This window comes from Apodemus sylvaticus, chromosome 6, assembly GCF_947179515.1.
Source record: "Apodemus sylvaticus chromosome 6, mApoSyl1.1, whole genome shotgun sequence".
Taxonomy (NCBI): Eukaryota; Metazoa; Chordata; class Mammalia; order Rodentia; family Muridae; genus Apodemus; species Apodemus sylvaticus.
This window is the reverse complement of record NC_067477.1, coordinates 97,700,175-97,844,353: the sequence shown is the minus strand read 5'-3', so window position 1 is coordinate 97,844,353 and position 144,179 is coordinate 97,700,175. Positions and strand designations below refer to the sequence as shown.

General features: G+C 45.8%; 1 protein-coding gene across 2 annotated transcripts; it reads right to left on the bottom strand.

The window, feature by feature from the left end:
* Window positions 1-26,083: 26,083 nt before the first annotated feature.
* On the bottom strand, window positions 26,084-141,795 carry Rnf144a (ring finger protein 144A). Of its 2 annotated transcripts, XM_052186024.1 has the most exons (10): window positions 141,701-141,758; window positions 123,833-123,963; window positions 113,116-113,298; window positions 64,035-64,180; window positions 51,696-51,800; window positions 51,474-51,534; window positions 45,071-45,278; window positions 41,676-41,823; window positions 38,235-38,324; window positions 26,084-30,132 (listed from the first exon to the last, which is right to left on the bottom strand). In XM_052186024.1, the coding sequence occupies exons 3-10, from the start codon at window positions 113,189-113,191 to the stop codon at window positions 30,001-30,003; spliced, it is 966 nt and encodes a 321-aa protein (XP_052041984.1). In that variant the 5' UTR covers window positions 113,192-113,298; window positions 123,833-123,963; window positions 141,701-141,758; the 3' UTR covers window positions 26,084-30,000. The 2 variants fall into 2 exon arrangements, with proteins under 2 accessions (XP_052041984.1, XP_052041983.1); XM_052186023.1 differs by lacking the exon at window positions 123,833-123,963 and having other exon boundaries at window positions 141,701-141,795.
* Window positions 141,796-144,179: the final 2,384 nt, after the last annotated feature.

Sequence of the window (144,179 nt, the reverse complement as noted above, 5' to 3'; positions counted from 1 at the left end):
GAAACAGCAGCTCTGCAGATGCTCTTGGACCTGAAAGGCAGCTGTGGGGAACAGACAAGCCTGGATATGCTCTGCTCCGCTTGCCTGGGGTCCTTCCAGCTTGGGGAGTTCCACTCTTCTGCATCACCAGTGGAGACTGGGAATGCAGCCACCTGCTCCCCCTCACTACTGCAGGATAAAGGATACACACATGGAAAGCACCTTGTGCAGGGGGCTTGCACATAATAGATACTCAATAAACTTGGCTCTCTCTGTTTTCTAGGTGCTCAGCTAATGACACGAAGCGCTTAGAAGCTCTTAGTTCCTGAGTGACTGTCTCTTTTCATAGCTGGTGACGATGAGGACAAGGTGGGTAGCTCTGACCAGCTCTTGGTCAAGTGCAGTCAGCACTGGAGACAGGATGCTCTTATTTTAAACACTTTTGGAGCTCTGCGGATCTTTAAAAGGTGGCCATCTTGAGCAACCTTTGCACACAGATCTTAGGGCTCTCCAATGATCAGAACATAAATGTCATATTTCCTAGCTGTCTGACAAAAGTAACTTAAGAAGGGACAAATTTATTCTAACTTACAGCTTGAGAGATCATCCTAGGATGGAAGTCGCAGGCACAGAAATAGCTCCAGCTGTGGCAGCTGCTCACATTGTGTCCATAGTCTGGAAGCAGAGAGAAGTGAATGTTGATATTCAACTCATCTTCTTTTCATTTAGTCCAGGACTCCAGCCCACAGGATGTTGCCACTATCTTCAGGGTAGATCTTCCCTGATCAGTCAAACTTCTCCAGAAGTACTCCCATTGGTACATTCATGTTTTGTGTGTGTGTGTGTGTGTGTTCTCATGATGGATCTAAACCAAGACAGGTTGACAATGAAGATGATCTAACTAATCACTGCAGTTATTAAGCAAAAGATTATCTTAGTATAAAGGTCTATTTTACTCAGCCTCCATGCTTCTAGAAGCAGGAATTAAGGAGATGAACAAAAAAAAAAAGAGCTAACTCAGCACTGATTCATAGAATACTAAGGATCCATGCATAGAACACTGTCCACCTTGAATGGAGAGGCTACATCCCTCCACCTGGGTGGGAGGTCACATCTTGAAAATGAATCCTTCTCTAGATTTAGATATCCCTGGTGAAGAGGAGAGAGTCAAGCTCAAGGCAGAAAAACAAATGAAGAAAGGTCCCCTACAGTAGAAGAGAAGTCCTCTAACCATGTGTTCCCAACATACCACAGGAAAGCCCAAGAGAAATAGCATGGCCCAAGGTCACACATTATAAAGCTCATATGCTAGAGACTCTGCTCTGAGTAGAGCTTGCCAGTGAACAAGACAGGCTCACTAAGATGCTCTGAGAGCTGGGTAGCCCTCAGCTTTTTAATCAGAAATTTCAGATTTCTGATTAAAATCCAGAAGCACCAGATGTTTGAGACGTCTTCAGTGTGGAAGAGGGCTCCAAGAACAAGGGCCTGTAAAAAAATAAATAAATAAAAAACTGCCTTGATTTGATATGAAGTAGCTGCAAAGGTTTGTACCTTGAAGGAAGATTTGGTTTCCAGCAGGGGAATTGAATCCAGAAGGTTCTGAATGGTCAATGAATTAATCCTTTGGTGATCTTATAATTGGACTATGTGGTAGGAGGTGGTGGGAACCAGGAGGCAGGGCCTGGCTGGAGGAAGAACATCATTGGGCGTGTGCCCTGGGATGATATACTCTGTCCTCAGCATCATTCTCCCTCCCTCTCTGCTTCCTGGCTGCCACAAACAAGCAGCTAGGCTTCTCCATGTGTACCTGTTAAGATGCTGTTCCTCGGCATGATCAACACATGGCAAAGCAGCCAGCCAACCACAGACTGAAAAGAGAGCCTTCCTTTTTAAACTGTTTCTCTCAGGTATTTGTAAATGGGTGGGGTGAGCTTGTATTTATAATGGGGGCTGGCACTTACTAACTCACTGAGGCAAGAGAAATTACAGAAGAAAACTTTTAAAACTTGATTTGACTTAGGGTTGGAGGTGTAACTTTGTGTTATAGTCTTACAAGCATACTCATGACCTCAGCTTCAATACCCAGCACCTCTATACACACATTAAGCATAGATAGATTTAATATCCTCAACTATGTAGTGTGAACATCAACTTTTGTAAAAAACAATTGTTTCTGGGTACATTTAAAAAAAATCATGTTTTCACGAAAGGTGTACTCTTGCTTTCTACAGTAGGAGACACATATTATGTAGAAATCCTAAGTTCTAAGTCAAAAGGAAAAAGATTTGAGGGAATTCACCAGGGACCTATGCGAAGAGTATGATGAAGGTCTTTAGTTTTTTTAAAAAATAATTTTCTATTAGTGTTTTGCAAATCCTTTATTTATTGTACATGTAACACGTATGTACACATGCAGAAGTCAGAGGATAACTTACAGGAATTGGTTCTCTCCTTCTGTCATGGGGGTTCCAGGGAGTGAACTCAAATTTTCAGGGTTGACTTCAAACTACCCTAACCACTTAGCCATCCCTCTACCCTTCACTAGTCTTTGACTTTTTTTAATTAATTAATTTGCTTATTCACTTTGCATCCTCCCCAGTCCCTCCCCCAATCCCTCTCCTCAGTTCTCCTTTAGAAGGGGGAGCCACACCCCTGGATATTATGATTAAATGCAAACCATTCATCTTCTTTTTATACACCTCTTTCCATGAGTTCTGAACCACCCTTCCTTATGGCGCTCTTCAACTAGGTGTCTCCATGGTATGTCTTTGTGAGGGCCTCGATTGCTAAGGTGCAGATCAAAATGCAATCAGCAATTAATACTATGAGGCCTTAGGCCAGTAGTTCTCAGCTTTCCTAATGCTGTGACCCTTTAATACAATTCCTCATGTTATGGTGATTCCAACCATAAAATTATTTTTGTTACAATTAATTTTGCTACTGTTATGAATCGCAAATAAAGTGTTTTCTGGTGGTCTTAGGTCATGCAGGGTCACAATCTGCAGGTTGAAAACTGCTGCCTTAAAGTAACTCCCCACCCACAGGGAATGTGTTCTAAGACTCTCAGGGGCTGCCATAAATACTACCAACTCCCAATGCACATTCTCTGTTGTTGGTACACACACAGACCTGTGACAAAGTTTAGTTTATCCACAAGGCGCAGTATGAGATTATCAACTGTAGCAAAATAAAATAAAGTTGCCCTAAAATAAGCTCAACAGTACTATACCCGGCCTCATTATTTAATCAAACAAAGGGCATTTGAGTTCAGTGCTAACAGTACATAAGACCTAGATTGACCTCCAGGTCCCTGTGACCAGCAAGCAGGCATTGGACCCATTAGGCTCAGGGGTGAGTCTGTGGCTCACATCCAGTAGGGATGGCATGGGCTTCAACACATTTCACAGCATGGAGTACAATTGAAGGCTTCCTACATCATCCACTTCTAGCATTTCCCGTTTCATATTTTTCAGACAGAAATTGATGACAACCTAAAGAATGGAAACTACATATTGAGGTTGATAAAGAGGGGGATACTCTTCACCTGTGATAGTGAAATTAAGACACTCAGGGGGTCTGGCTATTGTTCTTGAACAGCCAGCATCTGTTCAGCTGTTGCTCCATTTATAGGGACAGTGTCGTCTTCTGGGTTCCCATGAGCATAGTACCTCCTATTAGCTGCTTTCTTCTCTACCAGACTCTGGACTATGTTGTGGAGAAGGGCCCGTGTAGAAGCAGACAACACAGCAGAGAAGGGTGGGCGTCCTGTAGACACAACCCTCACATCAGTCGGTCAGTCGGTCAGTCTGTCAGTCTGACCCTACACTCACCAGTCTGGAAGATTTGTCAAAAGTAGCTGATGCTCACCAGGAACTCACATGAGAGCTGTTTATTCAGGCAGAGAAGGCAAGTGCCCATGCGACTGCCCTGCCTCCTACAGAGGAGATGTCACACACGCTGCTGCGGCCTCTAAAGGACGTATTTTAAATCGCCTAGGGAACAACAAATGGAAATAAATGAAAAGTACTGATGCCTAGGAGAGGAAATTATCTCTTTTAGGTACGTGGTGAGAATAGGCTCCACGGGGAGACTAATTCTCAACATCAGCCACAATGACTTTGGTGACATCCTTATGTGCTACTATGGGGTGTCTACCTGTCAGGATCCCATTCCACGCCTCCCACTGGTGGCCAACTCTGCGCTGTTCCCTATGACTATTTGCTTTAATGCTGGGTGCACCGTGGTACACAGCTCCATTGTTCCTCTTGGAAGTCCTCACCCACTTCTGAGCCTGTCGTATGTCCACACCAGAGACACTTGGCATTGAGTGGTATCTACTGGAAAGGCTTGCAGAAGCTAGGTGGATGCTTCCCTTAGCTGGGCAGTGTACCTCCTACTAGGATCTCTGCTGCTGGTGACCGAGACATGGGACTCATTGCATGTCTGCTGAGGCATCTCAGGCTGTTCTGTTGCCTGCTGTCTGTAAGCCTGAATAAGGCCAGGCTGGATGGTGCACAGGCTTCTGTCCCTTCAAATGCATCCTTGCTGCCTCACTGGTCCTATAAAGTGCAGCACTGTCAACAGCGAAGTAATCGCCTTTGCCATCTGTCATTTCAAAGAGTGGGTTCTCAAACTGAAATCCAGACTCAGTGGAAATGGTGATGCTTCTCTTTGCTTAAGGCCCTTTCTATGGCCTCTCTCTCTCACACACACACCTCTTGCAGGCCAGAAATGCTAGCCTTGATGCATTAGCCTCAGAGGTAAAAACTAAGCAGCAAGCCAGGGGCTCACAGCAACACTGGGATAATCTCAGCCCTCAACAGCAGAGGCAAGGTGAGTGTTTATTTGTGCTAGTGAACATTTTGCCTAATGCTGAGGAAGAGAAGGGTTTATTTTTCCACTCCCATTTACACCAGCTGCTACGAAGCCGCAATAAAGGCTCTGGGCGCAGCGCTCTGGCCGTAGATCACGGAGAGGCCCAGCTGCAGATGGATGCGGCAGCTGGTCCAGAGAGGTACCGTGGCAACCCCCACCCCCCAAAACAGTCAGGCATGGGACACAGGGAGTAGCTCGCTGACTCCCTCATATCCCTCTCCAGATTTATGAAGCAGGAAGCAGCCAGCCAAAAACACAAAGCAGAAATGGTCCAACTGTTTGCCTCGTGGTTTTTTTTTTTTTTCTTCTTTAAAGCAAACACACACCTAGTTCATCCTTAGCCGTCAGTCAAGAGCAAGGACGGTTCTGCTGCAGCTGCCTGGAAACCAGATGTTTGGACCCAAAGGCCACTGTTGTGAAAATATCCTCAGGGCTATCAGAGCTTAGATTCTCTAGCCACTGTGGACTGTGAAGAAGACATAGATAACACTGGGTACCTACTGGGAACCGGTCAGATGGTACACCAATTTATTCTTCTCTAATCTCCAACCACTCCTCAAGACCCACAGTCAGGAGATCCCGACATCCTGCTCTGGTAGACATAGTGTCCCTCACCATCAAGAGACATGCCTATATGAAGAGATAGCTATGACCTTGAGAACTTCCGGGGGTACCGTTTGACCACTGGGTCTCCGTGCTTCTTAGAAGAGGCTCAGTGGGTTATAGTCATTTGCTCTGTTAAAGCCTGTGTAGGCCTTGAAATCTCAGATGAGGTCAGCGATCATCACACCCCTCAGGCCATCCCCACCATGCTTCCAACTTCTAACTCTTGCTTTATGTGGAAATCCAATATCCAAACAGCTGTGGCATGCAGCAGCCGTGACGGATGGCTGGAAGCACTGCCCACCCTCCCTGGGTCCTCGTCTTGAGGTCAATGTTCCTCTTGTTGCTGTTGGCCAGTGAGAGTAAGGCGCAGAACACATGTAGCTGCTTTCTCATGTTCCCTGCGTCTTCCTGGGGATATAAAGCCATCAGGCCTGCCTTGTTTGACTAGCCATTCACTGGTTGGAACAAGGAAGAGACAGTGGGGGGAGTAGAACAGCTCTAACTCCTTAAGACTAAAGAAAGAGCTGGGATAAGGCTTAGTCAGTAGAGTTCCGTGGCTGCAAGCACAAGGACCTGACTGTAATCATCCAAACCCCATAAGACAGGCTGGCATGGTCGCAAGTGGTTATAACCTCAGCACTCAGAAAATGGAGGTAGCTCACTGCCCCGCTGTGTTAGCGTACTTGGCAATTCCCAAGCTAGTGATAGAGACAACGAAGAACTGTGGCTGGTGCCTCTATTCACACACACACACACACACACACACACATGCACACAAGCATATCTTCACACATAAGCCCCTGTACATACATAAAAATAAAAAAGGAATTGTTACATGAACTTGTAAATTCAGAGGAGCAAATGTAGGCTTCCCAGGAGAAATCAAGTGTTCTTGCCATGCAGTTTGCCCCCGGTACTCATGAGACTCACCCAACCTTGGATGAAAAATACTCAAAACACCATGCCTATGTACCGGACACGCATGACGTCGTACCATTATTACGGCACCACACATATCACATTTATTGCATTGCACTCATTTAAGAGAGGGTTTTAAGCATGCTTGAGCCTGGATTTAGGTGTAAATCCTGCCTGATTTTATCAAGGGACTCAGACAGACATCATTAGACTTTGATATCACAGAAAGTACTGAAACAACACATCCTCTGCAGATGCTGAGATCTACTGAAGGGTTCCAGGGTCTGCTGTTTCCTCGTTTCCTGCTGTTTGAGTCTAAAGAGTGCAAGAGTCTCACTAGGGCATAGGTGGAGCAGGGGACTGTGCACTTTGTGCTCTGCATCTGGGACAAGAAATGGGTGCTCTTTAGAGTTTGGTTTTCATTTATCACCTTACATGAATCTCTCATTTCAATTCAGCAGTCTGTAATGAGTGGGGAGTGGATGCTAATGGAAATAGTGTCAGAGACAAACAAGGAGGTGCCTTTGCCCAAAGCAAAGCCCTGACATCCTAGAAGGCAAAAATAACAAACCAATATATGATAATATCATCACAGTGAGTTGTAGACCCTTCTGTGAATGCCAGACTTGCAGCACTGAGATGGGTATGGGCCTGGAAACTCAGAATCAGTTGTTGAACATTCTCCCAGGTCAGTAGAGCAATTCCAGGTCTAGTTGCTTCATTGTCTGAACCAAGCTATCCATTCGGCCCATGAATCCTGAAGCTTTCATCTTAGACTTCTAGTAAAAATGTTTCATACCTGTATACTTGAACATAAAAGGCCTCATAGCTCTAAGATACTTGGGAAAACACTGCACAGCCTATTGAAGGGAATCCCTGGTCTCCAGACCAATGGCTTGCTTCATGATCAGCTTTGACTTCAGGTCCTGCCAGACCATACTCACGTTGTTGGGATTTGCTGCTCCTGTAGAATCAGGGAGTAGTTACTAAAGACCACACTGTCACAGCAACCACAGGCAAGAACTCAGGTCTACTGGAATACGAACTGTCCATCTTCACTAACCCCACTCCTGGGTGTCCTTGCTCTGAGTGTCCCAATGGGACATCACACAGTGTTAGAGGTAATTACAAATCTGCAACTGTCATTCAAGTATGACAATGGTCTAGAGCAGAGTGGCCTGGTTCAAAGGACAAAGGAAGGACCCTGCACAAGATACTTTGCTGCTTTGATGCTTTGGGGATTCTTTGGGGATACTCACATTTTGTGTAGTGGCCACTTAGCCCTAACACCAACTTTAAGTGCAGAGAAAAGCCCTGGCTTTTAACGGCAAATGGCTTGGCAATCATTACCTAATACCTAATAAAGTGTAGGCTTTAAATGGGCTGTGGGGAACAGATGTTTCCAGGTCTTAATGGGAAAGAAGTATGACCATAATGCCTCAGAGGCGGACATCCTCCGTCACGTGCACTAGTACCCAGCCAGGTACCCTGTCTGGGTGTTTGGGTATGATCGATGGTGGGAACGGATGCTGGTTGCCTAAAGTCAAATCCGGTGTTTGAACAGGTAAACATCGCCCTCACCAGTGCACACCTGTGTCAAGCACACACTCACGGGGCTCTGAGCTGCCTGCTGGCAATGTTTGAACAGGCACAACTGCCATGGGTTACCTTCGAGAAGGAATGAGCCCCTTTCCTGACCTTGGGGAACCTGAATAAAATTAGGACGCTGGCACCAGGGGATTAGGAGAATAAAGAGCTCAGTTCCTGAAGCCTCCACATCTATGCTCCATTCAGGAGCTGCCCACACCCTGGGAAGCCATTTCCTCCTCTGTATCAGCTAAACAGGATGGCTCGATGCTTAAGTGGAGTTTCAACTGACCTGTTGCTGTGTAGTTAGAAAGCACCCCTTCTTCTCCCCACCCCGATTCTGTGTGTGCACACGAACCTGTGTGTACCTGTAGGTGCATGCATATAAACATACAATGCCAGAGGAGGACAGGATGAGCTCCTGATTTGCCACTCTCCTCTAGATCACCTTATGCCAGAATAGTTTTTGTTTGTTTTTTGTTTTTTATTCCAAATGATTTTCTCTTTCCCGGTTCCCCCCTCTTCATAAGTCCCATAAGCCTCTTCCCTCTGCCCATTCCCCAATCAAACCCCTCCATTTCTCTGACCTGGTACTCCCCTACAATGCTGCATCAAGCCTTTCCAGGACCAGGGCCCTCTCCTTCCTTCTTCATGGGAATCATTTGATATGTTAATTGTGCCTTGGGTATTCAGGGCTTCTGGGCTAATTAATATCCACTTATCAGTGACTGCATTCCATGTGTGTTCTTTTGTGAATGAGTTACCTCACTTAGAATGATATTTTCCAGTTCCATTTGCCTAAGAATTTCATGAATTCACTGTTTTTAATTGCTGACTAGTATTCCATTGTATAAATACACCACATTTTCTGTATCCATTCCTCCCTTGAGAGACATCTGGGTTCTTTCCAACTTCTGGCTATTATAAATAAGGCTGCTATGAACATAGTGGAGCATGTGTCCTTATCGCATGCTAGGGAATCCTCTGGGTATATGCCCAGGAGAGGTATAGCAGGGTCCTCTGGAAGTGTCATGCCCAGTTTTCTGAGGAACTGCCAGACTGATTGTACCAACTTGCATTCACACCAGCAGTGGAGGAGTGTTCCTCTTTCTCCACATCCTCACCAACACCTGAGTTTTTAATCTTAGCCATTCTGACTGATGTGAGGTGAAATCTCAGGGTTGTTTTGATTTGCATTTCCCTAATGATTAATGATGTTGAGCATTTTTTAAGATGCTTCTCCGCCATTCGAAGTTCTTCAGGTGAAAATTCTTTGTTTAGCTCTGTACCCCATTTTTTAATAGGGTTATTTGACTCTCTGGAGTCTAACTTCTTGAGTTCTTTGTGTATATTGGATATTAGCCCTCTGTCGGATGTAGGGTTGGTGAAGATCTTTTCCCAATTTGTTGGTTGCTGTTTTGTCCTTTTGACAGTGTCCTTTGCCTTACAAAATCTTTGTAATTTTATGAGGTCCCATTTGTTAATTCTTGATCTTAGAGCATAAGCTATTGGTGTTCTGTTCAGAAACCTTTCCCCTGTGCCCATGTCCACAAGGGTCTTCCCCAGTTTCTTTTCTATTAGTTTCAGTGTGTCTGGTTTTATGTGGAGGTTCTTGCTCCACTTGAAGTTGAGCTTAGTACAAGGAGATAAGAATGGATCGATTTGCATTTTTCTGCATGCTGACCTCCAGTTGAACCAGCAGCATTTGTTGAAAAGAAATAACTCTTATTTGTATTTATTTTTTAAAGATTTATTTATTATTATATGTGAGTACATACCAGAAGAGGGTGTCAGATCTCATTACAGATGGTTGTGTGCCACCATATGGTTGCTGGGATTTGAACTTGGGACCTTTGGAAGAGCAGTCAGTGCTCTTAACCACTGAGCCATCTCTCCAGCCCCTAGGCCAGGATATTTTACAGAACATGACAAACTCTGGCTAGCCATGCTGGCTAGTTGAGCCCTAAGGATCCAGCTGTCTCTATTCCCTGCCCTCTGGTCCTGGGGTTACAGGCATATTATGGGTGCTGAAGATTTGGACTCGGGTCCTCTTGCCTGTGCATCATGCTCTCTTATCCACATACCCATCGCCCCAGGTCCCCCAAATACCATTTTTGAAGTAGGCAAGCTCAGAAACTTTAAAAGACCAAGAAGTGTGTCCCCATCTATAACCAGATCTGCATCCACTGCATGAGACCTTTCCTCCCTGGGTTGCCATCCACTTCTTGACAGTTACCCAAATGTAGTCTTCCCCATGCCACCCAGATGCTTCTGCCCTGGAGCAAAGTATAGAGCTGCTACGCCATGCAAGAGCCTCTTCCTTCTTCTAATTGAAGGGCTTGGGTGGTGCAGCTGCCTCCAGTTGAACCAGGCTTCAATGCAGATGCCTTTCAGACCAGAGAGAAGGCAGCTCTGCTGGGAGGGGAGGGTTCAGCTCCTTCCCTATCCCATCCATGTGGCCTCCGACCGGCCTTGGTCCAGACTTGTCGTGGTGAGGCCCCTGACTAGCACCAACATTCAGGAATTCCTTATCGGCCAGGGTTTGGTAACACACACACTTGAGCTCTGAAAGTGCCTCGAGCCTGTGTCTGCCTCCCTCTGTTGCACCTAGCTGTGGCTTCCCACCCCACAGCTTGCCACTGCCAACAGCTTAGAGCAAGCCGTCTGGCCAGCTAAAGTGGTACACGAGTTCCTTCTCACATTGCCTTGACCAGATATTGTCACAAGATGCAACTTAAGAGATGGAGGTTTTATTCTAGCTCCTGATTTCAGGGCATACAGTTCATTATGGTGGGGAAGCCACACTGACAGAAGACGCCATGGTGGCTGGTTCATATGGTGTCCAGCTATACTGAGGGGTGGTGGTGGTATTATTTGAATGACAAGCTAGGCTATAACTCATGTAGTCTTCCCCATGCCACCCAGATGCTTCTGCCCTAGAACAAAGTATAGAGCTGCTACGTCATGCAAGAGCCTCTTCCTTTTCCTAATTGAGGGGCTTGGGTGGTGCAGCTGCCTCCAGCTGAACCAGGCTTCAATGCAGATGCCTTGAAGAGTTGCATCCCTAGTAAGCTACTTCCTCTAGCTAGACCCTATCTCCTTAAGGTTCCCCATACCTGGTGACCAGGGCCTCCATCCCATGAGCCTGTGCAGGATATATCACACTCAAAGATCAATATTTCTCTAAAATACTCTCTCACTAACGCCCTTTGACCAGACCCACCATGCCCGCTGAGCCCATAGCACCTTTCCTGGCCCCAGCAAACCAGTCAGCCTGGGCAGGACCTCCAATATGTTATAGTCAGCTCTATACTTGGCCTGAAGACCACATTTGGTATTGTGGGATGTGGTCATTCTAGATCCACATGGCAGTGTTTGGTGATAAATATAAACGGCCCAAACGTGGCTCCTAATTACTCTGTCAAGCTTCTACTGACCCGGTTAATTCACATCCTGCGTGAATGTGGAATCCTGGACTCCATTGATGAAGCAAGGACGGGAAAGCGCAATATTTCTGAATTGGTGCATGACCTGAACTGTTAATAATATTCGAAACGGAGAGTATAGATACTGTGCGCATTCAGCTTTAAACATTTTTGCATGTATGATCATATTTAAAATACACATCAGCAATGAAATGCATAGAGGGCACAGCTGGATCAAAGCACGCTAGCCAGCTGCGGCCATACTCCAGCCTCCGCTTTGTCTCAGATGGGCGCAGACATAGATGCTCCTTTGTCCTGTGATTTGAAAAGACTCTAAATGCACACTTCCTTGGGAAATGACAGCCTGTCGGTGCCTCCCAGAGCCCCAGAGCTATTAGAGACCCTTGAAATTCCAACAGAGAAAACCTTTTGCTGACTCTAAGCCCCGCACTGCTGTGAGCTGATACAATGTCCTGAGTCAGATTAGGTAGCATGGATCTTCTAACCTGATGGAGATTGGCAATAACTGTGTCTGTGGCTGCAGATCATTAGCTCAGAGATCATTAAATCACTGCAAATGTGAGAAATAGACACATGTAGGTGGACACTGGCCCCTGGCCTCTGAGGCCCCACTTTTCCCTCTAAGATGTGGAAATTGAAACACCAACATCCTCTTTCTATCCTGGTCCTATCATTCTGGGACAAAAAGAAACCAGCATTTTAGAATGTGACGCTCCAACTGGACTTCAAGGATACACTAAGCCTGTAGATACGATCCGTTTCTAGAGCCTTGTGTCTGTGGGGAGTCACTACCTGCAGGCCACTAGATTCTCCTAGCACCTGAGAGACAGCATCAGATCAAAGATTCGCTCCCCCACAGGGAAGGAGCTAGAGGCGCCAAAACTGAAGCCTGGAACACGATGTGTTCACACAGTGGCACACACAACCATAGTCACAGCCAGTATCAACACAGCAACTAAGCAGGGAAGCCCATGGGTGTATCTGTGGGAAGCATCCAGAGGAGAATCACTTCTAACATTACAGAAGCAAAAGAAATGACCAAGACAGGGAGGACTCCTGGGCCGCAGCAGTAAGACAGGAGGGGCCCTGGAGATATGGGAAGAGCTACACTGTGGCAGAGGCATGCGTACGCAGAACGTCCAAAGGAGCAGAGGTGCTGCCCCAAGGCTGCCTTTGTGGACATCACACAGTCACCGGGAAAGGTGATTGTTGTAATTGAGAGCCCAGTGTATTTACAAAATTAGTCACATCAGCTCCACTATCTTGGTATCTTTTAGGAACCCTGACATTTTGCAACTCACGCTCCTAATGTGCATCAAGATTCGAGAATGTGGGAGCAATCAGTTCACTTTCCAGGCGAGAACATTGGAAACTCATTCAGACTCACGGAGGAGGGTGAGCTTGGAACAGAGATAAGCTTCTGGATCAAACCAGATCACTCCTAAGTGGTGGGCTCCACATCCCCCACGTGTATGAACAAGAAGTACAGAGCCCTCATCTCGATAAACAGAAACACTCCAGTGGCAGAACATCAGTTCAACTCCAATTTTACAAGACACAAAAGCAGACAAAACTATCACACTATAGAAAACATAAGCAGACAACAACTGGGACCATAGCTAGCTGCTATGGGTCTAATGCTGTGCCACAAAAACAGAAACCACACCAAAGCACAGTACTGACAGCTGGATTTTGGGTAAACCACAGGAAAAAAGAACTTTATTAAGTACTCAGAATATAGTTATGGCAGACAGAAGTGTAACACCAAAGTTTAACACAAGAGCGGTCTTTAAAACCTCTCACAAGGAACCTTAGTAATCTTCCATTTAACAATTCTTTGGCTAGAGAGAAGAGAATATCGAAATCAGAATGGGTTCTGAGGCTGCACCATTCCTAGACAACACTAAGCACAAAAATATAAAATGTCACAATGTAGAATATATAGAATATAAGTGGAAGAACTAGGTGTGGAGCGAATCCCCTCCCCCGTTACTTTAGAGAGGAAGTATACATGGAAACACCTGGTGTCTTTGTGCTTTTCTGTTACTGTGATAAAATGCTACCACCTGAAGTAACTTAAGGGGGAAAAGGTTTATATTGACTTCCAGTTCCAGGCAGCTGGAGCAGAACACCTGCTAATCACAGCTGGAAGGCACACTAAAGAACCTGGGAGTGAACTGGAAGTGGGTGAGGCTATAAACTCTCAAAGCTGGTCCTAAAAGTTCCATGACCTCCAAATGGTGCCACCAGCTTGAGTGTTCAAATACATGGACCCGGGGGTGTGTCTTACACTGAAACTCCCCCACCCTGTTTAATGCCTTGTGATACTCAGGACTCTAGAGCAACAGAATTCTAGAATTAGTCTCGCTCTATATACAGAAAGGGGATTTATTAGAATGACTTACAGGCTGTGGTCCAGCTAGCCCAAGAATGGCTGCCTACCCATGGAAGATCCAAGATTCCAGTAGTTGTTCAGTTCATGAGGACTGTGATGAAGGTTTGCGCTGGTCTTCGGTGCACACCAGAATTCCAAAGAAGTAGGCTCGGAGGCCGGTGAAGGGATGGACGCGCCAGTGAGATTGAGGGTAAGAAGTGAGAGCAAGCTTGCTTCTTCCACGGCCACCGTGTAGGCGACCAGCAGAAGGTATGACCCAGGACAGAGATGCTTTCTCCCAGCTCAAAAGATCTGGATTAAGGATGTGTCTTCCGATCTTAGAGACCTCCATCAGAAGTGCATCTCCCTAATCTTTCTTATTAAGTGGAAAAAAATCCCTCTCAGGTGTGCCCAGCCATTTGGGGAGTTTTAGTTAATTCCAGAGGTAAGTCAGGTTGACAACCAAGAATAAATGGTCATCTCATTGTTCAACTCAAGAAATTAAATAGATAAAATAAAATTAAGGGAAATAAAGGAATGAGCTAAGGAAGGCCACACTTGTTTACTTCACCAGCTAATAATGCGATTGGAGAATAGAAGCAAGAGCTGGGTTTAAATTTCCGATGGTGATTATAGCAAAAATCTGCAAACCAATCTAATAACAGTGACTGTAGACCTACGGGGGGAGCAAAGGTTAAGACCAGGCTGGGCTGAAGATCATAAATGAATCCCAAGATGGGGAAGAGAAGGGCATCAAGTCATCTCCACTGACCCCGGCAGTGTGACAGTGCTCAAAACAAATCTGCTACCAATGAAACCCCCCAAGAATCAACCCTATTCTTGTCCAGTCAGCACCCCCACCAACAATCCCGGTTTCCAAGATGTAGGTGGGGGAGCATCACACATCAGCTGAGTAGAGCAAAAGGTTTCTAAACAGGAGTAGGAATCAGGGAAGGAGTTGGGGACTCTCGGCCCTTTTAACAGCGCTGCAAGACATCAGTGACGTCAGTCCCAAATCATCAAAGAGGAAATGCAGGGAAAACCACGTCTTAAAAAGAATCAAATTTCTTAATGTGTATTACCAGACATTATCCAGGAGCTCAGTCGATGAGGGCTTGCAGAGCAGAGGGAGATAATTCTAGAAGGGAGAAGACAATCCAATTATAGAAAAGCTACTTATGCAATTCGTGGATTGATTGGATGGGAGGGGCAGATGCTGCCATGGCTCCTGTCAAAGTCCCTGGTGAAGTGTGGCTCACAAGAGCCCGCCCTTTTCTGCCAGCGGCTTGTAATTCTAACCTTCCTTGCACTGGACCCTAGTTATCCGACAGAGCGAACTCCCATGCTTTGTGGGACCCACTGAGGGGCCATGGTCTCCAACCCCATGGACTGGGGTCTACCTCCTGCACCTGGCTGAGTTTTTCATAGGGTCTGGCACTCAAAGTGCCTTACAGGTAAATCAACCACACCTGTCTCACAAGTGGGTGAGGCCTGAAAAGAACAGACATGCTGTCGAGAAAATGACTATCAGGGTGAAGAGGCAGGAACACGGACGGAACTTGCAAGTGTGAGGAAATCGGTGACATTCTGGATGTAGACAGGGTAAATCTGTGGACACGAGGGCTGGTTCTGAAGGGCAGAGAGTGGAGAACCCTCACCGGGAAAATGAGTGGAGAAAGACCAGGATCCGCCTGGGCCACGGTGGTACCGTCGCCATAGGACATGGGGAAAACCTGTGTCACTGGTGGCTAAGACCCGCACAGAGATACTCTCCAAGAAGGGTGTCCAGGCAAACATACCTACTTTACTTAGAACGATGAACCAATAAAAACGTTTTATTTAGAAAGATGACCCTAGCTGAGTACATTCTCTTGTGTGCACGAGTCATTAACAAACACTAAGCACCCACTCAGCCAGTGGGCTTTCTCCTCCGTCCTCTTTTTTTCTCGTTACTTCGAGACAGAGTCTTACTTATGTGCCCAGACTGGCCTTGAACTTTCATTTCTCATGCCGAGGCTTCTGAAAGGCAAAGGATTTGAAGCCCCAACACCAGCCTGACTCAGGATATTTGTTTTCAAGAGAAACCACCTTCCTGCGTGGTGGAGCCACGTCTAGGAAATCTGACCTTAGTGGAATGAGTGTTGAGGGCTCTCCAGTTAGTAGCTGAGTAAAGGCAGGCCTAAGATGACCATCCTACCCACCCTCTGCTCCACACTCAAACTCCACTTGGAACCAGGGCCTTGCCTTGGATCGCGATAAAGAAAATATTTCGCAAGAAGTTGGAAAGGAATTAGATGGGTGTGAAAAGAAATGGAAAAGGACAGACACAAAATCCATACCTCAAACCATTAAAAAAAAGGGGGGGGGGGAGAAGGAAAAGGAAGCAAACAAACAAAACTACAAATAAAACACCAATGGAGACTAGCAATTATTGAAACATGGTGCTTTCGCGCCACCTGCTGGCCGTGCTGGACCATTGCAGGCTGGCTGTCCTATTTTTTATTCATTCATTCATTCATTCATTCATTCATTCGTTCGTTCGTTCGTTCGTTCATTTGTTTGCTTGTTTGTTTGTTTATTTATTTATTTGAAGATCGGCTATGCTGGATCATTGCATGCTAGCTGTCCTAATTTATTTTTGTTTGTTTGTTTCTTTGTTTATTGCAAGATTTCCCTGCTAAACCCCCTCACTGCAAGGACCTCCTTCAAACTTCTGCCCCTGATTATTTATCACACACATTTATAATATATTTAGGCCTATTTTATTTTTCTTTCTTCCTTCTTTTCTTTTGTTCAAAAAATCAGATTTCTCTCTGGCACGCATCTACGTCTTTCAATCATTTGCAGTGTAATGTGCCCTTTGTCTCCCCCTCCCCACCGGTCCTCCTATACCAGTCTGCGTCCTCCATTCACTTCCATGAAGATGGAATTTGACAAGATCGTCAACTACTTCCTTACTGTAAGAGATGAAGGATGCTTTCAACAAGATCCCGCAGAGCTGTCCTCTGCAGCCTTAACGGAGATGCAGGACTTCCAGAGATGCAGGACTTCCCTTGTGGTGTTTTATTTTCCACTTGTAGCATCTCCCTCCACCACTTGGGAATTCTGGGAAATATGGTCCCCTCCTCTGCTGGTCCATCAGTGTTGTCCTCTTTCCTTGAGTCTATTCCTTGATGGATAGAGCCCCTCATGTACACCTCCTCTCTCTCTCTCTCTCTCTCTCTCTCTCTCTCTCTCTCTCTCTCACACACACACACACACACACATACACACACACACACACCTCCTGCTGCCCCCCCCCCCCCGTTAGTTTGTTGGGCTTTCTTCTAGGTCCAGCTGCCTCATGGGAATCCCACTGGGCTCCTCCATGTACACAAACTCACTCTGCTGTTTCTAACTAAATTCACGGTCCTCCCCCCATCCTGCTCCTTCTCTGCATTCACAGCCCCCCCCCCCAAGAACCTGCACGCATATTCATTCACAGCGGGAGCCAAAACGGAAGCCCCTGAGGCTGCCGCATGTCCCCATCGAATGGTCTTCCACATCCATCCTGCAGGCAGCCCTTAAATGTGTCCGCTATGCTCCAAACTAGCTGCCCAGGCTTCATGGTTCCTCTCGTTGGATCCATTCTCTCCAAACTGGGATGCTAGGCCCTGGAAGGAGGGGGAGGTCCCGGAACTGCCAGTTATAAATGGGCAGTGAGCAAAGTTTCAAACCTATAGGAAGAATGGAAGCCTCGAGGCTCCTTAGGGCCTCTACTAAAAGCATAAAAGGAAGCAAACATCCTTAGGGAGTGAAAACTCTGGCCAAACAACCTGCAGACACATGGTTGGACCCTGTAGGGGTGGGCTTTCTGGCAATGCAGACGTCTTTGAGTTATCCCTGCTCATTGCAAGTAACTCCCTGACCCATGCTCCAGTTGGAAGACCCCAGGAAAAAATAACAAACAAACAAAAAAAAATCATTGGTTCACCAATTGATTAGTGCAACTGTTACTTTGGTCTATCCTGGGCTCCCTTTCTGGAGTGAGTAGGTGTGTACATGCATGTGTGTGTGTGTGTGTGTGTGTGTGTGTGTGTGTGTGTGTATGCACATGAATGTTACATCTCCCCAAGGACCCAAGAAAAGTCTGTCTCTGTCTCACAGCAACTGCCAGTCCTGGTTCTGTGATCCAGGATCACTGTCCACCCAAGGGCCTCCAGCCCAGCAAGACTGACCATGCCTCAGCAGTTTAGACAAAGCCTCACCTCTTAGCTTTTCTATCTTTGCCCAATACTCAGCTCAGTGACGCTTCAGAGTGGAGTGCTAGGCGGAGGATGTGTGGGGCTCACTGCTGATGCGCAGTGTACATGGGAAACTGGCAGATCTCTAACAGCCTTCAGTCTGCAGCAGGCGGAGAAGAGCTGGGGAGAAGACAGCAGGGCTTGGGTACTTGGTCCTCCTTCTCATGGAGCAGACTCTGGGGCACTGGCACCTGACCCTTCCTCTTCCATCTGATGTGTCGCCTTCCCATATTCCACCCTTGTCTTAGGGCTTTCCTGCTGTGAACAGACACCATGACCAAGGCAACTCTTATAAGGACAGCATTTAATTGGGGCTGTAGAGGTTCAGAAGTTCAGGCCATTATCATCAACACAGGAACATGGCAGTGCTCAGGCAGGCATGATGCAGGCAGAGCTCAGAGTTCTACATCTTCATCTCAAGGCTGCTAGCAGAGTATTGGCTGTCAGGCAGCTAGGAGGAGGGTCTTAAAGCCCACACTCACACTGACACCCCTACTCTAACATTGACACACCTTCTAATAGTGACACTCCCTGGGCTGAGCATATACAAACCATGACAACCCTCTTGATGACAGTGTGCATTCCAGCCTGACACAGCTCAGTCTTCCTGTCTATATTCATGTTTTCACTGAGGTCTACTATGCCTTTCCTCACTGCCCCTCAAATCTGCTTCCTTAAACCTGACAAGGCTTTCCCTGCCTTTTGCTATTCTCCGTACTCTCTGGGAGCTAGCCACAGCAGATTTGAGTTTCCCCAAATGGAAACTCCATGGAATGGTCCAGTTCCACATCCATGGAATGGTCCAGTTCAGAGGTTTCAGCCCCAACCCCCTTACAGGTACCATTAGAACAGTGGGTCACAACCTGTGGGTCACAACTATTGGAAAAAAACATTTCTGATGGTCTTAGGAATTGAAACATGTTTAGTAGCAAAATTAAACTTATACAATAGCAAGAAAAATAAATGTATGGTTGGGGGTTCATAAGATCTTGGGAAATACGTGTTTTCTGATGGGTGTGATCCATAGGACGAGAATCACTGCACTACAGACTGTGTGTGAGTAGATGGTTTTCAGTGGAAGCTACTGAATTTCGGAGCTATGTCTTATTTAACAGTAGCTATGTGGTATATTTTGTCTACCTCTTTTTTTTCCTACTTCAGAGTCAGATGGAAAACAGTAGCTATCAGATTTGTACTAATAAAATATGTGCAATATCTGATGGAACTGGAGACATTTCTGAGTGGTTAAGAATAGTTGTTGCTCTTGTAGAAGACTTGGCTTCAGTTCCTAGCACCTACATGGTAGGTCACAAACATTTGTAAGTTCCAGAAGATCCAGTGCCTTCTAGACTCCAAGGCATTGCACATGTACATGCATGCAGGGAAATACTCATGTGCATGAAATACACAAGCCTTTAAAATACCAGTGATATTTGTTAAGTAGATAGATAAAAAGATCAAAACCACACAGTGGATTCTCCACTACATGTTAAGCTCTCCTTCCTACCAAACACTGACGTTCTAGCAACGCTCGTTCATGGGTAATCTGGGAGCAACGCTACTTTTAGCAGCAGAAATGCAAGACAAAGCTCTAATCCTCAGCACTGGGCCTGAAGCGTGAGCTGCACAGAACCAATGTGCCAAGCGTCCGCAGATCCGGGCAGCAGGGGTGCCAACCTTCAGCTGTGTCTGTGAGCTGGCTGTTTGGTAATGGAATTCCACCTTGGAGTGGAAATGTTGCCAATCCATGCGGGAGACAAGCCTGTCTTCAGGAAAGCCTTGGCTGGGCTTTTTATTTTGTTCATCTTGGAAGAAAAAGCCATCATCAACCACACCGTGGGCCTGGCTCCCCAGGCTACCTCAGAAAAAATGATTAATTGCTCTCTCAATAATACAAGGCTTCCAGGAACAATAGAAGCAGCTACTATGGGCTATTCATACACATTCAGCCGAAGCCTGGTGGGAGGCTAAGCTCCCATCAGGGTTCCATGCTGGCACTGCAGCCCAAAAGCAACTTAGAGGCCTAAAACCAGGCAAAATAAGATTGACAGGAGCAAGGTGGGGAAGAGCACCATGTGCTGTGCTTGCTTGGGTCTTGGGTGTTAATTCAGACTTAAGAGTGAAGGTGAGGTCTGAAAAGATAGCACTCTCTCTACCTGTGACCCCTGGTAGGGAAGGTCAAAGGTAACTAGTGAAGAATGAATGATGTCATCAAAACAGATTAGTTTCCCAGTTGATCCCACCCGTTCCAACTACCTTGTCTGAAACCATCTGTGTCTCATTCATTGAGATACTGTGAAAACCAACAGGGTCAACTCAGGCCCATTCTGCTCACAAGGAAGCCACATTCCAGAAAGAAAACAGACACATGTGAAAGTCCAACCAATTGCCAACCCTGTCCTGCTGTGGCATGAGAAGGAGGGATCAGCAGATGCATGTGTGATGGATACACATGATGGAACATGGAATATGGCTGAGAACATCTCTACTAGGCCTCTGGAGAAAGCCAGGAGTTCCTCCCTATAAGAATGAAACTATGAGAAAGGCTCCATAGCTCTTTGGGATTTGGATAACAGCGAAGGATGCTGGCCTGGGGAGTGAAGGAAGGAAAGAAACGCTAGAGCCAAACAGGAACTCCAGAAAAACACATTGGGCATTTTCCTTCATTTTGCTTTGGTTTTGTTCTGGATGAAGTTTGTAAGAGCAAAAGGATTCAGAGCCTACTGGGATGAGAGTCTGTCCTAACCCGTCTAGAGTTGGGGAACAACAGAAAATCCAGCTTGTGGTCCATCCATGGCGACACATGGTGCACCAGAGAGAGCTGTCTCTGGAGTACTTGGTTCTAGGCATCTTTCCAGAAAATCAGAAAGACAAAATCATCCAACTGAGTCCTTAGGATTAGTCATGCTTTATTTAGGCTTTAAAAAGCTTAAGGGAAAGAGAGAGGTCAGAAAACAGAAAAGAAACACAAAATGAAGCAGGAAAGAGGGAGTCCAGTCATGATATTCTAATTGACTGAGACTTCTGGATGATGGGTAATTCAAGACAATTATGTCATGAAACACAGTACCTTTTCCTTAATAGCAATTTAAGGCCATCCCATGTGACTGCGGAAGTGCTGGTAGCCAGGACTCAGGTTTACTCAATGGATGGGTAGCAGACAGAATTTGAGTTCTCCACAGTATCTGGAAGTATAAGGTCTTTTCTTCAGTTTCCGTAGGACAGATGAGAGCTCCTTCCTCCTCACAAAGGTGCAAAGCTGAGGCCCTCATCCTTTACCCTGAGGCCCTAGCATTTATTATCCATTCTGATTTAAATGTGACATGAACCCCCATGGGCTTGTGTGCTTGCATATGTGGTCCCAGGTGCTGGTGCTTCCTGAGAAATCTTTAGGAGGTGGAACTTGGCTGGAGACGGCGGGACACTGGGAATGAGTTGTAGCTGGCTGTGCTTCTTGGTCTACCCAGACATAAAAAGTCTTAGATGTAAACACCCACTCCAATTAACCTGTCCAGTCCAGCCTCCCCAGGCACCGCTCTTTGTCATAATCAAACCTAAAATATGAACCCTATTTTTGTAAATTTTTTAACAATACTTTGTAAATTTAGACAAATCTCTTGTATGTGTGAGGATGATATGAATAAAGGGGACTTGGAGGGCTCTACAAGGCTTTGCCAGGCCCCAAGTGGAATGTCTATGGACAGAAGCTAGAAAGCTGTTATGAATTTGGGGGACAGTAATACAGACATCAGACAATCTATTAGTGTGGCCTGAACTGTGGCCTTATTCTGCTCTCTTCTAAGAGACACAGCTACCCACTTCATGATTCCTTCCCCCATGGGCTGCAAGTTATGCTGAACAGGAAGCAGGTAAGTGGGCCTATTTGGAAGGATCTTGTAAGTGAAGAACATGATTCAATCACTCAAGTGCACAGAGGTCTTCAAGGGCTTTTGGCTGAAGCATCAGTAAGGGCAGGGAGAAGATCCTAGGAACAGAGGTGGGGAGTCAGCAAGATGAGTTTGGAGGCCTAAGGTGCATCCATACGAAACGGAAGAGGTCTTGGCTAGCTCCTAAAGTACACCCAGATGAGGGGGCTTCAGTGTACTGCATCTTCACTGAAGAACACGGTGACATCTCACGTTTGGCATTATCAATTGTACTGTTCATTCGTGCCTGTCATAAAAATGCTGTGTCTGGAGACTGTCTCCCTTTAAACACTCTGGGCTTTCCCCACAGTACGCATCCTCTGCAGGTGCATTTGTGGTTATTTTGCAAAACGGAAACTTGCTTTGTTGTAACTTTCCCTCTGGGATGGGGGGTCTCTTTCCATTGTCTCTGCCTCCTAATTGGTATTTGTTATAAATCCCAGTTTAGTCTCATCTGCAAGCTTCATTATGGCGCTGATTACTCCTTTGTCGTTAATAAAAACATTCCGTGATTATTTACCATCTATTGTGCGCTAACAATGCCTTAGGAGCTCTGCAGTGGAGCATATTCTGCTCTGGGCAACCTCATTTTCTCTTCCCTGAAAGGTTCTCCTCAAATAGCTGAGCACAATTGGGTTTTTGTCCTCTTGTGGATCCCAAATGAATTATGATTGAGGATATGTATGCTGAGTGGACTCTGCAAGCCAAATTCTCGGAGTCTCATGGGAGGGAGTCTACCTGGCTACCTTGGAGTTCCTCACTGACTGTGCAAATAGCAGTTGGGAGGCTGTACGTGGGGACCCGTGCTATGGTTCAGTCCATCGTGTACCCACTGTACAAGCATGAGAACCCAAGTTGAGATCTCCAGCACTCACTTAAAGGCCAAACGTAGTAACATGTGCAGATAGCCTGGTGTTATGGGACAGACATGGTGTTACGGTGGATGTTATGGTGTTATGGGGGATGTCAGAAGCTCATTGATCCACCAGCTTAGTTGAAGCAGTGAGCTCCTGATACATTTGCTGGGGCAGTGTTCTGTGCACCATGCTTCCAAGGAAAGGCAGAATTATACTCCCCCCCCCAAAAAAATTTAACCCCAGGAACTCATGAATGTGTGACCATGTCAGCAAATAGGGTCTTTCTGATGATCAAGTTGAGTTTCTCAGTGTGGCCATAACTGTCTGTCACAGGCACATGGGGGAGAACACCACATGCTGTTAGAGGCAAAATAGGATGACGATGATGTTGGTGTGTGTGTGTGTGTGTCTGTGTGTGTGTGTGTGTGTGTGTGTGTGTGTGATATAACAGCTGGAGAAGGCCAAGGGATACCAGATAGTACTACTACCAAGAGGAAACAAAGATATACGAGTGATTCTTCTGCACAGCCCTCAGATTCTAACCCTGGAGACACTCTCACCTGTGACTTCCCGCCTACCAATCTGTGAGACAATGACTAAAGGCTGTTCTATTTCCATGGTGTGGTCCTTTCTTACAGCATCTGGGAAGCTACACATTCCCTTGGCATCTTGACAATAAAATTCAAATTTCTGTGCCACCATAAGGACAACACTTGAGTAACTTTATTGCTAACATACAAATAAGATCAAGCCACTTGCCCGTGTTTGTCGGACTGGGCCTCTTCTTCAACACTTCATTCCCTGGGTTAACTCCTATTCATCTGTAAGACCTAACTCAGGCATGGCATCCCTGGACATCTTTCTAGACCTCCAAGGCCTGAGTACCCATGCCCATGCCATGCCTACAGTCTGATAAGCACCTGTCATTCCTTATTCTAAGAACTGACTTCAGACAAAACTCTGTGATAGGCAGTATGGTAAGTTGATGGTTAATCTTGAATACCAACTAGATGGAATTTGATGAGCTTCTAGGCAAGGCTGGGAGCCTTTCTAGACTGTGTTCACTGGGTAGGGAGTGATGGTGATGGATAGGTGAAGGCACTGAGTACTAGCACTCATTTCTTTCTGACGTCAGATGCAATGGGACCGGCTGCCTCATGGTCTTAGGACCCTGAGTCCCTCACCATAATGGGCTGTACCCTTTTACTGTGAAGCAAAGTAAGTCCTCTCCTCCACACTTCCTGTCCCAGCAAAGGACAAGTAACCAATACACTGAGCCCTCAGTGCCCATGTGAACAAGTTATCAGAAAACTCATCCCTCCATGTCTTAAGACTATGGGTATTTTGCCAACTTAAATACAGGACAAATTACTCATTACCTGTTCCTAGATTCACCTTACTAGATGAGGTATATATTATCCTAGAAAGTTCAGATGTGAGGCAGATGGGGACTCCAGGAGACATGTACTAAGTTTTTGGCCTTCTGTTCACTTCATGTTTATATGTAGGCTTGATATCAGCAGATTCAACCAACCATGGAGGGGAGGATATCCAGGAAAATTAAAGTCACTTCTGCACTGGATGTTTAAACTTTCCTCCTTGTGGTTATTCCCCTATAACAACTACTTGCAGCGAAACTGTGGTGACTTGTGGGAGAAAAATGTTCCCTGTCAGCTCAGGTCTTTAAATACTTGGTCCCCAGTTGGTTTTGCTGTTTTGGGGAGGGTATAAAACCTTTAGGAGGTACAGTGTTGCTAGAGGAAGTACTTCACTTGGGGTGGGCTCTGAGAGTCTACACCCTCCTCTCATTTCCTTTTCATCTCTGTCTGCTTCCTATGTGCAGATGAAATGTGATCCAGCATTCAGCTTCCTGCCCCTCCCTCCAACTCATGAATTTTCTGCTGTAATGGACTCTATATGTCTGGATAGTCAAGCCAGTTCTTTCTGCTTTAAGTGGGTTTCGTTCATGGGATTTTACTGCAGCATCATAAAAGTAACTAATAACTAATATAGCATTTGAATTGTATTAGACTTTGAGGAAAGCCTGCAGATGAAAGTCCACAGTAGGATGTGTGCATGTGGATTGCAAGCAAACTCTCCATTATCTTATGTAAGTGATCTTGGCATCTTTTTCACTATCAGAGGGAACCCAGATAGTGAAATCAACCGATGCCCAGTTGATTTGGAAAGACGGCTGTCTTTATTACCAGAGTATCTGTATTGCATTATATACTTTTTCCAGAATTCAGAAGAATGCCACTGGTGAAGAGCCCTCATTAAAGTATGGCAGCATGGCTAGGACACATGGATGGAGGATGTCATATGCAGCAGTCTTCCTGGAGAGGTAACACTGGTTCAGCACCACAAGAGATAAGGTGGTGGTTCAATAGTTGATTCACCCCATTATCTAGATGAGTTGAGCATCTGAGAATTGAGACCACTCTTAAGAGTTGATCTTCATTGTCAACTTGTGGGCCAAGAAATACTTTGGTCATTAGTGAAGTACACCTTTGAGTGTGTCTTTGAAGGCGTCTCTACAGACTAAGGGGCAAAGATCCATCCTGAATGTTGGAGAAATGATCTCATGGGCTTGTACGATGGTCAATCTTCATCGACCTACCATGCAAATGGACCTCTGGGACTACCTAGTAGGGTAGGTATATTAGGATTTAGCTGAATAAGGCATCTTAACTGTGGGCAAAACTATCTCACGCATGGGTCATGAGCCAAATTGTGTTTGAAAAGCAAGCTGAGCATCAGTATCCTCCCTCCTCTGCCCCCCCCCCCCCGTACTTGCTGACTGTGAATGCCCTGAGACTCGCTGTCTGGTGCTCCTACACCAGTCACTTACTGATGCAGCTGAGATCCAAGAATGAATAAAAATGGAGAAGAAAACCTGCTGAGTGTTGGCTGTTCCCTCTTTTGCTTCCTACTTGGTTGAGATGTAAAGAGTCACAGCGACACACTCTTGCTGCTAAGGACTCTGCCCTCTATTTTCCACTGTAAGAGAAAATCTTCAACCATAAGACATGATAAACCCTTAAGTTTCTTCTGTTGGGTATGTTGTCCCAGTGATTAACAGTCTCAGGACACACATATGCTGCGTTCCAAGCTACAAGATCCCCCTTTCCTTCCTACCTGTTCCTCTTCCCCTCCCGCCTCCAGCCATATTCACTATTCAATCTTCAGGCTAAGTCAGTGAAGCAGCTACAAAAGATGGAGCCAGGCAGCGTTTACAAAATAATCACCTGTATTCCAGCCAAAATACCTTTAAAAAGATATCCCTTTGAAAGGGGAGACAGACTACATAAGACACAATACATTTAAAATATGTATTGAGAATATAAATCAAATGTTTCCATAGGATTCCAAAGTACAAATCACAACATGAAAAGGCATTCAGACAGCTCTTATACATCACAGTGTTAGTGGTACAAAGTGTACTCACATTGCAAAACCACAAATGCAATTCTCTTCTGTTTTGTTTGTCTGGTCTTACCACCACTCGTCAAATACAGAATGTATTCATGTGCGCGTGCGCATGACTGACACATGCATGTGTTTTATACAAGATTAAAATACACCCAAGGCAAAGTAAGCAAAGTATAAAAGAACGGTCAGGCACGTGGCACACAGCTACACCTAACTGAAGGGCCCTGGGATCGTGGAAGACAGGATTATACAAGTCAGGAAGGCTGGAGACCATGGGGTTTTGACTACCAAAAGGGTGGGTTCCCCTAGTCAGAGGGCATCAATAATTATTTGAACATAAGCCCTTCCATCCTGGTTAAGTTTTTGGCAGCAGCCAAATTTCTTCACCTCATTTAACTTCCTAAGGTTTAGGTTCATTGTGAGGGGTGAAACAAGCTTTGGTATTTATTTTCTTTAAGGAAACCTTCATAAAATGGCATACATGCAAAACGGTTTCCCTTGATAATTTCATTGTGATTTACATATATATATTCACAGGTACATTTATTAATCAGTGGAAATCTGGGAAGTATACAAAATAAGTCCTCCCTGTTTTTCTCCAATCCCTTAATAGTTAAAGACTACCAAGGGAAACTTTTCTAATTCATAAAATAACCTTTCCCCTTTTAAACTCTAATGGAAAAGATAAATTCACCTAGAAGCCAGTTTTTCCAGCCTGATTATCATTCCTCCCATGTGCACTGTGTTCAGTGGGGAACTGGCCAGAGTCTCCCATCTGCTTTATGGGATAATACACTATAGGGAGTATTTGTTCTCCTCAAGATAGGTACGGAAGCAGGGATGGAGTGGGTGGATAAATGTTGTTTCTACAGTCTGAGCTACTCCTAGGTAATGAGGTCTGCTGTAACTCATGGAATCCAAATCTCTGCCCCTGCAAGGAGCTGTCACCCGGTCCTCCATGAACACCTATCACGACAGCCTCTACAGGCATCACCCTGGGTGATGCCTTGCCACATAGGACACAGGTACAGGACTCAGTTGGCAGAGACAAGGACACCCAGTAAGACTCTATAGCATGGTCATCTGGGATAACTCACAGACCAGCCAGTGCTTCATAAAGCCATACTGAACAGCTCCATGGCCTATCACGAAGGGCCTTCTCCACAAGGCCAGCTCTTCTTCCATCAGGAAAACAGTCTGTCTCAGGGAACTCCATTTTCAGTTCTAGGGAACCACACTGAGCACAGAAATGAGGCTGTGAAGGATCACAGAGCCCCTCAGGCTTCTTAGGACTGACAGAAAGACCAGCTGCACCTGGGGCCACCTCTGCTCTTCCATGTGCATTTCACATCACACGTGGCTCAAGGCTGAATGGCCACAATAAATGCAGGTGGTAGCCTCTACTAAAGGGACTCCCACAGGGAGAAAACACGAGTTTATATATTTCAATGTGATCTTGCTGGTGTTTCTGTAGGGAATGGACAAGTTAGGTTTCATTACTAAAGCCAACTGAGCAAGTGTGCTTGATACATAGACTCAGGGCAGACAGGATACTCTGACCACACTGGGTTGGCCCTGGTGTCCCTATGGTTCCCATCTGTGTCCAGCCATGTGCTTAATAGGCCCACTGTAGGCTGCTGTGTGAGCATAGGTGGGGTTACACAGCTGTGTGAACATCCAGAGAAGTCTCCCAGACATAAGGTGACCTCATCTTTGAGTAAGGAGCCTGAGCTGCAGTCACCTGCCCTCCCCCCTACAAGGACAGAATGTCACTGAACAAATCAGGCAGCAGTAATCAAGGCAAGGCAGAAAGGAACCAGGAACCAAGAATCCTGAGATTCCTCACAGGCATTTTAAGAGGTGGTGGCTGGATAGTTTCTCATATAAATTGCAGGCTTGAGGTCTCAAATCTCAGCTACTGACCAGTTTCTGACCACAGAGGCTCAAGGCCAAGGCTACACCCAGAAGTCACACCCGGTAATTTGCAACTACCAGGGGGGCTTTTTGAATGTGGTTTTGATGAGGACTGAGATTCTAAATGACTTTAGCTTAATAAAGAAAATCAGTACCAGAGGGTGAGAGACCAGTGGTTCTGTTTTTACCTCAGTTACTCACTGACAATTAAAAATAAAGAAAATGAAGTCATTGCTCTGCAGGGAGTGTCTGTTAGGGCTTAACATTGACCCATAAATGCAGAGTCACACAGACAGCCACGAAGGATGTGCCTGCAGTAGACAAAAGGCTAAGATAAGAAGTCTCTGTCTTTGTGGGATGCTTAATAAGCCTCAGATCAGCCACCCCCTCCCAAAATCTCTACATCTCTAGCCTGCTCCTGGGAAGCATACTGAACTCGGAAAGCCAATTCTGAGAGAAAGCACTGCTTCCTATTTTCAGAGACAATTTGTGGAATACCCGTGTCTTCTTCTTATCTTGCTCTTTGTTGATATGGAAACTGTCACTTAGCCCAGAGAAGGATCAATTCACAAACTCTGCTTATCAGAAAAATTAAGTGAAACAGAAGGGTTCCTTCCTTCCTTCCTTCCTTCCTTCCTTCCTTCCTTCCTTCCTTCCTTCCTTTCTTTCTCTCTCCTTTTTTTCCTAGCAAGAACAAACTGGTCAACTACAGGGTTCAGACTATGGGAGTCACATGATTTTTCAAATTACCTAAAGCATTTGAACAATGCAGAAGCTTCAGAAAGCTCCACCCCAGCCTCCAAGAGTTCCCCAGGGATAAATGGCACTGTCTCCTTGCTGCCTGCCTAAAGAGTTGGGCAAGAAATCCAAACAGAGTCACTTGGAGTAAAATTAGTTCAGAGGAAAACATCTGGTTTAAAGATACTCGAAGGCATCTGATGCCATCTGGGAGAAAGAGGCCTGAAGGGAATGTGCCCTGTGAGCTGAACTGGGGCAGAGGGTCATGGTATAAAGCTAGAGATGATCCTTCAAATGTAGCAGTGTTTTCAAAGAAATGCAATGACATGGGGCCCGTGTGGGTAACAGTACACAGCTCACAGCATTCAAAAACTGATTACAGCAGGTTCCAAGAAAAACACAGAGTGTGCATAAGGCTTTCTGTAGCTCCTGAAAAAATGGTCAGGCCAGAAAAGATTTATCTATAACTTCATAAAATGCACATTTCGAAAAAAGGCATAGGATGGTTTATACGCACCGTATTGATTTTCACTACTCATTTGACAGGGGGGAAAAGCCTTCTAAAAAGGATTTTACTAAATGCCTTTAGGAATAAAAACAGTTGTCACAAACAGGGTGGTTTTCTCAAGTCGGATATTCAGGTGCTGGCTGAAGAGAGTCCTAATCCTTAAAGACTTCTACTGACAACACGGTGCCATCTCGAAGCCAAGGTGTCCCTTTGTCCAAGTGGGTCTCATAAACTGGACATTTCCAGTCTACGGCCAGGCTAAGGAAACTGCCTGATGTGCAGCTGATGACAACCCCGGCCAGGTTTGCAGCCACAGAACGAATCTGTGGGATGGCCCTACCCACTTCTGCCTCCCTTGCCTCAGCAGCGCCCAGGAGACCACACCTGGGCCTCTGCCCACTCGCTGCCGTCATCCCTGAAATCTCTGCAGCAAGCCGGACTCTGAAGCTCAGTGGGGCACATAAGGCAAAAGACATGTTTAGTGAGGGGGTGATGGGGGATAGGGGAGCCACACGTCCCGAGGAAGGGATCTGGTCCAGCATCGTGGTAACTATGCTCTAGGTGGGCAATGGGTCATCATCACCTTTACTGCATTTGCATTTGCAGCAAAGCACAAAGGGCGTGGCCAGGAGCAGGAAAGGGGAGGCCACTAAGAGCAGGAGCCCAAATCCAGCAAAAATTCCCACCACCTAGAAGGGAAACAAAGAAGATTGGTGAGGAAGGCTGGTTTGTAGGTTCTATAGCTGAAGTTTAAACCACACCAACTAGCACCCACCATTACCCAATCCATCTATCCATCCGTTCATATATCCATCTATCCATCTACCATCCCACCATACATTTTCCCATGTATTCATCTAGTCAAACAACCATCCATCTATGAGTTCATTCATCCACTCACCTCTCCAACCATCCACAGAGCCATGCCTGTATCCATCCACCACCTATGCACTCATTCATAGGTCTATTTCTCTTACAATCATCCATTGGCCCATCGTTCCTCCTATCTACCCAACCAACCGCTGGTTCATTAACTCGTATTCTCCTTTCTCCTTCACTTCCTTCCTATTCTCCCTTCATGCTCCACCCCAATCTGTTCTTCAATGCATTCAACCATTTAGAGATTTCTCCCTGAGGACAGGACACCGCTGAGATGACACGGATTCCTGGATGGTTAGCGTGTAAGAGGGCAAGGAGGACACGACCCTTCCAATGAAGGAACTAGAACGGCAGGGTCATGGGACGTCAGACACTGCACTGAGCCAGCTTTGATTTTTGGTAATTTAAGACCCAACATGTGTAGCAGGTTTTTCCCTGTCTAATTAATTTAATTATTAAAACAACAAGAAGACTGTGATTGAGCTAAGAGTGAGAGAGGCAGGGAGCGACACAGGAGAAGAGGGGGAAAGGAAGATGGAAGAAGACAATCCAGATTCCAAGTGGCTTTAAGTAGCCGCAGATAGCAAGAATACCATAGAGTGGTAGACTAATTGAGATAGCTTGTTCAAGCTAGATGAGCAGCTTGTATCATTATCAACTGGCTCCGAAATTATTGTGTGGGAATCTTGTGAATTGAGTATTTATTGATATATTGATTAATTATAAGCTTCTAGAGTTTTGATTTTACTGGGTTACTGGGAATTGTGACAGCTAACATTGAGATGGGAGGTCACTGCATGGGGTTGGCGTGGCAGCAACCTGCCAAGGGAGCTCTGGGCCAGAGAGTCTGCCAGAGATGAGAACACTCAGCAGGTGCATAGCATGGGAACTTGCTGTTCTTTTTTAATATTTCTCGCAACAAATATGTACTTTTTTGATTTTTTCCCAAAACTCATTTTCCCCTGTAGGTAATAAGGTCCAAACACAGACCTGCTGTCACCTACACTAGGCAGTGGGGGTATTTCAAATGAACAAGGTCCTCTTTTCCCTATCCTTGACTAGATTAGCCACACTCTTCCTACTGGAAAGCTGAATATGGAGTTCGACTGCCACCTAGTGCTAAAGATGATAAGTGCACGACTCCCCCAAGTCTCTTTTCTCAACTTTGGATATAATAAATGATCTCTATGGTGAAGCATCAAACATAAGTAAAGGAAGGAATTCCTTTATTGGAATTGTTTCTGGAAATAAACCACACACATACACCATCGTACATGCGCATGCCCACATTTATAAATAAATGAGTAAGATAACATTTCAAATTGTAAATGTGGCTCTACCACTGCTGAGCCGGCAATGCTCATTTCATTTGATAAACATAATATTGGTGATAGGATCCCTTCAAGCAGGTGAGGAGACATGTTAAACATCACACACACTCTGTGGGAGCTGGAGAGGTGGCTCAGCACTTAGGAGAACACTGCTCTTGTAGAGGATCTCATTTTGGTTCCCAGTACCAGTGCTGGGCAGGTCACAAATGCCTGTAATTCCAGTTCTAAGGAATCTGATGCTTTCTCTTTATCTCTACAGGTATATGCACTCAGGTGCACACAAACACATAAGTTTAACTTTAAGGTCCCAAAGCACACAATAAAGTTACCCGACATCGTCTGGAGCTCCTGATAACTCCAGCTGGCAGATGACTGCAGGAGCCACACATGGCTCCCACTCTCACCAGGAAGACACCACCTAGGCTCAGCTCCTCAGCTTACCTTGTCTGTATTTACATACAATTGGGTAAGTTGAACTGTGAAGCCACTGCCAGTGGGTGACTGGCAGATACAGAAATCACCACAAGGAGAAAAGAAAGAGACAAAAGTGAGTGACACAAAGAAAAAGTCACTCCATGAACACACCTTGATGACAAGGCCGTGGATGCACCATACAGGTGGCAGAGGGATGGATCCAGGCTCCAGAGAGGGTCACTCACTATATACATGTGACCTCAGCATGCACTGAGGGCTACAGGATAACAAGCCTCCCTCACATGGGTTTCATAAGCCAGTACTGTTATGCCAGAACACAAGGTTTGTGAACATGCCCAGTCTCCCTGCTAAGAGATGTCCTGGGTTGACCCACTTGAATGAGAGAGAGAGAGAGAGAGAGAGAGAGAGAGAGAGAGAGAGAGAGAGAGAGAGAGAGAGAGAGAGAGAGAGAGAGAGAGAGAACAAGAAAGAACAAGAGAGAACAAGAGAAAGAGAAAGCTATAGAACAAAGCATTTTAAATGTCACTCATTACAGAGCAAAACTAGGCCTAAGATGATGGAATCTCACTACCTGCTTGGATTAAAATGCACCTCAAAGTTCTCAATTTAGAAAATTTTGCTTGGATGTGAGCCCAACTGTGTGGGTATATGCACACATGTGTGGGGGTCTCCAGCCCAAGCTGGGTTTCTTTCTCACTTGTTCCCCTTTTTCTTTTTACTTTGTGAGAAACAGTCTCTCAGTAAACCTGAGAACACAGATTTGGCTAGACTGGGTGGGCATCAAGATCCTGTCTCCAGTTTCTTCCAGCTGGGACTCCAGATGTCTGCTACTGTATCCAGATTTCTGTGTTCTCATTTTACACAGACTCAACATGCTTTTCCAAAGGTCCCAATATTGTTCCAGCCTCTCAGATGGTCAGCCTAGTGTCTATCAAGCACCTCTGCAGGAACTCCAGTCCTTCAGCCTGGACTTCCCATCACAAGGGAGCACACAATCAGAAATTGGCTTGCCTAATGGTCTCAGATGAAGTCTGCCTCCAGGTTGGACTAAATCCTCATAACTGCTCACAAGAGAAGGGGGAGCTTGGAGAAGACTCTACTGGCAGATATCCACATTGTGAAAGAGAAACTTTATGAGAAAAAAAAGCAGTGTCTAGCTCTTCTGTGCTTCCACTCTTGTCTGGGATGGTGATGGAGCAATGCCAGGAGAGACTCCAGCAGTGGCGTTTACGCTAAATGTTCAAAGGAAGGTTGGATGTTGGGCGTGGCCATCATCATCAACTGACAGTTATTAGCTCATACGGTGGCTCTGTGTACAACTAGTACCAAAGCCTGCCCAGACACTGCTGCCTTCCAGTCCTGTTTATCTTCCCAGAAGACCTTGCCACCCAGAATAACAGGTGTGTGTGTAGTACACGTGTGCATGTGTGCATACACGTGCGCATGCATGTTCACGCAAGTATGCAAATTCAGGACAAGGTAAATTATATAAGACCTTTATAACAAATAGGAATAGTTTTTAAAAAATTCATATTATGTAATGTATGAATGGACTGTAGTGATAATTTTGGTTTCTTTAAAAACACAGTTATGTTATGTGAATGTTTTTTTTTTTTTTAATCCCAAGTGTGGGATATGGGACTGCTTCTGATTGTCCACAGCAAGTATGATTGTCTCGTGCTCTAGGGGTGTGTAGTTTTTGCTAGCTGCAGATAGTTTAATTATGGAGGATTCTGGAAAGGGTATATATGTGAGAGCCCGAAGAGAGTCTGTGATGGCTGCTTCTCTTTGCTGATGCTTTTGCTATTGCTGGATTGCTGGTTGAGACATCCTGATGAAGACCGAACTTGCCCCCAAGAAACCTGATGCCCCTAATCAGCAGGAAGAAGTCTAAAGAAATCTCTAGCCCCTTTCCTTCTGACTTTCTTTCTCTCGTTCCTAGTGTTGGGGGGTTGGGATGGCTTGGGGAGGAAGGAGAGTTGGAATGGTGATAGATATAAGAAACTAATAAAGTAGCCCCCAAATGACTCCAACAATGGAGCATTTGACAAGGGAGCTGAGACAAATGTATTCGGTGTGTAATACTTTATTATCAGAAAACTGATAAAAAGCTAGCTGCAATGTCTCTAAGGCACAAAGGCTCAAAATCTGCTAAAAGTGTTACCAAATTTTATAACAAAGAAGGGGAGGGAAACAGGAACTCACAAAATCAACATATTTCACACTGCAGACAACATTCCCAAAGACTGCGGTCACAGTGTGCTGTACTTGGGGTCTGTCCTGAATGCCATAGAGGTCTGAGTTGACCAAGGTCCTGAGCAGAGACATCTCTGGAATCCCAACTCTCATGAAATTCTCAGCAGTTGCTCCATCCATGGCAAGGAGAACACCCGACCTGCTTGAAGGGTTGGTGGGTTGATGTCGGGACTTTAGTTGATGTCTTTGCAGACAGTGGGTACTCAGGGGCCTTCAGGGTGTGGCATATGTCTACTTATGGGTGTCCAATCAAAGTCAAAACTCCTCACTTAAGAGGTGCTATATGTCGAGTTGACTGCTCTAGAGATTCCAGGTGCAAGATACAAGACTGGAACACATTTTCAAAATGGATGGATTGGATACAAGTGGGAGAGAGAAGTAGAGGATATCAGGTCTCCAGAGGTTTCCATCCTGGCATTTGCTGCTAAATGTGATATGGGAGATCTTTAAGGTAGACATTTGGAGCATTTTATTCTGTGGGGCTCCAAGGCTAACCACTGCCTACCCTATAGCACCTGTTCTCTCTCTTCCCAACTCATGTCTGATCCCAACTACCATGAGTTGCATGCCAAATGCTTTGTGATGCTGACCCAAGAGAGTCTGAATCTCTGCCCACACTTCCTTCTCCTTTAGGGATTTTGTTGTCAAGATGTAACCTGCAGAACATGTGACCTTATATATCAATACCCTCCACCCCACCCCCAACCCCACCATCAACCCTCCTTTATTCTACTCTACTTCAGTCTTCTAGCCTGGATGATCACCAGGTATATCCTTGCTTCCACCTCTCACACTGCCTTGCCATAATATGTGAACTTCTGAATTCCAGCCTATAAAGAGGCTAGGTTAGAATCTTCAGGGTGGCTAGATTTCATTCAAAGCATCACATGTGGGAGGGTGTGGCCAACAATGCAGCAGCAAGCAAGAAGGATGATAGCAGCCAAGACCTGAGAAGCAGTAACACCAGTCAGAAAAAGTAGGAGCTATCTCTCTCATCTGATGGACCCATTTCCAAAACCTACTAGTGTGAGGGCCGCTTGAGAGCACAGTCGTCCTCTCTGGCCACTGAGTATATGTTCTATTTCACAGCACACCTGTTCCTGGGATCTGCTTCTCCTATCACAACTCCTCCAGGTTCCTGTCTACCTCCTTCACTGGAGCATGCCTGTCTTCTCACCAGAAGCTCAAGTGATGTCACCACTGTGCACACACCCAGGTGTTCAGTCCCCCGGGTGGAAACCCATAAGCTTGCTGCTATGTCTACCTCTGTCAGGAACAGACCTGGAAGAGGAAGAACAAAGATCATGGCTACCCTATCTCAACCCTGCTACGTATCCAGGACGCAGATGGGGAAAGAAGACTGGCGATGCTATGAAGAAGCAACACCACCATCCGAGCTGAAGTGTCACTCCATTTCTGAAGCAGCTCTCTGCTCTGGGAACAGCACCAGGGCACGGAGGTTCCAAGGATGAGCAAACCCTTACATCGAGGACAGGGTGATGTACCTCAACACACAAGACAGATGAAGGGTCCAGTGGGGGGAGGCGGATGTGAGAGCAACATGTGAAGCACGGTGGGGACACACCCTCTTCCTGAGAGAGGGAGGTGATGTCACATAATCAGGTCAGATGTAAGGCCTGAATAGGTTGCCCGGAGTGCAGGTGGCATCACAGAGCTGGGCAGGGGCAGGAAGCAGAGATTTGGGATTAATGAAGATCAAGTTATACAGATACAGGAGAACACAGGTTTTACGCCAAGCCCATAACACATAAAGAAAAGATGTGGCCCCGGATCCCTGCTTACAATACTGTGTGCTCTGCAAACACTCAATAAAAATGTCATGAGTATATTGATGAAAGGTGATAAAATCCTGTCTTTCAACATCATTAACAAGTCTGTTGAGAGCAGGGCTAAGGCATGAGTCCTGTCCAAAGAGGAAATGGGGGAGGTGCATCTGGACCCAGAACCAGGAGGCTGGCAGGGGAACGGGGCCTCTCTAGGCACGCCACTAAGCCAGGTGAACCACAAGAATAAAGGGATATGCTTTGGAGTCATGGACTGTCTGGGGAGTGTCAGGTTTGGATAAAATTGAAAGCCACGGGGCCCTAACACAGGACCTAGCTTTGCTTGCAAATGAATGGGGGATGGGAGAACGGCCTTCCATAAAGAGTCTCTCTCGTGTATGCCATGGTTGCCCTTCCCTTCTGCTTTCCATATACTCATATCATTTTTGCGATGGCAAGCCTGTTCTTGAGCATAGGCTCACTCATTGATTTTGCTCTATCTCAATCCAAGTCTAATCTTTGATGTCCTGTGTTCTCTTATCTATAGCCCGCGTGTCTCTGAAATACTGTACATCATACAGAAGCTAGCATCTTCATGAGGACAAGCCTACAACTGTGAGTGACATTCTCCCACATGGATGCTTAGAGTAGATGCTACTTGAAAAGCACAGAACCTCAAAGCAACCTCACACCCCCACTACTGTCAGAGAATGAGCAGCGGGCATCAGGCCTGGTCAGCCACTGGGAGCAGTACCTGCTCCTAAGTAACACCTCGAAGGTGCAGATTTTCTGCCCTTCCCCTCAGCCCTGCTGCAGACATTCACGCTCATGGGCTTCCAGCCCTATCAACTTGTAGCAATGAGGGCCAAGAAGAGGCAGTTACAGGATTCTGCTCCCAGCTCTAGGCTACCATCCTGGAAGTGGGCCTCTGTCTCCAGTGGACTGGCACATGTGCTCAAAAATTCATGGGAAAGTCTGTGGAAGAAGCCCCTTCCACAGCAACTAGGGAGCATTGCAGAACCCACCCTCCTAACCCCTTCATAGTTACCAGCTTCAGCATGAACACAACCCATGTCTTCTAGGTCTTGCAAAGACCTGAGACATGGTCTTGCTGAAGTCTCAAACTAACCCTGTACTCCCTGTCCTACTCTGTCCTTCCATGATCCAAACACCTCACCTGCCCCTGTCCTCTCTACCCCAAACCACTTACACACAGATGTACTCCTTGACACTCAGAAGTAGCACTAACCCATGAAGAACCTTCCCACCCACTCCATCTAAGACCCCCATCCCTGCCCCTCCCTCCGGAAATGATTGATGTTGTGGATGAGAATGTTGACTCAGCATCCCTCTACTTTTTCACCTAACAGACAGCAGGCTCCATAAAAGAGTGTCTTACAGATGTGGCTCCAGCTCCCAAAGGGGCCTGCGACACAGGTGATAAATACCACTCCACATATAACTCAACACTGCTGAATCAGCTAACATAAGGGCCACTTACAGCACAGACAACAGAAATGTTCCATTACTCGCCCATTATCCCTTCCTGTTAACAACTTACATGCCTCTCTCAGAACAGCTCTAGACAGCTTTTCATCAAGTACAGGGAGTTCTGTACCCTGGGCCAGGGCCATCAGCCTCACTTTCAATTGGCAGGTCTTTTAGGAAATGCGCACAAACACAAACATACTCATCTTCTAGAGCACACACATACAGACACACACTCATCTTCTAGGACACACACATACAGACACACACTCATCTTCTAGGACACACACATACAGACACACACTCATCTTCTAGGACACACACATACAGACACACACTCATCTTCTAGGACACACACATATACACACTCATCTTCTAGAACACTTCATCTTCTTGAACACACACATACAGACACATTCATCTTCTACAACACACACATACACACTCATATTCTAGAACATACACACTCATCTTCCAGAACACATACACTCATCTTTTAGCCCCCCCACACACACTCATCTTCTAGCACGTGCATACACACACACACACACACACACACACACACACACACACACACATTTTTTTTGAGATCGAAGTGCCCGGTGGGCAGCCTCTTACCTGTGTCCTATGCCAGATCACCGAGGCTCGGGAGTGGCCCAGTTTGTTGCGGCAGGGCCCCTTGTCATAATGTATCAGAAGGAAATCATCCTGTGAAGGTCAGAGAAAGGTCTACAGTGAATGCTGGACTTGGACTCTCAGTCTGTTGAACACTTCGGTCTGTTTCCCCTTCCCAGATACATGGTATATGGACGCAAGAGAGAGAGAGCAGGAGCACGCACGTGCTGTGCACCTGGAGACTGTCCCTCTTGGCCATCAGCCCTCTCCACAGAGCAGCAAGAAGGACCTGTGAGCCTCAGTCAATAGAGGGAGTCCTGGCCAGATTTCAGTACTGTGCCAGTTGTCTCCTGGGCGTACAGGCTGCCTCTGGAGCTTGTACCAACACAGGTGAATGAAGAGAAAGCTCAGGTTCTGAGTCTCCAGAGTTCCTCTGGGGCCTGCCTGTGTCAAATCCCACAATCTGAGAACAGCTTTTCATCAGGTTAGTCCTCCTTCAGCTCAGGACACTGCCATGTTTCTCTTTATTCAAGACCTAGTCCAGCAAACACCCTCTACCTGCATGGTCTCCACCTGTCTAGAGTGAGCAGGGATCCTTTCACAGTGCACACAGAACTGTCTAGTCCATGTGTCTCTTTCTCGCATTTCCAGGACAGTCACCTCCAGACTGCCAGGTTCCTGGGCTGAAGGATCATTCTATTGGTCCCTCTGAGGATGATCATCACTCAGTCAATCTGTAGCAGCACCACTGAGTATCAGAGACAGGTGTTCCTATCACCAACCCAGAAAACAGAAAGGAAACAGCACCCAGCAGGCCAATGCCCTTTGCTCATTAACCCAGGCCTCCAATAGGAAGCTTCCTTTTAAGAATATCCATGAAGTCTAGTATGAATGAAAGGACAAGAAAACCAGAGAAGCCTAGGACACCACTCATCTGTCCCCTCAGATCAACACTAGGGGATAGTAGACCTAGTTGGCCTGCCAAGCTGAAAGGGGAACCACCCTGGAGATTTCTGTCCTAAGGTCCAGCCTTCTGTGCTTTGACTAAGGCACTGTGGCAGCAAACCCTGGCTTTTACGATGCAGTTCCAGGCAATGACCACTGGAGGCAGAAGTCCAACAGCTGTCTCACCTCCTTGGACAGGTGAGATCACAGCCTCTTCTACCCCAGAAGAGTCTCTGTTGAAACTCCATCTGGCCACTTCTGCCCGCTGAGAGCTCTGCTCTTAGAGTCTTAATTACCCTTTCCTTTGCATCGATGTCAATAGTACATTATCCAGATATTAGCTTAAGTGCGCTTGTCTCGATTTTTCCCAATCTGCCTATCACAGCATCTTATTCTGTGGGCTCTCTAAAAGGCTTTGAAGTCCTTTTCTAAAGCACACACCGAGTCACAGGGCATCAGCTACTTTACAGTCTTTACTGATGTCCACCCTTGAAAGTGGGTACTGATCATCCAATCCCCCTAGATAGCCTGTAGCAAATGAAAACCTCCAGACCACACCCCTTGGATAGTGTGACCACCCTGGCAGAGGCAGAAATATTCTAAAGAGGGGCACTTGGGCCACCAGTAGCTCAAACCTGTAGCTCATCAATTCAGCTAGACTGGATGTCCAAGGAGCTCCAGGAATCCCCCTGCCTCTGCCTTCCCAGCTCTGAAATAATGGGTCCTGACTTCAGTGTCAGCTTTTAGGCCAGCCTCTAAGACTATTAGAAAAATCAACGGACTCGAAGGACTTGGGGTTTTCCCAGGAGTCTCAAGATGAGAGAAGAAATAAGCTGAAACCTGGTACAAAGGGAGACAGGTTGTCACTCTCAGGAAAAGTTCACAACTTTCTGACGACTTGTCAGGCCACCATGGAGAAGAGCCTGGAGCTGAGACAGTGATGGCCAGGACCACACCTTGGCCAGGGCTGCTAGATTCTGCCTTATATCTTGACCCCTATTTAAACCTAAACCTCATGCTAGTACCTAGTAGGGAAGCCCATGAGGGTGAGGGCAGGGTCACTGGACTCCTTTACCTGTTCCTCCTCCAGTGAGACCACACTGAATAAATCTCTCTGCTTCTTAACTGCTTCTTGAGGCTGGGTAGCTAAGTCTAGTTGTGAGCGCTATCAAAGTCCAGGCTTTGGTCCTGACAATTCCAGTAATAATACAGACCTATTAATACAGACTAATAATAAGGGCAAGCTCACTTTCCAGACTCTGCAAGGGGTTCTGATCCAATCTGTCCTTGCATGGCTGCTCTGTCAGGTATCCATGTCCGGAGGGAGGTCAGAGCCTTCGACCTCACACACAGAGAAGAGTTACTCCATCCCGGCTTCAGCTCCTCCCACCAGCATTTCTGGCCACATCGGCCCTTTCTTGTGTCCAATTCTTTTGTAACTGTTACTTTCAACATCCCTTGTTCCATTTGGCAGGTGAACAAATTCTTGCTCAACGTTCACAGGCCACAGCACTTCCTGCCCGGCAGTGTATGTTATCGACTTTCTTTGTTATTATGATATAAATTTAGATGGGGATCATCTTGGCTCATGGTCTGAAAGTTTTATAAAGCATGGCTTCATGCAGGAGCCTGAGGCAGCTGGTCACGTGACAGCCAGTCACCTTCCTCCACCTTGTTCCAGTCAAGGACTACAGCCCATTTTACCTCAATTAAGCCCATTTAGAAACCTCTCCACAGACATGCCCAGAAATGGGTTTCTATGTAAAGTATATATCCCATTAAGTTGACCCATCACAGAGGAAAACCATGAATATTAACATAAAGGGTTGTCTTTCCAAAGAAACAGATGTATATAATCTGTTTTCCACCCAGAAAGCTGGGAAATGGAGGTGGTCAACAGTCTAGGACCTCTGTACTATCTGTATAGACAGGGGATCCCCAAAGATCTCACAATCAGAACTAGAGGTGGCTAATAGCCCAATGGCCTCTCTGCTATCTGTATCACCAAGACCACATCAGATCCTCTCTTAGGACCTTAAGATAATACAAGCACCCTATCTCTCAAAGCCATCTTCATAGAAGAAGTGAGATGTATTTTGAGAAGAGTTTCAACGTAATTGGTGTCTCTTTGCATATTCAGGATTGTGTTAAAGTGGAAAATGTTTTTCCAAATTGTGCTGTGCTTAAATATGTCTAAAATGAACTGCCTGTGGTCAGACTCTAGAAGTTTAAACCAGACATCCTTCTTGCCTTACTTGGACCTTTACTCTGATGTTTGCAGAGACCCCAACACTCATCAAAATAAAGCTGAACCCCAAGCTTCAGTACCCAGCTGTCACCTCAGGGAATAATGATTTGCACAAACATAGAAGAATCGACCTCTGGTGCTATTTCTTTGTGACTAGCAAGGTCTTCAGCTTCCCAGAGCACAGATGGCCCCCCTCCCACATGTCTGAACCCACAGCTCATGGCTGTCATGTGAAGTTGCATAGTACTCACGTCCAGAGACTCCAGGCAGTACCAGCAGAAGGCATGCTTGCAGTTCTTACACATCATCTGTGCGCAGCCCTCATCCCGCTCGATGTACACCCTGCACTTGGGGCAGCGTTTGATGGGCGCGTCGCCCTCTTCCATCTTGAAAGCAGAGCTGTGGAAGACATACAGTTGGGATCAGGAGTAACTCAGTAGCAGGGCTGTCCTGGGAGCACCTCTCTACTGTAGGGGCCCCAGGCCTCTTGTTACTACTAAAGGAAGTGATGCAAAGCCAAAGAAACAGAAGCTGTGGTAAACAAATAGTCAAAAAACAGTGAATCTGCTAGATTAAGGCAAAAGAGCCTTATATATATAAGGCTTCACAAATGTGTGTGTTTTGCAAAGACTGGATAATAAATTTTATCTCCTTTGGTCTTGTCAGAAAAAGAAAATGTCATAAACACATGTCCATGAAGATACACCTTGCTTCAGAAGATCTACCTGGCTTGCCTGACACTACTGTTTCCCTGGAGACTTGGGATGGATGTGCAATAGTTAATTAGTTTTGTCTGGAGGCAGATGCTGGCTTCTCCACAAAACAGCTATAGGACACCTCTTCAAACCTGTCTTCAGTGTGAGGCTATGAAAGTATCCTGCTTGCACAAAGTAGCTGTGGGGGTTTGAATGAGAATGGTCACTATAGGCTCATATATTTGAATGCCTAGTTACCAGGGAGTATTTAAGAAGACTTGAAAGGTAAGGACATGTGGCCTTTGGGGAGTAGGTGTGGCCTTTTGGCAGGAAGTGTGTCCCTGGGGGTGGGCTTTGAGGTTTCAATAGCTCATACCATGCCCAGGGTCTTTCTCTCTCTTGCCCTCTTTCTGCTTCCTGCCTGCAGATCGGGATGTAAAACTCTCAGCTACTGCTCCAGCACCATGCCTGTCTCTTCCACCATGATGATCATGGACTAACCCTCTGAAACAGTAAACCAGGCCCCATTTGAATGCTTTTATTTATCAGCGTTGCCTTTGTCATGGTGTCTCTTCACAGCAACAGAACAGTGACTAAGACAGTAACTGATTTTTTTTAAAGAAAGTGACAATAATTCAATATTATTGATATTTCAACAGTAAAACAAGTATTTTGGCATGATAAAACAAGATCACTCATTGCATCTTGTATTTTTTAATATATATATATATATATTAAAAAAAAATATATATATTCATGACAATATCATCTGGGAGAATAAATGGGAAAGGCCAAGAGGAGATGCTACATATTACTGGGGCACACACCACATACTGTAGTGGAACCCACAGCATCAACCTAGTATGACCTGCAAAGAGATGGCTCCACTTTGAGCCAATCAGTGTTTTCAGAGTGCAGCTCATCTTAGTGCACAGTTACTGAAGTCAGATAGTGTCTCTAAGGAAGGCATCTTGGCAGAGGGATCCTTTGGAAGGACCACAGTATATGCAAGAGTCAAATGCCAATTCCTTTAGCACAACTTGCCTGATGATCAACAACGAACGTTCCTCATAATCGTGCCCACTAGTTTCCTAGTGTGCTCTTGACGGTGTTCTGTTTTATCTACCAATGGAATGTGATAGGTTCAGAAATTCTGGGAAAGACTGGAAAGATGGTTCAGTGGAGGAAGTGTGGCCCAGGCAAGCACAAGAACTGGAGTTTGGATCCCCAGATCCAAAATAAAAGCTTAGTTGGTGTGGTATCTCTCTACAATCTTAGTGCTGCAGGCAGGCAAGGACAGGGTATCCCCAGGGCAAGCTAGATAGCTAGTATAGCTGATTGATGAGCTCTGGGTCCAACTGACCCAATATATAATGGAAAGTAACCCAGCAAGCTGCTCAGTGTCCACTTCTTCCTAAATGCTAGGATTACAAGCAGGAGCCACCATGTCTGGTTTATGCAGCAGTGGAGATTAAACATGGATTTTCTTGCATGATAGGCAGGCAGTCTACTGGCTGAGTTCATCCCCAGCCCTGAGAAAGTTTTATGATAAAAAAGCCTGGGCTGGGAACCTCCTCCATTCTACTAGGAAGGGTCTTTATTGTCCATCCTTCTGTTACTCACTTGCTTACTAAGGATTACTCTTAGAGACAAAAAAACAAAAAAAACAAAAAAAAAAAAAACAAAAAAACTGGACTGCTTCTCTGGTAGATGCTTTACCTGCTTCTAGCTCTCCCTTCCCTAAAAACAACCTCTATCGATCCCTTTTAATCAAGTCAAGCACGTACATTACTTCTTAGAGTCTGGAAGTTTCGATGACCCCGCATCTACATTTAGTGACCTTTGCTGGTATCAAATGCCTGATGCCAGGTCAAATGTCAAGTATGCATAGCCCCCGACAGCAGAAGTCATGGGAACATGTGACCTACCATGGACCAACACAGAAAGTCCTGAATGGCAGTCAATGCATTCAAGCTGTAGTAGGAAAACAAAGGATGTGGTCACAAATACCAACCACCCTGGGGATAAAGATGACAGAATGGATAAGGAATCCGTGCAAAGGGTGGCAAGGAGGCTCTGGTAAGAAATATGGTGGACCTATAGACTTAGGGACAAAGAGAGAGAGGACAGTCCTGTGCTGGGAGAATAACAGAGGCTATGTGGTTGGGTCATGGCTGAGGTACCTTCCTGAGGACGGAGGACAGGAAAACAAAAGAAATCACTGACCAGGAGGGGAGGACCCCATTTGGGTAGGGAGTGGTCAGCCATGAGGGTATGGTCATCAGGACCACAGCTACGTTGTCTAGCTCAACTACATGATGGTATACATTTTATTGTGTGGAAATGCCTCTGATGTAACCAGTTTCTTTTGGTTCACTCTATTAAATTCATCTATAAAGTCCATCTGGCAAACAGCTGGACTATCTGACTAGGAGAAGCAAGAGGAAAGAAATACATTCGTCCTTTGCCATATTCTAATAGACTCAGAATTTTAGAAAGATGTGGGGCTCTTGGCTTTAGGTACTTGGGACCAACTAGTGACCTTGCTTGTCACCAGCACCTACTATGTGCCTAGTGGTCTGACTCCTGCACTCCCATTTCAGATAATCTCTAACAGAGGGTAGCTGTGGAAAATTTGCAGGTACCAGAGGAATTAATCTGGTCATGAAGTCCAATGTGCTTCTATAATGCTGGGAGTAGAGGGTGGTTCTTAAGCATCTTTGTATTTCCAGGGTCTTGTGTTATAACTGACACATGTTCTCACAGGTAAACCACAGGTCTGAAAGTGACTTGGGAGGTAGAGTATGTTCTGAGTCCAAAGCCCCGTATAGCCACATGTTCTCAGGTGATCCTTTCTGGAAGGCAGCCTATCTCTTCTGCTAGCCCCCACTCCCAGTCCCCAGCCCTCAGCTCCAAGCCCACTCTTTTGTACCACAGTTCCTACACAGTACCTGGTCTCCCCGGGAAGGAATGTGATGGGCATGGTCTCTGGGCAGCCTTGGCCAGGGTGCCAGCGGGCTTTGCAAGCAGAGCAGAATTCCATGTTGCAGGCTTTGCACTGCACCAGCTGTGGGGTCTGCAGCCCTATGTCCTGGAGTTGGCACACGGCCTGGCAGGTGGATGCTGGGCACCACGTCCGACAAGGGTCAAAGAGCACCTCTAGCACAATGAGACAGAAGGCAAAAATCAGATTCAGAATACCATGGGCACTGGAGAGGGTGAGCGTGGAGACCCCCTGGGGCCCTGCCTAAAGCAGTCAGAATGAAGGACATCTACGTGACCCAGCCAGACACTTGCCAGACAAATTGTTCCTTTACTGCTCCTGCGTTCATCTGACTCCACGCAAAGCCCTCCCAGCTTTTTACCCTTATACCTGGAGTGTCCAGGGTCCCCTCAGCTGCCATCTTAACCTCCAGATCCATTATATTCTAGAGAAGTACTTGTCAAGCCCAATTCCTCTGAGTGTCAACATTACCAGATCACTGTCTGTGACCTGCCCACTGGTTCCCCCACCACAAGCAGGACTCATTTCCTGAAATCAGGTGAGAGCCTTTTCATGAAACTTTACCACCCAGTGCCAGGGTCATACACAGTCAGTTGCAAATACTTGTTGAATGGTGAAAAGAAGAAAAGGAAGGAAGGAAGGAAGGAAGGAAGGAAGGAAGGAAGGAAGGAAGGAAGGAAGGAAGGAAGGAAGGAAGGAAGGAAGGAAGGAGATATTGCATTAGTTTTACTGCCTTACTACTTTTTAGGGACACATTCAAAACCAGTTTCTGCTATGGCATTTCCAGACCTAGGTGTCTAATTTTGTTCTCAACTAGTCTAACAAGGTGGTTCACGTGCCCAAGACAGAATCTCTTGCCAAGCCTGAACCCCTAACTGCTGGGTAAAACTAGAAGTTTGTCTTCTGTGCAGATTAAGTCCCAGTTACTGCAAAGCCTGACTTGATGGGATTGGTCAGGAAATGTAGTTTAAAAACAGGATATGGTGGCACTCCTCTTCCTTCACATCCTGATCCAAACCCCACATATATAATTCGTCCTGAGTTGCCCTCTTCAGTGAGCCGGCAGGGCATCTCCATTTCCCTCCTCTCTAATGGACTCTGAACTTTCACCAGGTGTGGTAGGAGACACAAACAGGAGGCTAACAGCAGGGACGGTGGTAAACCAGCAAATGACAGGATCATCTCCGTAATCCTGCACAAGCTGCTAGCCCTCAGCTTTCACTCAGGCTCTTCTTGAGAAGCAGTCTGGGGAGCAGCGACTTTTGCTGAGAGAACATGCTTGCTTGCAAAACCTCCTGGCCCTGTGCCAGGTAGCCTGATGTGGTTGTCGGTTGTCATTCACCTGATCCAAAGGCAGGCACTCCACCTAATGGGACACCCAACTGAGAGTGCAGAGGGCCAGGATGATTAGCACTGAATGTCAACTCCACAGGAGACTTGATCACCTAGGATACAGGCCACGGGCAACACAGTTCCACAGACCAGGGTCCTGGACTAGATGAAAAGGAGTCATCAAGCTAAGAACAGCTATTCAGTACTTCCTGCTTCCTGGCTGAGGATGCAATGCAACAGCTACCTCGAATTTTGCCACCATGCCTTCCCTACTTATATAATCTATGAAGTGTGTAACTTTCAACCGTGAGCCAAACAGTCCCTCACTTACAAGGCCCAATGCTGCAGAGTCCTGACTTTATACACATATGTGCACCTTTCTGTGGATTCCATGATGATCCAATTAGAGGGGACACTGTGATGAGTGCTAGAGGAGCAAGCCTGTCAGGAATGAGGTCAGTAATGGCCTCATCTACGGATGTGGAGGCAGGCCAAGCTCTGTACAGGGCAAGGTGGGGGTTATTTACATCATTATAGACCATGTGATTTTCGATTTTCTGTGACATCTGTTTTGTTCACTGCTGGGTTAAGAGCAGACAAACCAACCCACAAATGAAGGTTCTGGGGGAACCCTAATTATAGCAGCTAGGGTTGGAGATGGGCTGGCCTACCGGCCATGGCTAGCTGACTCTTAACTCCCTATTTATTAAGAAGTGTTTGGTCAGTCAAAAGCATAAAAGGATCTTATTGCTATGACAGCAAGGGCCTGAGATGCTGTATGTGATACTTGAACTGATAACTGCATCCCACATTGACTGGATTTCATTACAATACTGTTCACTACAATACTGTAAAACATCTGAGGTGCTTCTCACAGTCAACAAATGAACAGCAGCTACTGTCCAACTTGGGTGTCAAGGTTTGCTGTCTGAAGAAAGTTCATGACATGAATGAAAGTTCAGTTATACTGAACATGTAAATATATAGAGAGATAGAACTGGGGAACATGGAGAAGTGTTGCCCAGCAGGCTTGAGGTGCTGAGAGCTCCCCGAAACCTCACAGCCCTCAGATGTGTGCTGAGAGAAATCCCCAGGGAGCACCCACAGCCCAAGAATCCTCAGGATTCTCTCTGCAAGCAGCTCTTCCCCTTCCACACATACCAACTTTCAACCTCACCTCTCTATGCATACATGTTGGGGGAGTTAGCCTGGCCCCAGACCAGATAGGACACACTCTACCTGCACAGCTACTAAATGAAGTTCTGGGAAGAGGGCGATATGGGGACTTAACATGCTGAATGTCTGAATGAACACCGGCCTCTGTCCTTATGCTTACTATCAGGCTGTAGTTCACCTTGCTGGAGTAGATTTTCTATTTCAGACCCTTGGAGTCCTTACATCCTACGTGCTGACACACCCTCTGCTCTGGACACACCACACATGTCAGTTGAGGTAGGTTTCTCTTCACACACTTCCTGACATGCGTTACTACCCTTGACAACAGTAAGTGAGCCTACCTCACTCCATTATCACAGAAGGCCCCATTCTGCTGTGGCATGGAGAGGAGACCTAGGGAAGGTTTCCATGGTAACAACTCCAAGTCTGTGACTGTTTAGGGCAATGATATGACCCAGCTTATCATCACTGAAAGATTCCCAGCGGACAAGGTGAAGTGATTTGTCTCTAAGCAGACTACAAGCGTCCACCTTCTGCTGAGGCCCATCACGCCCGGCTATGCAGTAGCTCCAACCCCTAGGAGGAATCTGGTAATACGCTCACTGTCCTTCTCACCGCTCAATTCTGCAGGCTGTGCATACAAGCAAGGAGCCATCTGTAACAAAGCCCACAGCAGGCAGCATTCATGTGTGTCTCTTAGAATGTATACACGTGTCCCTCAGCTTGCCTGTCACCAGTGTCAACTAATAACACATGGTCCATGCTGCATTCATGCTTACATAGTGTACTATATCTACTATATTATATATGTGCATGTCTGTACATAAGATGTGTCTATGTGTAGCAAACTACGCCTTCTAGGGAAGCAAAAGAATCAGGTCATAATTCTACTCTGCCAGAGGCACACTAGTCATGCAGAAATTTTCTTTAGGAGGCTGGGGTTAACACAGATTTCTTAAGGACCTTCATTGAAGCAGAGTCCCAACTATGCTATTAGAAAAATGACCAGCCACTGTTTACAAAGGGGGGTTACATTTTAAAGACAGATGGTAGGCTAACGTATTCTGAGGCACTGGTACAACACACCCTGTTGCTGTGCTGTCTGATGTGCCCCATGCCCTTGTGCTTGTCTGTAGTGGTAGGTGTGTGTCCCTATTGGAAGACAATGCTAACTGAGGACTCCTATTAGGGATGGAAACATACCTGGTCATTCTATTAATCACTCTGAGATTTTTTCTTTTCTTTCTTTGTTTTTTTTTTTTTTAAAGATTTAATTATCTATAGTAAGTACACTGTAGCTGTCTTCAGACACACCAGAAGAGGGCACCAGATCTCATTACAGATGGTTGTGAGCCACCCTGTGGTTGTTGAGATTTGAACTCAGGACCTCTGGAAGAGCAGTCAGTGCTCTTAACCACTGAGTCATCTCTCCAGCTGATTTCTTTCTTTTAATAAACAAAGGATGTAGTTCAGATACCAGCTGCTTCTAGACAGGCACATGTAGCCTTGCATGGTTCACAGCCAGGCCCTGCAGGCCAGGCATGCACAAGACAGTGCTCCATGAGCATCTCTCCAGAGCCTTTCCTCACCTGGGTGTGGAGAAGGTTCCAGAAGGCAGAAGCAGTAGCTCAGAACCTCCAGATGGTCAAAGAGAGGTCAGTCAAGGCACTAGGGTGTATGTGTGACGGGGGCGGGGTTGTTAAGTAAAGAACCTTTTGAAGCAAAAACTAACTGTAGGGCTTCTCTGTAGCTACATGCTAGAAAACCATCTAAATGAGTTTCCTCCTAAGGCGTCCTCCACTGACTACATTTTGTAAGTTGGCTTTGAGATCACATCTCTAGGTTCGTCCAAGGTGCTGGCTGGAGCAGGCGGCTGTGTCTTAGGTCCCACATGCCATCTGGCTGGTGCTTCTGTGGTATTAAGTCCAAATCCTCTCTAAACATCACTTGGCGTAAGGCTGCTGAGATGTTTTCTAGTGAGAATTTTCAGTATTTTTCTAACCTAAGTTAAGGTGATTCATTTCTTATTCAAGAGACAGAAACTTTTAGACTCAGCCAAAGTACTGGGGTGGGCGGGGAAGCAAGCTTAAAATTATTTGTTAGGAAAATCTACCCAGCTGCACTTGTGAATTAAACCTGATGTCACAGAAAGTCCATCTCCCTGTGATGTGCACGACCCCAGTTCCTGTTAAGATCCTCTGAAAATGGGTTTAAAAGAGTCTGAGATTCTCAGAGATTCAAATCAATCGATTTTATAACTCCACATTCTGTCTTTAATGCTACTTGATATTATATTTAAGGTTAAGCTGTCCCAAAGAGAATGATGGATGCCATCGAAAGAAACAAACTCTGGGAAACAAATTTTGAGGTCATTACTGACCTCGTGAGAATTTTATTTAATCTAATTTTATGGGCATGTATGTAGTTTGCATGTTTGTCTGCATGGGTGCATATGATCCTCATGCATGCAGTGCTCACAGAGGCCAGAAAAGGGTGTCAGACCTGGAACTGGAGTTACGGATGATTGTGAGCCACCACATGGATCCTGTGAACTTATGCAAAATCCAGCTGAAGAACAACTATAAGCATTTTGAATCTTTGGGCTTTCTCTCCACTCCCCTCATGGATTTTTGAAGTTGTCCGTACATACACATGTACATATAAAATACATGTATACATAAAAGTATGTATATATTATATTTTTTAAGTAAATTAGAGATTATCCTTAGCATTTCTCCTATTTTATAGTTTGATACCCTGGAGTGTGCACAGGCCCCTCATCACTGGTGTGTCCTGCTCTGAAGTTTTCATTTCCATGTAAGCACATGACCTTGGGATCTCGCTCAGCAGCAGACCTGTGATACAGGCTCACAGTGTCTAGGGACAAGATGTGGTCACAGCAGCTTCCACTGCACTGTCAATCAGAGCATTTACTGGGTGCCCTCACAGAAGCTCTGCAGCAGAAACCACCTGCATTGCAGTCTCTGATCTGTTCTTTGCAGGGGAGCTCAAGGGTCTGAAATCGGAGTAAAGGAGGTCTGTATGTTCTTTCAAACACCACTTCATGAGTGCAGAACACCCGCGACAGCAAAGATGAGAGCCTCCCCAGGCGTCCAGCATGTCTAGTACTTAAGTGATATGATCATCAAAGTTAGCCCTCCTCTCCATCCACTCCACACACCTATCTCTCTGTCTTCACCAGGACTGCATCTAGTCAGAAGGCCTGTGAAGGGCCCAGCAGGAGGGAGGAATTGGCCCTCAGAGCTGAGGTTGTGGCCAGACCCCTACTAGGATTAGAAACCAGGGAACTCACCCAGTGGCCACGGGTATGGGCACAGTGGACCGTGGGATATCAGGTCTGTGATGCTCACTGAGGCCCATGGCTCATTTACTCATGAGCACAGCTCGCTAAGGGGCAAGTGACTCGGAGCAGGTTGAATCTAGATTCACTGCTCTACTGTGGTACCTGCGGGGAGTACCAGGCCTTGGGACCTCCTCTCACGCCTTTGGATATTTTCAGTGCAGGGGGAATCTAAGAGTTTCCAAAAGTAAATAGACCCAAACCTGGGTCTGAAGAACGAAGTGAACTAGGGGTCTCCTTAAGCCAACAAAAGCCCCAATCTCTGTATATAAATAGTGTCTCCCGAGTCCCTCCTGGTCACACGCCCAGGCCACCAGACTGCGAGCAGCTCAGAGGATTTCACACCAGCATTATTACAGAGGTGCAAAATTTTTCATTCCCACCAAATGGTGTACACTCATGTCCCACAAAAGGAAGCTTCATCAGAGTTATCCACCTTCTGTTGTAGGAGTCAAAGCCGACTCTACAGCAGGCCACCTACCTCTCTCAAATTGTAGCTTTTTGTATCTCTGCATAATTTCAGCTGCAACCATACACTCAATCTGAAAGGGAAACAAAAGATTACAGGTAATGATGGCAATACTGAGAGGGCTAGAACATAATACAACATAAGGGCTAAGCAGAAAACCACAGCATCCTGATAAGCCAGACACAGGCATCAGCACACAGGTAACAAAATCATGTGTTTCTTCCCTGAACGTACCTCATTCTCCTGAAGGTGGCCCTGCTTAGGACAGGCAGCATCCGGGCAGCTAATTGCAGTTTCTAGCCCTTCTTTGATCAAGAGCTCAACATACTGTTTCAGGCACTGAACGAAAGACAGGAAAGCGTATAAGCATCTTTACTTCTCAAACATCAAAGACAAAGTGATTTGTTAAGCAAACAGCTGTTACCCCTGAGAGCTACATTAACTACTGGATTGGCAAGATATGCCTACTGGGGCAATAGTGCTATGATTGTTACAGGAATAACCATCCACTTTCTGACTGGATTTAAAGTTTGGTCATGAAGCTGGAACTCATACCTGGTACTGTTCACTGCATCTAGCATGTGGCTGTCGAGGTTATAGGCCCTTGGATAAACCTACTACTATTATTCTGCTAACCAGACATTGTATTAAACTACTCCCTAAGTTCTGATCACTATACCCACAGACTAGTACATCTCTCAACCTTCCTCAGAAAAGTAGAGAGTGATTAATACAAGAGAGTGATTAATACAAGTCCTACCAGGCAATGTACACAGAGTAAGAGACTGTAGAATATTCAGCTCTAAATGGGATAGCAATATTATGTCCCCTACTCACAAGGATCAGGGATCGTTGGAGACAAAGAGGCAGAAAGATCGTAAGGGCCAGAGGGAGTGCATGTCTTCAGCAAAACAGTTTTAGCCAGAAAGGACAGGGCAAGGGAGGAACAGGAAGGAAAGCAAGCATGGTAAGACAAAGGAAAATGGAGGGGGGAGTGTAAGGAAGGAGGAGAGGAGGGCCAAGGTCAACGCCCCAAAGAGCCATTCTCAAAGCTGCTTTCCAGAGACTTGACTTCACATACACTTCACTTCCTAGGCTCTCAGACAGGGCTTCTCAACTTGTGGCTCAGGACACCTTGGGGGACGGCATATTAGGTAGGCATTCTGCATATCGGATATGAACCATACACTATGGTTCATAACAGGAACAAAATTACATGTATGAAGGAGCGATGAAAATAATTTCATGGTTGGGGGTCAGCCCAACACAGTATTAGTGAGTTGAGAAACCACTGCTTTAAGCAATGGCTTTTGTCCAACCATCTCTGCTTTCTGCATCTTCCAGGGCTCTCAGCTCGTACACTGGCTCTGAACATCACCCACTCACACCTCTCTGTGGATGAGAGAGGCTTTGGAGTACTGCTTGAAGCACAAGATGGCGAAGTTATCAGAAACTTCATCTATGCCATCTATGGGAGGCCTACCTGGGACTGTTATGGTTGTCTCCAGAGGGGCCCTGCCAGAGCCTTACACATACAGAAGCACATGCTAGCAGCCAACCATTAGACTGAGAGTGGGGTCCCCAGTGGAGGAGCTGAAGGGGTTTACAGCCCCATGGAAAGTACAGTGATGTCAGCTACCCAGATGCCATCAATCAAGGGGTACACATGGTTCCAGCCAAAAATGTGGCAGAAGAATGCCTTGTAGAGCATCAGTGAGAGGAGAGGTCCTTGGTCTGGTGAAGGTGCAACAGATGCCCCAACAAAGGGAAACCAAGGTGGGGGTGGGGGTGGGAGGGAGGTGGGAGTGGGTCTGGTGGAGTGGCCTATACATGGAGGCAGGGGGTGGGAGGAAGGGTTGGGTTTTTTTTTTTTTGCGGGGGGGGGGGGACTGGGAAAGGTTTTAGCATTTGAAATGTAAATGAAGATTATATTCAATTAAAAAAAAAGAGGGCTAGTCTGTGTGGCTGGCATGGAAGTGGCATGTCTAGCCCATGGTGACAACATAAAAAGGGAGCATGACCCTGCAGTCTTAGGGTCAAATAGACTGAGTTAATCTCGGTCCTTCTACTATGGCCATGGGAGCTCATCCTTCACGTGTTTGGCCCCTCATTCTCTACATGATAAAATCAAAATGCCTGCCTCGCTGGGTTTTTTAAGACAGAATAAAATAAAGAATATCCTAAGCCCTGGTACAAATCTTGGTATAGCAACTAAGTACGCAGAGGCTCTTGTCTCATTTGTCTGCCTGTGTGATACGCCTTTTACAGTCACAGACATAAAAAGCTCAAACCCTTAGCAACCAAGAGCATTGCTTTACTATCTATAATTAAATCTGTCTAATTGGGCCTCTGGAGGATCCTGGAATGTCTTAAACCAACTGAACTCAAAAAACTCAGACCACACTGGCCAGAGTCCAATATAATGACACAGCCTCATTCTCTGCAAAAGGGAAACACAATTAAACCAGGTGTGAGATGCACACACACCCTGGGGAAGTCTCACAAGCACATTGTTCAAAGGCTTGCTTATAGCAACAAGCAGTGAGTCAACGTCTGGGGGACCGCTCCCTAAGAACATGCTCAGGAGGCTGATGGACTGCATCTCTGAGAAGCGCACACCATGGGCTTATGTCATGGGAATATTGATTTGTTTACTACAGAGTGACCACTCCTACATCCATCAAAGCCAGCCACAGCCCTCTTCCAGACGTAAAGTGGGTCATGACTCACAAGCCTTGTTTTCCCAATCTAATAGCAAAAAGATGTCTTAAAATGAACACACACACAAAAATCAAACAATCAGAGAAACTTTTGTAACAATAAATAAATATCCCCCAGACAGGAAAAGACACAGTTTCTGATATATCTTTCTTTAATCAAATGCCTTCCAAGGACCAGACTGTTGTTAGAAATTTTGCCTTTGTAGCTCAGCAAACAGTCCTGGGAACCAGAACCCCATGGGAGGTGTTATCACTAACATTTACCACAGTGAAAATGAGGGCTCACCATCTAAGGCCTTTTTCTACAAATGCACTCACTAAACCACCCAAGAATGTGCGCCTAACTCCAAGACTAGCTCCAGTCTTTTTGTCTGACCCTTCTCTCATTTCTTCAATTTAGGAACTCCTTAAACTGGATCTGATGACTCAGGCCTATAATCCCAGAACTTTGTGGGTGAGACAATAAGGTAATGAGTTCAAGGTCACTCTGGGTACACAGTGAGGTTTCTGGTCATCCTGAACTAGAGAACAAAACCCTATCCCCAAAAGCCAACACACACACACACACACACACACACACACAGCCTCTCATAGCATAAGAAACCTGTTACCACAAAATTTGTTCACAGAACAAAGACTACATATACTAAACCAACAACATCTGGGACAACACAGAGGCCATAGCTTTTACTGTCAACTTGATACAAACCTAGAGTACTTGGTAAGAGCTAACCTCAACTGAAACACTGCTCTAATTGACTGTCCCATGGTCGTGTCTATGAGGAATTTTCTTAATTGCTAAGTGATAGTGGAGGCCCAGCCCACTGTGGGCATTGACATCCCTCTGCAGGTAGTCCTGAGCTGTGTAAGGAAGGCAGCAAGAGTCAGGGAGCAAGCCAGTAAGCAGCCTCCCTGCAAAGTTTCTGCTTCAGTTCTTGCCCGATCAGAGTTCCCTCAAAGATGGCGTATCACCGGAAAGATGAAATACATCCTTTCTGCTGTGGGCCATGATTCCTGACAGAAACAGAAAACACACCAAGACATTGGGAGTCAGGGTCACCTGGAGTCAGGGAAGGCTTGGAAGAGGAACAATGGCCCTAAGGACGTAGAAACTTCAGGAAAGAAGCACGGACTATGGAAAGCAGTGCAGAGCAGGAGAGGAGCCACAGAATGTTCCAGGCACTACACTTTCCACTGCGGCTTCCAACTCTTTCAAAGAACAGAAGAGACAGATCTGCTGACTGGCCAGGACCCTCCCACTCCGCTGGAAGCTTCCTGCCAAGGAACAGTGGGCTGCAGAAACTGGCCTCAACCTCCAGTGAGTCAGCTATGAATGCTTTTGTCTCCAAAAGCCTGCCTGGCTGCTGATCACCCTGATGATAATACCCAGACACTGTGGCTCACAAGTGCCCAGGTGGCCTGGGCTAATCACAAACCATGGTTTATAAAGACCGCTCGGGGACAGGTGCAGACAAAAGAAGAAGGCATATAGGGAGCAAGGACCCTGGAGTCACAGCTGGGTCTGGACCCATGAACCCGTCTTGTCACAATGGCCACAACCTTCATCTGGGAGCCTTGTGCCTTGGGTGTGAGGTAGACTTGGCAGACATGGGAAATGTCGCTCTCCAGAGACATGCTGCTCCAGGTGACAGTTGGAAGTCAGGATTCTCCCAGCATTTCTCCTCCATCAGAGGAGAGAACGGGCAGGTTCTCTGACGGTCAGAAGAGTTTAGCGTTTTCTCTATTACCCACGATAGAGTGTCAGCCAGCAAGGAATCAGTGCTGTACAGTTGAGGCAGGACTCAACTGATGTGCCCTGTCTCAGCAGAAGACCTGGTAATCTGAGACAGCATCCAGTTGCTCACACACGCCTGCAGATAACTGAATGCCGGAGCCTGAGACTAGCAGTCTATACAGCATAACCCTCTAAAGACAGTTTCATGAGAGCCTTGGGCAGTCCTGAAAGCTTAGTACAAACTGCCCCACACTTGTTCTGGTAAAGAGCATAGTTCCCAAAAGTCACAGGCCCTGATGTCACTTACAGTGTACGAAATAGAAAAGCATCTGAAAATTAATGAAATTAAAAAAAAATCTAGACTTTACATGTTTACAAAGAAGATGAAAACCGCTCTTGTTTATTAGTCTGTGCAAAACAGGGATTCTGTGTCTCCAAAGTAAGTGTGGCTGTGCTCTCTGGTGCCCAGCCCTGCTGCTGGCCAAGTGCATATTGCCACCAGCAGTGTGCGGGTACTAACCTGCTGCACTTTCCCAAGGCATCTAAGAAGAGTTCCACCATGCACAAGGTTACATAAGCATGTCTACCGCCAGTGTCTGGTTATTATGTGCACATTTTAGTTATCAATTGGTCTGTGTTGATAACCTCCCTGTTGGAAGGCCCAGGATTGCTGCCCAGCAAGGAGACAACTCTTAAATAGTGACCTTTACCTCCTATAATTCCTTACTTCCAACTTTACTTTTAAAAATGTTTTAACTATTAAAAGTATTAAAACAAAAATTCGACCTCCCAATCTTAGTAGACCAGTAGTCCAAAACAGAGTGGCCTTCCTGCTATCTGAGGAGTACAGTGCCCAGTGTCCCTGTCCACTGTCATAGCACGATGCATTCTCACACCAGGTAATGTGAGAGGTAGTAACTTCTGCGTCTCTCTGTTGACCTTCCAAGCTCTACACAGGAGCCATGACTTCTCCGATACCTAGTGATGAATGAGGCCTATAACTGCAGGTAACCAGAGAAAAGCAATCTAAAACACCCTTCCAGGCTGCACAAAGAAGCTCAAGATTATGAGTGCTCACTGAAATGACCTTTAGGGTCGCCTATGGATGGAACCTGCTACCATGAGCATCCCATGAAGACACAGACTGAAGTTTGGTTGAAACAGGTGCCGACCTCTTCCCTGTCTAGGGTGAACTCAGCAAAGATAATTTCTTTTCAGGGAAATATGCTGCAACTTGAAGGGGCTGAGGTCCGAGGAGGCCTCTATGCCCATGGGTCTCTAAGAAAGCCGGAGGAAGGTATAGGCTGAAGTGTGTGGTGAGGCTGGGAGTCTCAGCATGTCACAGCATGACACTTGACCACACACAATATCTCAGACTGGTAACACTTGAGGCCCAAACTCCAACGGGGATACTCGGGGAGATATGAAATTTTCCAGATCATCACAGATCAATCCATCAAAGAGCAAAGCCAAGAGTTTTATGTTCATTACATCATGATAACAATGGGCTGGGATGGCCGAGTGTGGTAGCACACACCTGTAATCCCAGCACTCTGGGAGGCAGAGGCAGGAGGATTTCTGAGTTTGAGGCCAGCTTGGTCTACAGAGTGAGTTCCAGGACAGCCAGGGCTATACAGAGAAACCCTGTCTCAAAAAAAAAAATCAAATCAAAACAAAGCAAAACAAAACAAAACAAAAACAAAACAATGGGCTGGGACCTGGCGAGCATACTCGTTGAGGAGTCTTTGAAATCCAGGTTCAGGATGGACCTATTTGCCACACATCATAGACAGGCCTCTTGGAAGAACACAGGAGACAATTTGGGGTTGAACTAGTCAAACCAGGAAGAGGGACAGTATCCTTCTTCAATCCTGGTCTCCTTCTCAGGCCAGAAGTAGGAGGACAGTAGGATAGTAGGAAGGAATTGTAACTTTGGCCCATGGTGGGTGAGAACACGCTTACAGAGAAGTGCCCAGTTAGTAGTTATAATTTTCTGGAAAAGTGACATGGGGTAACAAATTCTTAAACCATCATGAGATTGCTCTCCTTCCTGGGACATGCCACTCGACCCTGCTTAACAGGCCAATCATATCACAGAGGCTGTCACTGGACAGTCTGGTAGCAAGCATGGGAAGAGGAGATGAGAAACTCGAGGACAGAGGAAATCTGTGGAGAAGTCACTGAGTGACTTCTAGGTCCCAGAGGCGTACATGAGGACTGGGAGGCAGAAGTAAGGCTTAGACAGGTAGATCCAGACCAGCAAGGGCTAGAAGGTTTACCTCAGAGGAACCCAGCTCTCCACTAGGGCTGTGATAAACACCAGAGATGAAAGCCACAAGGACTGCCCCTCGTCTCCTGATATGTAAAAAGAGGGCACAATGATGTCCAGGCCCTGGTGACAAGCAGCTATCTCTATAAAGTGCTTATTTAGTAGCATGGGCTGTGACATTCTGCTGTCAGGACATGAACTGCCACTTCTTGTTGCACAAAGAACCTCATCTTCAAGCTTGAGGCATTTGTCATATTATATATTAGGGCACACACATGCCAGCTTGGAAGACTGTGCCCAAACCACTCAAAGGCTATGAGTGAGGAGGAGCTAGGAGCCTTAAGGATACTCAGTATCACTTATAGCCAGAATTATGGCCTATGCTCTGCAGAACAGAGGTTGTCAGGACAAAGCATCGACTAAAGAGCAGGACAGAATTAACAGAAGTAAGTGTGTGTGTGTGTGTGTGTGTGTGTGTGTGTGTGTGTAATGGGGTGTTATGTATGTAATGGGGTGGTGTGTGTGTAAAGGGGTGGTGTATGCATATGTGTGTGTGTAATGGGGTGGTATGCATATGTGTATGTGTGTGTGTGTGTGTGTGTATGTTTGAGTGTGTGTGTGTGTTTGAGTGTGTGAATTCACTCTTGCCATTTCAGTTCATCAGCATCCTATAAAAAATAAGGTTGATAAGGAGGACAGAGGGCACAGACTTGGAAACAGAGGCATACACCTGACCATTATAACAACAGCTCATTACAACATTCTCATCCTTTGGTCCTTTATACAAGATGAAGAAATCTGTCCATGCCATAGGCTTTTAGAAGCAGAACACAGAATGGATACAGTAAACCTTTAGCACACCCTGCCTTAGGGTTCTATCATTATGATAAAACACTGACCCAAAGCAGCTTTATGGAAAAAAGGGCTTATGACACTCCATCACTGAGGGATGTCAAGACAGGCACTCAAGGAAGAAATCTGTTGGCAGGAACTAGAGCAGAGGCTATGGAGAAGTACTGCTTACTGGCTGCTCAGCCTACATTCTTACACCATCCAGGCCCAAGGACCTGGGGATCACACACTATCCTTCATAGGCTAGGACCTCTCACATCAACCATTAACCAAGAAGCCCCATAGGCCTGCTTACAGAAGAATCTAATGGAGGCCTTTTCTCAGATAAGATTCCCTTTTCCTAGGTTTATTGCAAAGCCTAGGTTTATGTGAAAACCTAGGTTTATGTGAAAACCTAGGTTTATGTGATGACAAAAACCAACCAGCACAACACTATCAAGCTACAATATCCCCAACTCCTTGCATGAAGTATTGATGAGATAGTTTTACAAGGACCCTAAAATGTGAAGTAGATGTGGAAATGACCAACCCATGGCATGTAAGTTGTGTTAGAAAACAGAGTCCATTCAGGTCAGGAAGCTTTTCTGAGCACAGAACATAAAAGCCTGTTCTGTAGCCTCTTAACATAGAAACTCACTCCCTGCACCGGAAGTCACCCCACTTAGCCTTTCCTCACCTGGTGGGCCAATACCAGGATGCTCACCTGTTCTGCTCATTGGTTCCCTCATCTGTGTACCTCTGTGATCCTAGAAAAGAGGCCCGACCCCTGAACAGGAGGATGTAGGGTGACCAGCTGACTCTTGGACCCTAACTTCATGTGGCAGGACAATCTGATTCAGGCTGTTCACATTCATGGTTTTCCCTGTGATGTGCATCTATCTGTACAGAAGTACCTAATCTCAAGTACATTTTCTCTGACCAGGGCCAGGTGACTCCACACAGTAAGACAGGTTTTGTTTCTTCAAACCCTGCCAGGCCTACAAGCGGTAGGCTACACAATCCTGCTGTACCTGCAGACCACTCACAGCTGCACAACTGGACCAGTAAACAGAGCCAGTGTCTGGCGAAGGAGAAAATAAGTTGAAATACCAGATAATGGAGGAGTCAAGAAGCTTCAAATATGAATAAGAAGAAAACCAAGGCAGTGGGAGGAGCCTAGTAACGGAGGTGCTTTGTGGCTGCAGAGAGACTCCTGCCAAAGGCTGTGTTTTGAAGTTTCTAGCATAGAAGGTATTTAATATCCACATTCACAGGAATGTTCTGACTCCCCCGCTGAATGGTTCCCCCTACCTGCTTGGTCTTGAGATTTAGAAGGACTAGCTCAGAGATCCGAGACAGGTTCCAGTCCCCTGGCTAAACTAATCAATGGACCTATCTTAGCTAACCCAGGAGTCAGGTCCTAAGGCTGGGTCTTTCATGGGATAGAAATGTACTTTTGATCCAGAGTTGCAGGTGACACCCTCCTCCTCTTCTAGGGATACTGTTATGAAGAAATGACCACTGAAGTCACGCATCTATTAGAGACCCTTTGGGATGAAAGAAAAAGAGCCAAGTCCTGGTATAAGCCATAGATATGAACAGTTGGTGTGTACCACGGAGACTCTGGTAAGAATGGGAAGCTTCAGGCGAAAGAGGCAAAGCCGATAAGTGATGGTGATCAGAGATAACCCAGGTTCCTAGATGTGGAGGTCACAGAAGATAAGGAATCAAAGTTATCACCCCACATCTGGGCATTCCTGAAGTGCACATCTGGGCATTCTTGAAGTGATTCACGGTTCTCACACACCGGTGAGCCACGTATCAGTCTGAGCCACACAACTGAGAACCTTGTGGGCCAACGCCTTCCATCTCTGGACCAAATGTTACTGTTTTCCATCCACAGCACCTTCTTTCAGTATGACACGGCTGTATCGCTTTTCTGTCTGTCTGATCAGGAGCCCTAGGTGCTCTGTGGCTTGCCCTTGTTAGTGTGACCCCAGCACTTTGTCACTGCTTAGCCTTCTCTGCCAACCTATGGGTGCCCCTATGGCTTCAACCCCAGAGTTGCAGACAAGATACCCTTCTCCAACATCCTCAGTTTTAGAAACTAGCCACCGGGAGAAACTCACAACTTCCACAAAATTACATTGCTTCTTGATACTTCCGGTCTGGCTTCTTTGAGAAAGCTGTGGCCGCATCTTACATCCCTTGGAGCTCTTGGCACGAGTTAGGGTTGTTTACTTGTTTAACAAGAATTCTCTAGGCATGAAAACAAAAACAACAACGAAATGACAGGTTTGGAACGAAGGCAGGAAGCCGAGCACTTCAGGGAGAAAGACAGCTCCAGGTGACTGGAGAGAAGCAGGTGTGCCCAAAGGCACTCAGAGTAGATGGGTGTTATGGGACAGGTGGGAACTGTAGGAATGTCCCTTCCGGCAATAGGGAGCACTCTGCAGAAAACTAATTTTTGCAAGACTTGACAAGCTCTAGTCTTGACTCTTGCGCTGGCTGAGATCTGAGCCCTGCTCAGTGCATTAATCAGATGGAGAGAGGCAGTCTGTCTTCTATTCTCCAGCCTCCCCTGTCCTCCCCGTCCTCCTGAAAACATCAGAAGCAATTTCCTCCCTAGCAGGTTGATGTTAGTTTTTCCTGGGACTTTAATGAAGCACCTGCCTTTGAATGTGAGCTCCGGGAGTAAGATCAAATCACTTTGGTTCATGTCTTGAGCCTTTATTGATTAGCTATTATGAGTCCTGCACTAAGCTATGCATTGAAAGGATAGATAATGAACCGGAGGAGAGTCAGACCAGGGCCAGTTGGGAATGAGGTACTGTGGGCTTAATGCTCAGGTTCCTAGATCTGAAGGCCTAAATGAAGCGAGGTACAGACCCTGGGCAGGAGAGGGAAAATACTCAGGGCAGGGAGGTAGGAAAGACTTTCAGCCAATTTCTCATCTCAGCTCCACAGGCAGCTGTCCACCCTCTGCAGTCAGAATGCCTTTCAAATTCAGAAGTGATGGTTTTTATTTTTTTCAAAGAATAGTCTAAAGAGAGTTCTCTCTCCACTTTTGTACCTTTAAAAGTAACTGTAGTATTTTATTTTGCCATTCAGCCTTATTGATATATACCTGACAACACAAACAGAACCTTTAAGACGCCTGAGGTGATGTTTCCAAGCATCTGTGTATTTGTATGTATGCAGTGTGTGCACTCGTATGTGTGAACATGGGTGTGCGCAGAGGACAAGCTCAGATGGAGAGCCTCACCCTTCACTTTGCTTCAGACAGGTGCCTTCACTGATTTTCCTCAGTGTAAGTCAGGCTAGGTAGCCCATGAGTTTCTAGGGGCCCTGCTGTCTTCACCTCCCACCTCTCAGGAGGAACACTGAAGACTGCATAGGTTCATGTTATGCCTTCAGTTTTGTGTGGGTTCTGATAATCTGAACTCAGGCATTTACATTTGCAAGGCGAGAACTTGTCCATACTGAGCCAGCTCCCCAGACCTGATGATAGATATTCTGAAGAAACCTGGTAAGCACGTATCGCTCCCATGTGCTTTGTTTCCATTCTGGAGAGCATACTTCAGCTGAGACAGTGCTCCTATACACTGAGTACAGCATGCGAACCCATCGGTCTTATTATACACCGTAGTTACGTCACACAATTGCCTGCCTACTCCATCTATGTTTCCTTCTGTGGTGGAGGGTGGGGATGGGGGGGTGACTCAGAAAAACTGAGTAAATGTTATATTTTCAGTTTTTAAAAGCACTCTTTTTCTGTTAATCTTTCATTGTTGTTGTTTTTTTATGATGGATAAAACTTGTACGTTTCAGACTAGAGAGGTGGCTCAGCAGTTAAGAGCACTTGCTGTTCTTCCAGAGGACCCCAGTTTGATTCCCAGAATCTACAACTACCTTAAACTGCCCATAACTCCAGCTCCAAAGGACCTGATACCTTCTTCTACTCTACACTGGTACACACAGACACACACACACACACACACACACAGAGACACACACATACACCATAGACACACACAGACACATGCACACACACAGATACACACACAGAGACACACACAGACACATACATACACACATAGACACACGCACACACACAGATACACACACACAGACACACATAGACACACACACAGACACACACACACACACACACCATAGACACACACAGACACATGCACACACACAGATACACACACAGAGACACACACAGACACATACATACACGCATAGACACACACATAGACACACGCACACACAGATACACACACACAGACACACATAGACACACAGACACACACACACACAGACACACACATACACCATAGACACACACAGACACACGCACACACACAGATACATACACAGAGACACACACAGACACATACATACACACATAGACATACACATAGACACACGCACACACACAGATACACACACACAGACACACACAGACACACACATACACACACATACACACATACACACATAGACACAGACACACACACAGACACACACACACACACACACACACACTTGCAAAGAGAGAAAGAGAGCAGATACACATACATATACATGCACAGAAACAAAACATAAAAGGCAAAAAAAAAAAAAAGAAATCTATCTCTGAATTAGACTCAAACCTAGCTGGTCCTCAGGTTAGACCTGTCACAGTATCAAGTGTTGACTCATCATTAAATTGAAAATGAGGTGTGGGAAAGCCTCCTGTCTGGCAAGAAAAAATGTGTGCTGTGTCGGGCATTTTCGTTGTCCCAGGAGATACTACAATCCTGCTTAAGTAATAAGCTTGTGTACGACAAGCAACTGTCAAGCAAAACTGCTCCAGCCACCTGCCTGACTTACAGAGGAACCCTCCCCGTACATGCGGGAGTCTGAATATACAGTTAGGCTCCCAGCACGTTTAGTCCCAAGGGTGGCTTGGTGCGTCTGAAGTCAGAGCGACAAGCCTCTTGAGTATGGACTTGAGGCGAGAGACCAACCAGGGTACAGAAGATACACTGGCACTGGGCGATGGTTGTCATCTGCTCCGCTGGATACTCCCCGAGGCACAGCTTGCAGGACACCAGTGGGTCGAGGGCCAGGTCCCAGGTGGGCCGGTACCTTGCTGTGGTCATCGCAGAACAGTCTGAAATGAAAGACATACACCCTCAGACCTTGCTCCTGTGGCTTCCATAGAAACACAGCCCGAATTCCATCTCCTGGGTATCATGGGATGAGATTGGGGAGGGGAAAGCAAGTGATTGTGGATGGAGGAGACAAGGTCCTCTGAGGAAGTTTATCCAGGGGTCTTTGCCTCAGTTCTGAGGGTGGCGATTTTACATTCTGCTGTTAATCCTCAAAACTGAAACAGACCACATACACATATCCCATCTTTCAGCCCTCTGAGATACATTTGATAGGAGTGTGTTGGTGAAGTCTGGCAAGCAGGGAAGGTTAGCTAAGATACTTCCTTCTTGCATTGGACTCTTCTCCAGTTTGTAGTGGAGAAATGTCTGAGGGAAGGACCCCATGACGCCCATCTCTAAGGCCCTTCTCATCCTCACAAGATCCAGAGCTTCCCCAGTGGACCACCAGTAATCCCTGCACCCCTGTATGCTTCTAAAGCAACCCCATCTTCTAGATTGTTTAGTTCTGGGTCTTGGACAGTCAAGTTCACTTAAGGAAATCAAATGTGGACAACAGTCCTTCAGTGATGCTCACTCCCAGCCTCCAGGACTTTCTCTGCCACATCTCAAGAGGCCCATGGCTGATCCCCCTGCTCTATCTGTGCTTGCCTCTTGCACACCAGCTATGCTATATTACCCATGCTGGCTGTTTGACCATCCAATGATGAGAACCATAAGCGACGCAGCCAAGAGGACCATGGAGAGGGAAGAGGTAGACCTCCAAGCTCCCAGTTCAACACCTGTCTTAGGACCCCCCCAGAGATCGCCTTCTGTTTGCATAAACAAATCCTTGCATCTGAAGATCTTAATTCTCACTTTGAGCCCCTGCCACTTGATTTTTAAGCATCATGTACTTACCTGGTACCTGGGATAATTCAATGTGTGCTTTGTGATTCTAGTAGCCTGCTTTCCAAAGCCATGCTTGACTAAATAGCACTCTGTTAAAAATCCAGATAAACTCTCTGGCCACCTGAATGCTCACCACTTCTCCCTCTCTTCATCTTAAGATGAACACTGGCACACAGTGGTGGTACGCATTGTTCTTCATCTAAATCTCATTCTGAATGACACAGACAAGGGTACCTGAATCCCCCGGGTGAGAGCAGACAGCAAAGGTCTGTATCCTCTAACCTCTTCCTTACATCACAGGGTTGTACTCACCATGACACAGACACATGCAGGAGATAAATAAAGAGGAATCTGACACCACTATCAGCAACCACCAGCTCCATCATCCAGAAAGACTCAAAGATGTCCGAGGGTGTGGTCTCAGTAACATCATTAAAGCCACAGCCAGAGGAGTATCTCCAGTGTGACTCCCAAGTCCTGCCCAGTTACAAAGATGACCATTCACGGGATTTCATCAGGAGGAAGAGATCACTTAGCATTTCTCATCAGAAACATGACACAGAGCAACCTCGCAGAGGTGGAACCCTGTGTGCTTTTTGTTAGGACAGAACTAATGTTTCCAAACCATTGCCCATAAATCGTCCCATGGGGCTCCTCAACCCCTGTGCGCTTCAGTCTGCACATGTGTGCAAAGGGATTAACAAATTCATGGAAGGATGGGATGAGGAGGGATCATACAGATGGCCTCCTCCTTCCCCCGTGATGTCTCATGCTAACATGGCTTTATCACTCTAAGTCTGTAGTTCTTAATCTTCCTAATGGTGCAACCTTTTAACATAGCCATTTATGCTGTGATTGCCAACCACAAAATTATTTCGTTGCTACTTCACAACTCTAATTTTGCTACTGTTATGAGCCGTAATGTAAATATATGATAGGCAGTGCATCTGATATGTTGCCCCCCCCAAAGGGGTCATCACATAGGTTGAGAGAGTGGCTGATCTAAGAGAAGAATCCCACGATGCCACCATATTCTGCAGTTAAGTTAGATACACAGTCTAAAGATTTTCCACCCTTCCTCACATTCTGTCAGTCAAGGCCCACTAGAGCCTGCATGTAAGCATTCAGTGAAGACAAACTGCTAGTGAATTCCATACCGGATGCCTTTCAGAGAGAAGGCATCTGGGACTCAAAAGAAGCCAGCACAAACTGCATACATATAAGTCAGATAAGACACAATGATCAGTGATGTGGGAACATGAAAAAAGAAAAAAAAAAGCAGAGATTAAGATACATGGAGAGACCTAGTCCCAGGAGCAGAGCTGGAGGAGACAAGGGTGTGGCCATAGTATTCTAGAATCATTCAGGAATAAGCGCTACCAACCTGCATTCTGGACAGGGAGTGTGTGGCAGCAAGGAAGAACCAGCAGCTTCTAGGACAGTTAATGGCTGCAATTAACTTACTCTGCACTAAGTATATTTTCTATTGTTATAAAGGACTCGTTGACACAGATAACATGACTTTTAGAATGATGAAGTGGAGCATATAAAATAATTTAAACATGTGCCATAATATAGTCAATGCTGACAGACTCCTGAGCACAAGAAGCTCTCAGCCTTCTGGGGTTCAAGGGGACACTAGCATTCTTCTGCCCTGTACAGTCCTAAAGGGCTCACGAGCCTTAAAAACACTCAGTCAAGCTGAGGGCTGATGTTGCTTCATAATCAAGATTGAAAATGTCCCCAGGGGGCAGCCTCTGCTAAGTGATTTCTTCATCCTGGAAAGTAGAATATGGGGAACAGTTGTTGCTGACAATGTCATATAGACACAGGGTCCATATTTTGCAGGGCACTGTGCCAGGGATAAGAGGAAGGGATCAAATGGGCCTGGTTTCAATAACCTCCACATAGTTAGGCAATGTTGGAAGGCCAAGGGGAGCCTCTGACTGTTTCTCTCTGAAAAACCCATGTACAGTCAACTGCACATGTTGAACTGCAGATGCTGGAAGACAGATGATGCCAGCTTGGTAAGCAAGAGTCATTAAAACCTGTCAGGTGAGCGAACTTGCTAAATAACCCCATTAAGGCTGCAAGGGGAAGAAAAGACATCGCAGAACAGAGACAGGCCCAAAGTAACTTCTAGGATATTCAGTACGACATCTGGGACTTTTGCAAGATGCAAACATCAAAACCTTGTCTAGTGATGAGCTGTACAATATGGCTGAAGATGGGACAGCAGCCTAAAGTGGGTTACACCTTGCTGGCAAGTAGGGCTTATCCGTATCCACACAGTCCTGAGTTCTCAAACACCCTCCATAGGCTCTGGCCTGGGCAAGAACAATTTCCTGCTTCCTCCACAGCCTGTCTCAAGCCACCGCTCTGTCTCATCTTACTTGTTCCCAAGACTTGTCTTCCCCTGGCTCCAGCACCCCACTCCCCTTCCTGTGTACAGTCTCCCTTGGAGCAGCTGGGAGGATTTGACCTGTATGGCTTCCCTTCTTCCCTTCATGTTTTCCGCTTGACCCCCTAGACAATGAGTCTTTCCATTGCACTGGGCAAGGGATAGGTCAGCCCCGGCCCTTACCTCTGTCTCCACTCTGCACCTGCCCCATCACACGCAACTTCAAAAGCAGTACAGATTCCCATTTCATGGGCCGCTTCTGTATTCTGTTTCTTCTGAAGTCTTTGAACTATGCACAAAACCATGCTTCCACTAGTGACAACAACAACAACAACAGGATGTGTAAGAAAAATGTCTATATTGTGTGAAAGTCCACCAGGGCCTTTACACACACACACACACACACACACACACACACACACACACACACAGAGGATGGCTTGAATATGATTCTGCAAGCACTGAACAGCTGCAGACTTACAATGGGGATTTGCTAAGGGAATCACAATGCACCATTAAAAGAAAAAGTCTTTGTTTTCCTAATGTGAATGTCAAGTCCTGGGAAACAACAAACTATTTTAAGGGTGTCTGTTCAACTACAATCATGATTCAAGTAATTCAAAATGTTTGTGGGGCAAGATATTCATTAAGCCCAACTGAAGTACACAGAGGGCTGTGCACTGGTAGAAGAGGACTGGGCTCAAGGACAAGAAAGAGTTGAAGGAGAGAAAATGTCTAACCATTGAAGACATTTAGCACATTAATATGAGGCTGGCACAGCTATCTGCCAGAATCATCTCCACGCCCTTCCACCAAAACATCTTCAAAGCAAAGCTAAGGATGGGAAGGAAAAAGACATCATTTAATGTCTTCCCTTATCTCATGACCTTCTTAAACAAGTCCCTGCTCTCCAGAGTTCTACTCATGTTTCTTCCCAATCAAGCTCCCTTGCTTGATTTTCTGTTCTTCTCTAAACTCCAGCTGCTCGTGCTCAGCTTCTGTACCTGGTCATCTATAGAATCCCTGTGAAATCTCAAAGTTGTTGGCTATCTCTTCTTTTCTTTCTCTGCTGTGTGGCCCATGGTGTCTTCTTACTCTCTGAAACTGCAGCAGCAGCAGCAGCAGCAGCAGGAGGAGCAGCAAACACATCCCCCAAGAACCTGTTAGATCATTTTGACAGGATCTACAATCCCTAATAGGCACACCCTAGACAGCCGGCGGGTGATTATCTTAATTAGGTGGCTAGGGTAGGAAGATGCTAACTGTGGGCAGCACTACCCCTTGAACTCCAGTTCTGGACTGGATATAAAGGACAGAGTGTCAACATCCATCCTGTTTCTTGACAGTGGGTACAATGTGACCAACCACTCAGGTTCCAGTTGCCATGCCTTCACCACCATCAAAGGTTGCATCCTCAAACTCTGAGCCAAAAAGATACTCTTCCTTACGTGGTTTTTGTCAGGTATTTTGTTAAAATAAGATAGGTAACTAATATAACTTGTTAGTTTGCAATTTCCAACCCAGTCCTACTAAACTAGAATCTCAAGAATGCAGCCACTGAAGGCAGCTGTGTTGGCAGGCTTTTTGGGTCATAGCGATTCATCACAGTTTGTGCCCACCACTAGTTAGCATCATTTTATGCTGGAGTCCCAGTCATATCCACATGACTCAAGGTCCACGTAGACTCAAGATTCCAGGCACTGAGCTAAATTATGCAGAGTAATTTTCAACCATTCTTTACTATAACTTTCTTGTTGCAAGTGTGGAATTTGAAGTCTATAATACCTGTCAGGTTTTTCTCCTTACCTTCAAGTGAGATTATGCAATGGTCAGTGTTGTGATCCATCCTCCTAGACAGGTCTCTCCGTAGGCAGGTAGTCCATAATTATAATAATCAAAGATATAAGAGACCATGGGAGTGGCGGGCAGAGATGGCTCAGTGGGTAAGAGCACACACTGCATAAGTGTGAGGACCTGGGAATGGAGTCCCCAACACCTATGTAAAAGTCTGTGTCCACCTATAACCCCGGCATTGGTGCTGGGGGACACTGGGGCTTACAGCCAGCCTGTTAGAAAAGCGGGAACTAAAACAGCTACATCAATTCTGACGTGTGAAAGAAGCCAGTGTGCACAGCAGAAGCCTTTCCTTCCGGCGTCATCATCTAAGGAACAGAGCATGCAGGACACAAAGCTATGACCTACTAAAGGGGGGGGGGGTTACAAAAGGCAATATATTGCCATCAAGCTGGATGCTTCGGGGGGTACTTTTCCTCGCTCACCAGAAAAACCCATTCTTGGGGTGCTTTTTTCTTTCTTTTAGTTTTGTTTGGTTTCTAGACAGTTTCTCTGTGTCATCCCGGCTATCCTCGAACTAGTTCTGTAGACCAGATTGGTCTGGAACTCAGAGATCCACCCCTCTGCATCCTAAGAGCTGGGATTATAGGTGTGTGCCACCACCACCTGGCATGTTCTTCTTTCCTTAATAAGCTGTTTCTTTTCCATGCTTAACATAAATAACATGACTTTCTCTCTGTCTCTTTTCCCAGAATCTTCTCTTAGCGTCTAATAACATCCTCCTTTGCTTCCTCTTGAGTCCATTACTAATTTTTCTTATTAATGAGACTGAGAAACCCAAAGGAAACCTCGGCTTCCCTGGTAACCAGCCTGGTCATAAAATGAAGAACTCTGGGTTTAATGAGAGACCCTGGCTCAAGGGAACAGGGTGGGGAATGACAGATCAGGATATCCCATGGTCCCCTATGACCTCTGCATGTGAGAACATAAGCATGTGGCTACTCAAGACACTGTTAAGCCTTCTCAGTCAACACTTGTGTCTCTGCACTGACTTCAAGGCACCCCTGTGGGTAGGAGGCTTAAGATAAGCGAGTCAAAGACTCTAGAAATCCTGGGATAATAGAATAGCACTAGAGGTCTTAAGTAGGAACTCATTCTCAGCATACTATAGAAGCAGATGGAAAACATGGCTAGGCAGCATGCTGGTACACACACTGGTTAGTATGTGTGCATGTGCATCCTTCCTTGTGCATCAGCTGAGAGGACACAGAAGGAATGGACTCCGCTAAAAATGCATGCCACGCCCAGATCCTTAGTCCAATAAAGTGCCCCCATTTAAGGAACGAGCATGCACAGGATAAATGGTTGATTCTAGCAGGGACAAAGAGGGTTCTTGAGAAGCTTGAAAAACCCCACGGTGCCACAAAGCAAGGACATGCTCAAAGCAATCCACTCGACCTGGCAATGTGCAAAGACACACAAAAGTTGAGAGATTGTGCCAAGAAAGATCTGAGTGCTCTGAGCAGGGTATGAACTGTGACCCCCCAAATACAAAAGCAATGCCCTTACAACCACCAAAAAACAAAACAAAACAAAAACAAAAAGCACAAAAACTAAGCACATAAATGACTGGACCTGACACAAATTTCAAGCTAGGCGCAACAGCTTACACCAGCAATACCAGTTTTCTGGAAGCAAAGACAGGAGAACAGTGACTTCCAGACCAGCCTAGGCTACACAAGGAGACCCTGTCTCAAAATAAAAAGAGAAAAGACACATATCTTGTGTGAGAAAGTTCTGCTGGCCTCTGTAGCTACTTCCCCCGGGGAGATGGAGCCCGACTCAGACTCAAGGGTGGGCTGCACACAGGGACTGCCTGTCCAGGAGCACAGAGAGGAGGGTGCCAGGGTGATGTCACACTGTCTCTGGTGGAGGCACACTGTGGGTGTCACAGTAGTCAGGCCAGGTGACAGTGTGCACCCCTCACTAGGCTGGTTGAGATTGACACTTCAGACTGTGGTCCTCTCCTCAAGCCAGCACACCCAGTCTTATGGTGGGAAGAGCACCGTGCAAATAGTGATTCAGGAATATTCTAAAGAATGCAGGACCGTGATCCACAAGACTACCACGGGTTACCTTGAAAGCATGCAAGTATGTATGACACTGGACTTAGAAGGTAAGGTGGAATACTGGGTAAAAATAAAGGAAGTCTGATTAAAGTAAAAGTTTTAATGAGAAATGTATAAGCTTGTCGACCATGATAATGACCCAGTATGTCATCTGAGGAGCTCTATGTATGCATGCATATGTTTGTGTGTGTTTGTATGTGTGTGTGTGTTGGGGAGCACTCTGCTCTACCTGTGACCTTTTTCTACCTCTAAATCCAAACCTACAAATTTCAACCTAAGTTGTACCAGTGAATTATATTTTCAAAAGCCTCCTCAGCCCCAAGAAATGTAGGCTCAAAAGGAAAGAGTAACATTCTAAGCTAAGGTCTTCCAAAGATGCCTCTAAAATCTAAAAAAAAAAAAAAAAAAAAAAAAAACTAGAATAAACAAAGTTTACAGGTATCTTTGTGAATTCATAGTGATCTCATTCACTAAGGGTTTGATATGTTAATGATTGATGTATGGTAAATGTAAGAAGGCCCTGTGTTGGGGATCAACTGGATCATGAAGTTTCTTCTGTAGGAAGACAGCTCAGCAAGATGGCTTTGCACCATAGAGCCCATCCCTAGACTAAAATGTTGCAGTAGGACCAGGCAGATCGAGGGGCAAAGGACCAAAGAGGGAGCCTGCTACTTGCCTATCTTGTAACATGGCTCGGGGCTGGACAGAGACCATTCACTCAAAGGCCAGCTGGTGCCAGGGAGTTTCACAGAAGCTCTAGGAGTTTGCACCTTTAATACACACCTGTCCAGGTGACATCACAGGTCAGTCATTAGGAACTCAAGTAACGGAACAGCAGCCATGACTGAATATTGAGATAGGTGGGAGGCTGGATGGGGTGTACAGAAGTACACAGACACAGAACCACAGGCAAGGTGGTTCCACAGCTTTTCACTGCACACACCCCATACTTCTCCTCCACTTGAATGCTAAGGGATTCACACTTACATCATCAGCACCACAGAAGGAAATGTCCACATAGCTGTCCGCATTGTTGCAAGAGCTCCTGTTGCCCACAGGTGAAAACAAACAATCAAACTCAAACTCTATTTTTTTTAAAGATTTATTTTATGTATATGAGTACACCTTAGCTGTCTTCAGACACACCAGAAGAGGGCATTAGATCTCACTACAGATGGTTGTGAGCCACCATGTGGCTTTTGGGAATTGAACTCAGGTCCTTTGGAAGAGCAGTCAGTGCTCTTAACCGCTGATCCATCTCTCCAGTGCACAATCAAACAAACAAAAACAGAGTCACAGACACACACAGGAAGAAATCCTGCTGAGACTGCCTTTGGAGAAATGTTCAACATTAGCCTGAGGCTCCAGCAGACCATCTTGAGGAAGTTTCAGGGTGGATGATCTTGACTTCCAATCCATAGACTGAGAGACTCATAGATTAGGAAAACACACCTCTGAGTGTATCTATGAGGGTGATTTCAGGGCAGATTAAACCATGGGGATTCTGATCCACTTGTATATTCAAAATATAAACAAAGCAATTGGAAATGGTGGCACATGGTTGGGAAGAGTGGATCACTATAGCTTGTCCCCAGACAGTGAAAATTATTAAACCCCAGGATACAGAGATTTAAAAGAACAATAATAAATTCCATCAAAGAATTCAAGGAGGTTAAAGTCACAAACTCAATAAAATTAAGGAAAAATAATGTCTGAGTGCTCTCCAACCTCACCACATCCCTGGTAAAACCCGCAAATATTAAAAAAAAAAAAAAACAGAAAATATACATCTTGAGAATAGAATTCAATCAGAAGAAAGAAACCTTGAATATATAAAATTATATGTATAATACATACATACACACACACATATATATACATGAGAGAGAGAGGGAGAGAGAGAGACAGAGATAGACAGAGAAAGAGAGAGAGAGAGAGAGAGGGGGGGGGAGCATGGATGAGGGAGAAGAATCCTAAGTCAATGACATAGACTAGATCTTCAATAAGATCACAGAAGAAAACTTCCCTAGACTAAGGGAAGACACAGGCATACAGATACAAAAAGGACACAGAGCACCAAACAGACCAGACCAGAGAAGAAAAATCCCCATGATATATCACTTAAACCACTTTGTATACAGAATGGAAGAAAGTATATTTGTCCTAGTTAGAGTTGCTATTGTTATGATGAAACACCATGACCAAAAACAACTTGGGGCGGAAATGATTTATTTTGCTTATATTTCCATACCACCGTTCATCATCAAAGAAAGTCAAGACAGAAACTCAAACATGACAGGAACTTGGAATGAAGAGATGATGCAGAGGCCATGGAGAGGTGCTGCTTACTGGCTTGCTCAGCCTGCTTTCTTAAACTAGCACCACCAGCCCAGGTATGGTGCCACCCATAATGGGCTAGGCTCTCCCCTATCAATCGCTAATTAAGAAAACGTTCTACAGGTTTGCCCGTAGTGTATTCTTATGAAGGCATGTTCAATTGAGGCTCCTTCTTCACTGATGACTCTAGCTTGTGTCAAGTTGACATAAACTAGCCAGTACAGTATTGAAAGCTGCAAAAGGAAAAAAAAATTCAAGTACCATATAAGGAAAAATCCATCAGGGTAACAGGTGATTTCTCAATAAATCCTGTTACAGCCAAAAGATGCCTTCCAAGTCCTAAAATACTGTGACACCCAGCCTAGACTAATATACCCAGCCAAACTATCTGCTAAATAACTGAAGGAAAAAGAAATATCACCAAATGAAAAGCCTAAAGAATTATGCCCAACAAACCAAACCTAAGGAAAATACAGGAAGTCATAAGTAGGGATGGGAGAGGGAGAGAAATACAGAAGAAAGGAGGAATGTAAAGTAGGATGTCTGAAAAAAACGCCATAAAGAATCGTAACAATTAAGTTTACCTAAAAAGAACTATAATGCATTTAAGTATGTATATAAATATGTACACATAGTTTAAATGAAAATTACTGATCTTTGATGATTATGCTCCCTCCAAGAACACAAACCATCAAACAAAACCACCAACACCAGGCATGAGAAGCCTTTTTGAGATGTTGGTAAGGACCATCCTAGAGACATCCAAAACATTAAACTATTGCTGTTGCCCTTGGTTGACCCAAGAAGTAGAAGGCAAATTTCTATTGCTGAAGCCACCATGTACTTCAAACACAAGCCAAGAGGTCCCTCTTTCCTAAGGACTAGCTTTCACGGTACCAGGAGGTGCCACACAAGCATTCCAAAGGAGAAAAATAATCAATAGTCCTCTTAACTATGACATCTATGAATTACAACCATCACCAACAGATGGTATAGCAACCCTAAGGGTCCAGTAGTGGTACACATACCTTGGCAATAATCAACAACTCTCTAATTGGATATAAGATTCCCTTGACACGAGGAAACTCTCTTCTGACACAGGAAGCCTAGTCAACTACTACCCCTGGCTAATAAAGTCCCAGATCTAGGAGGAAAGGCTACAACTACTTTACTAAACCAACATAATCTCCAATGTAAATACTCTAAAAATGTGTCCCTATATTGACAGATAAATGTAGTCTTCATGACTCGTTAATGAAATCTCTTTTTGTCACGGAGACCATTACAAAAACAATGACAGCCAAACAAAATTTAGAGTTGTAGAGCCCAGTCCCAACAGATACATCTATAAATCAACTCCTAAACCTAAGGCTCAGAGAACACTGAAGAAGAGGGAGTGAAAAGACTGTAATATGAGAGATCAGAGTTCAGAGAGTTTGCTGTGAAACAATGGTTCCTAGTACTATTAGAACCTATACCCATAAATTCTCACCCACATGACTTCTTAAATATGAGCTCAACAAGGACAACAGTGGGAGTGTCAAAGTGCACAGGGGAAAACCCATCAGGCCTCAACCTTACCCAGAGAATTACAGTCAATTTTAACTGAGGAATTCTGAGAACAGGAGAAACTCTCCCCCAGAGAAGAACCAACTAATTAACTGCCTGATACCAAATGGTCAGTCCTGAAAACATATGTAAAAATAACATTATTCAGACAGAGCAGGTTATGTTTAGGAAGATGTATATACTATAACATGCATGTAACAACAATTACTGAAAGAAGAGACCCAGGAGAGGACAAGGAGAAAAAGAAGATGTAAGTGGTTTGAAGGAAAAATAAAGGAGAAATGATGTAATTATATTATAATCTCAAAAAAAGGAAACAAAAAAAATTTAATGTTCAGTGTTGTTATCATCACGGCTTGTTTCCCACTGACGGCCAAGGATAGCTGAGCTCTCCGAACCTATCCAGGAATGAAATGCAGAAGAAGACATAAAGGGCCTATTATATCAACATCAGTTTTACGGTAATCAGATAAACATTATATTTGGCTATCAGAGAGCAACATTTTAGATATCAAGCATTGAATTGTTACATTTTTTATGTTGACATAAATTTTATGTTGACTCTGAATTACCTCTGAGGTTGAGAATTTTCCAACCTCAAACGTTGCAGACTCCTTAAGCAGCCCCACCAAGCAACCTGAGCAACAATTCTGTGTTTTGGAATAAACTCCCCTTGATGTATGATTTCAGACCTGGCAAGGGACACTGTCACCTTCACCTTCGTTCTGCTTTACTTTCAGATAATGGCATATAGAGAAGAGAATGCAGGCACAGCTATGAGAAGCTTGGAGTGGAGGAACGTGGAGCACACTTGGCTGCACAAAGAACCCTCTGTGGGGTGCAGGGGGGGATGTTTTCTCTTGTCATCTGCAGCTTTTGTGGTTCCTTTAATTTGGCATTTGTGAGCATGGTCTAGAACAAGCCCACAGTCGGCTCAGTGTGGAATACAATAGCTGTTTCCTTCAGGGCACAAACAGACGTCCGCTGCTAAGGCAACAAGCCTGGGAAACTTCTGGATTTGGACCTTGCCAGTGAATTGATTGTGGAGAACAGAACTGAATGGAGGTATCAGAGTGGAGAAGAGTTAGTCAGGGTGAGAAAAGAGTCCAAGACCAGTAGAACTCAGGTTTAACTCAGTTTTGGGAACTGGTGACCCTGAGGCCCTGGAGCTGACACTGTACCTTCGTGAGTCAGTGACCTCATGAGTAACAAGGTAGTCTGTCTGGGGATGGCTCAGCATTTCTCTAAGCTGTAACCTTCTCAAAGATGTGAAATGCTCAGCCTCTGGCCAACCTGGAATCATGGGACTGAGTTCCTCATAGAGAGAGGAACAGATCTCAAAGTGAGAGGTGATGAGTACAGGATACACTTTGCAAAGTTCAAACTCTGCTAACATGGACCAGAGTCTAATGAATATATCCCCGAGGTCTGAGCTGTGTTCTGTTTAGGGCTGTAACCCAATATTCTACATTGTATACCTTCCAAACCTCCTGAAAGTCCGACCTCCCTTACAGCAACCCCCCACCTCTATGAGTGTGTGTGTGTGTGGGGGGGGGGGGTGTGTGGGTGTGTGTGTGTGTGTGTGTGTGTGTGTGTGTGTGTATGTTTGAGACAGGATCTCATGCAGCCTAGGCTGGCTTGTGACTCACTATATAGCTAAGAATTAGCCTGAATCCCTGGTCCTCTTGACTTGTCTCTGGGCTAACAGTATCATCCCACCATGCCCAGCAACCCCTCATCCTTTATTTCTTACACTGACATATGCTTCCACTCACACGTCATCAAGCGTTAAGCAAAGGGCATTCGGCATCTAGAAAGCTTGAAGCAGTATGGCAGATGAAGAATTACAAAAGCCAACCAAGTCAGTGGCCACCCTCAGGGCGCAGTAGAAGGAAACTCTTCTCTAATCAGAGAACCTGCCCTGCCAAATCTCATTATGAAGCCAAGGACAGGGAGACAAATGGCAAAGGGCCGTAATTAAGTTCACCATTATTCTGCTACAGAGCAGTGTCTGAGACCCTCACATGTCTGCTGCAATAACTTACCCACCATGATGGACCTGAACCTGCCATATGCTGTAAGCCTTTAATACAGTTCCTCATGCTGTGGTGACCCCAACCATAAGATTATTTCATTGCTAGTTCATAACTGTTATGAATTGCAAAGCAGGATATTTGATATGCTGCCCCCGTGAAAGGGTCTTTTGACTCCAAGGGGTCAGTCATCCATAGGTTGGGAACCACTGGGCTATACCATCACACTATGAATCAATACAAGCCCTTCCTTCTTTAAGTTGGTACAATTAGGTGTTTTGTCACAGCATGAGAAACTACTTAGTGAGGGGTTCAGGGGGTGTGCTTTCTGGCTCCCAGGAGATGGCCATCCTAGTTCAGGGGGAACACTCTCACCAGGGTGATGATGTCTACAAAGGTCTGCTGTTCCTAGAAGGGGAAGACAATGAATGAAGCCTCCCAGGCACCACTCCAGGGGTCTGGAACAGGATGTTGTAAATAAAAGCTGGCAGTTAGCAATCTGTTGGAAAAAAACTCAGCTGTTCTCATCTTCAGATCTTCAGCCTTAGGAGAAGAGCCAGCTTTAGGAGGGCACTGGCAGTGACTGGCAGCCTCCTGCAGAATCTGACCCAATGGTTAGGACAAAGGAGACAGACACAGAATGAAGGCATAGAAGCCAAGCTTTGTCTCGGTGACGGGGATCCATTGGCGATTTGCAAGCCCAAAGGAAAAGCTGGTACTTTTGGCAAAAAAAAAAAAAAAAAAAAAAAACAGTGTCACCTGATCATCCCTCATCACCCACGTGCTCAGGGCATGCAGAAGAGGTCCAGAGGTGGGGAACATTCAAGATGAACACAGCCACAAACAATTGTGTGTGTGTTTATGCTTCTGTCTCCAAGCATGTCGCAAGCATTTTACCACAAGAAATGGTGTTAAAGGGATGGACATACTTCCCCTGACCAGAACATCACAGTCAATAAAAATTATATTGGCATCACATTGATTTGCACAGCTTCTGTGCCAAGTTAAAACATAAATGATAAAACTGGAATGAAACTAAAGATGGGACCATGCTCACACACGCTACAGTACAGAATGACCACTAAGTACTGTAGTACTATTTAGTACTCTACTAAGCGGTAGAGTGTACTAAGCACTCTAAAGTACAGCCCTCCTGGCAGGAGCAGAGAAACTCCCAAGAGGAACAAGACTGCTGTCCTATTGAAAAATGCTAGAACCAGACAGAGGGGGCACTTATCTTCTTGAAAGAGTTTGCACACAGTTCTGACAAGTCAGACCACCTTGCAGGAGAGCCCAGACAATGAGGAGGCAATGAGGGGCAGGACCATGCCTCAAGCAGGACGTGGTCAAAAACGTCGCTTGCCTTCTTTTTAACCTAAATATCATGTTTGATCCCTGAAGATGGACTTGGGGGCTTTCTTTTTAAATTTCTTTTTTTTTTATTTTTTACTTACTCACTTTACATCCTGTTCACTGCCCCCTCCCAGCCATCCCCTCCCACAAACCTTCCCCCATTTCTCCTCCCCTTCTCCTCTGAGCTGGTATAATCCTCCTTGGGTATGCCCCCATCCTGGTACATCAAGTCTCTGCAGGGCTAGATAAATCCTCCCCCACTAAAGCCAGACAAGGCAGCCCATCTAAAAGAACATATCCCATGTACAAGCAACAGCATTTGGACAGCCCCCACTCCAGCTGTTTGAGACCCACATGAAGACCAAGCTGCACATCTGCTACATATGGGGAGGCCTAGGTCCAGCTCAGGGATATTCCTTGGTCTCTGAATGCCACAGGACTTGGGAGTTTCTGGACCCCTTTATTTATTCCTCTTCCCAAACTGGCCACAGGGAACAAATCTTACTCTGATGTTCATGGTGTCTCTTTAATTAGCATTTTGCAGATGAGTGGCAGAGCCCAGCTTGTTAGTGCAGCCAAGGTCCAGGCTCTGACCCTGACAACTGTATTAGAAAAGTGTTCTCTCAGCCCAGACCCTGAATCAGTTTCTAGAAATGCTGACAGGCAACTGAATAGACGTTCTTCCCCCTCTAGGAGCTCAGACTCTTTGGTAGACAACAATAGTAATTTGGAAACCATGCAGCTCATGTGTGGGTAAAGCAAAAAGGGATGGAATGCTGGAAGCAGAGTCCACACTGGGTGTGGGTCCACCTGGGAGGACAGCAAGGCATGGCTGGGGAGGGTGGTGTCTGATGGGAGGTGAGGGTGTAAGCAGATGCAGTGGAGTTATCTCTTGGTAAGGGAAAAGGGAAAATAAGCAGAGGCCAGACTTAGAAGAATGGAGAAAGATTTATCACCCACAGTGGGGGAAGGGAGAAGGAAGTCTTTTCTAAAGAATGTCCTCTGGAACAAAGGAAGCATGGCCATCTTATTCATGGGACTTGTAAACATTCACATAGTGAGGAGCCAATTCCTACGCCTACTCACGATAGTACATTCCTGGGCATGCCCAGTTAAGGTCATATACTTGCTTAGAAGACACAAGCAAAGTGTTAGACCGCAATGCCTCTGGGCATCCTGGGCTTGCACTTTAAAGATGAACATATACACATGTGCTGACTATATGTTAATACTGGGAGTCTGTCCCTGAAGGTATCTGCCTTACCTATTGGCTGACTTCAGACAGTCCAGGTAAGACACAGGACTGGAGAGACTCACCCCACAGGTACAATGACAAGCAGACATACTCTAGATACATTTTTAAAAGAGTAGCTGGCAGTGGGGGGTGGTGCCTGAGAAAAGCTTAGGTCCACAGTAACCCAGAAGGAACCTGGGGAAGTACTCTGTGGCCACACCCATCAGGTTGGGATGGGGTCAGGTGCATCACTGCTACTTAATGGGATTTGGGAACATCTAGGGCCTCTTCTGAAGGTTGCTACTCTTTTACAGGAGACTCCAGGTTATGCCACCCAGATGGGAACTAGGCACTATAGGCTGCTGACTCTACAGCTCAGAGTATTGGCTGATCTTCCAGAGGAACCAGGCTGATGGAAGGAGAGAACTAGTTTCCAAATGGCCTCTGACTTCCACAGGTTCATCATGGCACGTGTACATGCAGGTACACAAATATGATGATGATGATGATGATGACGACAAAAAGGATAAAGGCCAATACAAGAAGACAGCCATTGTCAACTTCTGGTCTGTACACATATGTACATACATACATACATACATACATATACACATACATACACATGAACATATATTCCTCTATCACTTTCTGTCTCTGTCTCTCTCAGACATACACAGACACATGCACACAGACACACATGCACACACATGCACACACACAGACACATGCACACAGACACATGCACACACATGCACACAGACACACACAGAGGAACAAGCATACACACAGTATTTTTAAAGATTACCAAGTAAACAAAACATAGGCAAAAAAAAATTCCAAGGTCATTAAAGCTCAAAATAGTTCTCCCTCTAGCCCTGAACAAAACTGTCTGCTTACTCCTGCTTCAGGGATCTGCCCTGCTTGGTTTGGGTGCAGGGCTGCCTGGGAGGAACTGGGGAGGTTTCCTGAATGAGACTTCCACATGTCGGGAAATTCCAGCCTCAAATCCTCAAGGGCAGTGGGTGAGAGGTCAGAGCCAGGGAAAGGAAGCGAGTCACCAGCGCCAGGCCAGCTGCCCCCAAGCTCCCATGAATCCCATGAATTCTGTACGCAGGGGTTGCAGACATACTGTACTTGGTTCTAGAGACCCAAATCACAGTCCTCACACAAGCACACCCAGCGTTTAAGTGAGAGGGCCAACTGGACCCTGCTATGGAATTCTTTTTCCATGGGGCGTCAACTCTTAAGTTTCTGACTTTTTATAAAAAAGCAAGCCCAACAATAACAAAGAAAACTAAGTGCAGTGAGCTCAAAGAACCCAGTCACTTGGGCAGCATGATGTCTGCGATGTCAGAGATCCTCACATCTCTGAACCGACCATTTCTTTAAGTACATATTCTTTGCTGAAAACCGTACCCAATCACTCTCTGCCCCCCTCACCCAGAGACACCCTCTGACACCCCAGATGCCTATTTAGTGGTTTGTGTTTGCTTCCTGCTTAAAGACGAAAGGTCCCTGGGGAGATGGTGTTGATATTACATACCTTTTAAAACAACAACAATAGCAAAAAGAAACTTCCGAAAGGAGGACATATATCATGCTGCATTTTGGTTTTTTTTTTTTTTCCTTTGTTAGCAAGATCTACAAGAGAGCTGGGCTCCCTTGGGCAATGCCTGCTTCTTAGGTGAGCAGGGCGGATCCTTCTCCAAGCATAAGGTCCCCGCCATTGATAAAGCAGAGAGGAACCCCTGTGCAAAGCCATGGCATTTCAACATAGACCAGAGCATGTCCCATCCCTTCTGGATAGAACAGCTTGCCGGGAGTCACTCCATTTGTGAAATAACTGTCTAGGTGGGATATACTGTCATTTATCTATGCAAGTAGACTAAGCCAGCAGATGCTGGGCACACCTAACTGGGCAGATTGTCAAAGCCAGAACAGTGAGGCAGACACATAAAGAGGCTGCAGTAGGGCACATCTCCCTGGTGCGCTGTCAGTGACTACTTCCATGTCCTTCTCCTCTTTGAAGTAGATTGACAGGCAGGACTCAGCTCTGCAATACTCCCTGCCATCAATGCTATTGTGTTGATACTGTCTATATACCCTTTTCCCTGGATCTCTATGATTAGTTTTTTGTTGCTGTTTTTTTTTTCTTTTTGGACAGTAACCACCTGCAATGAATCTTTCCATTGCCTCTACTCATTTGTGGCATTTTTGATAATCACACATGGTGTGTAACATGTTACACGTGATAGTTACACTGGGTAATCATACATGTAACCTGTGATCTATGATTTGATTGATATGCATATCAATAATAAGATTCAGAAGGAACAAAGAGCTTGCAGTTGCGATGGTTCTGATTCCAAATGAGACCTCAAGAACTGAGTCAGGTGAAGGTGAGAAGACTGGTGTACCTTAGTAAACTTAGTGATCCTCAATAAATAAGTGGATCGCTCTGTATCACTGACACAGCTGCCTTGTACCCAGTTTATAGCCAACGATACTGCATATGATCTCGTGACACATTTAGAATTATCTGTAGTATTTTCTCACATTGAATTACATCTTGCATTTTGTAATTCATGATATAGATAATATACCAAAGAGAGATGAATTCAGATGAATTGACTTCACTCAACAGATAAAATGTCAAGGTTCAAGAATGATACTAACATAGTTTTTCCCAACAATTTATTAATGCAGAACTTGAGGTCCATGTTCCTAATATCATTGCCTATCAAGTAAAATCATGTCAAGCCATTTCTACAGGCTTCTGAGGTTCTCTTCACAAACATTGACTCTCTTGTCCTTACACATGGGTGCTTTGTATTTGCCTGTGTCATCTGCAGTCACATTCTGAGCAAGCAATATAGTTTTCATCATAAACTCCTCTCACTGGTAATGGAGGCCTTGATTTCCTGATGTCAGTTTACAATGGTGTAAACTTACAGATCCAGGGCCCAACATCTTCAACCACACTAATAGAAATCCTTAGCCTGCCCTCACAGCCAATCCCAGAGAACATCTGTCCTAGCACACACATTCAGGGGGCACACACTATCTAATTTGAAATTCTTGCCTCTCCATGAGGAAGACTGGAAGATCAGTACATCCCTGGACAGGAAGGACAACAGGTGAAGGTAAGCTGCTCCTGTCTTAGCACAGGAGCTCAGCAGGTGTCTATTTCCAACACTCCTCAGCCCCTTCCCTGTTGGATCCTATCTGCCTGCATACACTCAGTGAACACCATGACTGCTCTAATCCCTCTACCCCTGGGCCCTAGCTAAGGAGACTACAAATCCAAATGAGCTCATGAGGTAGAAATGTCACAATAGAGACTCAGCACAGCAACACCCCAGACCTCTTGTGTTGCTCTTTTTCCTAGAAGACAACACTTCATGTTGGGAAAAATAGTCTGTAGAATTCTATTCTTCAAAACTTACTCAGAATGAGTTCTGACATGGTGACAGTCTCCACAGGTGCAGAAATGGAGCTTGAATTGGGTGAGAATATTCACAGGGAAGTAAAACCCAGACTGACGGTCAGGACTCAGATGGCAGAGCTAGTTGTGAGCAGCCCAACCTTGTGGGAACTGAACACAACCAGATGAACTGATGCAACTTTTCCTTAAGCGAAACAGAGATGTAGATTTCCAATTATTCCCAAGAAAACCCAAAGACAACCTGGGTGCAGTCCCCAAGGCCACATGCAGGCCTGTTGGGGATACCCACTTAACAAGAGTCTAGAAGAGGTTCTTATTTACAGCCTGACTTCAACTTGGGGTTAATATTACTACAATAATGGCAAGATGTCCCTATGCTTGAAGGCCCCACCTGGGGAGAGGACACAGTTGGAGAAATGGTAATGGGTCTACTGGGATCAGGTACTCCTGAGGACCCAGGGTTATTTGGTCACCTGAGCTCCATTAATGCAGAATGGCAGACTACAAAATAACAAAGTCAGTCTAGCCAGTATCTTCCTAACAACGCATAGCTATCTTGGACCTCTGACATTTGAAGGCCACCTACAAGGTTCTTGACATTCCAGAATAGTTCCCTGTCCCCAGGACTACAATAGATGACAGGTTTCCTTTCCCTACCAGTCTGCTGCTGGACCCTATGCAAAGGTGATGGGATATCAAACAGCTTCATAATGACAGTCACACCATTTTATTTCTGACCTAGTGACTATCAGACTTGCTCCCTCCAACTCTCCATGTTCACTGATGATGGATTCTCCTTGTTAATGTTTCTCCTTCCAGAATCAGACGCTTCAAGAGTCCAGTGATTTGAACATTGCGTGCCTGTTATGTCACTACTGTACCCAAGTACTCCACCTCAGCAGTAGCACAGAGTAAGACATGGTCTGTAACAACTCTTCTCTAAGAAACAACAACAAAATGCTCATTCAACAGGGTATGAATAGGCTTGGTGGCATTAGGCTCCACGTACACTGAGATGTTTATAAGAATCTTGTCCAGTCATCTGCACTTTGAGGGGATGACCTTGCATGGGAAAGAGTTGAGTCTGCCTTCCTAGGCAGAATGGAACAAGCAGTGTGGCTCTGGGCTCTGGGCCAACTCTGGGCGCTTGGTGCAGGACCTGAGCTCTCAGCTTCCTCCTAGACTCAGGGGCTTCCTGTAAAATCAACCAGCACTTACACAGTTGCAGTTACCTGGTTAGAGTCTCAGACATACTAATAAACAAATGTGGGTGATGGAAAGAGCCAATGAAATGACACTTTTGCTAGGCAGTGGAACATACTGTAGGGGCTTAGAGATGTTTCCATGTTGTGTGTTGTAATGAATTCCCCCATTCTTGGAATTCATCTACAAATCAGGAGTGTGAGGTCTTCCAGATGGTGTTCCCTGTGATGTTAGGAACCTCTGTGTAGTATGAGGTGCCTGTTAGAGGGGATAGGAAGACAAGAAAGGAAGCATGCATGTACCATACCAAGGAAGGGAACATTAGCCAATGTTTTGAGGTGAAAATTTCAAAGTCCATATCATCCTCACTGTGCATTTACTGCAAAGGAGGCATGCTCACAGATGAAAGCTATTATTTGATTAAAATGAGGAGAGACTATTTTTCTACCTCGAGCATTCCTTTATAAAAATGAATTTCAATAACTGCAGTCAATAAGTGTTTTAAACATAAAAACAATGCAAAACTGATGACCGAAAAAGCTTATCTTGAATCCATACAAGGCTTCAAAAATCAGTAACTTAAAAGTTAGGCATGGGGCGGTACATCTTTCATGCTGATTTTTAGATGGGGCTTGGGGAGTCAGGAGAATAGTCTAAAGCTTGAGAACAACCTGGGCTACTCATAAAGTCCCAGGATAGGAAGAGCCAGAGAACACGGCTGTCTCACAGAAACAAATAGCAGAAACTAAATCTTCAAATAAATCGCAATGACTTAATAGATATTAGCAACGGAACAACATGATGTGTACAGAAAATTAAACAGCTGGAAGATGCTATTCCCAGTGAGCAAAGGAAAAATCCAAATGCTGGGCGAAATTTTCTATTAGTGAGGTTGTAAGTTCCTGGAAGAACCCATTGAAAGTAGTTCAAAATAACATAGTCCATGAACCCGGGAGTGTGTCAGTATCTGCCCAAGGTGCACAGTTGACTCACTGACCCAATAATCTTATTTCTCAGCACTCAGCCAAAGTTAGTCAGTCACCACGGCCTGTAATGGAAAACCGGAAGCAAGGCAAGGAGAAGGCTCGTGGCATGAGCCAGAGTTCCTCAAGGTGGGATGCTCCAGAGAGAACAGGCTGCATGTATCCGAGTGAAAAGAGCTGCAGAGTCCATGGTGTAAAAAACGGCAAGGCGTGCAGGGAGCCACAGTGCAGGCTGCATGCACAGGCGTGAGCATTAGATGGATGCTTGCATGCTAATGAAGCTGTTACCTGAGGAGGTTGGGAGGGCTGCGCTGGGCACGGAATGGTCACAGGAAAATATCAGCAAGATTCCCAACTGAGACCTTCTATTTATTCACTCCTGTATTTATGTGTGCTAATGTATTTATATAGGCTCTCTCTCTCTCTCTCTCTCTCTCTCTCTCTCTCTCTCTCTCTCTCTCTCTCTCTCTCTCTCTCTCTCCCCCCCGTGTGCCGTGTGTGTGTGTTTGTGTGTGTGTGTGTGTGTGTGTGTGTGTGTGTGTGTGTGTACCTGGAGTGGGGCAGAGGTCCACTTCAGGCATCTTTCCTCAGGCACTGTCCACCTTATATTTTGAAACATGGTCTCTTACTGGGATCTGGGGTTCACCAATTCAGCTAGGCCAGACTGACCGCTGATCTCTTTATCTACAGCACCAGGATTCTAGGCATTGCTGTGCCCCTATGCCAAACCTTTCACAAGGGCACAGAGGTTTGAACTCAGATCCTCATGCTCACCCAGCAAGCAGTTTACTAATGGAATCATCTCTTCGGCCAGATAAAAACATATATATATATATATATATATATATATATATATACCTTTAATAAAGTTTAACTAGGAACTTCATAGGTAGTATGATTTTAATAAAATCAGCATCATGGCCATTATGACCATTGTGGTAATTCAGAATAGATGGTCTATAACTTTTCTTCTTAATTAAACTGGAGGGTGGTGACCACGCATGCTAACTAAGAGTTCCAAAACTATCCATGTAGATCTGCTTTCCTGAGTGTCTCTTCCTAACTTAAAATCTGAAATGCGCACGATCGTCAAAAGGAACAATGCCTTTGACTCATCCCCATCAGAGATGAGCATTGACTCAAGCGTTTCTCAACTCCGAGTCGAACCTGCGGGCTGTCAGTCTTTGGGAAGGAGCTTAATTGTTCCATAGAAGAAAGTGGGGGAAACAATATAAATTCTAATAATTTAGAAAGGAGAGTAGTTGGGTTAGTTAGTTCAGTAAGTGAAGTGTCTGTTGTTCAAGCAGGAGGGCCTGAGTTCAGATGCCATGTAAAAGTCAGATGCGCTGGCATGTGGGGCCTGGACTATCGGGCTGGCACGGGTTGTGGGGGCGGGGCAGAGACTGGCAGATCCTCGGGCTCACTGGCTAGCGGGGCAGAATGTGGTAGCAGGTGGCTTCCCCAATTATTCTCCAGCTCTTTCGAAAATAGCATTTTTATTTTTGAGGAATTTTTATCTTTGAGGAATTCATACATATATTTCAATCATACTCTTTCCTCCCCATCTCTTTGACAAGCACCTCCCTCACCACCAAACTTCATGCTATCTTTCTCTTTTAAAAAGCAAAAGAAAACAAAACACGAGGTCTAGTTTGTGCTGGCTGACTCCTGGATGTGAGGCCTGCCCTGGAGTGTGGTCAATACACCCAGTGTCACTCCACTAAAGAAAAGTGACTTTCCTCACCTAGTAGCAATCAAGCCCCTACTGCTTCGTGGGTAGGGGTGGGACGTCGTGCCCACATCTCCCATTCCTTGCTGGGACTTGTCTTGCCTGAGCTTATGCAGACCTTGTGCATGCTACCACAATCTCATGAGTTCATAAGTACCATCTGCCTTGTTGTGTCCCAAGAATGGGTTTTGTTTTTGTTTTTTGTTTTTCTTTTTTTCTTTCTTTTTTTTTTTTTTTGAGTTATCTACTACCTCTGTCTTGCACAATCTTTCTGCCTCCAGTTCAGCATAGAACCCTGGGCCTTGAGGGGAGGGGTATGATATAGACATCCAATTTTGGGCTGAGCATTCCCAAATCCCTTATTCTCCACATGTTACCAGCTGTGGGTCTCTTTGTTATTTACCATCTACTTAACCTTCTCTGATGAGGACTGACCTGACGTTTGGTTTCATACCAAAGGTTCCAACACCAATAAGTACCAGATCAAAGTGGTGGGTGGGATTATTTCTGGAAACAGGGTTTCTAATTGAATCTGGAACTAAAGCCTTTGTGTTCTAGAATTCACCTTTCAGCAATATTCCCAATCCTATTTTCAACTTAAAAATTTGAAAAATCTCATCAAGTTGCTGGGCTGGCCTTAAACTCAGTCTGCAAGCCAAGCTGGCCTGGAAGCTGCAACCCCCCTGCCTCAGCCTCCTAAGGAGTTGGAATTACAGGCCTGAAGCACATGCTTAGTTTGTGAACACACTTGATAGCAGGAAAGTGAGACAGAAGGAAGATGGAATGATGAGGAACCTTTTGACACTCATCGCATTCTAAGTCATCCATTCTGGCTTTTAAATCTGATAACTGCGCTCAGGGACGTTCTGCTGGGAAATGCCATCAGTATGCCTGGTACCCCTGCTGTCATAAACTCGGCCACTCCCTCTCTCAGAATATGAGGACCCTGCTCAGACAGCCATTCTTCCTCTGGAATTCTATACTGTTCAACACTCAAGAGGTATAAGCCGGAATCTAGACTGAACTGGTCCTGTGTCTGTCCTAACACCACATCTTTCCTGCTACAGTAAGGCCCAGAGACCACCAGACTGTATCTTTAATGAACCACACAGTCAATACTTGCGGCTCTGTGGACCACAGCATCCTGTGGACCACTAAACCCTAATGCTCAGGCCTAAAAGCATGCAGAAATAATGTGTAACCCAAGGCCTGGCTGGGATGCAAGGGCACTTTATTTATAAAGACAGGCTAGTAGCCAGACTCGGCCCACGTACCATATGCTGACCCATGGGGTGAAGTCTGGTGACTCTCGAGCCATGATGAAAAGGCATCTCCATCCTAAGCCTTTACCTTCTGTGCATGTCTTTATATCTCATGAAAACCTAATTTCAGATACATAGAGTTTCTGAAATTAGGTTTTGATTCCAAATCTGTAAGCCAGGAATAAGCCTAATTCTAACACCTCTAAACTTCTATGCCACTGAACTATGCACTATGACCCGGCCAACCTGCAATATCTCAGGAAGAGATTTATTTGCCTGTTTTCCAGCCACCTTAGGAAAGTACTTCACACGTAGGTTTAATGGGAGTAGCATGCAGTGGAGAAACTGAGGAAAGCTAATGAAACAAATCCAAACTGTCTTCAGTTAGACCCTGGGTGATTCTGTGATATGAATGTTAGGTCTCTCTACAAGGAGCCTGATGCTGTATTAGGAAGCATGCAGCCTTGCCAAATAGAGGCCTGCTGGTGAGAGTCTCAGCTCAACAAATGGTCAGTAGCATCAAAAGCAACCTGCACTGACCACAGATCAGCTACTGAGTTTCCACTAAAGCCACACATCCTTCATCCATCCATCCATCCATCCATCCATCCATTGTAATGTTTCAGCCACATTATCTGCCCAAAGTCACAAAATGAGTCAATATCAGAGTCTAGTCTGAAGCAGAGTAGGCTAAGAACTCAACTTTTATCCGCCAATACCACACAGTACTTGGACCTCTTGGATGCTGTTGCTGGGTTTCTGTCACACCGCCATTGCGTCAGGATTTTGGCTCAACTAACCAGCTGTCCATATAACATGTGCCCTGCCCTGCCCTGCCCTGCCAAAATTCTTTCCCAGACACCCACATGTGCAGGAAGGTTCTTCTGAGGGGCTGGGCCTGGGTACAACCACAAAACAGAAGCCAGTCCTTGGTCTCAATAGCACATCTTGAATAGGAGGGGACACAACCATGAGCCACAGCTGGCAGCAGCCATGATCCCAAGAAACAAGTACAGCAAACAGCCACTTTCACAGATAGACTGGCCAACATTCTGAAGACTAGGGAGGGAAGGAGCAGAGAAGACTAGGAACTGACAAGAGGACATTCTCAGCCCTGTATTCTAGTCCTAGGAATGGAGAATCAGCTCAAACAAGGAACATATGGGCTGTGGTCCTTCAGCCTTACCCACATGGAAGGCCATACTGAAGCAGATTACATTATCAACACTATAAGCCTCGTGAACTATGAAGGGTGCGTGGGGCTAAGGGTGGGAAATTATGTAACTTTTCTTTCATTTTCCAGCAACAAGAAAGGTTAGCTGCCCAAGTTTAACAGGTGAAGCAAGTGTCTTGGCATTTACCATGTCACTCAGCCTGAGTTGCACCCATGCAGCTGAGGGAGCCTGCCCACGGTCCCAACTCAAGAGTGACGAGGTGGCAGAGAAGAGGAGGTGGTCCCATCAAGCTTAGAATCCACTTCACTCCTGGCTTTTGCTGAGGCTTCGAGGAGGTGGGAGGGTTCCGGTGGCATCAGCTTGATTTGTAGTCATTTGCATAATGCTATAGGACTGATAGGAGCCGTAAGGAGGGAGAAATTTGCCTCCAGGCTGTGTAGAAATAAAAGACACCTTCCCCAAGCCTCTCTGCTTATAAACCAACCTGCAGTGCCTGTGCTTTGCAAACCAGCAGGGGAAAAACCCAGGAGAGGTGTCAGAGTGATGACGAATGAGGCAGATCTGGAATTGATGGGATCAGCCTGATGTCTCATCAGCAGTGACAGGCAACGGGGGTCTTGGGGACCTGCTAAGAGCAAGACAGCTCCCTGAGGAGCACATCTTTCTTTTCTTTTTGCATTTTCTGAGACAGGTTCTCATTAGCCCAGAGTCTCCTTTAACTTCCAATCCTTCCGTACCTACTTCCTGAGTTTTGGGATTATAGCCCTACAACCATCACACATAGCTTATGTGCAGTGCTGAGGACGGAACCCAAGGTTTTATGCACACTAGGCAAACACTCTAATAACTGGGCCAGTACATCCCCACCACAGGCTTTATCGGACTTTTCCTCCATCACAATTCTCCCCAATCCATCCTCTCAGCGGTATGTAGCAGCTTGCTAATGGCCTAGTGGGTAGCTACAGCCTCTGACTGACTCTCTGTAGTAAGCAGGCACAGGATGACCTAGGAACTGGACTCCGGTCTTCCTGTTTGTTTCTGCCACTGACTCTATGCACCGCCGGCTGCACAAGGACTCTCTAGATCTAACTTAGACTTTAGTTTTGGCATTGAGCAAAGTCATTTTACCTACCTTCTCACCCTTTTATGGGCCTCGGATAAACAACACAGGAACTGTCACCTCCACTAGAATGGCTGGTCACAGAGTCCGCATCCATGACATTCATCATCACCATGACCAGACCCCCAGTGCCAAAGATAACAGCCAATTTCAAGAAACCAGACAGCTGGAGCAATAAGAAATTAGGCAAGGGTTCGCAGGCTTGGAAATGGGAAAGAGCTTGGGGAAATTCTGTATACTACACTACTGTCCCCAGAGGAAACCATGTGACTTCCTGGTGAGGGGCTAAGTCCAGCTGGTGAGTCCAGCCAATGGCAGAGTTTGCAATAAAAACAAGACAAAAGGGCAATGAGCAATCTAGGGAAGATGTCAAAACAGCAGCTGGGACTGGAGAGATGGCTCATTTCAAAGGACCCAAGTTCAATTCTCAGGACCCACATGGCAGTTCACAGACATCTGTAACACCAGTCCCAGGAAATCAGATTCTTTCTTCTGGCAGAAGCCAGGCATGTGCATGGAACACAGACATACATGCAAGCAAAACACTCAAAACACATACTTGAAAAAATTAAATGTGCCAGGCAGTGGCACCTTTAATCCCAACACTTGGGAGGCAGAGGCAGGCGGATTTCTGAGTTTGAGGCCAGCCTGGTTTACAGAGTGAGTTCCAGGACAGCCAGAGCTACACAGAGAAACCCTGCCTCAAAAAAACCAAAACATAACAAAATTTAAAAATGTTACGTAAAATGGCAGGGTTTTTTTTTCTGTTTACTAGAAGTTCTAGGAAGCCATACTTCATATTAAGAGAGACAAAGAAAAAATATGGCTTCCCTAAATGTTTATACAGGGATACACGGTAGAGCAGGGAGTCACCCTAGTATTCACAATCTATATGCTCAGAGCCTTTAGTTGTTTTTATGATGATTTTTGTGGAACTGAATGGTAGAGTGCTTCCTTAGTATGCAGAAGAGTCTAAGTACAATCCTCAGTACTAAAAATATAATTGAAAGAAAGATTGCTAAAAATATTACATTTTCTATGAGAATAAACCTTATATTAAGTATTTTCAATCTTTTTCTTTTGCATGTGTGTGCACATATATGTGCATAAATGTGGCAGGTGACAGGTCAAAGTCAACTCTGAGTGTTTTCCTTGACTGCTTTGAATCTTTATCCTTTGGGATAGTCACTGAACTTGGAGGTCACTGATTGGTCTAAACAATGTGTTTCATGGATTTGCATATCAGAACTTTAAAAAAAAAGGTTTGAGTACATATGTGTATGTACATCGGCACATCGGTAACATGGTATCTGTTTTGGTTGGCTTTTGTTTTTCCTCTTTTCTTTCTACTCCCAACCCCCACACATGGGTCCTGGAATCAGAATTTGGATCCTCTTGTATGCGGTACACTTTACCAGTGAGCCATCTCCCTACCTTTCAGTGATAAAGTAACATCCCTAGAGAGGCTGGAGGAAACAAGTAAGTGATAAATTTGTTTATGCCCCAGATGATGGTGAATTTTCTATGTGTGTTAACTCATCTACAAATTCAGTCAGACACAGTAAAGGAGCACAGCTTCTTACATGTCAGACATCCCTCACTAGAGTGACTTTTGAAATCTGGGGGGAATAAGAGACTTTGTGCACTAAATTCTGTGTCGTATGTAATTTTGCAGCAATAGTTCGGGACTCCAAACTAAGCAAAGTGAAGGGCAGCTGGCAGAGCGTTATGGCCGAGGGACCACCCATAGGTTGAAAACCGGCCAAGCCACTGGTCCTCTGCCGCAGAACCCTGGGACTGACATATGGCTGACTTGCAGTGTCACCACAGCCTAACATGCTCTCTGCAGGCTTCCTAAAGCCCCTGCCCTTTGTGGGCCTTGGTCCATGAGGTGAGGAAAATGGTATTTGCATGCTTGTGTCTCTTATGGCTGCTGGAATCAATTATCACAGTCAGGCTAGAACACAACAGAAATTAATTGCCCCACAGTTCTGGACCCTAGAGCCAAAGGGAGGGCATTGGCAAATTGGCTCCTGAGCACCATGAGGAGAAACGTGGCAATCTTCTCAGCTTCTTTCACATCTTATAAGAATACAACCTCAACTGAATTGAAGCACCCACCCTATAATAAGTGACTTTCAACCCCATAACCTCTGCACAAGACTGCCTGCTCCCATTCTGAGGTGCTGAGTCCACACAAGGGCTGCAGTAGAAATCCTGAAGTTTAAGGGAATGCGATTTATCCACACCAGCATTGATTCCCCAGTGGGGATCAGCATGTTAGCAGATGCAGCCAATAAGACTCGGCTCCATCAATGGGACACCATCATGGTCTCCATTCCCACCTCATCACCAGCACTCGGAGGATAAGCATCTCCTAGGGTAGCAATGGGATGTTGTGCTTTGAGGCAACAATCATTGAGTGTGCCTGAGTCCAGGCACTGGTCTCACCGTGTGATCTCATGCTGTGGCCATAGCATCATTGGCCTTGGACCTCTCTGACCACAAGGATCACCCAGGCTTCATTGGCCTCCAGGTCCACTGCCGACTTTAGGCTACACTAAGGATACTGTGAATCCTGTCACCCCTCTGAGGACAATCCTCAGACATGCCGGGGGGGGGGGGGGGGCTGTTGCATCAGACTCAGAGTGTCTACTATGCTCCACAGAAGAATTCATTTGCTTTCCCAAATGCCGTGGCTAGATTATTTTGCAAAGATAAATAAATAAACAATTGTACAGGTAATTCCAGCTGCTATTTTAGAAACTCAAGAAAATGAATGTTTTGTCAAGTGTGTTGGCTTCCTGTGCTCAGGACAGATTCACCGCCTCTAGTAGAATACTAAGAGCTAAGTCTTCAGTGCCAGGACTCTGTCTCACAGCCTTGGCCTCATTACTGCCACAGCCACAAGAGCTCATTCAATTCCAGGAGTCTCTTCAGTGTTCCCAGAATAAATCACTGGTCTGCCCCAGCTGGGAAGCAAGGAATAATTGGCAGAGCTGGCTACACCAGTCAGAACCCACGCTGTGATTCCGGCTGATCCATTTGCTGAGTTCTGTGTGTTAACTGGCCTCCCTTGCACCCAACACACCCCAAAAGGATTACCCCTGTTCTGACTCTTAAATCATATCACATTAATACTCTCTTCTAGGATTTCTTGTGAGACTAAAGAAAGCCAAAAGGTTCCAGAACATGCCTCATCCAACCTTCTCTAGGGTGGCTCATAGAGCAAAGGGAACTATTTTCCAGACAGGACAGTTATGAGCTAGGTCTACCTATGACTTTAGATAACATTACCTTGGAAAGTGATATTCTGTCTTCATCTATAATGCCATTTTTCTTCAGCCATGGCTACATTACCATTGGGAAGATCAGTCATAGCACAAGAGTGTACAGTTTAAAAGGATTCCAGGGGCATCCCAGAACCAAGCATCATTTGAAAAGGCAGTCATTGCCCCCTACCCTAGGGGTACAGACAAATCACAGAACACACAGATCCATTTCTGGAAAACCTCTGTGTTCCTTGAAATGTTGATAAAAGTCTAACCCCCTACCAAGCGAGCTTAGTGCTTTGAGTTTAAAGGGATACTCATGTTCTTTGGTTATTTAGTCCTTTAATCTTGGGCCCAGCAAACTCTTGGTCATATTCATTTCCCACTTAAGAACAAATAAATCTGCAAGCAGGCTCTGAGTTGGCCTTCTCCTAAAAGCCCACAATGGTTCAAGTGTAGGCTGATGATATTGGGAAGTGTTTCCCACAAAACCTACTTGCAGACATGGAGAAGTGAAGTGGACAAGGAAAGACAGCCAGGGAAGGGGCCATCTTCTGGAAGATGAGTGTTGCTACTACCCAGGGGAAATCTGAGATGCCAACTCACACTCTGTCCCAGTTACCACTTTTAGGTTGCAAAGAACTGGTGGTGTCCAGCATACTTGGGCTACCCACCTTGCTGCCATCCAGCAACAACACAGGCTCTGCAGAGATACTTCTTACATAAGCAAACACCAGTCCCCACAGTGAACAGACACAGAGGGTAGGGCAGGGGAAAGTGATGTAGTGTCGTCCCCACAGCTCATACTGGGCCCCTTTCTTCACTTGCTCCTCCTCTGCTGGGTGCTGAAGGGAACCAGGAGTGTTCCCTCAGGAAGGTGATAAAGGAGCTGTCATGATGTGACTGCAGTGTCCCCCACAGGCTCATGTATTTGAACACCTAGTCTCACTTGGTATTATTTGGGTTGGTTGTGAACTCTTGAGGAGTTGCAGCTTTGCTTGAGGAAGTGGTTTATTGAGGTTTTATAGTCAACTCCACATCTGGTTCTCTCCCTTTCTGTATTCTGACTGCTGATTAAAATGAGAGCAGCTGGCCTAATGCTCTGTGCCAAGCTTTCTCTGCCATGTATTATCCTGGAACTCTAAGCTAGAATAAGCCCTTTCTCCCTTAAGTCACTTTCGTCTGGTTATTTTGTCACAGCAATGGAAAGTAACTATGACGAGAGCTGTGTCTCTGGGTGAGGAGCTGAGTTTCATATAACATTTTCAATGGTGCTGTGGTGTTTGGGGAAAGCTAGATGAGCTGGCGTTGGTGAGCTCTGTGTTCAGGGAGGGACCCTGCCTATATAAATGGAGAGCTGTTGAGGAAAATATTGGTCATTAACTTTTGACTTTCCCATTCATATCCCCACATATGCACATGCATGAGCACACACACACACATATGCAATCGCGCATGTGAGTGTGCCTACATATGTACATGAAAATCACAAACACATACACATGAAAAGAAGGAAAGGAGGAAGGAAGGAAGATGGAGGGATGAGAAGCTAGAAGGTCAGAGGAGAGCTGTGCCAGCTTACTTCCTAACCTCAAGCTTTCTGCATCTGAGACATTTGAGAACCCTTTTCTGTATTGGTCTCCTATAGAAAGACTTGATTTCTCTACTTGGGATTAAGAGAAAATGGTTGTTTAAGATAGTCTTATGAATATACATGAAATATTACCCAGTAGCTTTAAATTGGAATTACTTTTTAATGTTAGATAATCCCCATACACACACACTAGGATGCGGGGATAATTGACCTTATAAAGACCCAACCATCATGACTTGACTTCCCTGCTTTCCCAGAACTCAAGGTGGCCGTGTCCATAAAGTTTGATTATAGTGAATGACAAGTAGTTACCAGTGGTATGTACCAAGCACACTGGATGCCCTGTCTCTGCCTCCAGAATGCTGGGCCTACAGTCCACCTCCAATCTGAACGGCTTTTAGATGTTTTGGCAATCGGAACTCCAGTCTTCAAGTTTGTGTGACAAGTGCTTTCTCCTCTGAGTCAACTCCTCAGCTCGGATCTGTATTCTAAAACCATCACTACCATAACATCACCCTCCTCACTGACCAACACATTCAGAGGTCAACAAGACATGGGTGCTCTCAGGGAATCACAAGGCCTTCAAGTTATAGCCAGATCACCTTCCCTAAGTAAAGTCCCAAGCCAGCCTTGGGTTCACATCCCAAGACCTCAGATGACAGGATTAAGGAACATAGATAGGTACATATGTAATCAAGAGAAACAGGAGAGCAGATAACTAACACCTTACTGTTTGCCTAGTAAGGGTTATAAATGTCACCTGTTATCTTAATTAATGAGTACCATCTTCCAGTGGGATGTACATTCAGATGGAAATGAGCTCAATAGTTTACACAAAAGTTTAGATATATTTAGTAAACAATGATTTTTTCAAGGAGGTGAGGATGTAGCTCAATTGATAATACTTGCCCAGGATGCACAAGGCTCTGGGTTCAGCCTTCAGCATGTATACAACTATATATGGTATACCATACATATCTATAACCTGAGCACTGAGAAGTTGACAGCGTGGATTCAAAGGTTACCTCTGATATTCCCAACTGAGACTAGACATGGTGAAAAATTCTACATTTCTATTATTTGCCATACTGTCTAATGATTGCCAGGAGGAGGGACAGAGGCTGTCAGGTGATCTCATCAGGATGGACTCTCTCAAGCACGCTTCTTACGGTGGCCTTCAAGTAGCAGGATGGCCTTGCTATGTGAGGGCAAAGGACTTTTTCAGACAAAAGGAAGAGAAAGCCCTACAGTGGAAGTATATGTCAAACCTTGTTCCTAGGGAAAACATTCACTGTACAACAGATCTAACTCTCTTAACACCATCAGCCATGAACACAAAATATGAATTACATCCTTATTGAACCCTTCTAGTCTCTAAAAAAAAAAAAAAACCCTTCTATTCTCTTCTTGACTCTCTACTTCATCTCTCTAGATCCCAAGAGATTCCCCTCACCCATCCAAAGAACAGCAGGTATCTGAGAATGGCATAGCCCCAAATGGTCCAAGTTCCACCAGGATTCAAACCCAGAGCCCATGAGCTCTGTTCTCAGACAAGCTTAGAGTTTCCTCTGCACATCAGGGCTGTCTATGACCTTTATCACCATTCACATCTGGGTAAAATGGAAGACGAAAAGGAAAACATAAACTGAGCAGAAACCAAATATCTGTGAAGCAACAGGCCTCCCTATGATGTAAGAGAAGGCAATGAGAAACAGTGAGCTGGTCTAATGTCAGCCTCAGGAAAAAAAGCATTTGTTATTTCTTTCTTGGTTGCAAAAGCATCACATGCTGTTTTCAAAAGAAATTACCAGAAGGGCACGAAGAAGACAAACCATAAACCCACATGCCGGGAGGCATCCAAAGGATCCAACCTTACTCTAAACATTAAGAAAAGCTCTTCAGTACAAGCACACAAACATGAACATGTGACTATAGACACATGTGTTTCCCATACAATTTAAGTTGGCATTACAGCAACCAGTGGTTTCACTGGCGATGTCAAAGTCAATAGCAGACTACAACATGCTCCAGGTCTCCCCTCTCACTTCAAGCTGGGGAAAGTAAACAGGCCATTTGGGAAACGGGGGCATCTCCAAATGTAAAGAGCTGGTATCTCTGAAAAGAGGCAAATTCTCATTTGCTTCCTGTTGCTGTAATGAACATTATGACCAAAAGCAACTTGGAGAGGATAGGGTTCGTTTTATCTTACAGGTTAGAAGCATGAAGGGAAAAAAAAAAACCATAAACCAAAAACCAACCAAACAAACAAACTAAAAACACCATCAAAGAATACTTCTTTCTAGTTTGTCCCCAGGTTCTCATTTAGCTGCGTTTCTTATCCAGGCCAGGCCCACCTGCTTAGGAACAGCACCACCCACAGAGGACTGGGCCCTCCTACCTCAGCTAGCAATCAAGAAAAGGCCCTAATCGTGTCTGTAAGCCAATCTGATGGAGACAGTCTTCACTTTGGTTCGACGTTGAGATATGTAAAGTTGACAGGAAAGATTAGCCATCATAGAGCAAGATTTCTCACACTGGGACCCATCTTAGCCACAGACTATTCAAGGCATGGAAGGGCCTGGAGGGAGGTTACTAAGGATGGCCTCTTCCTTTGTAAGTGAGACTAAGGGTTGGGAAGGTGGATTAAACGCCTAACCAGGCACAGAGTGAGCAGTGACCCTTCTAATGCCCACAATTTTTTCTAAACTTTGGCGGTTAGTTTGGGAGTCCCGTCGGTTAGAATGGGAGTCCAGGGGTTTGGGGGGTTAGTTTGTTTGATAGAATGTATAATACCATGCAACCATGGGCTCAGCCCCCAGCATGCCATATAGACTCCAGTCTAGTAGTCTTCTACCATAAACCTAGCACTCTGGCAGGTATAGGCTGAAAAGGATTCAAGGTTCAAAGTCATTCTTAGCTACATAGTGGTTTAAAGGCCAGCCTGGGCTATAAGAGATCCTGTCTGGAATAAAAGAATGTTTTGCATTCAGGGTCTTCACTTTCCCCATTGTAATTGCAGCCCACAGGATGGCCCTGGTTACAGTTGCCCAATGAACAGCAATAACAAAAAAATGTTTCTTCTTCCAAAGTGCCAGCAAGAAACCTCTGTGAGGCTGAGGCTGCGGTTTAGAAATTGAGACTGTAAGGTCAAGTCTGAGTGGATCTGGAGACTTCAGAGGGTTTGGCTCAGCTGCAGAGATTCCACTTAAGGCATGGATGTCTTCTGAGGCTCCTTCTGGGGAAGGGAGGCACAAGGATCTAAGACTATCTCTGAGAAAAAAAGCCAAGTAGAGTTTCCTTTTCCTCCTCCTATATTTCCATTGGCTTTTGCAATGGTTCCCTGGCTATAGAATACACTTCCCATCAGGAAGACCAGGCTGCACATCTCTAAGGAAAACTATTTCTTAGGATCTCAGAACAAGAGGACTGAGAGGGTCCTAGGAAGCTGAGTCGGAGAGATAGCATCACAGAGAAGAATGTTTTCCATGACAGCAGGCCAGGTACGTGCAGCACCTGGAGACCACACAACCCCAGAGTTCTAGATAAGTTCCGGGGGAAAGCATAGGACTTGGGGCCTCAACTGTGGAATTTTATTTTTGTATTTATTTTTAAAAAATATTTTAGCAATGCTACACTTGAATGAACTTTGAAGTGAGCCCATGACCCTTGGTTTCCTAAATAACTCTCCACATGTGTGAAGAGATGCCCCGTTCGCTCCCCATGTCTTCCCTACCCAGTCTGCTTCCTTTCTCCATTTGCCACTTCCTGACCACCCACAGAGATCGTGCTAAAAGAGCAGATTACAAAGTTCTGAGGATTCCCATGATCAGACCTGCATGGAGTTGCAGATCTGCTGAGATATTTCTGTGGTACCACATGGCCTACCTCAGCCCTTATGAGGGAACTGTCCTCCCAATGTATCAGCAAGATGCTCTCTGCTTCAAGGGTAGTCACAAGGATCAGACAGAAATGTTCTACACAGTGACCCAGAGCACACCCCAAGCACAGGAACATCACATGTGTAACTGGGGAGCGGATGTTTGGTGAGATGCGGTTCCTGGGCTATGTCTCTCTTGACCTTACCCTTTCCACAGCACATCATTCACAGCGTACGAGTCACCAAACTCAGGTACTGACTTAGACATTCCCCTCATGCTCCCTTTCAGGTTCCTGAGGAAAGCCCTGCCGTTCAATGTGAGTGTGTGTCTTTTATAATGCAGGCAGTAAATTCACTGGTAAAGCCTGCATTAATTATCCCAGGGCAAATGGACAGAGCAAAAGATGCCAAACATCTGTACGAAAGGCAAGAGGAAGTACATGAGGTCAAATGAACCCAGGCAGACTTGACCTTGTGCTAGGCCAGAAGAACATCATAGCAAGGTGGTGCCTCTGCCACATGATGAAGATCCCTACACTTAAGAGAGGGAAGACTATTGTGAGAACGAGCCTAGAAACTGTATCAGATGCCTATGTCAGACCACAAAAGATCCCATACAGAAAAGCAAGTCCAAACACCTGGTCTTTATGAGAAAAACTCAATGTAAACATCTGTCGATAACTATTGAGATGCAACAGAGTCTGGAACATTGACTGTTCCCCGGTGCTGCATGCTGGAACTCCTCTAAACACCATGAGTCTACTTTCCCCATGAGTCAGGGTAACAGCGAAGGTGAAAGGGTCCCTGTGTGTCCATGTGCTGCAGGCAAAATGGAGAGCAACCCATGTTTACTCTAGCTCAAGCTTCAGAAATGTCCACCTGGATAACAGCAGGCCTGAGAACCAGAGTTCATCTGAGGTGCTCTAGGAACTTGGTCATGGTCATGTGGACCCTCCCAGAGTAGCAGACAGAAAGCTATGACTTAGCACACAAACAAAACAACAACATATTTGAAGTTCCAGGAGCTTATCACTGTGATGCAGAAAAGCTCCTCCCTGTAAGAGATTGAAGTGGTAACCGTAGCCCATGGCCAAGAACTTCCTAGAGGATGTAACTCTCAACCTGTGTTGTGACCCCTTAGGAGTTGAATGATCCTTTCGCAGGGGTTGCCGAGGACCATCAGAAAACACAGATGTTTACATTACAATTCATAACAGTAGCAAAATCACGGTTACAAAGAAGCAACAAGAATAATTTTATGGTTGGGGTCACCCCACCGCGAGGAACTGTATTAAAATGTCACAGCATTTGGAAGGCTGAGAACCACTGCCTTAGGGAGTTCAGTATCTGTGGGTGGATAAAGATAAACGCTGACAGGGTTGAAGATCTGAAACTTTCATTGAAGCACACTGTTGTTTTGGATAGACAGCATTTGTCCTTTGCTTCACAGACTGAGTGAGGACCAAAAGGCAGAGTGAGGTCGATCGTGAGAAAGGTCTATTCTGGTTTATTGTGGCATCCTGCCCCACATTTGGTTGTCAGCAGTCCTCCAGAGCTTGCCAAGGGTCAACAGCCCAGCCCAATGGTGTTGAAAGAGCCTTCTCAGGCCAAGCAGAGTAGAGATCAAGTCCCACCACTGAGGGCAAGACCACGTGTGCTGACTATGTTGTGGCTAGAGAAGACAGCTTATGCTCTCCCATCTATCACCTTCAGAGCAGTGGTGACAGAAGCCTTCCAGAGATCCATGTGTATCCCTCAAATCCCATCCGGACTCCCCCACCCCAGTCTGGATATATCCAAGTTTAGAAGCCTCAGCTGTAACCCCAGAAGAAAAGCTGAGAATCTGACATGGAGCTGGCGAAAACAGACAGATTGGGACTGGGTGGTAGGAAGGGAGTGCGTGGTGGCCTGCAGAACCTACGAGACAATCCATGGTTCTAAGATTGGAAAGGGGGTGGGAGGGAGTAGAGACATTTCTTTTACTTAAAATAACAGCATTTGCAAAAAGGTGGTCCTCGGGGTGTGTATCCAGCTGTTCTCCCAGATATCAGGCGACAATGAGACCCAGAACATCACTAAGTCCAAATGCTCCTCTACCACCCAAACCCAGATACACTATTCAGGTATGGTTCTGGGTCAACTAAGCACAAATATGCTTAGAAACAGGATCAGGATGAATGACACAGGGTGCCCCCGCCATCACCCTGCACAGCACGGCTCGTTGGTCCAAATTCTTCCAATGCCAATGGGACATTAGATGAGCCACTTGACAAGTAAGTGTCTTATTCATGATACTATTTCAAAAAGCCACTCCCACATTTCCCAGAGACCCCTGGGCAAAGAGAGGACCTATCTCAGATACAATAGTGTCCAAAGAACTGAAGAGTGGAAGGAAGTCTCTGGAGGATATCTGAGATGTGTTGGTGGGCTAGAGAAGGGGAGGCTGCAGTTATCTTCCTTGGGTATTGCTTCATGGGCCCAACTTAGTCCAAACAGCCCTGGGTACCACTGATGAGAGTCTTCAACCACAGGTATCTTAAGATGTTTAACATTTCAGTCTAAACCTATGGGGAAAGCAAGGGGGCTCAGGAGTAAAAGCTCTTGCTGCTGAGTCTGATCTCTGGTACCTGTGTCAAGGTGTGAAAAAAGAAGCAGCTCTACAATGATGTCTCTCTCTCTCTCTCTCTCTCTCTCTCTCTCTCTCTCTCTCTCTCTCTCTTACAGACACACACACACACACACACACACACACACACACAGCAATGCCACCAACACTACCATCAGTAATGACAATAAGTAATTAGAAACATACACACACACACACACACACACACACACACACACACACACACATATATATGAGTGTTCTACCTGCATGTATGTATGTGCAGCATGTGCCCACAAAGGCCAGAGGAGGGCATTTGATCTCCAGGAACGAGAGTTAAGCATTGTTAGGAGCCACCATATGGGTGCTGAGAATTGAAGCCGGGTCATTTGCAAGAGCATAAAGTGATCTTAACTAACCACTGAGCAATCTCTCCGATCATATAAAATAAATTTTAAAAAGAAAGGAGGAAAAAGCTGTGTGGATTCAGAGATGCTGAGAATCTTTCTAAGTTGAGGAGTGACTGGAAAACACCTTGTCCTCTCCCCATTTTGTGTGAATTTTCTGCAAGGCTATCAGCTCATGTGTGGGGAGCCTTCTATGCCCGCCTTCATGTTTTCAGAAGTATGGGCGGTTATTCCTAGCCAAGCAACCTGGTGGATACCACTGTAACAGAAAGAGCACCAAACAGACCCAAGGATCCTATGAAACAGAGGGAATCTGGATCTCAGAGACTCTTGGACTTTAGACTCAATGGCACATCATACTCTCTAGGGAACCTTTACTGCCCAGGGTACCTCAGTCTTGTCACCTGTGGCTAGGCCGCTTCTCACAGGCTGCCATGGGACATGTAAGATGACTTCTAGTCTAAAATACAGCCATCAGTAAATGAGACCAGTAAGACAGAGTTGCAGGGACTTCCTCCATGTGCCTCTGACTCCTCCCGAGGGTTACATCTCTTTCAAGTACAGAACCAGCACTGAGTATCAAGGTCCCCAAAGCCAGAGACTGTCCTCAGCAGTTTATTTACAAATGGAGTGATCTTTTTTCAGAGCACTGCATCTCTAAAAAAGTAGACACAAGAAAAGAATTTACCAGTTACATCCAGTACACCTCTGGTCAGACACTGTCCTCTATGAATCAGACAACCCCTTAAATGTGGTCTGTGCTATTCTGAAACCCCCAATAAGCTCCCAAAAGGTTAAAAAGGATCATCTTATTTTGAAAGACCCCAGAGGGCCTTTGGCCATGTCAGATTTTTATAGCCTTGTTCAGGGTCAGAAGACGTACGGATTTTTCATTCCCTCTGAATTTAACCAGTATTTAAATGTACCGATTATAGCTGGAAACACACGTCTCTTTCCAGCATGTGGTTGAAGAGGTGGACGGGGAAACAGCTTTGGAAATTTACAGCCCAGAAATAGCATGTGGTCTGTCTGCTTGGGAAGAACCAACTCTTCTGTGACAAACAGGGAGAAGCCCAGCATCGACCAACAAATAAAGACAGCCCAGACAGCAGGGATTTTTGTCCCCATGCCCATTACTGGACACCAGGCAGGCTTCCCAAGTCTAGGACACACAAGAAGCCAGCACAGACTCAGAGCTTGGAATTGGAATGTGGTGATTGACCAGGCTGAAATAAGTGTGGGCCACTCAAGCGAGATGTCCTGACAGAAGGCTGACAGAAAGGAAGCAGAAATGAATTAACAGCACTGGCTGCTCTTCCAGGACTGGGGTACTTAGCACCCGAAAGGTGGCTCACAATCATCTGCAACTCGTGGCATCCAACATCCATCAGGCATACATAGAATGCACACACTTTCCAAAATAGGCACTTGTGTGTGTTTGTGTGTGGGGGGGTAATAAAGGTGAAGTGTACCAACCATTTCCTAATTGCCTTGCATGAAGGAGCTATTGTGCCTGGTTGTGGGAAGGCACATTAGGGTGTTTGGAGGGGAGCTCTGGAAATGTGCTGGTCTAGCCACTGGCCAGCTCTGTGAAGTTTCTGATGACGAGTTCCTGCACTTCTGACATGAGGTCAAGAGTAAATTCAGTTCCTACGGGTTTTGTGGATATTCTGTCTTTGTCTTGGAAGCATCTGCTGGAAGATCAGGGTGAACACAGGCCACCAGAGTTAGTTTCAATCTGAGCCAGGGGCAGAATGTTGTTATAACTTAGTCTTAAGGAATGTGTTTTTTTAAGACAACCTGTGAGAAAGCATTGCTACACTGCTATGCCCAAAATAACATCTGGAAACCCCTGCACAGAATGATCCCTGCCATTCACTCTAAGCTGAACTTTCTGTGGTTCCACTTTTAGACACCGTATTAACTCACAGTAAGACATGCAGGAGAAAAGGGACCCAGCTCTGTGCCACAAACACCTTGTAAATGCACCTGGCAGTAAAACCCTGACATGTGCCCACATTTCAAATCCCTGGGGAAAAAAATGAAAAGTGTATGCACAGATGTGAGGAGGCCAGTGCCGCCATTGATCTCCACCTTGCTGTTTGAGGCAGGGTCCCCCACTGAAGCCAGAGCTTGTAATTCTGCTAGCCTGGGCTTCCAGTAAGCCCCAAGGATTCACCCATGTTTGTCCCTCCAACCCTGGGATTACAAGGCACCCCAGGTTTTTGTTTAACATAGATTCTGGGGGCACCAAATTCGCACCTACATGGCAGCCTCTTAGGGACTAAGCCATCTCCCTGGTCAGATAATTACTAATCTTACACCTGCAGCAATGGTCTTCCTTCATGTTGTTGACATAGGCAGAAGTTCCTTCACAAGAGTGAGGAGGCCTGAACTGTTCACCTAGCTCAAATGGATCAAAAATACTTCTTCTGCCTTGGCTGTTAGTCATCACGCCTCTTCACCAACTGACCACGTACACAATGTTTATGAGACACCTCCTAGCAGAGAAGAGATCCAACCTTCAATGTTCCACACAACGAAGTCAGCTTTGAGCCACGGGGATTTATGAGCATTCAGGAGCTACAAAGACAAAGCTGAGATGTCCACTTCCCTCTGATGCTATAAAGACAAAATGTCCAGGCACAAAGTAGACTTCAAATGAAGCACTAAGGATCCAAAAGGTAACTCAGAGGTCAAGAGGACTCACTGACCTTGAAGAAGAACAGAGTTGAGTTCCCATCACGCACACACTGTTCACCATGGTGTCTTCTCATGATGGATCACTAAGCTTCATTTATAATTGAACACATCTAAACTGTCAAGAGCAGGTAATTCACATTATTATGTCAAGAGTCTTCTGAGACAATGGGGGGGAGGGTGATGAACTGAGAGTTAAGAAAGTCACTTTTCTCTTAAATCAGATAAAAGCAGTTAAGGGAAAGGAAAAAGCACTGGCCAAACTTTCTCATGAGTAAAGGAAGAAAAATTTAAAACAAAATATGAGCAAATAGAATCCAGATGTGTGTGAGACGTGTATTTAAACATGTTTCTCCAAGGACAGCAAGAGTATTTGACATTGCAATAAACAACGTGTCACATAACACAGGGGGTAAAAAACATGATGGGAAATGGATCCGATCCCAACACATGGAGAGAAACCTCATCAAGCATCCTTGATAAAAACAGAAGAAGGAACACTGAAAAACAAAGAAAAAAAGAAGGCAGGATTCCCTTCGCCTAATACATTGAACATAGAAAGAGGGTGATAGCAACCAGTGCTGATTAAAATCAGGCACAAGGAAAGAACACCTTCCCTGGCTCGCACTCTTCCCTGACCTACAAACAAACAGAAATAGGAAGAAGAGTAAGCTAATTTCCATTATTCACAACTGACTTTTATATGTAAGAGAACCTTCAGACAAATGCTAAAGAGTGCTAAAGATTTGGTAAAGTGGCTACATGTGGGACCAGTGAAAGAGTCAATGAATGAGTTGGCTGACACTAAAGGCTGTCATTCCCAAATTAAGGCAGCTGGGAACAAACTCCATAGAAGATGGTGTGTTGGTCAGAGTTTTTACAGTTGTGATAAAACACCATGATCAAAAGCAACACAGGGAGGAAAGGGTTCACTTCAGTTTCTGATTCTCAGGTCACACACACATGCTCTGTCACCCAGGGAAATCTCGGCAGGGACTTAAGGCGGGAAGCTGGAGGCAGGAGCTGATGCATAGATCATCATGGAGGAATGCTGCTTCCTGGTTTGCTCAGTTTGCTTGTTTGTAGCACCCAAAACCAACTAACTGCTCAGGGATGGCACCACCCACAGTGATCTGGGTCCTTCCAAATCAATCATCAAACATGAAAAGGCACCACAGGTTTGCCCACAGGCCAACTTGTTGGGACCATTTTCAGTTGAGGATCCCCCTACTCAAGTGGCTCTAGCTTGTGTCAAGTTGACATAGAACTAGCCAGTACAGATGGGCAAGGCACATCTATATGAAAGCACAGGATTGGAGAAAACAAAGCTGTTAAGAAGAGATATGAGGGCCACCCACTGTCCCCATACAAAGGTGCAGTGGGGGAAAATGGTAGTACTGTCTTGTTGACCTGCAGCTTCAATGACTTGCAGTCCATTCATCAATGAAGTTTGTTGGATTTAGTGGGGTTTTTTTCTATTACTGTTATTGTTCAGGCTGTGTTCTGGTTTCTTTTTTGTTAATGCAATAAAATGCCAAGACCAAAGCAACTTAGGTGTTCAGTAAAGGGTTTAATTGTCTTACACTTCTAGGTTACAGTCCACCACGGAGGAAAGGGAAGGCAGGAATATACCCAGGCAGGGTGCAGGGAGGAGCACTGCTTGCTGGCCTTACTTATTAGATCACTCTAGGGCTCACTCTAGGGCTTTCTTATGCAGCCTAAGTCACCTACCTAGGAATGGTACCACCCACAGTGGACAGGACCCACCTACATCAGTTAACAACGAATACAACAGATCCATCCCATAGACCTAACTGCCCAAGGCCAAACTGATCTAGGCAATTCCTCAATCAAGGCTTCCCTCTCAGATGATTCTGGCTATGTCAAGTTGACAAGTTAAAGACATCCAGATCAGGGCACGTCTTATTTTGCTTCTGCCGCTATAATGCTTTATTGATTAGCTCTACCATTTTATAGAACCTTAAAGGCTCAATCACACAGGCATGAAGAAATTACATCTTTATCTGGTTCAGCTGTGGAGCTTTCTTCAAGAGCTGTAGTAAACCCACAGGCTGTAGTGACATGGGAATGAGCAGATAAAATGGCAGAAGGAACCCAAAACATGAATACACAACACGGAAGAGGGTGTGCACGTCATCAAGACTGGTGGAGAAAGGAGGCCTGATCAATAGAGCCCTGGGTGCTGTTTGTCTCCTATGGGTAACAATCATGTCAGTTTACAATATCCCCACACACAAAGTAACAATCATGTCAGTTTACAATATCCCCACACACAAAGTAGTGCCCAGTAATTGACAAATCTATCCAAAGAGAACATGAAGCGTCAATTTAAAACCTTGGAATACAGAGCCTATCCGATGCATGGCCTTAGCTGTCAGGCAAAATTGATAAGATTCTGTATGCTGCAGTCAAGGATGTGTGGCCATCCAAAAGACTCTCCACAGAAAATGAAAATCAATGGCACAGACTGGGAGGTGTTATTTTTAGCACACAGAATGAACAATCCTCTTCAGCATGTATGAGGGCTGGCTTTTCAAGTCGGTGAGGAAAAATACTGCTTACAGGATAAAGATGAGCAAAGATACACAATAGCCATTAACCCCGAGGAGGGTGGAGTGTGAGGTGTGGGCTGTCCTAATTAACAAGCCCCACAGTGCCAAGCGATAGGATGCTTTTAAAGCACAGTTTTACCGGAGATTGGTTCTCAACTGGCAAGAGAGTAGAGCTTAGCATACTTCAGAAAACTACCATGGTGGTCTCTTGTTTCTGATTATTAGTGAATCTCTCTTCAGCACAGGTTCCCTTTGTAGGTATTTGATCAAGGGGGAAAATGCACTTGTGGGCAAGAAAGACATGTAAGAATATGAATAGCAGCAGGCTTGAGATAGCGAAGACTGACAATAACCTCCAAGTCTGTGACGAGAGTGCCTGGGTTGTAACTACAGCTACTGGGAACAATAGGACTCAACTGGACCCCAGGCTTGGAGGACAATTCAGTGGGAAAGAGCCTTGGACCTGAGTTCAGATACCAGAATCTACACAAAAAGCCAGGAGTGGCATCGTTTCTCTTTCAGGTCCCTGCTTAAGTTCCTGTCCTGACTTCTCTCAGTGACACACTGTGACCTGCAAGCTCAAATAACCCTTTTCCTTCCTTAAGTTGCTTTTGGTCAGTGTTTTGTCATAGCAACGGAAAGAAGGCTACACCATATCAAAAGACCACATGAGAATTACATAAATAACTCAATATTATCCATGACTTGCCTCTTACATACATACTGTTTTAGGTCCATATACATAGAAAGAAGTTGGGGGGAATGAGCTTGTGATTGTAATTTTATTACAAGAATTCTTTAACCATATTCTGATGAGGACCCGTGAGCTCTTTTGATCATTGCTGGAATGATAGAAATGAGAAGAGACTGATTATGTTCAAACCTTTCAGTTATACCTGTGCTCCATTGCAAGCAGCCCCTCCTAGGATCTGAACACGAATGTTTCATTTTGGTTATATACTCTGTGTATAATACATACGCAGGAGACATAGGTTCTAAAACATTGAGAAATATAGGGTAAGGCACAGCTCACACAATGATTACTATAACCAGTGAAGTCTGGATTGAAGTGAGGTTGTGATGGCTGAATTATGCTATCCACTCTAAAGCATCTGACAAGGCCAAGATACTAATGGCTTTCTCATTTATATTTAATGCACCAATAGTAAATTGAACTAGAGTGTGGAGTTACTTACAAAGCAAATGTGGGAGACAGCCACATGGTACTTCTGTAAATGTGAAAGTGTGTCTATGAAACTCCGCTGTTGTCCTTGCAGGTATAATACAAATAACTGTCATTTTAAAATCAGAGGAAGGACACATTAATTTTTGCTCAGCACGTGCCCCAGCTTCTCCTTCTGGGTCTTCTCCTGTTCTTCAGATTGCTCCTTGGATAAAAGTTCACAGCTTCCAATGAACCTGTCAAAATGGACCATCCCTATCCTATGTAGGTATGTCTCACAAAGTCCGTCCATGCAATTGTGTCACGTGAAGAACCACAAGAAGACTAGAGAGTTGACTCAGTGCACAAGAACACTTGGTTTGAACACCTGCTAAATTCGACCCCCCAAAACCCATGAAAAGCTGGGCGTGGTATGCCTGTAACTCCAGTGTTAGGGAGGAGAAACAGACAGATCCCAGGAGCTTGCTGGACGGCCATCCTAGCTGGAACATGAAGCTTCTAATTAATGAGAGACCCTGCCTAAAAAAATAAAGTGATGATATCATTTCTCTAGGCGAGCGCCTCTGAGCCCACGGAAGCAGGGCACCGAGACCTGCCTTCCTGGCTGAGGTCCTCAGCTACCTTGGCCCTGTAGGCTATAAAGCCTACTGCAGAGCAGCAGAGAGCTAGAGTAGCCAGATGTAGTTCTCTGAATTACAGCTGTTCCCAAGGCCAAGGGAGGGTCAAGGTCCAGCCAAATTTTCTCAGTCAGATTTTTCCCCCATCCCATTTTTTTAAAAAAGGCTATTTTTCAAATTGAAGAAAGAGGGAAACAATTAGAACAAAAAGGAGAAATCCATACATTTCCTGTTATTCCCACTCCAGTGGTGGATACTGAGGTTATCTGGAGGTATCTGAACCATGATGTTTTAACCCTAAACATTAACAAATCATCTTTGCTTGTGCCAGAATGTCATTTTCTGGTAGTTTGGCCTCTGCAACCTGATTTTTTCCTGTATGAAGCTATTTCATACTTTTTGAAATCTGAGACAGATTCCTAAGCAAATGTCCTAGGAGGTGGGTGTGGGCGGATGCTGGACAAAATGCAGAATCCACTCAGCCTTGGAAAGGTTTCTGGTCTGCTCTCTGATGGTTATCCCCACAGCTGGGAGAGTCTGTTTCTGGACCATAAGTGCCTTGCAGAAAGGGCTGCAGTGGCCCTACAATGTTAATGAGAATCTAAAATCTTACAGCATTATATTCCAAGGAAGAGATGGGCAACAGGAATATCACGTGAAAAGACACTTTTGATGCCACCATGCACCTGGACACGGTACTGGATACAGAAAGGCATCGGTGACACATCAGTTATCAGTCCTACCGTCCTTAAAAGAGTGAGCTAGTCACAGGAGTACGCGGATGTTGGGCACAGGAAGATGCTCCAAGCAGACAGTTTTTTAAAACAAAGAAAATGCAAGGCAGAAGAATGGATGAGTTTCTGGGGCAGGGAGAAGGTATCATAGAGATTTTTTGAGTTCTACAAACACCCCAAGAGTCCCAGTTCCCTCATTACTCAGAGAGCACAGGTGCCCACCTACCCTCCTCTAAGTCCCTGATTCCCAGGATGTAGACCTCCCCTCAGGCCCCACCACCAGCCTCAGTTCTTGTGGTCTCACCACAAGGTCTCAGCCCCCACTGTGAGCAGACAACTCATCTCTCCTGCATGCCAGCAGGTCAGTCTCTCCCAGTTTTGTCCCTCTCTGTCTAGCCAAGCAGAGACTCAGTTCATGACCTACAGTGTGCCTGCAACTCCCCAGCTGGGCCACACAGGATTAGTCCAGCTCTCTGCAGCAGGAACGTGAGGCAGCTGACCACATTGCATGTGCAGTCTGGAAGCAGAGAGGGATGAAGGTTGGTGTCCAATCAGTTTTCTCCTTTTTGTTCAGTTTAAGACCTCAGCCTGCGGGATGACGTCATCCATCATTTAGGGTAAGCTAGCCCGTCTCACTTGATCTTAGCCAAAAGGCCGAGAAGCGATGAGTTAGCCGGTCTCAATTAACCCAACCTAAAAGCTCCCTCACAGGTGACTCTAGATTCTGCCAGGCTGACAGTCAGCATTAACCTCCAGAGCAGGAGAACTAGTCTCTTAGATCACAAAGAAACACAGCTGTGGGCCAGTAGACTTTTTTTTCTTCCCTTTACTATGTCATAGCCACATATCCGCCACACAGCCTTCCCACAGTAAGCCCCGGGTACTTCCTAAGCCAGAGACAAGAGCGGCTGTAAAAGCCTCTGAGGTGGACGTGGATGATGTCATTAGACTCGGCCACTTACATTGGCACACAGACCATGGAAACTGTTTCCAACTAAAAATAAATAACTCTTCTGACCTTTGCACCACAAATTGCGCTCTTCCGGCAATAAAGCTGCTCACAGCAGTTCCCAATTGTCTCCATCACTCCTGCCAGCACCATCACAGCCACCAGACCAAAGCACCCCACTAACCAGTGACCCACATGGCTCAGATCCCAGCATCCATCGCTCCTCGACTCACCCAGCCCATGAGCACCTGGACACAGCTCCTTGGAAATTCCTTCTCAAACTGTCCTCAAGTGCCCAGCCTCTTCCTTCCTGGATGTCCCCTCTAGGTCTCCTTTACTGGCTAACCCTCCACACATCCTCTTCATGACACTAGAAGGTCCCACTGCACAACTTTTAAATTTTTCCCTCTCTGGGCATCCCGTATCTTATTACTTCAAGCGACAGCCACCAGTCAGAATGCCATCCATGACATCTTAGTGTGTCTCAGCCTCTTAACACAGGCTCTGGGGAAAGTGCCAGTTTAGCATCCCACTGGGCTGTCCCATAATCATCACAGACTCTACAAAGGAACTTTGTAGCTCCTTCCAGAGTCTAAACCTTCTCCTGCCAGTCCTTTCCCTCTCTGCCCACTTGTGTGAAGACATCCTTAGTATCTTTTTAAGCACTTTGGTTTTTCTCATGACATCTCATGGATTCTGTCTTTATCCACTTTTCTCTACTACGTCTGTGCCTGCCCAACACACTTCCATTGTGTGACTTCTTCTAGTGGTCTCAGGGACAAACTCCTAGATTCTACCTCTGCCTTTCACTCTTTGGGTCCACTTCCATCACAGCCACCAAAATCAGTCATTTGGGTGGAATGCAGACTCCCTTCCTCCTCTACTTAAATAAAACTGCACAGGTTTCCCAGGATGCAATGGCTGTCCTGCCAGACAACCCAGATTACTTCAGTGTTTGGACTCTGGCTTTCCTAGACTCCCTTCACAACACCCTGTCCTCCATGGAGCTCCTGCAAGCTCCCAGGATGCACTGCTTTCAGGCTTAGTGACCTCAGGTTCCCTCAACGATGCCTTTTGCCCGGGTGTTCCTTGGCTAATGCTTGTAGCTCCTTGAGGTCTGAGTTCCAATCCCACTTGTTTTAAAGGCCTCCCTGGCCACCTGTAAAAACTGCTGTATGTGCACTTAGAAAGCTTTCCCTACCTTATTTTCTCACTGCATCCCTGTCTTGTCAGGTATCATAATTGACTTCCTCACACCACCAGCTGTACATGGTGTCTTCCCACGGCTACCCTTACCCTGTCCTCACACCCACTCCTGAGAGACAGCAAGAGCCAGTCCTGCGACTGTGGTGTTGATGGCACGTTCTGAGTTACAAAAGCACCAGGCACACATGAGAACTCATTCCTTATGCTGCCAGAGCATGCATGAACACAGGAGACCCCTGGATGAGTCACATAAGTGACAACAGCCCCATGATCCTGTCACTAAGATCCAGTGTGAATGTGCCAACATCAGCCTCACACAGGGAAAATAAGCAATCGAAGAGATCTGTACCAAAGCATAAATTTAACAGTCTGCATCTACAACACCCCCTTAAAATTCATCCAGGAGAGCCCTGAAAGGAACTTGACTACATGTCATGGATTAGGATGGGTGGAGAATTCTGCTCAGGCAGTCCAGTTGTTCCTGTCCCTGCCGTGAGACTTTGGTAGTGAGAAAGAAATAAAGGAAGGTCTCTAAGCCTTCCTTTCCAGAGGCCAAAGTTACCTGTCGGAAGGGCAGAGGTGAGGAGAGGTGGTATCTTCCAGCCAGGTCTTGGGGGTCCTGCTGTGCTGATGAGCATTCAGGTGCTTATTCCCATAGGTAGAAGAAAGAGGTCTCTGTATTAGGCATCCATCCAGATGAGAAAAGGAGCCCTGGGTACACCAGACTCAGCAGAGCACAAAGTACCTAGGAAGCAAGGGAGCAAAGCAGTCAACACAAGAATAGCAGAAAGATGGCATGGTCAGGATGCTAAGGAGGACCAAGGTGTTGGCACTGATCTTCCTATCTCCAAACCCAAGGGAATGCTGGGTAAACAGCTGTCTGAAAACCTATCACATTAAGCATCAGTGTAACAGTACAGTTTGCCAGAGAAGTAATAATGGTTCACTGTGCAACAAAAGCAAATCCCACCAAGAAGTTAACAGATCAATCCATCATCAAGGACCATCCTCCAGGCCTGGACCACCCAGCTCTGTCTGTCCCAGTGAAATTCCTACAGGGATATGGGTAGTGATGGTCTCTATAGGCACTCAGTGGAAAGTCTCTTTCCATCTAGAAAAGCGACACCAAAAACCACAACTCAGGAATGTACAATGAGGGAAATGGAATTAGGGGGAAAAAGAACCCCGGGAGACAGAATGAGGGAGAGCACATATTTTCTATCAGTAATTACATTTAATGCTTTAAATGGGATGCAGAGAAATCTACAGGGCTGGTGTGGGTGCAAAGCAGTGAAGCCTGCTTGGGAAATACTTTGCAGCTCTTGATTAAAGTCAAGGCTAGCCTATGACCCAGCAAATGCCTGAGATAAATGAAAGACAGCTACACACTAGGTCCTGCACACACATGATCAAAGTGGCACCATCCACACTAGGCTACGTGTGAAACACAGTATACATGTTTGTTAACTGGTATATTGCATGGCTATGCAACTGTTTTGGTCACGAAAGGAACCACTGTACTGATTCACACTAAGACACAGATGAGTGTGTGTGTGTGTGTGTGTGTGTGTGTGTGGTGTGCATGTGTGCCCGTCTGTCTATCTGTATATATGTCTATGTGTGTGTATGTATGTATATCTCTGCATGTGTCTAGGTATGTTCATGTGTACAGACAAGTATGAAGACCAGAAGATACTAGGAAGTTCTCCTTAAATTACTATCATGCCTTATTTTCTTTTAACACAGGGTCTCTCATGTAACCAGAAGTTCATCATTTGCCCTAAGCTGGGTCCAGTAAGTCAGGGGATCCTTCCATCCCTGCCAGTGCTGGGGTTGCTGGAGCCATGCATGGGTTTTCCCATGTGTTCTGTGGGATTGAACTTGGGTCCTCAGCAAGCATTTTACTCACTGAGCCATTTGCCCAGCTGGAAGCTCATTCTTGAACACACTATGCTGGGCTAAAGAATGAAGAGCACAGAATCTCTTCATTCTATGAAACCACTCACATGCAAAATGTCTCGATAGGCAAATCCATGGAGAGAGAAATATAGTGCCTGGTTTGCTGAGACTCATTACATAGACATGGGTTACTGAGAACATTCTAGAATCAGGTAATGGTGACAGTCACAAGACCATCTGTAAACATGCTCAAAAACCTTGCATGGAGACTCAAAGATGGTGACTTTCAAGCTATGCGAATAACAGATCTGAGAAACTGTTAGTTTAAACGGGGAAGAAGGAAGGAGTGAAGGAGGAAGGAATGAAGGGAGAGAAGGAAGGGAAGGAGGGGAAAAAGCAAAAGTTCCTAGAAGATGCATAAACATAAGGTAAAAGTAAAGTAAGATTGCAGCAGAATGTCTAAATCCTTTGTTCACCAGGATTGCAACACTCTTGCATGAGCTCATTTTTTGTTTTTGTTTTTGTTTCTCATGAGTTTGTGGTCATGGAGTACAGACCACCAGTGACCATTTCCTGCTCCTACCTGAAGAAGTTTCCTGGTCCCTTCCATGAGGCCTTGCAGAGCATCCACATGACAGGATAGAAGATGCATCCTGGCAGACAGACTCGTGTGTCTTTGGCATATCCCTCACTCTCGCCTTACACTAGAACATCAGGCTTTGCCCACACCACATGCAAGTGTTCATTTTTCTTACAACACTCAAGAGCAGATTGCTTGAGACTGAGGACTTCAGCACTTTGCTTTCCCAGCAGAGCCCTAACCCCTCCTCCTAAGCCTCTCACCCGCATGCAAGCTAGCCTTAAACAGCTACACTATGGTTATTTCAGAAAATGCCACCACTAGGCCACTGGTCTGTTTTCTGCCTTCACTTGGCAATAACTTCGGACTCTTCAGACAAAAGGCGACACATTCCTTCTTGAGATCCACCATTCTGCTGGTGTTCCCACATAGAAAGAGCTGAGAAATAGCAATGCAATCGCCAGCAAGAAAGCAACACTCTGCTCACACAGCACACAGTTGGGTGATAGGAGCCTTTTTGAGCTGCGTCAAGAAGAGCTTTGCAAAGGCGTGCCAGCTGCAAAACTCTCTGCCTGGGCTCTGAGCTAGGAGCTCAATGTCCCTGTCCTTCAACCTTCCAGGCTACAAAGCCCACTGACTCCCTCATTCCCAAAGCTCATGGTCAAAAACCCTGCTTACATTTGCTCTGGAAGATGGGCACACACAAGGCATGGAAATAGAAGGGAGATGGGGAGAAGGGGGTCTGGTGGGAGTGGAGAAAACAAGAAAGGAAAACAGGGTAAATATGAACATAACACGTTATACACATGTGTGGAAATGTCACAATGAACCCTACTACTATGTGTAATGAACATGTGCTAATAAAGAACATAGAACCATGCGCTGTATATAGGATGCCTTCTACAGCAATGAATCATATTAAATTGTATTTTGTTATTTATGGATAGGTATGTCTATGTATATGCATATGTGCTTGCAGTTGCCTACAGAGACTACAGTAAGTTATTCCATTCCCCATAGCTAGAGTTTGGGGCAGTTGTGAGCCGCCCAGTGCTGGTGCTGAGAACAAATTCTGGTCCTCTACAAAAGTGATAGTCACTTCTGACTGCTGCACCAATCGCTCCAGCCCCTCACTTGAATTCTTAAAGGTAAATTGTCAGCTGACACTATTAACGATGGTAAGTGTTTAAGTTAATTCTCATTTGCTTACTGATTTAGAATACATGAAGAATGATAAATTCTGGTTTTTTAAAGTGCATGTGCCTCTCAACTGGCTATCTGTCATGCATATTCTACCATAGAGTCCCCAGGCAAGGACTGACTGACTCCAGAGTATACAGCATCACTCGTCCAGCAGCATGAGCCAGTGATGGGACAGCAGAGCCTGCTCAGCTCTCTCCATATGTGTCCCAAGGAGCCCGGCCCTGTTTCCATGCCCCTTCTGCAGACACCAACAACGTATGTTAGCTTCACCTTCCATTCCTCACCTGTACTTAGACTTCTGCTGAGATACAGGTAGGTGTGCCTGGAACAGAGATGGGCAAGAAGTCCTTGGTCTTAAAAGCCCTGCACAACATGGAACCCTATGTTTACCCATGACCCTTCTAGCAATTAACAAAATTCACATGTTTGTCCTAAGAAGCAAATATAATGAAGTTTTAAGTAAGATGTCTCGTTTCCCTGCAAGCAATCCCAATAGAATCTAATGCAGTCCTTCATATGAATATGGATGACATCACAAAAGGTAAATTACCCCAAAAGCCAAGCTTATGCAGAAAATATAAAGGAATAATCCCACTGATCCCTTTCATCAGATGTACGAACATCTCTATCTAAAGGGGTCCATATGTGCTCATGACTTACTAAATACAGGGAACCACTAAAATAACCAGGTTTGTGAGGAGAATACAGAATTGGGAGCATCACTTGGCCCCTTTCCCAGCATATCCAAGCCACAACTCCAAAGCGTGTGTGCCATGGGACAGCCAAAGCAGTGCAACACAAAACCACACCTGCTACAAACACTATGAGATTTTCTTTCTCAATTGTATTATTTCTTTTTTGCCCAATTAAACTGCACAAGTGTAAAATTTGTAGATGACAATCTGCTTCCCCGTGCAACTGTAAGACAGGCCTGCTAGATCTTTGTAGTCTCAGTATCCGTGCACACCTATCAGCTCACATATACAAGCACACTCATGCGTATGCACACTTGTGAGTCACAAGCAATACATTAAAGCCAAGCCTCGCATGGGAAGGGTGCTGTTACTTAGAGAGGTCTCTCTTGGTCTCTGAGGGGTGGTATAACAGACTGAAATGGAAGCAGAGCATAGAGAAGGCTGAGAAGAAACCAGCTCAGCTCTGCAAGTGGGTGTGGGAGACTCACGGGAGTCCTAGCAGCTGTAGTGAAGGGAGACAGATGGGTTCTGAAGTGAGTTTCAGGAGTAACCAACCGACTGCAAAGCAAAAAGGGAGAGGAGGTCAGGGGGAGACAGAACAGGAAAGGAAGAGAAGGGAAGATAAAGGATTGATTGGGGTGAGACGGGGAGAAGGGAAAGAGGAGAGGGGAGGAAGAGAAGGGGAAAGTTAAAGGGGAAAGGAGGGAAGAGAAAAATGAAGAAGGACCTTGTAACTTTGAAAAGGGAGTCAGAAGGAAGAGAGGAGGAGGAGGAGGAGGAAGGGGAGAAGGAGGAGAAGTGGGGAGGAGGGAAAGGAAAGAGAAGAGAAAAGGCCAAAGATGCTTCCAGGTTTCCATTTTGAGCAGTGGAGCATCTGGGCTGTGAGCTACAAAGCACCTGTGAGGACCCAGGCAGGTGGTAAGCATGGGGTCCCTAGGCCTGGGGCCGACAGAACAACTCAATGTGTCTGTGATGTAGTCAGGAGACAGACAAGAGCTCACCTGAGCATGCGTACCAGAGGAAAGGACAACAGAAGTCTGTGGGTATACCTCACTATCTAATGCCAACTCACAGAGAAACAAACACAGGGTACCAGTAGCCATCAGTGCAGCCAAAGCTATGCCCAGTGTCCTTTAGGAAATCAGGGGATGGGGCAACACCAGAGAGCCCCCACACAGGAGGGTCAATACTGACCCACAATATATTAGCTTTGGGAGCCACTGCAGGAGCAAACACTAGAAGATATGAGGATAGCAAGCTGAAGCAATAACATAATGCCATCCTCATGAGAGACAAACCGGGGGGGGGGGGCTTTTTTATTAGATATTTTCTTTATTTACATTTCAAATGTTATCCCCTTTACACATTTCCCCTCCAAAAACCCCCTATTCCATGCCCCCTACTCCTGCTTACTAACCCACCCACCTCCACTTCCCTGACCTGGCATTCCCCTACACTGGGACAATGAGCCTTCACAGGTCCAAGGGCCTCTCCCCTCATTGATGTCTGACCAGGCCATACTCTGCTATCCGTGTGGCTGAGACCATGGGTCCCTCCATGTGTACTCTATGGTTGGTGGTTAAGACCCTGGGAGCTCTAGGGGTACTGGTTGGTTGTTGTTCCTCCTATGGGTCTGCAAACCCCTTCAGCTCCTTGAGTCCTTTCTCAAGCTCCTCCATTGGGGACCCTGTACTCAATTCAATGGTTGGCTGAGATCATCCCTCTCTGTATTTGTCAGACACTAGCAGGGTTTCTCAGGAGACAAGAATATCAGGCTCCTGTCAGTTAGCACTTGTGAGCATCCACAATAGTGTCTGGGTTTGGTAACTGTATATGGGATGGATCCCCAGGTGGGGCAGACTCTAGATGGTCTTTTCTTCAGTCTCTGCTCCACACTTTGTCTCTGCATCTCTTCCCATGGGTGTTTTGTACACCTTCTAAGAAGGAACAAAGTATCCACACTTTGGTCTTCCTTCTTCTTGAGCTTCATGTGGTCTGTGAATTATATCTTGGATATTCCAAACTTCAGGGCTAATACCCACTTATCAATGAGTGCATACCATATGTGTTCTTTTGTAATTGGGTTACCTCACTGAGGATGATATTATCTAGTTCCATTCATTTGCCTAAGAATTTCATGAACTCATTGTTTTAATATCTCCATTGTGAAAACGTACCACATTTTCTGTATCCATTCCTCTGTTGAGGGAAATCTGGGCTCTTTCCAGCTTCTAGCTATTATAAATAAGACTGCTACGAACATAGTGGAGCATGTACCCTTATTACACATTGGAGCATCTTCTGGATATATGCCCAGGAGTGGTATAGCTGGGTCCACCAGTAGTACTATGCCCAATTTTCTGAGGAACAGCCAAACTGATTTCCAGAGTGCTTTTACCAGTTTGCAATTCCACCAGCAATGGAGGAGTGTTCCTCTTTCTCCACCTCCTCTCCAGCATCTGCTGTCACCTGAGATTTTGATCTTAGCCATTCTGACTAGTGTGAGGTGGAATCTCAAAGTTGTCAAGATATCACTATTTGCAGATGATATGATAGCATACTTACAAAAATTCTACCAGAAAACCCCTAAACCTGATAAACAACTTCACCAAAGTGATTAGATATAAAATTAACTGAAACAAATCAGTGGCCTTCCTTTATTCAAAGGATAAAAAGGTTGAGAAAGACTGTTGTGAAGACTTCCTTCGCAATAGTCACAAACAATATAAAGTACCTTGGTGTGACTCTAACTAAACAAGTGAAAGATCTGTAGGACAAGAACTTCTAGTCTCTGAAGAAAGAAACTGAAGATCTCAGAAGATGGAAAGATCTCCCATGTTCATGGATTGGCAGGATTAATATAGTAAAATGGTCATCTGGCCAAAAACAATCTACAGATTCAATGCAATCCTCATCAAAATTCCAAGTCAATTCTTCATAGAGCTAGAAAGAGCAATTTTCCCAAATTCATCTAGAATAACAAAAAATCCAGGATAACAAAAACTATTCTCAACAATAAAAGAAATTCAGGCAAAATCACCATCTCTGACCTCAAGCTGTACTACTACAGAGCAATCATCATAAAAACTGCATTGTATTGGTATCATGACAGGATGGTAGATCAAAGGAATAGATCCTAAGACCCAGATATGAACACAAACACCTATGGTCATTTGATCTTTTACAAAGGAGCTAAAACCATCCAGTGGAAAAAAGACAGCATTTTCAACAAATGGTGCTGGTTCAACTGGCAGTTAGCATGTAGAAGAATGCAAATTGATCCACTCTTATCTTCCTGTACAAAGCTCAAGTCCAAGTGGATCAAGGACTGCCACATAAAACTAGACACACTAAAACTAATAGAAAAGAAAGTGGGGAAGAGCCTGGAGCACATGGGTGCAGGGGAAAATTTCCTGAACAGAATACCAATAGCTTATGCTCTAAGATCAAGAAATGACAAATGGGACCTCATAAAATTGCAAAGCTTCTGTAAGACAAAGGACACTGTCAATAGGACAAAATGGCAACCATCAAATTGGGAAAAGATCTTTACCAATCCTACGTCTGTTAGAGGAGTAATATCCAATATATACTAAGAACTCAAGAAGTTAGACTCCAGAGAACCAAGCAACCATATTAAAAATGGGGTACAGCGTTAAACAAAAAATTCTCAACTGAGGAATACCAAATGGCTGAGAAGCACCTAAAGAAATGTTCAACATCCTTAGTCATCAGGGAAATGTGGTCCTTCATGTGCTGGAATGGAAGGCTGTCATTTCCCAATGGAAAGACATCTGGGAATAAATGACAAATTGCCAAACATTTGTCTAATAGCATTCTATTTGTGAGCAGAACTGAAGACACAGTTCTTCTAGAGGACAGCAGAGAAAAATGAAGACATTTTAACCCCAAAGAAAATGTATTCTTCCCTTTGCTCCCCTTGAGAACTCTGCACAACCTTAGATTTTCGGAGGCTAACAATCTTTGGCACAGTAAACTTCAGCCACTACTTATTATTTTTCTCTGGAAGGGGTCATATAGCCATGTATAACACACCACAAACTATGATTTAAAACCCCACAGGAAGAGCCAAATTCCCTGTACTCTTGGCCCCACAAACAGGGCTTTCTTTCTCTTTATACTGCTCACTGCTCACACACACACACACACACACACACACACACACACACAAGCGCACACAGTATATTGACATTTAGCCTTTGCTCACCTGCTTGTAGCATTCACTACAAAGCAACTGCAAGAAGAAACACCCATGTTTTGTTGCACAGGCACACAACAAAAGGGACCCAAGGGGACCTGGCTGCTTCTCCCCAGATCTTCTTCCCATTCCCAAGTCCCAGGGCTGTCTTCTAGCTGCTGGTGGTCCTGAACGTCAAGATTTCCAAACCCAGAGCAGTGGTAGGGAGGGAGGTTCTCACAGTGGCTGTGAGCTGAGGCTTCCACATGTGTGAGCTGTTGGAACTCAGTATGAATGGGGGTCTTGTCTGGCTTCAATAAAGCACCTCTCTGTTTATATGCATACTATACTGAGAGTCTTGTCCACTGAGAAGCCACCCAGTGCTCCTCAGCAATCCCTTTCCTGTTGTCTTGAAGGGACCTATTTAACATTTTCCTTCTCTGGGGTAAATTAAGCAACTGAAGCATTTCTCAAGGCAGGCACAAAGCACACTCATTGGCTCATTGGATATCAATTATTTTTTTTTTAATTCTCTTGCTGAGATGAAAGGCCTCTCTCTGGTTAGCCTGCCACCCTTGCCAATTCAAAGAAATCCCTCATAAAAGCGAAACTGATTCTCAAGCTTCGAGCTGCTCACAAAGAACCAATTGATTTACCCAACTGGATGCCGAAACAGGCAAAAAAATAAGAATCTTGTTGCTGTCGGGACGTTACACTAGAAAAACTAATTTATTTAGAGACGTGCGACAATGAAACACATTGTGACTTTAAAAAACTCAGAAAGCAGTTCCCTTGGCGACATATCTTAAAGAGGAATGAGGTGGGTTTGTATTTGCTGAGCAAGGGAGAATTTCTCCAAAGTGCAAGATGCATTATGTTTTCATACAAACCATATGTGTGCTGGGAGAGGATTCCTATGAAGGAATGGACAGTTCTGTCTCCAAAGACTGAAAGCCTGGGCAGAAAGGAGAAGTGCCTTGTACCCTGTGATCCTGTATTGTTTGTCTTGTGCATTTATAATGTATTATATTCATGTTATATGCATACTCTAAGATTAGGTATTTCAGAGTTTACGACTTAGTGTGGCTAGTTATTTCACAGGATCATATATTGATGCCACCATCAAAACAAGATCTCAGGGCCAGTGAGAGGGCTCAGCTGCTAAAAGGCATCTGCCAGAAAACCTGAAGAACTGAGTTTAAAGCCAAGACCCATGTGGTAAAGGAGACACTTCCCCCAGTACACATACATACATGCACATCCAATAAATGGATACATAAACAAATATTCTTTAATCTAAAACAAACTCCCCTCAGAGCTCTAACAGTCATTTCTGTGACTGTGCAGGCAGTCAGTCATTTCTGGCATGCACCAATGGTCTTGCAGGTTTGGAACGTTTCTACAAACAGAATCTGATCTTTCAAGTCTGACTCCTTTTGTAGTTCTTGTTTAAAAGCTACAATTGAACTGATATAATTCTAAGAAAGTCCCATCAAGGCCATGCATCATATTTCTTCCGGGCTATCTGCTTGTCTAATGGCTCTAGATCAGTTACAGCCAATTCCACAGATGACAGAAGATGAAACTATCCACACAGTGAGTACGCAGATAATTACTTCCCACTTAACAGGCCAAAGAATGATGGGTCAATAAAGCCTTTTAAACATCTCACCGATATAAAAGTGCCCAGAACTATTTTGATGTGACAATGTTAGGCTCAAATCCAGAAGAACAAGGGCATCTCTAAGGTCTCTTACAATTTAAAAGGTCAATTCTCAAAACCCTGTTTTAAAATAGCCCAGCCTCATAAGACATATCTCTGAGCCTTGTGTGACTTAAGTCCTCACCATCTTCACAGAAAGGGACTGCAGGGACACTGTGACTGGGCACTGGTAGGGACAGGAATGACACATTAGGGTAGAGACCTAAGATGCTAGCTCCACTGTATGGAAGCCTGTAAGCTTACTACTCCTATTTATACAAACCGTGGCTTCTTAGAACATTCAGGAAAGGAGGGTCTAAGACTCTGCAGAGAGACTGAAATCATAGTCACAGCTATGACTTGTCACAGCAGCTAGAGCTAGGAAGGAGAGATGCCCTGACACAAGGGTGATTTACTATACAGTCTGGTGGTATGGTGCTTTCTGAAAGAGCATTAAGATTAGCAGTATAGAGTTTACATTATAGGACAGTCACTGAAAATATTCAGTTTTGTAAGGTATGATCAATTGGCTAATCAAAGTCTGGTAACCCATAAATATGCAAGCAGGAAAGTCAGAAAAAAGAAGCAATGAATTGAAAATAGCTATCCATCGGTATTAGAGCTCCTAGGCACCCATATCAAAAAATCTTTTTAAACATAATTAGTCTAAAAGATCAGTTAAAAGATGTGGGTATCAGACGTCATCTGAGAAGTTACTTTGTGCAGTGGGTGGCAGCTAATCAGAAATCACAACTCCTCAAAGTGAGCAAGTGTCTATGTGGTCCTCGGTTACAGATCTTTATCCCAACCCCAGAGGCTCAGGGCAATGAACAGAGATTTTTAAAAGTCTATAAGACTGCAGCTAGGAGCGGAATGGAGTCTTCTGGACATAATAGGACCACTGCACTCAGAAACTCACAGCGGTGGGGGCTCCAGCAGAAAATCAAGCCAGGCAGCCTTCCAGTAGAGAGGATGAAGAGGATCACGAGCCCCTACACCTACCTGCAGAGAGGACAATGATGGCTTCCAAGGGATGGTGAGTTCATCTTCTTTAAGGGTGTGACCTCTGATAGGTCCATCATGCTTCTGCAGATGACTCCACACACAGGTGTATAAGGGAAGCACAAATTATTCTGTGCATTATTAAATTAAATTAAAAAAAAAAGAGGGCACAAAGTTAGGAGGAGATGAAGGGTATGGGTGAACCCAGGGGAAATTAAGAAGAGAGATGTGGGGAATGAATATATTCAAAATACATTGTATATGCTTATGCAATCTTCAAATTAATAAAAGTATAATATGGAATGGATACAAGAAGGAACTCAAAAGAAAACTACAGCTGTCCGTTTCTTTATAAGAAACTCACTGAAAAGCTGTGGAAGCAGATTATGAGTTAAGGGATGGAGAAACGTGCACCATGCCACAGCTAATCCAAAGAAAACTGAATGGCAAGAGTTCAGTGTGAGAACTGTTATAGAGACGCAAACTATAAAGAGGCAAATTCCACTGCGAGACATAAAACATGCACATCCTCAACAACGGTGTGCCAAAACTCATGGCCAAGCTGATACAACCACAGAAGAGAAGCAGCCACTAAGTAGATTTAACACCACCCATGGGTGTTAAGTGGACAAATTCACCAAGAAGAAAACTAGAACAGGCCAAGGTGATCTGAACAACACTAATCAACTTGATCTTTTTGATCCACAGCCTCCCATCTGAACTCTGGCTCCCCAAGAAACAGCCTAAGCCAAAAGCTACACATAAATATAAAAGCAAACAAAAGAACCAAGAAATCATACCAAATGTGCTCCTTCTTCACAACCCAAACCAGTGACCGAAGGACATCCAGGAAAGCACCAGGCCTGGAGATATCCAGTCTACCCTAGACACTGTGAGAAAGACTCTGTGTATGAACAAAATGGGAAAGAGAGGGGAAAAAAATCATGATTCTTACAAAACCGCACGTGTGCACACACACACATCATTCATGGGCTACAGACATCGCTGCAATCTTAACAAAAATAATAATAATAATAATGATGATGATGATGATGATGATGATGTGTTTAAAAAATCAAGGAGAGCATGGGGTATTATTCATGTATGTGTTTCTGCCTTTAGCTGAAAACTAAAGAAAATAATTAGCAGTTTCTAATCTCTACTATTTGTTTGCTCGTTTTATGCAGTGCCCGGCAGAGGCCCCAGGACCTAGAGCATTTCATCCCTGAGCTCCAATTCCAGGCCCCAGCTCCCTCCATCGCTGTGGATGAAAAGGTCTCACCCTCTCCCACCAGGAGGTATTCCTGGATTGACTTTAATGTCTGCCTTTACATTTTCAGAGGCATGATGTCTTCAGTCCTCAAAGAAGCCCCATGACTGAAATAATGGTGGTACCATTCTCAGCATATAGATGAACAGATTGGGAACGGTTACGGAAGTCAAAGGCCTCCACTTAAGTCCCACTGGGGCTGAGAGCTTGGGCAAGACCCCTCTTCTCTGACCTCATCTTGCCTCGTCTTGCACAATCCCTGACCACAGCTGCCACACTGGGTGGTGCCACACATGCTGACTCTGCAGGCCACTGCCTCCTTTCTCAGGTTCACCACCACAAGCAGATCTGCGGGGGCCTGACCTCCACGGGAGCCGGCCAGCAAGCAGCCCTCCAGACACAGTGCTGATGTTTGCACTGCTGTTTAGTTTAATAACAGGAGGGCTCCTTCCTGGTCTGTTACTCATTTCGCTCTAAACCACCACTGTAAAAATGCCTTAGACCTCTGGCTCATCCACTGAAATGCTTGTCATGTGTGAAATAATGTGATATATGTGTTGGGGTGAGCCTTAATTTACATTTAAAAGGTTTTTTGATGGGGAGCTGGCAGGGTGGATTAGTGAGCAAAAGCATCTGTACCAAGCCTTTCCAAGGTTCAATTCCCCGAAATCACGTGGCAAAAGAACTGACTCCTGCAAGTTGTCCTCTGACCTATAAACACGAGCGCACGTGCACACAAACGCACACACACATACACACAACACACATACAAAAGGTATAACTTACAATTTGTTTAACATCTCAAACTAAAATAATACGTTTCACTATGGAATGGAATGTAGTTTTATCGCTTGGGATCAAGCCAGTGATGGCCCCAGTTTCTGCCTCCTCCCACAGACACCAAAATCTACAGATGCACCAGTCCTTATGTAAAACGACAGTCTCTCAGGGGAGAAAAGCAGGAAGGATAACGTGGGAAATAGTGAGAAAGACCCCCCAGCTGGCCAGTCCTGCTGACCGCATCAGAAAGCATCAGAAAGCCCATGTTGCCCACAGAGAAAATGTTTGCTTCCCATAGGACACCTCTCAGGGACAGTGAACCAAGTGTGCTTACCAAGGGCCCAAGCAATATCAACCTTGAGTCCCTGATGCCTGCTCTTTGTTGTAAATCTAAACAATATCTATAGATCTACCTCACGCCTCCATTTCCAAACGTCCATCCTTGACCGTCTCCTCTTCCTGTAAGTGGTCCTCTGCAGCAAAGGGAGCAGGGGGCCCTTACAACCTTCAGAAATGCAACTGGAGAGCGATCCTGGTATGCTTTTCTGTTTTGTCATATACTCTACGATCAATTTGGTGAGGAAAGGGTTTATTTGGTTCACACTTCCACTTCGTTGTAGCTGGGGGCAGTCAGGGCAGAAACTCAGGGCATGAACTGAAGCAGAGCCCATGGAGGAGCGCCACTGACTGACTAGCTCCCAAGGGTTTGCTCGGTCTCCTTTCTTTTCTGTTTGTTTGTTTGGTTGGTTTGTTTGTTGTTTTTTATTAATTAATTTAATTTTTCACTTTACATCACAGTCACAGCTCCCCTCCGCCCCACCACCTCCTCCCAACCCTCCCACAGCCCCTCCCTCCATTCACCTTCCCCTTCTCTGCGAAGGGGGAAGCCCTCCTGGGTACACACACACACACACACACACACACACACACACACACACACGGCATACCAAATCATTGCAGGACTAGGTGCATCCTCTCCCACTGAGGCCAGACAAGGAAGCTCCGTTAGGGCAATGGGATCCACAGGCAGGCAACAGAGTCAGGGACAGCCCTGTTGCAGTTGTTGGGGACCCGCAAGAAGGTCAAACTGCGCATCTGCTATATATGTGCAGGGGTCTAGGTCCAGCCCATACTTGCTCTTTGGTTGGTGGCTCAGTTGCTGGGATCCGCCCACTTTCTTATACATGCCCTCCCACATCAATCATAAATCAAGAAAATGCCCCAGTCTTGCCAATAGGCCAACCTGATGGATAGGCAATTATATCACTCCATGTTCCCTCTTCCCAGGTGATGCTAACTTGTGTCAAACTTACAAAAATACCAGCCAGCACCAAAGCCAACAAACCCTATACACACCCATCATAGAGAAACCTGCTTCAGATTTACCCCAGAGAAGCTCACCTTCATCCTTCTGGTGTACTTTTGCTAGTCAATCATTTGTCTTTCTAAAAACCCCTGAGTTTGAGATACACATGCAAAATGTCTGTTCGTAAATCCCCAACCCTGCTTCAGCAGGGTTCATCATGTGGGGTGGATTGAATCTGCTTGACCCATAGAAAGTGGCACTGTTCGGAGATGGGCCTTGTTTGAAGAAGTGAGACACTGTGGGGATCTTCTCCTGGCTGCCTTTGGATCAAAATGTAAAACTCTTGGCTCCTCCAGCACCATGTCTGCCTGCATGCAGCCACACTTCCTGCCATGATGATAATGGACTGAACCTCTGAAACTGTAAGCCAGCACCAATTAAATGTCCTTTATAAGAGTTGCTTTGATCATAGTGTCTCTAATAGCAATAAAACCCTAAGATACCATGGTATCCTTTTCCTTGATCTATGAAGCCAGGAATCTTAGTTTTGCTTAAACGGGAGTCCCTAAGGGAAGAAAAACTTTCTAGGCACAGAGACAGAATAAGGGCTGGGTCTCTGTCCCTGTTACTGATGACAGAACTCACTCCCAAGTTCCCATATATTGTACATCCTCTCTGCTGTACAAAGGCTGTCTAACACAATGTACATCTCTTTAACAATATCAAGAGCAAAATCAAGACAGGAAAAGATCCTCCCCTGGGTGTTTTCAGTCAAGAGTTTGCTGAACCCAAGCAACGATACAGGAAGCCAACTACAAAACCACAATTAGGAAAAAAAAAGGTCAAGAACCAAAACCAAAACAAAAGTCACGTTCTTTGTGAGTTATAAGTCTTTCTCTTGGCATATTTTCCATGTTGATAAATGGTATTTTTACATACAATCCTGTCTCACAATTATTTTCTCTTAATAATCTAAACATTTTCCCAGGGCAACAATCTCTAAAAATCTTATCTAATTAGTGAATGATGTTTATTTAACCACATTTAAATATTTTCCACTTGGAGCTACTACATTTAAAAAAAAAAAGAAATGAAAACATTAAGCATTTGTGTGCAAATCATTTATTCTTCTCCACATTTAGCATTGTTTTCTGGGGTTGGCTGCATGGCAAAGAAAAATAGTACATTCATCCTTAATCTAGCCCCTCCCCAAGCTCAGGCCAAGAGATTTATTTCTCTGACTAAGCCAACTGACACATTTTACCTCCTTCCCACAGCTAGTTCATCTTTAAAAAATAAGAAGTTCCTTTGAGCTAATTTCTTTTTAAAAAAAAATCAAGGAACTAATGGATTCATGTTTACAAAGAAACCTTTATCTTATCTCTCAAGGTCTTCATTATGGCTGCCCGCTGCCCACAGTTACACTATAACTATTCCTTGTTTCCACATAAGCAGAGCTGGGCAAAGCAGACTGGGATCTGGACAGACAAGGAAAGATCCAAATTCAATTAAACCAGTACACACTGATTGTGTGAACTTGAAGCGATTATTCCTATTAGCCCATTCGCTGTTGGTTTATACCTGGCGCACGGCTTAGACCATCACCAACAATCACCTTCAAGCAATACCTTTTTTAAAAATGTTATACAGTGTCTCACGTAGTTCAGGATGCCTAGAACCCACCAAGAAGCTGAGCATTGCCTCATCTTTCTGCATCTACCTTCTGAGTGCCGAGATTACAGTTGTGTGCAGAGCTAGGGGTGGAGTCAGGGCTTTAACAACTGTCATCTGAGAGACACCCTCAGCCCCTCCTGTATGAGCTCAGCGGCTTCTCTTCCTTTTCCTCCAAGCTGCCCTTCCTTTTAGTCCAAGTTCTAAGCTCAAGCTGGCCTAAAACGAAACCTCAGGGCTGGTGTACACTTGCTACCGCTCGCTTCCCATCTCCACCTCGCAAGTACCAGGATGGCAGTCACACCCTAGGCCCAGTCTATCGTTTAGGAAAAGGGTCAGCACAAGGAAGCACAAGGTATGCCCAGCAAGGTATGCCCAGCACATGTTTCTGTCCCTGGAGCCCACTGGCCACTCTGTTATCCAAGGAATCTGAGCTGCCCCCCAGCCCCCAACTACCTGAGCGAGAGAGAACAAAACAGTGTTCAGATCTGGGATGTGCCAGACTCTGAGGCCTCCCTAGCTCTGGCTTAGGAAACACTAAGCAGGGCCTCATTTCAGGGGTCATGTGATCTGTCTCACTGCACATGGGTTTCAGTAGGCCCCACGAGGGCTCGATTTTGTTGATGCAATAAAACATATGTGTTGACAAGAGTCCCAGCTCTGTCTCTTCGTACTTCGGAACTCACAGTTTTATTTCCAGGCTCTGACAAATATCCCATTTGGCAAAAGCTCGGCCACCTTGGCTCTCTGCCGGCCTAGGGAACAGAGGGATGTTGACTTCCTTCCCGTTTGTCCCTACCAAGCCAGAGCCACCTGGGGAAGCCATGAGGCCGGACTCTTGATGGATATACACATAGACACTACATAGGACAGGAAGACGGGGAGCCAGGATTTGTATATCAGAGCCAGACACAGAGTAAGGAAAGTCAGAAAGGCCAGTGATGGGGAGGAGTCTTCCAGGAGGCCCACGGCTCAGGGTGCAGGCCAGGCAAAGCCACAAGCTTCAGAGAAGCGGAAAAAATATGGGGCAGCTATGAAAGCACACACACAGATGCCGGGGAGAAGAATCTTCTCAGAAAGGAGGTCAGCAGCACAGAGGTCATGGGAGGATAGTGGAATAAGGGTTATAGAACAGCTGGCTGGGATAACAGCTTAGCATTCAGGCCATGGCGATGTAGTCAGGGCCAGATGCAAGAGTAAGCACAGGGAAGAGGGGCTCCTCCACCAGTTACCCTGAATCCGCAGTGGCTACTATTTGATTTAAACCTAGAATACAAGAATAATAAGGTCCCAGCAGGAGGAAAAACTTGGACAGCTGGCAATAACCTCAGGCAAAGGTGAAACATGGTCAGATATATTTCAAAGGATGGGGAATTTTACTAAGGAAAAGGCTACATTCTCCACATTAAAATAACAAATAAATATAAAAACCCCTCTAGAATCCAATTGTATGCTGAATTGAGTCCATTTAGTAGCTTAATTATAACAATATAGGTTGCAGGACTCAGGGGTGCCCAAATGGGACAATGTGGGTGAGAATTCACAGTGTCAAGTAGACTCAAGACATCATCTCAGTGAAAGCATAGGGCAAGGTACCAACCCATGGCCAGACCATCCCTGGGAAATGACTGAAGGCCTGAGGCCTCCCTAGCTCTGGCTTAGGAAACACTAAGCAGGGCCTCATTTCAGGGGTCATGTGATCTGTCTCACTGCACATGGGTTTCAGTAGGCCCCACGAGGGCTACTCTGGGGGGCCTAGACTTCTCTGACGGGACAGGCCTAGTGAGAACGCCACGAGCTCTGGGAGCTTGTTCCTGCTGCTCTCCCACAGCAGCTGCACAGTCCAAGAATATAGAGTGCCAAATACATGTATTTTCTGATATTAGGAGAGGGAGAAGAAGAGGAGGAAGAGACAGAAGAGAAGAAAGAAGAAGAGGAGGAGGAGGAATAGAAGGAGGAAGACGAGAAGGAAGAAGAGGTAGAGAAGGAACATGAGAAGACTGAGAGAAGGAAATGGAGAAGGAAGAGGAAGTGGAATGAGGAAAAGTAGCAAGAGGAGATGGGGGAGAAGATGCAGGAAGAGGGGGTTACTGCCCCAACTGATTTAGGTAATGTATTTTTTTCCTTTTATGTGTGTCCATGTGTGTGGTAGGCACGTATGTGTACATTTTCATATGTGTGAGCACATGTGTATAGGTGCATGAGGGTGGATGTGCACATGAAGGCCTTCACATGTATATGAAGTTTGATGTCAGGAGTTTTCCAAAGTCACTCGTCCACTGTGCTCTTTGAGGCAGGGTCTCTCAACCAAGCTCTGTCTAGCTGGCCAGTTCTGGGGCCCTGGCTTTGCCCTCCAACATGGAATTATAGGCAGACTGCCACACCCACCTGGCATTCACTCCAGATCTACAGATCCCAACGTTGGTTCTCAGGCCTATGTGACAAGCACTTTAACCACTGAACCATCACCCCGGTCCTATTAGTGTTTTATTTAACCTAAGACAGCCAAAATATAGCTATCTCAACATGTGATTCATGGACAAATCCCTACTTGTGTTCCACATTGTGTTTTTACACTCTTCACCCACATCCAAACAGCTCCAATGAGATGAAGCAGAGCAGTCAGTTGCCAAGCCCCACAGCGCACAGGCTCCAGGGCTGTCCCATCTCCTCCATCAGCCTGGGTCTATGGCTTATAGCCACACAAGGGAGGCCCTGCCACCTAAAAACACAGCCCTTATCTGCCAGAGAGACAGGACCCACTCATGGCCTGCATGTGTCATCAACGGGTTCCATGGAGCTGCTGCTCCTGGCTGGAGCCGATCTGTTGCCGGCGTCTAGGACAGAGAGGAAACACGGGCACTGTCAAAGAAGCAGAACTGGGAGCCAACGAGGAACAAGGCCAGAGAGCAGTAAAGCATTAAGAGATAAGAGCCACCTTCTGCAGCCAACTGGCTTGCAGGAACTGCATGGCTGCCTCAGAAGCAAAAGAAGCCAAGTCCCTCAGGATACATTCCCATCAGACCCAGGATACGACAGTGCTGGACTGAGGGTGGGGCTCAGTCTTTACTCAGCCTGTGAAATCCACGCACCTGCAGGCTCACCCCGCAGCTGGCATCAAGGGACAGGCTGTGGAGCTGGAGACAAGGATTCTGTGGGTTCCGGCTGAACAGATTTCTAGAGGGAAAGTGGAATGCAGGAAATTCCAATCATTTAGGAATTCATGCTCTGCAAACCGCAGAGTATAATGCTCTACCTGTTATAGAAAGGCCTCACCAGACCTTCAGGCCCACTTCCCTGCTTCCTTACCCTCCCTAGAGTGGGTAAGGCTCCAAATTCCCAGCACCAAATACTCTTTGACAAGTGAATAACATAAAATAAGCACACGCTAGCAATATAAACAAATATAGTGAATAGTGGAGATGCATTTGGACTTCCAGGGCTTTGGTGGGGAAAGAGGTAGATCTATCAAGTAAGTGCCTACCGCAGAGAGCCTCACACAGCTATTACATAGTCTCTACCACACACACAGGGCCTTAGACAAAGGTACAGGGGCCCCCACCACATCAAGAGTATCAAAGCCATGTGAACATCCACCTGGACCTTGCTCCATATGGATTCCTGCTCTTCCAGAAATAACAGGTAGAGGAGGGACAACTGTTTACTGAACAGCCAAGCACAGCCCTTGGTTGTGACCATGAACTCTGTCTCACCCTGGCTTCTGGAGCTCCTGCATGCTTCCCGCTTCTCTGTATCTTTCCTGTGTGTTTACACAGTCCAGCTCCTGCCCAACAGCACACTAGAATCAACTTTAGTGGTTTCAGAAAATTTGTCTCTTCCTAATGAAAGGAAGAAGACGCTATGGACACATATTCAACAGATACCCACAGACAAACACATACATATACATCAACACACAGACACATATACACATGCACATATACAGATACACGCATATACACACAAATATCCATCAGCACACACATATAGACATACAAACATATATATACACACATATACAGATACAGACACAGACACAAAAATATCCATCAAGACACACATATACACATACAAACACATATACACACATACAGATACACACACAAATATCCATCAACACACACATATACACATACAAACACATACACACACATTCAGATACACATATACATTCAAATATCCATCAACATACACATATACACATACAAACACACCACACACACACACACACACATACCCACTAGAAATACAAACACAAGCCCACAGCTAAGGCCAAACATTTAAGACCAGGGATCTGTGTACAAACAAAGGCCAGTATCCTGAGGACTAAGGATGGAGAACAAAGAGGACAGGGACACAAGACATGTTCTCAGGGACATGGGAGTGGCTACATCAGCCTCCAAGCATTTACCTCTTATGATGAGTTAACAAATCTGTGGGTTCAAGTCCTTGTTAACAGATACTCTGCTGCTACCAAAGCACATGGTGATGTATATGAATGCATGCAAGCACTAACAGTTGCTTGTGTGTGTGTGTGTGTGATACTTTTCTAGTTTCAATTCTGTTGCAGTGATAAAACACCATGACCTATAAAGAAGCATACGGGAAGAAAAGGTTTATTTCAGTTTACAATTCCAGGTTACAGTCCATTACTGCAGAGAAGACACAAGTAGGATCTTAAGACACAGAGTCACCCATGCTGCCTGCTCACTAGCTCCTCAGCTGACTTCTATTACTCTTAAACAGTTCAGAATGCAGCTCATGAAATAGTGCTGCCCACATCCAGGGTGGGTCTTCCTGCCTCAATTAACAATTAAGACAATCCCCGCAGAGACATGCCCAAAAGGCCAACTTGACCTAGATAATTCCTGAGCTGAGACTTGCTTCCCAAGGGATTTTCTCCTGGGTTGCACTGAGATGACAATGAAAACAAGCCAGCAAAGACACACACATGCACACATGCACACATGCACACATGCTACAGTACACTTGTGACCGTCTACAAGATAAGATGATATCAGGTCCGGTGGGCCTTCATCCAGCTTGATTGGTCCTTAGGGGGACAGAGAGATGACACAGAGGTGGAGAAGATGACCCCAGGTCCAGAGTGACACTCAGTCCTGGATTCCAGCCTATCACCTGTGGTTGGCTCCTGCCAGCCCTCATGCTTGGACTGCAGGGAATTTCTCTCTCCTCTCTCAGCACTAAAGTACTGGGCCTGAGGACAGCGACTGGGGAGAGCCCAGAGGCAAGGGCAGAAACTGGGAGACATGTTGAAAATGTAGGTTGTTTCTCTAACTCCTCCATTAGGGACCCTGAGTTCAGTCCAATGGTTGGCTTCGAGCATCCAACTGAAGGACCTGAAGGGGTTTGCAACCTCACAGGAAGAACAACAGTACCCCCCAGAGCTCCCAGGGACAAATCCATCAACCACTGAGTACCCATGGCTCCAGCTGCATATGTAGGAGAAGATTGCCTTGTCAGGCATCAATGGGAGGAGAGGTCCTTGGTCCTATGAAGGCTCAATAGATGCCCCAGTGTAGGGAAATTGAGGGCGGGGAGGTGGGAGTAGGGTGGGTGGAGGAATTCCCTCATAGAAGCAGGGGGAGGGGGATGGGATAGGAGGTTTCCAGGAGGGGGGCAACCAGGAAAGGGGTAACATTAGAAATGTAAATAAAGACAATATCCAATATAAAAGAAGAAGAAAAGAAAAGGTAGTTACTTGGGTCTCAAATAGATTACTATTTTTTTTTTTTATTTCCTGTCACATCTGGTCCCTTCACTGACAAGACTGACTACTGAAGTTGTCTCTCTAGGCAACAAAGAAAGAATTAGGGTTTTCAGGCACACCAAGTCATCTCTGACCCACCCACTCGAGGACTTTGAGGGTCCAGCTCTGACCATGTGGTCCCGAAGAAATATATAATTTTGGGCCAACAAATTCCACAATCTGGGTTGCCAAATCTAACAGTCTTCTGGAAACTCTTGCTTTGCCGTGTTAGTGTGTCAAACCCTCAGCTTCAGGAAACCAAGAGGTATGGTAGAGCCACGGGGGATGGTCAGGAAACATGAATCTGCATTTCTGATCTTCCATGCACATGTCTAATGGACGGGTCTGGGCCACGCCTGCCCCCTGCTTGTGAGTGTACAAGTGCACGGATGGAATCCTCAAAAGTCACAAGCTGTTCTTTCCCTAAGGCAAAGCATTATCTAGTTGCTTCCCTCCCCTCAGAAGGAAGAGCACAAGCCCTGCTCCTGTCTTGGCTGGCAAGCACACCTGTGAACAGTGCTGCCCCCTGCTTTGAGGAGATTACTCCAGTCTTTTATCAGAAGGACTTCTGTATATAAGGGTGAGAAACTTCCCTGCCCTGCTGTTCCTGGGGTTCACCTGCCAGAGCATCTCCTCAGCATCCTCAAATGCAAACCTGTGTGCGAACATTGACTGAGTCAGTCCTCTGTACCAGAATACCACACCTGATCCAGGACCGCTGAGCCTTTCCTCAGTGTCTCCCCTCATGCAAGTCTGCTGAGCACAGCCTTGTTCTTGGTCCTAATCTAATGTGTCTATCTCGTTTTATGGCTCCTTCTAGTACACTGTGGATGGGTGCCCCAGGAACCGGACCATGCCTCTTACCTCATCTGCACCACATGAAGCCTCAGGCTGCAGCTCAGGCATTAGTCCACCAGACCCTTGCCCTTGTCAACATGGAGTTGTCTACACACTCGATATACCAGAGGTAGCACCCCAGGGCACTACCATTGTGCATTCTGGCAGAATTCTACCCCTCACTGCAGAGCTGGTGCCCACACCTGACTGGTCCTGCTCAGAGGTGGATTTGGCTTCAGCCCAACCTTCCAAACAGAGGGCCAGCAGCATGGGATGTGCTGAGGTCACACTAAAGAGTGACAGTAAAGCTCTCCTTCACTGATGATGTGTCCATGGATACCCCGTGGGGCTAGACACGCTGAATGCTGTCAATCAGTCCATAGCAATTCATTCAGGAAGAGTGCAGCGCACCTGTGGGGTGGGTGGGGAGGGGTTCCAGAATGAGTAAGTTCCTGCCTTTGTAGAGCTGATGGTTAATAGAGGAAACAAGTTACACAGATCACTAAAATAGATTAGATAAATGCAACTGTGGGTTCAGAGATAAAGTTGCTATAGAAGTGCCTAATGGGAAAAATCTCTCTTAGAGGAGGAGGCAGGTAGGGGCTGGGCCTAAGGCAATGTAAGCCTAGGGGAGCCTGGGCCTAGACAGCCAGAGCCTAGGCCTGGGCCTTAACTCTCTAGTCTTGCCTCTTTCTTCTCTGTGCCACCTCCATTTCTTTCTCTGCAAAATGCCCGTGTCGGGAAGAGTAAAGACACATTAGTGGTGCTCCAATAAGGAAAAGGCTGTTATCTGCGAGCAGATGATCTGAGTCTGGTCTTGACAAAGATGGCAGCAAACATGTCTGAGTCGGCCGCAGCTACTGAGAGATCTCCCTGGAGGACAGGCTGCTCAATCAAGCATCCCAGAGGCTCCCCATTAGGCCATGGAGTTGCTGGAGGTGACTGAGCAGGAGTAAGAGGACAGAAGGTTGAGGGACAGCTTCCTATGCTCCTGTTAAGAGTGGAAATGTGGGAAAGGGAGCTAGAGACGCCAAGCTCGGAACACTTATGTCTGTGACAGGAAACCCCTCCTCTACTCACGGCCGTGTAAGCACTGTCAGATAGGGGCTGCCCCTGAGAGCAGGCTGGAGTCTTCCTTCAGGGAATGAGGGCAGATTCAGTGAGAAGGGTGTAACGGGGTCCAGGGAATGATACAGAAATTCAGCAGTTGATGCCAGAAAGGAAATCACCTTTACATGAAGTGTATGATGGATGTATGTGTGTGTGTCACATGTATGCATACATACATACATGCAGGCATGAACAGAATTTCTGAGCTACTCGGGAAACTGGACAAGTAACAGAGTCACATTCTGAGATGAGCCATCAGTCCAGAAGGTCAGAGGACATCCTAGTTTGATGTATCACACAGTCCCTTCCTCCAGACCACCTCCTGTTGTGCTACCACCCAAAATCAAGCATGCCCTGACCCAGAGATCACATGAAAACAGGTTCTTTAAAAGCTTAACACATTCTCCCAGAAGCACAACATGGCATGAAATGCTTACAGTCTTTGGTTAGGTAGCAACAGCCCAGCTGACTAGCCAATCCCACCCATGCCAGACTCTTTCCTAGTTGCCCCCATGTTGGAGGTTGGAATGAGAATGTCCTCCACCGGCTCAGGAACTTGAACCATTGCTCCCCAGTTGGTGGGGCTATTTGGGGTGCCCCTGCTGGAGGAAATATTTCACTAGAGGTGGCTTTGGTTATTTAAAACTCCGTAACAATTTCATTTCACTTTCTCAGTTCCCTGCTTGCAGCTGAGGGTGGGAGGAACTTCCTGCCCTGGCCATCAAGTCTGCCACTTGCTGCCGTGCATCACGGACCCTTATCCCTCTGGAACCATTCACTAAAATTAACTCTCTTCTTTAAGTTGCCTCAGTCGTGATGCCTTAACACAGGAATACGAAATAATGAATACACCCACAACTGTTGGAAAGCTGGGTGGGTCCAAGAAGAAGGCTTCAAAGGCCATGTTAACACAGCCTTCTACATTAGGATTGCTGGGAAGTTCTCTCAACACCCACAGGAGCTGCTGCAGCCACAGAAGCGGAGTAATACGTCTTGACTATGACAACCACACCATTTCATTGCTCTCGTAAACCTGTTCTGAACTCTGACCTCCACCATAAGCCAACTGGGCAGGAAAAAAATGGCAATGAAAATATGCTGGGGAACCTTCCAGAAGGTACCAGAAATGAAAGCGCTGTGTGAGAAGCAAGAAGCTTGCTTTGGACAGCGTTCAGAGTCAGACCTCTCCAGCATACAGATGTCAGCCAGGTGATCTCCAAGCCTCTATGTTTATTCTATGTTCCTATACACCCCAAGTTGTTTCTTGCCATCTCAAGTCTAATCTCCCAGATTAACAACCTGCTGGTTTCTGCAAGCATGGGGCCCACTACCCTGTACATTTCCAACATGGTAGACACCACCTCAAAATCATCCTGCTCTTGTCTTCAATTCTAGCTATTTACACTGTAGATCAAAGTCACACACTCTTAATTTTCTGTAGACTCCTAAGGTCAAAGCTCAGCTTCCACGTGTGCCCTGTGAGACCTCGGATTATGCTTGCCCATCATCAGGTGAGAGTAGACCATACACCTGTCTTGTGGGTGTAAGAGCAGCATCTATGATCCATATGATACTTAATGCGTACATATGGCATAATGGACTGCTCCACTAACAGCATCAGGCACATAGTACACAACCAAACACAAACTGACACATGACCTCAGCTCGGCAGGAAGCTGACTCTTCCCTGTAATATTGCATGTAGCTCATAAACTCACTCTCGAGAGTGGTGATCCTCAACCTTCCTGATGCTGAAACCCTTTAATGAAGTTCCTCATGTTGTGGTGACCTCCAAAGACAAAATCATTTTCATTGCTTATTTTGTAACTGTAATTTTGCCATTATGAGTTACAGTGTAAATATCTGGTATACAGGATGTCTGATATGCCACCCCTGTGAAACATTCCTTCTACCCCCAAAGGGGTCATGCCGCACAGGTTGAGAGCCATGTTTATCCTATGTTACTCTAGAGCAAGCCTTCCACAGATCTGCTGACTAGATAACGGGTCCTTTTAGCTTTCACAGCTATGTAACAGGTTGGCCCTGAAGCTGCAGGAGCCCCCCAAAGCTCACTTCTCCCCACACAGCCTTGGAGAACAGTCACCCTTCAGGGTGAAATCACACCTTTTCCTTGTGAAGGTCCGCACAAATGGCTGCATCGGTAGGTCATTCTGTACTAGCAATTCTTCTAGAACTCTTCTAGAAATGCTCCTGGAACTACGAGAACATCTGGGCCAGCACTTTAGGGCTATCCCAAGGGAACTGGAGTCATCCAGGCAAACAGATGCTGGCCAAGGTCAGACAGCTGGGTGGGATCCCGGCTGGGAACAAATGCCCTGCAGACGTGTGAACCGTGGCTTCAATTAATATCTCCAGCTAATTAAGAAAAACTACCCATGTGTATCGACAGCGACTGGGAAACCCTAAAAGGGAGGCTAGTCTCAAATAACTTCTCCAGTCTAGAAGGAATGAAGGACACCTTCCACAAAGATCTAGGAGAAATAGGACAGTTCACCTTCCAAAGAAGAGTCCGCTCCACACAGCCTCTAAATCAGCCTCAATATGGAAACATCCCAGATGGGCTGGGGTACTGCTACGTTAAATAAACATTCTCCCAAATAGTTGAAGACCATGGGCTCTCAGGAAATCATTTACATCCCTGACCTATTCCAAAAAGAGAATAGGGAAAGAGTCACGGATAGTCAGGACAGATCCGCCATGAGGCCAGGGCACCTGATTGATTCTCTCCAGTTCCAGTGCCCTAATGGTTCTACAGGAGGTCTGAGGACCCATCTATATCCATGACTCTCGGTGGCTCAGGACAGGCTTCAACAGCTCTCTCGTTGCCACTATAGAAAGAGGCCTCTAGGAGATATTTGAACAAAAGGAGGCAGCAAGGCCAAGTTAGGAACCACAGTGGAAAAAACAGCATTCTTCTGTCAGGCAACGTGGCTCCTGGCTTGGGGCCCTACTGCTGCAAGCAGGACAGCACATTAGCTCTGAACACGGGCAGCATTGGGAAAACAGTATCTTTTCCAAGTCCCAAGCCACAGTAAGGCCTCAGGAGAAGCCACGTAGTCTAGGAACAGTTTGGAAACAGGCACTGCAAGCTTGCAAACAGCGTTTTTTTAAAAAATGCTTGCAAAGTACTAACACGCAACCGTCCAGAGCTTCCGCTGGTCTGCGGTCCTGTGGACTCTCCTGCTTCTCCCATGTTTTCTTCCAGTAATTTATCTTGCAGTAATTCCCTTTGACGGGGATGGGAGGGATCGACGTGAGAACTAGAATATCTTTTAGAAAAATGAACTTCAGGGGGCTGGAGATGTGGCACAGGAGAGTATTCTCCTAGCATTCATGTTCACAAGGCCCTGTGTTCAAACCTCGATTATGCATAAACTGAATAAACTGATTATAGTGGCCCATCCCATTCACACCAAGGCTCCACTGGTACAAACTGGAGAATCTCGAGGTCACGTTCGGCTCCACAGGGTGCTTCAGGCCAGCCTGAGCTAGACAGCCTACAAAAATTCACTAACAACAACAACAACAACAACAAAAACCTAAAGAGGAGTGCATATATCAAAATGTTCACTCCAGAATTCAAATTGTGTCAGGTCCGGAAAATGTCCCCCCTGGTCCAGTTGAATCACATGCACCCATTTTCCCAGGAGGGTCTCGTGAAACCCTGGAAAGTAAAATAGGTGTGTATGGCGATGGGGTGACGTCTGACTTAAAACCCCACCGGCGGCACCTGGCCCTTTAATGCTGCGATAGCCACTCTGGAGCATGAAGTACTTACTGTTTGTTATCCTCAAGCAAGACAACCCACGAGTCCCACCCAACAGAGGCCAAGTCCAGAGTCTCTCAGCCTGCAATTCAAAATCCCTTCTAGACGTACTTCCCGAACAGGCTTTAAAATGTAATAAAAGCAAAACTGTGGAAGACACTAGAATAGGTAGTACGGACCACTGGTACCACTGACGAGCAGCAAAACTTTGGTTATTTGGGAGGTAAGGAGGCAACCCCGTGGGAATGTTTCCTCACACTCTGCATTCCTTTGCTGGTGCTTTTTCCACCACCTGGCTACGCCCCACTGGTCATCTGATTCCACATCCCTCCTTTAGAGAGCCCCCCCCCCCATACACACACCCCACATCCTGACCACCTTTCCTTCTGTCTGGTACTGTTTATGCGCATCTCTTAGCAGTCTAAATTCCCATTCTGGCCAGGGTCATTGAGAAGGGCCTGTCTCTCAGACACCACTCCTGGAAGGCCCTTCCTTCCTAAAACTGTCCTAAGCAAGATTGGACTGTCCTTCTAATCCTAGGACACAGGGACCCTGGGAAGGCTTCCCAGAGCCTTGTCTAGCTCTCCTTGTTACTTGGCCTTTGACCCTGTACCAAGCAGGCTGTGGAACTGTTCAAAATAAGTATACTTTTAAGCCTTCTCTAAAAAAAAGAGACCAAAACAAGAACTAGAGCAAACTTTAGGAACGACCACCAGAGACCCGACTAGGGTGAAGAAGTCGCCTCTTCCCGCGCAACGGCACCGGCCAAGAAGCCTTTGGTTAGCAGGAGCGATTAAATCTCTGAGCTCTGTGGATGGTGCAGAAAACCGGGAGCAATGCGGAGCACGTGATGCGAGAGTCCTGAGGGGACTTCCTCGGGCAAGAGGGGTGCAAGGGACACGGAGACTCCTGGGCCAGAGGCTAGCAGAGGACCATGCCATGGCCAGGCACGGCTAAGCACTGCGGGATACTCGCGACTGCCACTGGCCAGAACAGACCCGACCTTCCCCACGCCCTCGCTCTGCCCGTGTCCAGGTCATAACGGGAGTCCACCCAAGGCCTGCAGACGGCCGCCCACCGGGGCTAGTTCAGCTCAGCACGCCCCGCGCCTGCGGCTGGAGACTTCTCCGTGGCGCGCGATCCCCAAGTGCAAACGGCCAGGAGGACGCGCCCGTCACCCAGCGGACTCCCGGAGCAGAGCCCTCATCGTCGCTCCGGAGCCCGCGGGTCACCGTCCTGCAGCACGGGTCAGGGGGCCGATACCAGCCCCGCACAGCCTTGTCCCGCGCGGCCCGCTCGGGCGATGCCGACACAAAGGGGACGCGCGCGTCACCCACCTGGTCCCGCGCGGTCCGTGCTCCCGCTCGGCCTCTTTGCGCGCGGCTGCGATGGCCCCGCCCGGTGCCGGCTCGCGGGTGCCGCTGCCCCGTCAGCCTCCCGCGTGCAGCCCGCCCCGCAGCGCAGCGCCCTTTATGCCTCCCCGCCCTGCGCCCCGAGAACTGCGCGCGGGGTCGACGGGGCGCGAGCGCGCACTAAGCGCGGGCGCGGGAGGCAGAGCCAGTTTGCACGCCAGCGCCCCCTGCCGTTCAGAGCCGCCTCAATGTCCATGCACCAAGACCAGGCGAGCAGCCCCCAGCAATGCCAGAGGGCTGGTCCAGGTCAGCTCACTTATGCGATGCCTTGGGAGCGGGGGTGGGGGGTGGGAAGTAAGTGTGCAGTGTGGCCTCCTCAAGTTGGATGCCTGTTTTCCATACTAGAAGGATGAGTACCAACAGCTAGAAAGAAATGCGTGAAAAATCCCAACCCTACCAGCCAGGAGCTGGGAATATCACTCAGCGGGGCATCTGGGACCCTCTAGTGTAGTCTAGCTATGCAAATTGCAGCAAGTCTCTGAACTTGCCAGAACTTGCCAGACAGCTATCCTGCCTCTGAGTGCTTTGCTATGAAAACTATGAAAAGAATCATCTTTTAACCCTAACTAATGATGATACAAAGGAAAGGACAAGTGCTCAACCTGCCCTGACCCGAGTCTGAGGCTCCGTGCATATATATATGAAACACAAGCTACAGCATTTTATTCCTTTTTCTTAGAGCCTAAGATTCAACAGTGGACGGGAATTTCCGTAAGTTATTGTCTTGCAGTCCCTCTGGTAGTTCCTGGAAGTAAATGTCAAACGTGCAAAGATGGGTGAACCCTTTGAGCATGTATTATGACTAGAATGAAATGTCCCAACAGGCATGTGTTCTGAACGCTTGGTCTCCATCTGGTAAAGATATTTCTGGGAGGTTCTGGGAATGTTGTGAGGTGAAAGTTAACTAGGGAAGGCCTAGTTGGGGGAATCCTAACACACACACACACACACACACACACACACACACATACACACACTCCCTGTGCTAAGATGTTCTGCTCATACACGTTGGGTCCAAACAGCTGTGGGCTGCATCCTTTGGCTGGGGGACTGGAGACCCTTTATGTGCTTACTCAACTTCTCTGGTTCCCCCTAGAAAATTAAAACAGGATTAAAAGTTCTGTACCATCTACCTTCTGCTGCTACATTCCCAGGTGCATATTCGTGTTTATACATCTGTATGTAGGTGTGCATGTATGCCAAAAGACAATGCTGGGGTGTTCAACTCCTTTTCTCTACCTTATATTCTGAACCTAAACCCCTCTAATTCAGCTAGACCTGCTGGCCAGCAAGTTCCAGGAGCCCTTCTGTCTTACCCCAACCCCCATTACCCAATGCTAGGATAACAGGCATGAACTACACCTGTATTCTTACATGGATACTGGCTATTAAACTCAGGCTCTCGGGCCTGTATGACAAGCACTGTAGTGACTGAGCTGTCTCCCCAGCCCCTCCTCCCATACCATCACCAGTTACTGTACTGAATGTTTCTAATCTTAAAGACATGCACTTGATAGATGTGGTGCTTCTATCAAGTCTAGCACTCTGAGGGCTGAGCTAGGAGGATTTCAAAGTCAAGGCCAGCCTGGACTAGATAGGGAGAGCCTATGTCCAACAGGCAAAAGCCAAAACAAAACAAGGACACACGTGGCCTCCTGGAGCCTTGACTTGTATCAGGCTCTGGATAAATTCCCTTGTTCAAGAAAGCACACAGTGTGAAGAATCCTAACCACAGCACTTTGTTGCTTCGGCCTCTCACTGAAAGATAGAAATAGCTTTGCCTGAAGGCCTGAGCTCTGAGAGAAATGTTTTCACACCTCCCCAGGCCTGGTTGGGGAGCAAAGTTATGAATGAAGGATTGAGAGTCTGCTGGGGGAGGGGGGCTGGAAGCTCACAGCAAGTGGAGGAAGCTGTACTGGGGTTCCCCGTGCTGTCTGTGACACGAAGGACTGGTAACACACTGCCTATGACTCTCTGTGAGTAGGTGGAACACCCGCCCTCATCAAACTGCACAAATGACGCCTCCCAGAACGTATGGGCTAGCCTGTGCATCTTCAGGCCCGTGACTTGATGGGTTGGCCAACGCTAACTATGTGACTCTTGTGAGATGGTCTGAGACCACTAAACAGGCCCTGAAATCTGGAATGGCAGCAGACCGGACAGTGCATTTCCAGTTCTATCTATGAAGCCTATTGGGTCTGCCATTGCTGTCCATACCCCCTGTATCTATTTACCTTGTTTTGATATGGATTATGATACTTACCATGCTCCTGGTGTTGGGTACTTACTCTGTAGCTCAGATCACTGCTCTCCAGAATGCCTTTCTGTGAGATCCCACACAGAGCCTAAGAGTAATAAGTACTCAATAATGAACGAAGCTGACTCCTCTGAGCCTCTCAACAGC

Coding starts and splice junctions, on each gene's coding strand:
- Rnf144a (XM_052186023.1), bottom strand. CDS start 113,191: ATGCTCATCAGCACAGCAGGACCCCCAAGACCTGGCTGGAAGATACCA. Junction 51,801..64,034: donor AGTGTATCTTCTGTACCCTG/GTTGGTCTCTCG, acceptor TCTTTCGTTCAG/TGCCTGAAACAGTATGTTGA. Junction 30,133..38,234: donor TGATCTGGCATAGGACACAG/GTAAGAGGCTGC, acceptor TTTCCCTTCTAG/GTGGTGGGAATTTTTGCTGG.